A 137,999-nucleotide genomic window follows, 5' to 3' on the forward strand; every position below is an offset into this window, starting at 1 on the left:
TGAACTAGTGAAAAAATGCTGTAAAAATTATAGAACCGAAACAAAAAATATATAAAAATAAATATAAACATTTTTGTGTGAAAATATATATCTTTGAATATAATTGTTAATATCTATCCGATTGAAACAAAAAGAAAAACCATTTAATTTAAAGAATAATGACATTTAAATCAAACATCGATCTCTTGTTGAATTAAAAATAGTTCTCTTGTTGAATCAACAATACTATTTTTATTGAACAAAGCTTTTAAAAAAGCTCATTATAAGTTCAAGCTCCTGCTCACCAAGCTCTTTTAAAAACAACAATACTGGATTGTTGAAACAACAATAATTCTTATTACCGCCAAAACAATGCGAGATTCTTGTTGAATTTATGTTAAATGTTATTGTTTTTAAAATAGTTTTTTCTGCGTGTCCAACACGGACAGAAAACTGTTTACATTGAATTAAAAAATAGGATTGTTGTTTTTAAATGTTAACATTCATTTGAAAATACGACAACAATTATTGTTTTTACAAGATTTGGTAACATAATAACAATAACGAAGTATTATTGTTTCAACAATACTGTTGGAAATGAGCTTTTAAGAAAGCTCAAGTGATGTCAATACACACATTTGAAAACATCCTGAGGAAGTTATTTATAGTTTTTTAACACGGTTTCTTTGATATGAAATTGTATAGGGGAACGGTTCGCGACAAGTTGCATTCGACGGTGAATCCTCTTTATTGAACGTATACTATTATTCCATTTTACAATATGGACATGAAGCTTAGCTTTGAAGAATTGCAATGAATTTACAAAGACTGCCATACAGAATTATTGAAAATATGTTCTCTCCGTATCCGCAGTCTAATCCTTGGTCTAATCAATTACAGAAGATTCGTTGGTTGCATAAATTTGTTTCGAAAAAAAATAGGTTTTCTGAAATGTTCAACTTGGTCAACACGTAAACAGTCGTAGAATGTCATAATTTGTAAAAAAAAACAGTTTTCTAGTGATTGAGAGTGATATTTGCCATATATCAAGGTACGTTTTGCACATCTTTATCAATGCAGTAAAAACCTATTTTATTTTATTTATTGCTTTTTACTGTTTCAGAAAACCGAAGATCTGAAAAAGCTATTCTGAAAAAGCTAAAAGGAGATTAAATGTACTTATTTAGATGGATGATGAAAACATATAAGTTTTGTTCAATGTGTGCCAAAAGGTAAGTAAAATATCTACAGAATCTGTTAAATTAATAACTTGTATCATATTTCATATTTAAAATGGAAAATAAAATTCTATTTCAGCCCGAAAATGTTGGTTCAACCCGTAACCCAATGGGACTGAGGAGGAAATTAAAAGTGAACTAGTGAAAAAATGCTGTAAAAATTATAGAACCGAAACAAAAAATATATAAAAATAAATATAAACATTTTTGTGTGAAAATATATATCTTTGAATATAATTGTTAATATCTATCCGATTGAAACAAAAAGAAAAACCATTTAATTTAAAGAATAATGACATTTAAATCAAACATCGATCTCTTGTTGAATTAAAAATAGTTCTCTTGTTGAATCAACAATACTATTTTTATTGAACAAAGCTTTAAAAAAGCTCATTATAAGTTCAAGCTCCTGCTCACCAAGCTCTTTTAAAAACAACAATACTGGATTGTTGAAACAACAATAATTCTTATTACCGCCAAAACAATGCGAGATTCTTGTTGAATTTATGTTAAATATTATTGTTTTTAAAATAGTTTTTTCTGCGTGAATCCAATCAAAAGTTTCGGTTGAATCAGCGTATGATCTTGTAATGGGAGACCTCTCAAATGTGGGAATATTTGCGCTAACTCTTGGTACCGGAGAGACTGTGAAGGTAGAGACAAATTGCCCACTGTGTGAGCCCCAACAAGCTTATATTTTGTCTTCCCAGCTTTCCCAGATATCTCCAGCTGTATTTTTTGTGACTTGGATTCCTGTCGAGTTACGTTTCCGGTCCATTTCAATGTTAACGGCTCGACGACTCCCGTTACGCCTAGTTGCTGTGCAATGCTCTCGTCGAGAAACGTGAGCTCCGATCCTTCGTCGATGAAAGCAAACACCGACACGGCCTGCCTTTTGTGGTATAGAACAACAGGTAGCACGCGGAACATAGTGTATGTACTTTGTGCTGATATGGAAACATTTGAAGAAGCATTGATCGAATGAGTTACAGGAGACGGAGCGTGGAGCAATGTATGATGCTTATTTCGGCAACCTGGCGCGCCACATCCTTGCCATGATTTACAAGGCCACTTACCGTGGCTATTCAGACACGTCCTGCAAAGCCCCTTTTGTTGCACGGTTTTCCATCGTTCATCGACGTTCAGCGACTTGAATTTAAAACAGTCATTAACTCGATGACCCTCACGATCGCATACTGTACAAGGTTTGTTAGTCTTACGGTTTGATGAAGACGGGCCGGGCGAGACACTCGGCATCGGCACCGATTCTGCAGCATGGGTTTGAATGTGTACCTTTTCTCTCGTTTTGTACCGTTCACCCTTGGCTGCCCCGTACAATGCAGGAATGTCGTACGTCACTTCACTTGCCGCAACAACTAATTGCGACATGAATAGTCCAAATGTTCGAAGTGTGGGCTTCTCATAATGTTTTTTGAATAAAGCCCAGTCTAGCTTCAGAGGACCCGGGAGTTTTTCCACCAACTGCTGCATTAGGACTGGATTCGCAAGATGGTCTTCTTGATGTGCTGCCTCCAGATGATCGACTAAGTTCTGTACAGCCAATCCAAACTCCATAACCGATTCCAGACGGTCGTGTTTCGGAGCGGCTACATGTTGAATTTTTCTCAATAATGACCGAATGAGTATCTCCGGACGACCGTATAGGGTGCGTAATGTATTGATTACTGAGGGGACGCCAGAAGGTAACAGCAAGCGGCTTCGCACGGCTTCTAGAGCGGATCCTTTCAAACATCTTTGCAGGCGAATCAAGTTTTCCGCGTCAGAGTACCCACACGTAGTTGTCGACTGTTCGAAACAGCTGATAAAGATAGGCCACTCTTCTGGGCTGCCGCTGAATGTAGGAAGCTCTTTCCCCATCACCTGCCGGGCCGCAATATGTTCTGCACCAAGCACTATTTTGGGCCGAACTACGGGAATTTGCGCCATTGGCTCAGCTGATACGCTATTTATCCTCAACGGTTCATGAACCTTCTGTTCCGCTTCCAATGTGTGTTGATATGCAAGTCGTCTGCAAGGTGGGTCTTCAATCGGTGCGTTTTGTCCGTGCACGGAGCTAGCAACTGAACTCCGGGCCTCCATAGGATGGCTCAGTTTGGCTACAGAGTACGCGATCTTTTTCACTGGGCCGGTACGATGATGTCCTCCTTTTCATCTCGACCCTTACCGCCCTCCGGTGGTCCTCCAGTGAAGTTTTGTTCCTCTAACCAGGATGAAACGTTATCCTGAACATCAACGACCGACCCACTTTTGCTTCCTGCGTTGCTTTCGGCAATTTGTCGAAGCAGTATGCTTCTCTTTGCCAAGGAATCTTGCCGTATTTTCTTCTGCTCTTCCTGTAATACCTTCTCTTCTTCTAATTGCAGCAGTCGCAGCTGCGCTTCTTCTTCTAACAGTTGTCGTTTTTCCTCTATTTGCCTTCGTTTCTCTTCAATTTCTTTCTTCTTCATTATTTCCTTCTCCTTCACTTCTTCTTCTCTTGCCAATCGCTCTTCTTCTACTATTTTCAGTTCTGCCTCCAATGCAGCTACCCTTTCAGAGACCCTCGAACCAGTTACACTTCCTCCTAATAGAGTTTTTTTTGTTTTGCTTCGCGTGGACATAACGCTTCGTGAATCAGACTTCTTCGACGGCCCTTTAGATGTTTTCACATTCACCGCTGGCTGATTCGAAGTGCTTCCCATACATTCTACGCATACATACCGCTGCTCTCGTATGCTTTCATCTACCTGCGCGCATCCAAAATGCTCCCACTCGTGACATTTCTCACAAGCAACCATTTGTGCCTCGGCTGAGTTCGGTCGATTACAACGCTTGCAATTATACCCATCCTTCGAATCGTGAAGATCTTCCATATCGATACCCACGTACAAAATATCTTTAAGTTTGTGGGGGTGGGGAGCGCCAAATTCCTCAGAGCAAACACAGGTTTGTGGTGTATTGCTTAAAGCTATGAAAATTTTTATTTTAGCATGTTTTTTATAAGGAATGAACATATGACTCACATATTTTGGTGTCAACCTTCGATTATTGAGATTCGTTTCTTGATATATGGATGCGATGCTGTTTGCCTGCCTATAAACAACTGATGTTGAAATATGTTTTAGAATGCACATAGTACACTTACAGCTTGTAGCCGAAACCAAACCAAAGATATGCCTGTGATAATAGTCTTAAGATGATGTTATTCCCTAAGTAAACAATAGGTTATAAAGTTTGATATTGTTTTACACTTTTTTATGTTTTTCAGTTCACTGTGCATATAGATTTTTTTACTTACTAGGATTAAGAATGATAAAGAATAAATTCAGTTAATTTTAGGGTCTGAATCTCTTCTAGGTACTCAATTATTCGAGAAAGAATCGTTTTATACGACCAACTAAACTTTGTACAACGTGATTTTCTCCTCTATCGTAAACACGCTGAATCCTCGCACATGACATTCTACGTCAACGGCGAACAGGGATGTTCTTCTTCGACTGAGAGTACTACAGCGTCGCCGCAACAAGGGGTTTGTCGTCACACTCCTATTGCTCAACGAGTCCGTCGACCGCCTATCGCATTGCTCAACAAAATCGAAGAAAAATTGAATCAACTATTGGCCATGGACATAATCGAACCAGTTTTAGGACCAGCAGAATGGGTATCCCCATTAGTGACTATCGTAAAGGATAACGGAGACTTACGTTTATGCGTGGATATGCGTCGTGCAAATCAGGCAATCCAGAGAGAACACCATATGATGCCGACTTTTGAAGATTTTTTGCCACGGTTCAAGTCATCCCGGTTTTTCAGTCGCTTAGATATTAAGGATGCATTTCATCAGGTAAACTAATAATTTCCATAAATAATTATTGTATGTAGCATTGATTTTTTTTTTAATTAGATTTTAATATTGGATATATATTGCTCAAAATTTAATTTAATTGTTTTAGATTGAATTAGAAGAATCATCTAGAAACATAACAACATTCATTTGCCATAAAGGCCTGTTTCGATACAAACGTCTAATGTTTGGCATTTCGTGTGCTCCAGAAATGTTCCAGAAAATTATGGAGCACATTCTTGCAGAATGTGAAAATGTTGTTAATTACCTCGACGACATATTTATTTTTGGTGAATCAGAGAAGGAACATGATGAAACGTTAAAACATGTACTTAGAGTACTAAAAAGTCGAGAGATTTTATTAAATCACGATAAATGTGTTTTCAAAGTTAGAGAGCTTGAATTTCTAGGACATCAAATGTCCCCAGAAGGAATTCGACCTACTATTAGTAAGATTGAAGCGTTACAAAAATTCCGGGAACCGAATTCTGTAGAAGAAGTAAGAAGTTTCTTGGGTTTTGTAACATATGTCGGACGGTTTATTCCAGATTTAGCCACAATCACAGAACCACTCCGACAATTAATTCACAAAGAAAACAAGTTTATTTGGACAGAAGAACACAAGCAAAGTTTTGAAAAATTGAAAGTGCTGATATCAAATGTACAAACGTTGTCATTTTTCGATAATTCATTAAGAACACGTGTAGTCGCAGACGCCTCACCAGTAGCTTTAGGAGCAGTACTCATCCAATTCGAAGGGAAAACTGATATGGACCCTCGTATTATATGTTATGCAAGTAAGAGTTTAACTGTGACAGAGAAAAGATACTGCCAAACAGAAAAGGAAGCGTTAGCGTTGGTATGGGCTGTTGAGAAATTTTCGGTTTACCTAATAGGTCGAGAATTTGAGCTAGAAACAGACCATAAACCACTAGAAATTATATTTTCCCCAACTTCTACACCTTGTGCCAGAATTGAACGATGGGTGTTGAGACTTCAATCATTCAAGTTTACTGTTAAGTACAGGAAAGGATCAGGAAATATCGCAGATTCTCTATCACGGTTAGTTGTTGACGAAAATCCAGTTGAATTTGAAACGGACAATCATTTCTACTGTTCAAGAATCAGTAGCGATTGATGTAGGAGAAATCGAAGCTGCTACCAAAATGGATACAGAGCTCAAAGCTGTTAAGGATTGTCTTGTATCAGGAAATTGGAATAATCCTCTCGTTAAATTATTTGAACCTTTCCGAAATGAACTAGGCATGATCGAAGATACAGTTGTACGAGGAAATAAATTAGTAGTACCGCAAGAATTACGAAATAGAATGCTTCAACTAGCGCATGAGGGTCATCCAGGAGAATCAATTATGAAGAAGCGATTAAGAGACCGAGCTTGGTGGCCTACTATGGACAAAGCAGTTAAAGAATTTGTTTCAAAATGTGAGGGATGTTAGCTGATAGGACTACCAAGTAAACCGCTTCCGATGAGTAGACGTGAACTGCCAGCAAAACCATGGATTGACATAGCTATTGACTTTATGGGACCACTACCTTCTGGAGAATACTTGTTGGTGATAGTGGATTATTTTAGCAGATACAAAGAGGTTGAAATAATGTCAAGAATTGGTTCTCGAGAAACTGTAAACAGATTGGACAAGATATTCACGCGTTTAGGATATCCTAGGACGATAACTCTGGATAATGCCAAACAGTTCATTGGAAAAGAATTTGAAGAATATTGCAAAATACATGGCATTTACCTGAACCATACAGCACCGTATTGGCCACAAGAAAATGGATTAGTGGAGAGACAGAATAGATCCCTTCTGAAGAGGTTGCAGATTAGCAATGTTTTGCGAAGAGATTGGAAGAAAGATTTGAACGATTATCTGTTGATGTATTATACAACACCGCATTCAACGACCGGAAAAACTCCAACAGAATTGTGCTATGGACGTACGATTAGATCAAAAATACCGTCGATCGATGACATTGAAACCATTCCACAATCATCGGATTATCGCGATCAGGACAAACTGAATAAGCAAAAAGGAAAAGATAAGGAAGACTGCAGACGGCATGCTCAAGAATCTGACATTCAAAGTGGAGATACTGTTTTGATGGAAAATCTTCTACCTGGAAACAAACTTCAAACAACATTCGGAAAAACAAAATATAAAGTATTGAGTCGCGCAGGTACTCGGGCTCTGGTAGAAAATCAAGAAACAGGACTCAGGAGTAACGTACCAAAGAAACATAGCACATTTGAAAAAGATTAATCCACCAACAACCTCAAGACCTACAGACAACCAATGTACAATAGAATCTCCAGATACAGTGCCTTCAGATGAAGAACCAGAATTCAGAGGATTTGAAAATGTTGAAGAAAACTTTACCGGAATGTAAAAATATATTCATACAAAAAACAAATAGTGTTTGGTTTTAAAAATTATAGGATAAATACATTTAAACTATTAATAATTGTAATTCAAAATTATATAAAAAAGGAGATGTATTAGTGGATTGTTCTAGTAGGCTATGGACGGTTGATGGAATAATAAATCAGATTATTGTATGCGTCACAACAGAACAGATGTCTTTCATTCAAGGTACCACAGATGTGGTTCAATATCCAACGCTTGCCAATTGAAGGAGTTGCTGAACAGTACCACCAGAAGCTGGACGAGCGGATATGAGATGCCACTGGATCTGGCGACATGCTTTAACATTGCCCAAGATTGACGATTATGGAGCTCTACATTACGCGAGGCATAGGTGTATCGACGATGTAGCCAACCAAGTATCCAGTAAAGCACTCATATGACGCATATGATCAAGACTATTTTCCTTCAGCTAAAATTGTTTGTATGGTAGCCTTGCTGTAAGTGTACAGTGTATGAATTGAATAATTGAAATAAGTTGAAATCGTATGGGAAACGGTGGCTGACTAATATATGTACATATCGGAATTAATCTCACCACCCTACTGCTTTTGGATATGGCTTTTACAAAAATACAGTTGAACAGTTAATCACATGTACATGTACTCGAGCTTCTATTGTGCAACACCACACCATGATTAAACCCTGTTCGTTAGGAGGTAATCATCTTCATCCGTGACTTTAGTCAGTCGCGTTTCAAAAAATTCTTGCACGGTATCCGTGTTCCATTTGGTAATCGATAACGTTTCCTTCACATTGCCGGATTCATCCATCAGTTTCACGATCGGATCCAGTCCACGTACGTATTTTATAGTCAGATTGGGAAACTTCTGTGGCCGATCGCTTTTAATGAAGGCTTGAATCTGAGGGTACGCGCCGAACTTGCAAGTACAAACTTCCAAAACTGCTTTCGGGTAAACCATCAGCTTTCCGCTGCTTTCAGCATCCTTTTGGCAGCATTCCCGGCAATGATCCCTAAAATTATGAGCCATTATGATCAATCATCTCGTGGGAATCCGTAACCTGTTCAATACTTCAACTCATCTAAACCGTATTCTCCCAGGGTATCGCACGATGAGCAGAAAAGTTGGGATTTGATGAATCCTAATTCACGACAGTCTTTCGTAGTAAATTCGGCTTTGGTATGCTGCGCACGGAGGAAATGTAAGGTATTTTGGTATATTGTTAAATAAACTTACAAACCTGGAAAACAATGACCAGCACCGGTATAAGAGATAAGAGAAATTTGTTCATGATGCAGTTTAAGTAAACGAAAATTAAATGATTGTTTAAATAGGTTTAATTTAATTTAATTTCCAACAAAATAATGATGTGACTGAAATCGCTAAAAACCACGTATCTATTTATTTATGTTTTCAAACGCCCTGTTCTGACGTGTATTATTGCCCGCCTTAAGGGCAACTTCAACAGTGGTCTACCCCTGATGCAGCCTACACACGATCAAGCAGTTTAACACACTCAGTGAACTGGACTATCGAAATTCATAACTGGCGCCTTATACCTTAATGAGTACTTAATCGTCGATATGCGTCTGGTCTACATTGAGATTCTCACGTCCGAATGTGTGAGTGGCGATGAAAGGAAAACAAACACTCCTAGATGGTGCTACTCAGCAAAGTTTGGGTAAAAATGAGTATATTTCCATATATTTTTTTACTCATTCGCAACCATTGTGATGACTCGATCAATTTTGAGGTTATGAGCAGAAGGAAAACAAACATGTATTTACACATGCCGAATTGCACATCAGTGTGCGAGCGTTAAACGTCACTCATCTCTATACCGACCTCCCAACCCCGACATCCATGGTTCGAACCAGAGTGTATGTAATTAAAAGTGGCGACACTGTCAGATTTGGAACAAAATTTATCTGTCATTCCCATACAAAATCGTGTTCCAAACGAGCAGGAGACCTGTCAAATGCGGCACATGTCGCCACTCTTAATTACATACACTCTGGTTCGAACCAAGTCTGCCGCAATTCACTTTCACATATGTACATACCTTGTGATAAATTTTCATAAGGAGTTTTATTGAAAATCATACGTCCACTTTTCTCAGTGTAGTGTATCCATTGTACTTACCACACAAGATACATACATAGAAAAGCTTTCAATTAATTACTGAGGAAATGTTAATAGAATACTAAGTTAAAAAGCAGGCCAAGTTCCAGGTGGAATGTAGAGGCATTGATGAAGATGATTTTTTTTTCAACCGAGCCGCCAACTGTCAAATGGTTGCTCGAACAACTTCCCACACGGTCAAACAAAGCAGCAACCGAAGAATTTTCATGGGGGCGGATTCAAATAGATGGTCCAACGTGTTTGAGCGTGTGTAGGCTACATGAGATGAGATGTGCCATGCATGGGTGACGTAGGTTTTGTTCGAACCTTAAAGCGGGCTTGAATCGCTCCGCGGGCTTAATGGAGGAATATTTTGTAAACAAAGATTGAATCTTCAGGTTTTGTACGTGCTGCTCGCTTTTTCAACAAAATGCTTTCGCGTTTATTGCATTTTTCTCTCAAAACAAGGACAGTTTTGGTTCCTGTACTGAGTCCCATCAAATGTTGTACTCCTCGATTATGGTAGGTAGAATTTCACAACTATTGTATAATGCATTCTAATTTGTGATATTGTTCTTACATCACAATGAAGTGTTCGGCCTATATCGACAAGTTTAGCTATGAGTGGCCCTCGTACCATGAAAGAGGAACGTTACCGTAAAAAGGACAAGGTACCTGAGGATTATCGAATCATTTACAGGGCACCAATGGAGCATTATCTGTCAGGTTAGTTAAATTCTAAAGTATAGAAAGAATGCTTTCCGCTCCTGCAGATTCAGCCGGTCAATCAGCTGTTCAATTATCGTCAGCGCCTCGTTGTGGTCGGTTACTAAAACACTTTGACATTTCTCTTACGCAAACATTACAAAACAGTAACTCGCGTAGTGAATTATTGAACTGCTGGGAAAAAATCGAGCGTTTTTACAAGTAATTCGATTGTTAAAATGCTTTTGAAAAGTGGAGTGTGTCAGCGGTTATGGTCAGGTAATATGTCATTGTAAATTCTATCAATTTGGGTCTAAAATGTGTTGTTTTTAGGACTATTGAGACAAGTACATAACCAACAAATTGCTACTCTTAAGCACTTCGCACCTCCCATCGAATACGAAAGTAAGTTTGAATACTGTTCTAAGGGAATTACACCCGGATAATCATTGTATAGGTATTATAAACGTGATTATAACATTTCGAATATTTTAGATGTTGTTATGCCCGAAAGGCCGAAGCTCCGGTTTGTGGAGAAGGTGCCCATTCTACCGACCAATATGAAAGCACCCAAAATGCAAAAGAAGCTCAAATTCATGCGAGGTCCAGAACCGGTTCATAATTCATTCCTGTACAAGCAGTATGGTATTGTGGCCACGGGAGGAGGTCGCTTGCGGTGGGGCCACTTTGAAATGATGCGTCTGGGCATTGGTCGGAAGATGGATATCAGCCGGATGTTTGCCATCTGGCGGGTGGATGCGCCCTGGCAGCCGGTTACTAAAAAGGGCCAAGGCCAGCGTATGGGTGGAGGAAAGTCGGCAATCGACCATTACGTAACGCCAATCAAAAGCGGGCGGGTGATTCTGGAGATGGCCGGAAAGTGCGAATTTGCCGAGGTAAAGCCAATCTTGGAGACGGTTTGCCATAAGCTACCCTTCAAAGCTAAGGTGGTTTCGCATGAAATGATGGAGGAAATGCAGGCAGAACAGGAACGCCTGGATCGAGAGAACCTCAACCCTTATTCATTTAAATACATTGTACAGAACAATTTGGGAGGTTGTCACAAGTGGTTGTCGCCCGTAGACCACAAATGGTTTGGAGAATATTATTAATTTGAAAATAAAATAGTTTATCATAATAAAGTTCTGCACATTTGTCATTTCACATTCATAAAGAATTAAATATAATTTCTACGGTAATACAAGTGTTGACCAGATTTTGTCACATTTCGACCCGAATTTGTCTGTCCCCATTTTATCACGTTTACGACCCGATTTTGCCACCAAAATGCCAAAAAAAATTGAAAATGTTAGTAGAACTTTTATTTTTATTAATAACTAGCTGTCCCATCGAACTTCGCCTCGCCAAAAATTGATTATTAAACAAAATTTGTTTCATTTGTATTGGACCCCCTCCTTTAAAGCGGGGAGGGGTCGCAAACCGTCATAAACACATGTCTTGCCTTGAAAAACCTCTATGCGCCAAATTTGGTTCCATTTACTTGAATAGTTCTCGAGAATAGCAGGAATTTGTGTTTCATTTGTACGGAAGCCCCCCCCCCTCCATTCCACCACAGGAAGGAGGGGCCTCAAATCATCTTAAAAACCTTCCCTGGCTCCAAAAACCCTTGCATAAAAATTTTCAAGCTGATCGGTTCAGTAGTTTCCGAGTCTATAAGGGTCAGACAGACAGAAATTCATTTTTATGTATATAGATACCGCAAACAACAATGATTTCCATGAAATAACTTTTACTGATTGTGGTTTATTATGAATCATTTCTGAGTATTGTAAGCTTTTTCGACAAGAAATTAACGTATTTTGCCTTCTCAAGGCATAAACTGATTCATATTTGGTCGGGGTTCTGCCAGATCGCACCAAGCTGCTTTTTGACTGACTTGTGATATTTTGTTTTTAAAGGTAAAACGGAAATTAATGCATATCAATTCATGCGTACATTTGTTGAAGGATATCCTCAGTAATGGGGCTGATGGATATTCGATACGATTTGTGGTCAATTGATTCTGCTACATGACAACTTGGGTAAAAAACTGGTTAACTTTTCATTGGCGTATGGTGCGAATTGGCAGAACCCCGGTCATTTGTGAAACAAATTAAAAATAAATGTTCTTCCAATTTTGTCACATTTCCTATTTTATCACCCCAAAATTCACCATGGAGGTGATAAAAATGGGATGTTCTTGTTTTTATCAACCCCTGATGAATATAAGGGTGATAGAATAGAATGTCTGGATAGACAATAAGAAAGTGTAAGAGAGTCGTTATAATCCCGTAATAATCTTGTACCATTCAATGAGCGCTTTTTATGCAGTCGCCTGGTACCTAATTACAAGAACAGATGCTAAATTCGAATGCATTTATTGATCATGCTACGTTTAGTCATAATTTTGCTTCGCCAGCTCAGGATTGAATTGAGAGTTGTACTTTTGCTTGACTATTATAGGACCAACGGTGGTCGTTGGCGTTGATGCACTCTTTTTAGCGTCCGGATCCGGTTCACCCCTCAGTTTTGCAAGCAGTTTTTCTGAACGAGCCTTTTCCTCCTGCTCCCGCAATAAACGTTCCTTTCGCAAAGCATCGAGTTTAAGTTTCTTAATGCGTTGCAATTCTTCATCGGGTGATTCCGATTCAGAACTTAACGACTTCTTTCGCTTTTTTCGACTTTTCTTATCTTTAGTTTTATGCTTTTTATGACGATGCTTTTTTCGTTTCTTGCGTTTTGGTTCAACGCTAGAACTATCTGAAGTACTGCTTCTCCGTTTCCTCTTTTTAGTTTTTCCCGTCAAAGACTGATAAGCAAATTTGCTTGAGGAAGCATTATTGGCATCTTTGCTGACTTCATGTTCTACTTTCGGAACAGATGGAAGAGAATAAGTCCGCATTTCCGGCATATAGCGACGCATCACGTTCAAAGGATCGTTGTACTCCTTCGATTTCAATCCAACCTCCACACGTTTTCCTTCTTTATCCAAATTATCATTCCTCGTCGGAGCCACATCGTACCAATCCCTCTTGCCTAGGGCCTCATTCGTGTCCTGTCCCAAATAGGTCAAGTACCCAATCTGTTTCTCGTACTTTTCCTGCTCTTCCTTCTTCTCTTTTTCATGTTCAAAATTTTTCCGCTTTACCCCATCATCCTTTCCGCTTTCTAAATTCTCGAAAAAGTTTACATGCTCTTTACGTTCGATTCGTTTATCGATCTCAGCGGCGGAACTGGACGCGGTTGTCTCGGTTGTCCCAGCTTTAGCCCGCGCCTTTTGTCTTAGGAAGTCGATTTTTGCCTCCTGGTCGGCCAGGGCTACCCTCCGCTGGCGCTCTTTCTCCTCTTCAGCTGCTTTGGCTTCATCGCGACGAACCCGAGCGATGTTGTCCTTATTTCGGACATGCCAACTAGAATTACAAGAAAACGTTTTAAAAAATTAATCCTAAAAAAACTACTGCACTTACCTCTTTTTCGGCAAAATATTCATAGTGTTAATGAATAATAGTAAATGTCTCAGATAATAATTAGTCTGAACTTTTCACTGGTTTTATTATTCAAAATAATGTTATGAAAAAAGATAAACAAAACAAGTGATGTTCTTTGTTTTGTTTCAAGTGATACAAATGTTTTGTCTGTTTTGAACGTTGCAAGTTGCAAGCTGATGCGACACTCATCCGAGTGACATTTCAAGCGCACAGTGGGCGTAGTGAAACAAAATTTTGTTTCATAAACGATTGGGAAATTTTGCAGATTTTTGTTGTTTTTTAAATCAGTATGGGGAAAGGTATAACATGTGATTGAACTTTTCAAAATTAAGCAACTTTATCGAAAATGTATTTGGTAGGCGTTGTAGCGCACACCGTCTTGCATAGGGCACTGCATGGGCTGCTTTGTCTTTTTCTCGCTGCAAAGAAATTTGAAAACAACAAGGCCAGTACATAAATGTCAAAATTAATGAAGATGCCCAGCTTTTCGATACCTTTGGATACCAGCTTTTTGCGCACGGTAATGGTGGCTCTGTGGGTTTAAAAGTGTATCCGTCCCTGTACTTCTTTGACATCTGACTTGGGTTTGACATTTCCATTACCCTCTCCCCTCATCATGGAACAAGAGGAAAACAAGAACGATCCTTGGCGTCTCTCTTTAGGGTTTCGATGGCCGTCATTTTTTATATCGGAGGATTGGTCCGTGATTTCGGCTTCGAACATTGTGAACTGAATAGACGAATCTAAGTAAGAATAAGAAGTAGACAAATGACGGTGTTAACTTTGACAGATCCCTGTAGGACCAATCAGATTTTAACTACAATTTGTCTAGAATTAATTATAAGCATTAAAATGCCCGCATAATTAAAAACAATTTGCAGTATTCTTGTTACTAATCACCTGCGCTAAGGAATACTGTTACTAATTGTGTAATCATAGATGTACAATGCAACTGTATGTTGATATAGAGCCAATACTATACAGCTACAGTGACTATAATAACAGTGTCGTCAAGTGTCAGAATTGGAACAGAATCGTCTTTCAGTTCCATACAAATGCGCGTTCCAAACGAGCAGGAGACCTGTCAAACGTGGCACATGACGTTACTCTTCTTATAGGACTCTATATACAGCATGTTTCATCGACAGTACTAGGGTAAAGTGCCCTATAGTGGACCCCCAACCAATAGTGGACCCTCCAGCCGTGTTTGCATTATTACAGCACAATGTAAATATTTTGCTATGAAATTCAATCGGGAGAACCTACCTTACAGTTCTATGATTTGATTTCATGCATTGAAAATGCTATGGAAAGTAAAATTAGATGATTTTTTTATAATTCTATCAAAAATAAACACAAGAGTGTTCATTATAGGAATATTTTGGGGGGTCCACAATAAGGAAGAAGAACGTCCCGAAAGGAAACATGAAAATCAAATGATGTGTCAACTATAGGGAAGCAATTTCCTATTGTGGACCCCCAGGGGGTCTACTATAGGGCGAATTCAGTCAGACTTTAAATTTTTAATTTCAACGAATAACGTCGTGTATTTGAGTGTTTTATGTATGTATCGTGAAGAGGAGATACAGAACTTGTTATTAGATATCAAGCAGAATTATTATGCTGAAAATTCCTACTCCCTATGACAGGAAGAGCAAAATTCCGCTACTAGGGGGTCCACTATTGGGCATTTTACCCTATATGCAATGATGTCATAGTTCATTGTTTATGTATGATGCCTAATCTTCCGTTCTATTCAAAGGAATCGATAATATACTGTAAACGACTTACAAATGGTATGTCTACAATATGAGATATGGCCGTGAAATATTTATGTATCTTCTAATACTATCGACAGACATATGATTTCCCCACAATGATTTTCGTATCACGCTGTACGCGTACAGTGACAAGACGACACACATCTTTTCTTTCCACCGCTGTATCTATTTGACAGCTTGTTTTGAAACTGATTCTACATCTTTCCAAAACTATATTTTCATCAAAATGTTTAGAAATCATAAACTGTTACTATAGTTCTTATGAGTATTACACAATATTTACCCATATTTTTCGAATAAGTTGTGAATTCGCGTCAGCAGTTCATTCATCGATATGAAAGCGTCATAGTTTTCCAATTTTTCTTATAGATATTTTAGCAGAAATATGCGAGTTCTAGCAAATATTCCGCAGGGCAATTATTTCTGCGGACGTTAATAACTCTATTCTATGGTTTGGAGTGATTTCAGTCTTCAGAGCGTAATTGTAGCAAATAATGGGCTTACGAATAATTATTTTGCCAATGTTATGAAATATATCATCCGGAATTGCAGAAAAACGAATTTTACTCAGTCAGCTTGCAAATGGTTGTTTTCATTTCATATGTCAAACGGCGTATTTGACATTTCAAAACAACAAAATAAGTTCTGTTTCGTACAATCCAACGGTCGAAGGGCAGGGTACGGAAATCATCGTGCTATCGTGATACCAGCGTGATTCTGGGTGACAGACATATGATTTTATGCTGTACAGTGATATTGGCATCATATATGTGTCACAAGTACACAACAAGTCACAACGAGTACGAATACGATATCGTCACCAGCATGTCGGTGACAGAATAGCAAATCAACGATATTTATATCCATATATTCTTTGTTGCAACACTAGCGAATGTACTTGACGACCGGTACATCAGGGTACATCCAGTAACATATTCTTCATTTCCAGCTCATCTTGCTTCGACTCGGAACAGCTCAATCAACAGTCGTAAAACATGGTCACAGTTTGAAATAGGAAGCTTCGATGTGGTATTTTCGACCGAACGGATTATTCTCGCTCCAACAACTGGGAACTAAATGCAGTTGTACAGGGGCCCTCCTTAGCCGTGCGGTAAGACGCGCGGCTACAAAGCAAGACCATGCTGAGTGGCTGGGTTCGATTCCCGGTGCCGGTCTAGGCAATTTTCGGATTGGAAATTGTCTCGACTTCCCTGGGCTAAAAAGTATCATAGGTTTAGCCTCATGATATACTTATGCAAAAATTGTAACTTGGCTTAGAAACCTCGCAGTTAATAACTGTGGAAGTGCTTAATGAATACTAAGCAGCGAGGCAGCTCTGTCCCAGTGTAGGGATGTAATGCCAATAAGAAGAAGAAGAAAAAGAAGGGTTTCATTCGACGGAGCAAAAATGACCATCGTTGATTTTTTTCTCACAATGTACCAAATTTTCTCACAATGTACCAAAAATATTATGTTATCTATCGATTTTTTTTAATTTCGTCATTTTCATCGTTTTATTGATTTATACCCACATGCGAATTTACTGAATATAACTATTTTATTTTATTTTCAGCGTGCAGCTTGGTAACATCATTCAGTTTTGCAGCCATTTCAGTATTTGCAGCATATGGATATATGCACGATTACCATACGTTGTCCGTTCCTTTCGAAATTGACTTCCAACAATTAACAGCGAACGAAACGGATTTGCTGATCTTTTTGGGCTTTTTCTTCGCCGTCAACGTACTAATCCGTATAATGGTCAATCGTTACGTATTGCGTATTTACCGTAATGAAGATGAGTACGTTCATTACTATTGTACTGTTATACGTTTCCTGAAGCAGCATTAATTTTGTATATTTGTATATTGCAGCTATCTTGCTGTCTTCGAGGGCAATCTACCATTCAGTCGCAAACAACTCAAATACAAGAAGGGGACTGTAGAACCAGTTCCCGAAGGAGGTATAGTTCCATGGCAGGACGCGCGATACAAGATTAATGATAAAAGTGTTCTTATAATTGATGGTTATTTTCGAACACCATCGGAGTTGTATAATATGCTGAAGCAAAATAAACAATAGATATATCTCCTATGTAAGATTCAACTACTGTCAAACAGGCCTAACATCCTGCTATGACCATGCTAATCGTGGCCTGATTAACATGTTATTCAAATTACCGTCAATATAAATCATATCAAAATAGTGCGAACATAGTTGATAGTTCATCTCTCCCGTGAAAAAAATATAAGTTGCATCAAGATGTCAAAAACGTTCGAATTGTGATCAATGTTTCATTAACATCGCAATGCAGTACGTGTTTGACATTTGTAAACAAACAACCAAAGAATACTGCACTTTATGTTGTAAACACGAAACAAAATCTTTAAGTTGCATATTTTTTACCATGTAACTTCAATGCGTCTTTCAAAATGTAATTGTTTGTTTAAATTATGTTGCAGATAAGTTGAGTGTGTCTTCATGTATAATTTAGCATCGTTCAACGTTTTGACAACTCACTTTTTTTTTCCTGTGATGGTGCAATCAAAAACAGAAACAGAACAGAAAACCCGAGTACAAAACTTCATAATCGTATGGTTTTTATGGTGAGTCTACATGCAGTTCCTTCGAAGTGTTGAATGGTGCTGTGGTAGAGTGAAGTTTTTATTTTTATTTTATTTATTCCGTTGTAGCATTTTGCAACATTATTACAATTTTACCGCAATCGAAAGATGTTTCCGTAGGCTCTACCTCTTGCGCTTTTTAAATTGCAAAAGAGTTATATTTGATGGCACGTACGCAAAGATTGTTTCTTTCCGAATAGTTGCAACACAGTGAAATGTTCAGTAGTGAAACAAGTTGTGCTGCTTGGGTTTGTATACATACTAAACATTAGAACCAGTTAATCTTATAGGCAAACAAATAAATCAATACCAAATTTTCAAAACGACTTATCTGCTTTTGTAAACAAAAATTCAAACGTCGATTTGACGAATCTGTTAACACTCCTAAGCAAACTAACATCACAGACAACCAGACGAAACACTTAAATTCAATCCATCGTACATGATTTTTTCTTGTAAACATGTTTAATTTTGATACACATAGTTAAGTTTTCCATTTAAGGTGTTTTTTATGAGATATTGCGAAAAAAGTTTAGACTGCCGGTGGGATTTGAATTCACACTATTCCATTAAGTACATTGCAGGTTTGTAAGGTTGATATTAAGCAAAATACGTAAATGTTTAAGTTCAAGTTTTTAGCTTAGCTTAGCTTTAGCTTTGACTGACTACACATATCTATGGTTGCTACTCCGTGATTGACCAGAATCAGTGAAATTGCACAAAGAATCAACTGAATGATTGACTGGGATTGTTCAAGCATTCTCATTGTGCAAGTTTCAGTGACTCTAAAATTCAAATGATCAATAACGGCGCCGGCCACGTCCTTGTAGTCAGTTAGGAAGAAGGAAGGAATATTAGTAGGTGGTTTTTGCTATTTGAAGACCGTGTTTACCTCTGCGTCTCCACAAAAACCACAGGAAGGATTATCAGTTAATTGGTAGGCATCGTTGGATCTGGATTCACTCTGATAAGCGATACGACCGTGTCATTCTTTATACACAGTGATTTTACCTAGCCATGAATCGGGCGCGAAAAGTAGTACAAACTAACTACCGGCCTACGGGGCGCGCAATGCAGAACACAATATTTCGTCCGATCGCGCCATCGTTCTGCTGTCCGAAACAAGAGAAATCTTGCACTGAACTGATTTTTATTACCGGCCGCGCAAAGCAGAACACAATATTTCGTCCGATCGCGCCATCGTTCTGCTGTCCGAAACAAGAGAAATCTCGCACTGAACTGATTTTTATTACCGGCCGCGCAAAGCAGAACACAATATTTCGTCCGATCGCGCCATCGTTCTGCTGTCCGAAACAAGAGAAATCTTGCACTGAACTGATTTTTATTACCGGCCGCGCAAAGCAGAACACAATATTTCGTCCGATCGCGCCATCGTTCTGCTGTCCGAAACAAGAGAAATCTTGCACTGAACTGATTTTTATTACCGGCCGCGCAAAGCAGAACACAATATTTCGTCCGATCGCGCCATCGTTCTGCTGTCCGAAACAAGAGAAATCTCGCACTGAACTGATTTTTATTACCGGCCGCGCAAAGCAGAACACAATATTTCGTCCGATCGCGCCATCGTTCTGCTGTCCGAAACAAGAGAAATCTCGCACTGAACTGATTTTTATTACCGGCCGCGCAAAGCAGAACACAATATTGTCGGGCCGCCACCAAACCGGACCGCGCGATTAAGCACTCGCGCTGCGACGCGAGTCGCGACAATTTGAAATATTTCATTAGTAGCGCGCATCATGCACGCATGGATGTACTATCATGCGCACTAATAAGAAATGAGTTGCGACGTCTGATAACTGCGGATATTTCATTTTATTGAAAACAAATTTTCGATTTTCTACTATACACGGAATATTTCGTCCGATCGCGCCATCGTTCTGCTGTCCGAAACAAGAGAAATCTCGCACTGAACTGATTTTTATTACCGGCCGCGCAAAGCAGAACACAATATTTCGTCCGATCGCGCCATCGTTCTGCTGTCCGAAACAAGAGAAATCTCGCACTGAACTGATTTTTATTACCGGCCGCGCAAAGCAGAACACAATATTTCGTCCGATCGTGCCATCGTTCTGCTGTCCGAAACAAGAGAAATCTCGCACTCTAAATGTTTAAGTTCAAGTTTTTGGTAAAAAATAAATTTAAATAAAAAATAAATTTTTGAACTGCAAACGCCTTGGCAAACGCCATATAAATTATTCTCAAGGGTTGTAAAGGTTTAAAACTGCTGATGCTTAAATATCATTCACCTTTCCGTCATTTTTGATCTCAAAGTCATATTTTCATTAGCGAAAACTTCTCTCTGCTAATCTGTCGCTTCTCTTACATAAATAATGGATGGAACGAAAGGAAAAATATCAAGTTTTGATATATGATATTTGAAGGATTTTGTACCAAATTACTTTGGCTGCACTGGCAAAAAACAACAACGCAGTCTCGATTGAGTAGTCACATCCCGCATAATAAAAAACAACATGTTATATGGTCATAATCATTATTACAATGTAAGATATAGCTTCACAGTTTACGTTGCGGTTATCGAATACTTTTCGATCGATTCAACCATAACTGCTCGACATCATCACTAAATGTCAACATATAACATGCTGTCTCTAAAATGTTCTTTATTTCCTGCATTATATGTCAACATTTTATCATACTGTTGAGCGAAAATTTTGCACGCGAAAACAGACGATTTTTTATGGTGACATAACTTAACAACCCATTCAACATATTGTTATTTGTCAAATAACCGTACCACAAACTGTTAAAACTTTATATGAGATTGTTCATTTACAGTTGTCAACAGTAAAGGATACTGTTGTCGACCGCACGGGAAAATATCCATGTACAGTTTGTAATTATGCGGGATTCTATCCTAGATAAATGGTAAATAATAAATCAAATTTAGCCGTTTTCAGTTTTTGAGGTGATGTTTATGGTGCTTGACAGGTCTCTTTAGCTCGATTGGGTGCTGTTTTTTGACGGTACGGCGGCACATGTTTCTCTTATCAAGGCCTCTGATCTAATAATGGCTATCTGGATTCGCATAGCGTATATGTGGAAACACACATAACCCTGATTAACTAATAACCTTTATGTGGACAACCCGCTACATGTTACTTACTGCCCGCATAATTCTAAACCATAACAGAACATCATGAAGTACGGTATATGTTCCGCTTTAAACCATAATCAGAATGGTTAATAGGACCATACGCTAACTGTTGCTGGATAAAGTTTTGACCATAATGATAACCGTTTTCTGGAACTCGACCATATGAGCAACGGGTTGTTAAGAATGTTAACCGTATAAAAATTCAATTTTGCACGAACAAATTTCTCACTCGAACAAAAATACCGTATATATGTAACCGTATATTGTGAAGTTGAAAATATACCGGCAGGGAATTGGAATTATGGTTGGGGTATATAGTTAGACCATTATTTATAACAGTTGATGGTATGGTTCAAATACAAATTGATTATCTTTGTCATTTATGATTTATTATAATAATCAGGAAAACAAATTTGAACTAAACTATTTATTTTCAACATTGCATTTTACACTTCTCAATGGAAGTTATCGTGTCGAACGAACTGCTTCGTTACGTGACACGATCATTTTACAGTATACCCCCGCTGATCCGACAAATGTATGGCCGGACTATCGGGGTTTCTCTCGTTAATCCGACTGTCAAATCCATACAAATGAACCAAAACAAAATCACGGCACAAATTTGAAAACTGACAGCATAATGTGTTTAAATGGGTGTTGATACTTTTTAATCCGGAAAATTCCGAACTAGCGAGATCCGGACTAACGAGTCGTCGGACTGACGCATTGAAGTTACATGAAGTTACAGCGAGGTCCGAATAAGCGGGGAGATACTGTATTTACAGTTGGTTTGGTCTCAATTATGTTGAGGCAACTAAAAGGAAACAATCGATTTTATCGAGTTCAGAAGTTTGGTTTAGAACTGCACAGGAAATATAAGGAACTTACCTGTCACATGCAAACTATCTATTTCTGGCTCCGAGCATTTTCTGCAGCTTGTCGATCAGGCACTCCTTGAAGTGAGTCTAGTCCGCCTTTGTGTCCGGACCTCATTTCAGTCCTTAGTATGTATATCAAATAGTATGTGTGACAAACCATTTCAGAAATGGTCGGGGTTCAGCCAAAGCACACCAAGCGCCAACGAAAAATTACCAATTTTTCTGCACAAACTTTCGTTTATCAGATTTAATTGATCGCAAATCGTATTAGATCTCCCTCAACCCCATAACTGAGGATATCCTACTGCAAATGTATGCTTAAATTGATATGAAACAATTTCCGTTTTTCTTGACCGAACAAAATATCACAAGTCAGTCGAAAAGCCGCTTGGTGCGGTTTGGCTGGACCCCGACCAAATAATGATCTAACCGTCGATCGTGTTGATCTTCGTTTCGCTTTTCATAACCTCCTCGGTATGAATAGAATCCATCAAGTGGACGCCCTGGCGCTTGATTACAATGGATATGCTCATTTTGGTTCATTCTAAAAACAATTTTAAGTGTTAGACGTATGGCAGGGATACTAACTATTTTATATAAATAAGATTTGAACCTAGTACTTTCTTGACAGATCTGACCCAGCTAACAAGTGATACTTGACTGCACCATCAGACACTACAGCCGGGCTGTACAACGAGTTGTTGCCTTTGGGATTGTTCCGTATTCACGCTTCCCTATGTGCGATAATAATACCGAAAACGAGATGTTGTCAACAGGAATTTTCGGTCGGACGGTTTTATTCTCCGGCGCGAAGTGGATATCCTTTGCAAGGCTCATCCCTAAGTATGTAGATGCAATAGAATTTATTTCAATTTATTCAATACGTATATATAGAATATTTTATACTTAATAAAATAGTGCAAGTTTACTTTTACACAATAAACAGTAAAAACATATGTTTGCACTAAAACAAATAGAACCGCCATGGTCAGGCACGAACAAGTTTCCGGCTAGCGCCAATTCAGGAAACACAAACTTTTATGGTATGAATATGTTCACTTATGTTACTCGATAATGCTTCACTGTTCAACTGTTTGAAGACCGTAATTACAATAGTAACCATTATAACATTTGGTTATGTTAAAGTTTTTTGAAACTTTACACAAACCACACTAATAAATGGTAACCGTTTTTCGTATGCTCTAGTTACCCTTTGAACTGTTACAACGTGTGGTAAATTTGTATGCGGGTGTACTTCTGTTTGAAGGAAGTCATGATTCTAATGTCAAATCAAAATATAATGCTGTTGTGACGCGTATAAATATTTAAAACATCCGGGCCCGGCGCAGAACTCTTTCGTTTTGTTGCATTGGTTGCATTGCATCGCGTCCTAATCGTCGTAATGCAACGTTCTTGGGTGTAACAAGTTTTGTTAACACTTTTGTAGCGTATCGTATAATTATGCTGCATACATATAATAACGTGACACAGGATATGTTTTCGCACGCATCCTTTTAGATTCCGATCGATCCAACATCAGCGCGTAGTTATAGGTTCTAGTGCAATTGTGTTTTTCTGTCGTGTTTCCAAATGCAGTACAGATCGAGTGTTTCCAGTAGGTGTTCTCTGTTCCCACAGAAGAGTCCTACCGGTGGAGGCCGCCAACGGGCGAAACCTGCACAACCTCGGCTGGGTAAGTCTACCGAAGGCTTCAACGTTGATTCTGGCTTCGAGACATCCGAATTCGACTTCATCGATTTTGCCGAAGATGTATTCAACTGTCCGGATCCGCATCCTCCGCAGTTGATTGCCGAAGCGGCCGCCCTATTTGGATTGGTGGCTGGTACCGCTAACCGTAGGCATTCGAGTGCCGCCCACAATAGGTACAAGTTGGTTGATTTGCCCCGACGAAGCTTAAATCCTTTTCACACGGGTAGATATCAGAGGCGGAGGAATCGCAGTCGAGTGTAAGTACATAACAGTTGTTTGTTTGGTAAATAGTAAAGTGTTCACGATTAGGTGAGAAAAATCGATGTCAATTGCATGGTTTTGATATAAATTCAACAGCCTTGACACAAAATCCAGTGAGGTGGAGTTTAAATTTGCTACATGCCATGTGCGCTTTATAGACCAATGCAAACTCTAACTTAACCTCACTTATTTTGACAGTTCACAGAGCTTGTTTACAAGGTGTTAGAAGAAAAATCGATAAAAGGAAAATTAAATTTCATATTTTTAGTTTAAAATTGCTGTGATCCGAATATTTAAGTGTTATTCTTTGCATTCAGCATGAAATCAATTGCAAAGGACATTCTACATGCGAATAAAATGACGAAACAATTTTATCGGAAGCTGCACCGGAGGCTAAGTCCCGGAGAAAAAGCTCTGTGAACTGTCAGCCTACGTCATCATGCACTGGTCTATAATGTGTATATTTCTATTATACACCTTTTATTTATGACATTACATTTCTAATACCTATAGGTATTATAGATTGATCCCATACAAATTATTTTTGTTTATATGGAGCGTAAGAAAATGTCAGCCCCTCCTCCCATAAGTGCTTACGTAATTAGTGTACGGCTCCTAGAGGTTTTCACATCCAGCAATCAAATACATATCTCGGGTACTTATTCAAAAGGACGTATGTGATTTTGTAAACAAAAATTGAAACGTCAATTTGTTTAATCTGATAGCACTCCCACGCAAACCATCACCACATACAGGTAGGGGAAGCCTTCAGCCTAGTTAACTAAAACATTACTTAAACAGAATTCAAGATAATATACCAAACATTGAACAATATGTTTCATTCATAATTGTGTGCATTTGATGTGAGATATTAGTTATTAATTGAATTGTTTTTCAATTCGGTTAATCGTTGGTAACGACTAGTGGAATTCAAACAATGAATTATTAGGCAGAGTTGTAGAAAAACCTTCGCACTAGAAGTTCACCACACAACATATTTTGAAATTCAGCTTTTAGAATTAGTTATTGACAAACTACCAAATGATCGAACGTAAATTACTAAATCGTAAATCCTGGCCAGCAGATTCATCTGTTTTAACAACATATTTTTCTACTCAATTTCTATCAAAAACAAACGTTTCCTTTTGAAAATTACTACACAACACATTAAGCACATTACATTTGAACTACATATATTGAATTTGAATTGAAGGTGGATTGGATTTGGATTGTTTTTAGATTAGAGTTGGATTTAGATTGGCTTTGGATTGGTTAAAGATTGAATTTGGATTTAGATTGATTTTTTATTGAATTTGGATTGGATTTGGATTAGACTCGGATTTAATTTGGAATGGATTCAAATTGATTTTTTTTGCGAACAAATCTAATTTGAATCTGGATTGGATTTGGATTGAATTCGGATTAGATTTGGATTGAAATTGAATTTGCATTTTGAATGTATTTAGATTAGATTTGGATTGGTCTTGGGATTGAATACAATTTTAATTCGATTAGGATTATACTGAGTCGTTCGCATATTTTCCTAATTGTTGAAAAGGGGGTAATTCAATATTAATATAAAAGGAATCGATAATGATATTTCTTCAATCTTCATATGTATTCCAAGTTTATTATACACTAGCAGACCCGACAAACTTTGTTTCGCCTAAAATTGATTTATTCTCTGATTAGTTCTCGAGTTACGCAAAAATTTATATTTCATTTGCATGGGAGTCCCCCTTTTAAGAAGAGGGATGGGTTTCGATCCACCACAGAAACATATCTTCCCTCCACATGTCAGATTTAATTCCAATCGCTTGATTAGTTCTCGAGTTATGAAGAAATTGCTATTCCATTTGTATGGGAGCACCATTTTCCAAAGGGGGGAGTAGTCTCGAACCATCTCAAGAACCTTCCCCGGCCCCAAAAACCTCTGAATACAAATCTTCACGGCGATCGGTTCAGTAGTTTCCGAGTCTATAAGGTTCAGACAGACAGAAATTCATTTTTATGTAAAAGAATCTCCAGGAAAGGGAGGAGGGAAAGAATGTAGTGGATAAGATTGGAATGAGGAGCAGGGTTTGCAGAAATCGCTCTCGATAGATAACGAACAACGATAAAAGAGAAGCAACAACCTCTTCGAATCATAACAAGCCATGAAAACAAAATTATCGCACTTGTATACAAGTTGGGAAAAAACTGATTCGGATAGGCGGCCCCCACCGAGGGGGCGAAAAACGTCTCTCACGGTATGCTACCTATCGATATTAGCATTAGCATTTAGCAGTTCGCACAAATTCGTAGGTGGTACAGGCCAAGACTATTGTATGAGAGTAACATCACTTTCATCCGTTACCACAGATATTGATTTGGGACTAATCACTAACTCTTAGATGGAAGCAATGTACTCTCCAATAGTCGAGATCTGTCCTGGCCACGTCCTTGCGAATGCTGAGGAAGGGGAAGGATGGTTTGTTGGACACTTACTCAAGAAAGATGCAGAGAACTGTACGACCTCTCATAGGTGCCACGGGAGGTTTTGGGATTGTGTGGAAGGTTATAACAGTAGGAATCGTTTTGGTATAACGTGAAACACAGAAAAAACTAAGATAGAAATACAAAGTAGGAAAGGGACGAGCCTGGAATTGAACCCACGACCTCCTGCTTATAAGGCAGAAGCGGTAGCCACTGGACCACCGAGCTCGTCAATACGGTATGCTACCTATCGATATGATAAGTAAATGGTGACATTGAGCCTGCGGACACAGTAGAATAACGTCCTTTCGTATGCAAGGCTTCTTTTTCATATTTGCAGTTTTGTTCTTGGATCCATTGGGACGAGAAGCGCAAGGCGACGACAGGGAAACGGGAAGAAATCCACCATCAGTGCCACCTCGGAAGCAGAGATTGAACTTATCATTTCATTATTATTTAGTATTCAGTCAATAACTCATTCCAGAGGCGGAATTCCAGAAAGTGTTGTATGGCGGACTTCTAGCGCTATTTCCCCTCTACAACTTTGTCTAAGGGTACATTGCTCTATGTCCAATATTCACAGCGTGAAACACAAGTATCCTGTGCGGTTGATTTTTCTCTTTGCGGAAGGAAGTTTTTAATACTACCCGAAGCTATTTCAATTTCAACAGTGCTTTTCAGCGCTATTTATACCTATTGATCCCGTTACGATCTTTGCTTGGACCCTTGCCTTCGTTTTACGTTGGACCCGTTTGCGGAAGTAAAATTCCGACAAGCGGTGGTAATCCTGTAAGGACATCGTTCTGGAAAAAAAAACACGCTCAGCAATGAGTATTAACAAAACAAGAGGAAGGGGGAATCTCTGAATTCTCCATTTCCTTCTAAGAAACAATGTTTCAAGACCGTCCAGCCCAAGCGCGGAAAAAATAGAAGGAAGCTGGAGACTTCAGATATTCCTTCTAACTCTAACGTTGACATTATTTCTTCTCCTATCGAACTGAGCAATCAGTTCGATTTGATCAATGACGAATTTGAGAAAAAGAAAATCGAATCAACCTCTAGCCCAGGTGATTCGATTCATGCGAAAAAGCAAGGATTCCGCCAATTGTGGTATCTGTTGCCGAGTTTCTTGGCCTTCGGAATAAAATCTTGAGTATACTTCAGGGGATCAAGGTTTCATTTCAGATTGCTAGGAAGAGTGACTGCCGCGTTTTGCCGGGATCCTTTGACGATCGCAAACGTCTTCTTCAGTATTTAACTGAGAAGCGGCATAAATTCTTCACGTACGACGACAAAACTGAACGATTATTCAAAGTCGTCCTAAAAGGTCTCCCTAGTGATGATAAATCACTGGATGAGATTAAAATTAAAATTTTTCAATTACTTGGATTTGCGCCAGTCCAAGTAATTAAGATGAAAAAGAAATCTTACTCTGGTACTTCCCAGAGGGGGATTTCTCAAGCATTTTATTTAGTTCTTTTTAACAAAAGTGAACTAAATAATATGAAATGTTTGGAAAAGCCCTGTATTATGTACCATGTCCGTGTTACATGGGAACATTTCCGCAGGCCTGGGGGAAATTTCCAAAACCCCACCCAGTGCCGTAAGTGCCAAAAGTAGGGTCATGGAACCAAACATTGTCACATGGATGCTAAATGCATGATTTGTGGTGGAACATCTCACGCCAAGGACGCATGACCTGTGAGAGAAGATTACAATAAGTTTAAGTGCGCAAATTGTGGGGGCAATCATAAATCTAATTTCTGGGAATGCTCTTCACGCGAAAAAGTTTTAAATTCCCGTGCAAAATTGATGACGGGAAATTTCAATCGGATCCCAGATTCGACGGGTAAACAACTTCAAACAAATTTTGCCGCTCGTCAACGGGTAGCAAGCACTTCAGTAAATTCCAATTTTTCCAATGTACCTACGTATGCAAACATCGCTGCTGGTAGCCAACATTTCTCTTCTCAAAATGAGGTTTATACCCATAAAGGTTCGTTCAAGGTTCGCCAAACATGTTTGAGTATTTGTAGTGAAGTTGCACAAACCCCCATATATTTTTTGATGGTTGGTGCTCAAGTTGGAAATGAAATGAAAAACGTTTCGCTATTCTGAGAAATACCAACTTTGAGAATAATGTCTCGCAGTTGGATCCCAGTTCGAAATCCTTTTGGAAATTAACGAAAATTCTTTAAAAACCTCAAAAACCAATTCCAGCGCTTAAAGAGGGAAATAAAATTGTATTAACAAATGGCGAAAAGGCTCAAAAACTTGCCCAGCAGTTCGAGAGTGCCTATAATTTTAGTCTAGGCCTCACTAGTCCAATTGAGGATCGGGTTACACGGAGCTTCGTAGACATTCTCAATCAAGAGAATGTTTTTGACCCTTAGTTGGGAACTAATTTGGATGAAGTGAGATCTATTACTAGAAAATTTAAAAATATGAAAGCCCCGGGTGATGATGATATTTTCTACATACTTATCGAAAAACTTCCTGAGAGTCCTTTATCCTTTTTGGTTAATTTATTGAACAAATGTTTTCAATTGGCATACTTTCCAGATAAATGAAAAAATGCCAAAGTTGTTCCAATTTTGAAGCCGGACAAAAATCCAGCTGACGCTTCTAGTTATCGCCCAATCAGTTTGCTTTCTTCAATAAGCAAACTGTTTGAACCGATTATTTTAAATAGAATGATGGTTCATTTTAATGACAATTCTATTTTTGCTGATGAGCAATTTGGTTTTCGCCATGGGCATTCAACCACTCATCAGTTATTGAGAGTTACGAATTTAATTCGACTCAACAATTAACTTTTAAAAATCACATTGAAGGCCTTCAAGCCAAATGTAACAAATATATTAAGTGTCTCACTTATAAACAGAAAATCAAAACTTTGTCTTAAGAATAAACTTTTGATTTACAAACAAATTTTTAGACCAGCCATGTTGTATTCTGTGCCAATATGGACCAGTTGCTGCAATACCAGAAAGAAGGCAATGAAAATGATTCTGAAGTTCCCTCCGTGGTATAGTACAAATGAACTTCATAGAATTTATAATATTGAGACATTGCAACAAATTTCCAACAAAATAATTTCTAATTTTAGACAAAAGTCGTTGCAATCTTCTGTTGTAACGATTAGCTTCTTGTACCCTTAGTATGGGGGGCAGCAGGGACTTTGTCCAAGGGCTTGACGATCCCTCCCCAGGCCATCTGCGAGTTGTGGCGCCTGCCTAGGATATGGTGGGGTTTGACAGTGGGCCCTGTTAAACCTCTATAAAAAGCTGCATGTATCCGCAAGTAGGCTCCGCCAAAGCGACCGTGTGCCGCTCAAAGCGCACAAGCCCAAGTCCTGGTGTTAGGTGGGACGCTAAACAGCCCTGACACGACGGCCCTCCGGCGAGACAGGAGGTTTGCGCAGGCCCAATAAGCCGCCTGGAAAACCAATAATTACGAACAATATAAGAGATAATGCGACTCGATATAATCGGCAAAGACCTAGGCGACGAATAAAGGATCACGATTGGAAGCTTGGAACATGGAACTGCAAGTCGCTAGGTTTCGCAGGTTGCGACAGGATGATCTACGATGAATTACATCCCCGCAACTTCGACGTCGTGGCGCTGCAGGAGATTTGCTGGACAGGACAGAAAGTGTGGAAAAGCGGGCATCGGGCGGCTACCTTCTACCAAAGCTGTGGCACCACCAACGAGCTGGGAACCGGCTTCATAGTGCTGGGAAAGATGCGCCAACGCGTGATTGGGTGGCAGCCAATCAACGCAAGGATGTGCAAGCTGAGGATTAAAGGCCGTTTCTTCAACTATAGCATCATCAACGTGCACTGCCCACACGAAGGGAGACCCGACGACGAGAAAGAAGCGTTCTACGCACAGCTGGAGCAGACATACGATGGATGCCCACTGCGGGACGTCAAAATCGTCATCGGTGACATGAACGCGCAGGTAGGAAGGGAGGAAATGTATAGACCGGTCATCGGACCGGATAGTCTGCACACCGTATCGAATGACAACGGCCAACGATGCATAAACTTCGCAGCCTTCCGCGGAATGGTAGTCCGAAGCACCTTCTTTCCCCGCAAGAATATCCACAAGGCCACATGGAGATCACCTAACCAAGAAACGGAAAACCAAATCGACCACGTTCTAATCGACGGTAAATTCTTCTCCGACATCACGAACGTCCGCACTTACCGCAGTGCGAATATTGAATCCGACCACTACCTCGTTGCAGTTTGCCTGCGCTCAAAACTCTCGACGGTGTACAACACGCGTCGAAGTCGGACGCCGCGGCTTAATATTGGGCGGCTACAAGACGGTAGGCTAGCCCAAGTATACGCGCAGCAGCTGGAAGTGGCATTCCCAACGGAAGAGCAGCTAGGCGCAGCGTCTCTTGAAGATGGCTGGAGAGATAATCGAACCGCCATTGGTAGCACCGCAACCGCTGCACTTGGCACGGTGCCCCCGGATCGGAGAAACGACTGGTATGACGGCGAATGTGAGCAGTTAGTAGAAGAGAAGAATGCAGCATGGGCGAGATTGCTGCAACACCGCACGAGGGCGAATGAGGCACGATATAAACAGGCGCGGAACAGACAAAACTCGATTTTCCGGAGGAAAAAGCGTCAGCAGGAAGATCGAGACCGTGAAGAGACGGAGCAACTGTACCGCACTAATAACACACGAAAGTTCTATGAGAAGTTGAACCGTTCACGTAAGGGCCACGTGCCACAGCCTGATATGTGCAAGGACATAAACGGGAACCTCCTTACGAACGAGCGTGAGGTGATCCAAAGGTGGCAGCAGCACTACGAAGAGCACCTGAATGGCGATGTGGCAGACGAAGATGGCGGTATGGTGATGGACCTAGGGGAACGCGCGCAGGACATAATTCTACCGGCCCCGGATCTCCAGGAAATCCAGGAGGAGATTGGCCGGCTGAAAGCCCCTGGGGTTGACCAACTACCAGGAGAGCTATTTAAACACGGTGGTGAGGCACTGGCTAGAGCGCTGCACTGGGTCATTACCAAGATTTGGGAGGAGGAAGTTTTGCCGCAGGAGTGGATGGAAGGTGTCGTGTGTCCCATCTACAAAAAGGGCGATAAGCTGGATTGTAGCAACTACCGCGCAATCACATTGCTGAACGCCGCCTACAAGGTACTCTCCCAAATTTTATGCCGTCGACTAGCACCAATTGCAAGGGAGTTCGTGGGGCAGTACCAGGCGGGTTTTATGGGCGAACGCTCCACCACGGACCAGGTGTTCGCCATTCGCCAAGTACTGCAGAAGTGCCGCGAATACAACGTGCCCACACATCATCTATTCATCGACATCAAAGCCGCATATGATACAATCGATCGGGACCAGCTATGGCAGCTAATGCACGAAAACGGATTTCCGGATAAACTGACACGGTTGATCAAAGCGACGATGGATCGGGTGATGTGCGTAGTTCGAGTTTCAGGAGCATTCTCGAGTCCCTTCGAAACCCGCAGAGGGTTACGGCAAGGTGATGGTCTTTCGTGTCTGCTATTCAACATCGCTTTGGAAGGGGTAATACGAAGAGCAGGGATTAACACGAGTGGCACAATTTTCAATAAGTCCGTCCAGCTATTTGGCTTCGCCGACGACATAGATATTATGGCACGTAACTTTGAGAAGATGGAGGAAGCCTACATCAGACTGAAGAGGGAAGCCAAGCGGATCGGACTAGTCATCAACACGTCGAAGACGAAGTACATGATAGGAAGAGGCTCAAGAGAAGACAATGTGAGCCACCCACCGCGAGTTGGCATCGGTGGTGACGAAATCGAGGTGGTAGAAGAATTTGTGTACTTGGGCTCACTGGTGACTGCCGAAAATGATACCAGCAGAGAAATTCGGAGGCGTATAGTGGCTGGAAATCGTGCATAATTTGGACTCCGCAAGACGCTTCGATCGAATAGAGTTCGCCGCCGTACCAAACTGACCATCTACAAAACGCTCATTAGACCGGTAGTCCTCTACGGACACGAGACCTGGACGATGCTCGTGGAGGATCAACGCGCACTCGGAGTTTTCGAAAGGAAAGTGCTGCGTACCATCTATGGTGGGGTGCAGATGGCGGACGGTACATGGAGGAGGCGAATGAACCACGAGTTGCATCAGCTGTTGGGAGAACCATCCATCGTTCACACCGCGAAAATCGGACGACTGCGGTGGGCCGGGCACGTAGCCAGAATGTCGGACAATAACCCGGTGAAAATGGTTCTCGACAACGATCCGACGGGCACAAGAAGGCGAGGTGCGCAGCGGGCAAGGTGGATCGATCAGGTGGAAGATGACTTGCGGACCCTCCGTAGCTGCGTGGCTGGCGACGTGTTGCCATGGACCGAGCCGAATGGAGAAGACTCTTACATACCGCACAGGCCACTTCGGCCTTAGTCTGAATAAATAATAAATAACCCTTAGTATAAATTAGGTTAAGGTGAATCGCGTTGGAGTCCAATTAAAATTCTACATAGCGCTTTGAAGGGCACATAACTCGAAAAGTAAACGACAGACATAAACGGAAAGTAGTTTTTCACCTTTGCTCACTTGCAGCATACACGAAAAAATGGTTTCCAGATGTGCTAACCGCCTAAATATTCACATTTGTGCGAGCAAAAACGCGAGGTGAGGGATAGCACGGCCATTGTGGCTGCCATTTTTGGACGCCGCCGTAACTCACCTTAAGTTTAAGTTGAAAACATTGTAATTCATACATGGTTCAATTCAACCAGAGCAAATATCTTAACTGCCAGAGGCAATTGAAATGTATTAATAATAACTAAAAATGTAACAAAGCAAATAAGGATGATATTGTTAAGAAAACACGGAACACCTAGTCTAAGAGATGAATGCATGTATTAGATAATTAGCAAATAAAATTAGTAAAAAAACATAGAGCAATGTACCCTTAGAAAAAGTCGTAGTGGGGAAATAGCGCTAGAAGTCCGCGCATACAAAACTTGCTGAATACTAAATGATAATGAAATTATAAGTTCAATCCCTCTTCATAAGAGTCCCGTGCAGAGAAGAGCGATCACCGTCAACGAGAGAACAGTCGGCCCGTCAACACCGGTACGGAAGGCCAGAGAATTGGACACGTGGTTGGCTGGACGATCAATTTACGCTAAATACGCCAATCCGGCGGCGGTGACAGGGACGGCTTAACGATGACAGAAGAAAATACCTCTAGGTAGTTCGACCAGATGGTTGCGATCCGGAGTTGGTCGAGTGTCGTAGGGCTGTAAACCGTGAGTCAGAAATTGTAGTTTTGAGATAATGATCGATTAGCCTAGGAGAAACAGGAACCCAGAGTAGGTTGATGAGAAACGCTTTTCCAATATAATGTGTTGAAATGAAAGTTTTTGTGTTTTGATTTTGGTTGGTGCTCTTAGCCCTTAGTTTTGTGACGGATTCACTTTGGTAGATGCTTCACTTCGCTCCACCGATCCAGGTATTCGCAATTTATCATGCGCCCAAATAGGATAAGAATCCTATACAAAGGTAATCTAAAACATTGATGAATCCAAAAAATAATTTTTGGCGTCTTTTGAAATTTATTGCCCAGAATTTTTTTCTCAATTTTACATATTATTAAAAACACAGAGTGGTCGGTCAAGCCGTTTTGGAGATAATAAAAAGTCAGTGATTACAAACACCATAGGTACACAATACTTATATACACCACACGAACATGGAGACGCATGGTTGCCCACCATGTTTTTTGTATGGCCAATCAATGGCTTTATTTCTTAAAAATTCTATCTCCAGAACCGATATATCTATTTTTATATAATACTAGTCGACCCGGCAGACGTTGTCCTGCATAGTAGGCGTAAATGCCCATGCGAAATTTCCATACGAATCTTAATTTTAGTATTTCACGATTTACTCAACCTCATTTGTAATTTTCACATGAGGAAATATCATATAAACCCGTCGGAAACGACAATGAAAATATCTGCTGAAGTAATGAAGAAAATCCATCCAGCCGTTTTCGAGTTATGCGGATACGAACACAGACCATTTCATTTTTATATATAGAAAGATGTGAAGTTGAGCAATTAAATTTCATGGCTGTATATTGCAAATCGGGGGGCCTCCTTAGTCGTGCGGTAAGACGCGGGGCTGCAAAGCAAGACCATGCTGAGGATGGCGGGGTTTGATTCCCGGTGCCGGTCTAGGCAATTTTCGGATTGGAAATTATCTCGACTTCCCTGTGCATAAAAGTATCATCGTGTTGGCTTCATGATATGCGAATGCAAAAATGGTAACTTGGCTTAGAAACCTCGCAGTTGATGATGATGATGATAATGGTCCCGCCACATACCCCAACAAAGGTTTGAGCTAGACGATTTACCTTTAAGATAATTAATTGAATTTGATATAATAACAATTTAATCAGATTTGCAAAGAACAAAAACGATCTGATTACCATCACAGATATGAATTACAAAACTTTCCATTACTATACAGCAAAAAATGTTAATTAAAAAACAGTTGTTTCCATCTTCAGATTCTCATAAGCATCGGTAGTGATACAAAAATGCAAAACTTGTGATTCCTCTCGCACAGATTTCAAAAGTTCCACCAAGAATCGCGTTTCATGTTTTCACAAGACCTCGTCACGTTCATCACTCGTAAGCATAAAAAAATTTAATAATCTAAGTTGTCAACAAAATTAAAACTTGTGCTACCGCTCCGTCGATATCAAAAGTTTCGGTATCAACCGCGGGAGCAAAACTCTACCAGATAGCTAATTACTAATCCGAAGATCATTCAAACAGTTGAAAATGCGCAAGTCTGTACATAAATTTAAAAAAAAATCATTCATATCTGCTTTGCGCGCGCGAGAATCAAACTTTTGTAGACTACACAAAAAAAGGTCAAATTACAATTACGTCAATATATATAAAATCCATCATCATCATCGAGGCGAACAAAGTAGTTTGTCAGTGCCTCAATAAATAAAAAAATACAATTGTCCAAACAAACAATCCGTAGGTCAAACTTTGTCAAGATACAAAATTATTGAATTATATAAAGTCAACTAAGTAGCTGCTTAAAAGGCAGCTTTTACGTGTGAAACACAAAGTCTCTTAAACTGTGATAATGTAGTTGCACGTTTGATATGTGTAGGCATCGAATTGAAATAATTGATACCTTTTAAAAACAAAGAATTTTGTGAAGCTCCATGCAAAAAGAACGGTGTTCTCCGCGTTTCTGGTGTTATATCTATGAATGTCACTTCCTCTTTCAATTCGATCACACACATATCGAGGCAGCAATCCGTTAATTACTTTAAAAAATGAACACCATTGTCAAATACACAATTCTTTGCTTCACCGAGAGCCACTGCAAAGCATCCAACAAAGAAGTTGAGGAAGTGAATCTGCTACATCTCAAAATCAAACGCATAATCTTATTCTGCAAACGCTGCAATCTCGATATTTGTGTCTGATTTGCTAAAAACAAAATGGAAGGACAAAAGTCCAAGTGAGGAGAGATGATTGATTTGTACAACTGTATTTTACTAGCAATATTTAATTCGTTTTTCAGTCGACAGAGCATTCCATACTTCTTGGCAATTTTCTTGATGACATTGTCAATATGTTGGTCAAATTTCAATTTATTTCATTTATCATCATCACGCCAAGATATTTAATTTCCCGTACGCGGTCAAGTGTCTCGCCATCAATTTTCACCAAGATATCAATTGAACGATTTCGCGAAATAATCATATACTTTGTTTTACTAATATTCAATTTCAACTGTTTGTACTTCAACCATCTACTTAAAGAATGCAAATCTTCATTCAAGTGTTCAATCGCACCTTTTAAGTCCTTAGCTGATATGAATAACACAGTAGATGATACTGCAAATAATTTTATATCACAAAAACGTAAAACTCGTCGCATGTCGTTAATATACAAAACAAACAAAAGGGGCCCCAATACACTTCCCTGTGGCACCCCGAGGGTGTTCTCCACGGGACAAGATACAGAATCATTAAAAGCAGTCCGTTGAGTTCTGTCAGACAAATAGCTTTCAAACCAATTGTATGCAGAACCCGAAATTCCAAAGCGCTCTATAGTTTTCAACAATAAGGGCCTAGAGATTGTCTCAAAAGCGCGTTTCAGATCCAAGAACACAGCAACAATCGTATCTTTATAGCCTATTCAGATTGGGCTATTTATGACTTTGTTAAGTGAGAGGGTATCCAATTATTACGAGGTGCTCAGACTGCAGCAAGATAATATATCTTGACGTTTCCATGTTTCCCCATTTGCACGCTAATACAGGGTTGAATTCAAGGAGAGTTTTAAAATTTAATTTGCGAAATCAAGCATTTGTGTGGCGACAATCGAACATTTTTTTCTGAACAAAGTTTCTACGAAAAAAAAAATATAAAAAAATATGAAAAGGGATTTTCGAAGAATATTTGAAGCTCTCATTAAGGATAATGAGCGAAGCTACATTCATTAGTTGGGTGCGCCGTTCTTCGGGGAATCAGACTATTCCTCAATTTATTTTTAAGTTTAAAAAGTATTTTGATTCTGTACTATGATCGAACGGAGATTTGATAGAAAGATTTAGATACTTCTGGGAATTCTCACAAATAAATAAAAAAAGGACGATTGGACCAATTTTCAAGAAATATTATCGAACTAAAATGTATTTCCACCAGTATCTCCATGTATGAAGGGCAACTCAGCAATTTAATTTTTTTTTTCAAAAATTGAAACTGAACCATTACGTTCTACTCGACAATCAATGATACAGCTTCTAACAAAATCGAATCGTGTGAATGTGATATAATTTCAACTGGATTTTGGATGAATTAATGCATTACCAATCCATGTTTTATTTAAGGTTATTCTACTTTATATATACATCCCAATCAAATCGTACAGTTGTCCCACGTGAAAAATGTTGAAATCCAAAGTATATTAAGCCATTCAAGGAGCAGAATTGAAACAATTTATGAATTCATCAAATATATTCGTTTTACAACCATTCCTACGTTTTAAATTGTTAATTCTAGAGAGCATCTGTTTTTTAAACAATTCATGTTAAATAAGTGGAGAATAAATAATTATCATCATTATTTATCATCATATAAAATGCTTTCCACAAAACCATCACAATCCGAGTTATTCTTCAGCGCTCAGAAGATTTCCATCTAACATGCATTCGACCCTGCTGCGACAGAAAGAGCATGACTGTCAACTACGAAACGAAATGAAAACAGAGAGAATTTTCTCTCTGGTAAAGAGAGCGTGACGCTTGTCAGTTTTGTTTTGTTGAATTTCTCTCTGCATCCCAGTTAGAACGAAAGCTCTCTCGTAATAATTGTTTGTAATAAATTCTTCATGACTCTTTTTAGCGGGTATCTTTTGACAGCGCAAAATGTATGGAATATTACGTAAATAATGACATCATAAAGCGTATTTACCCTGAAACGCCAATTATTATGTCATTAATGGCGTAATCTGAATAGGCTATTACGCTCTATGCTTTCTTTCCATTTTGTTAATACCAAGTTCAAAGCGGTTTCACAGGAATAACCTTCCCGGTATCCCGATTGTTCCGGTATTAACAAGGTGATACTTGATGGGCTACAGCTCTTCGATGAACCTACGCCGAATGGAGTATCCTTCTCCACTGGACTCGATCCTGGGCCAATCGCTTCCAGTCGCCCTGAACATTGAGCGCCCTCAGGTCCTCTTTAACTGCAAAAAGCCATCGTGTACGCGGCCTTCCACGAAGCCTGCGGCCTCTTCCGGGTTCTCTACTAAATATTATTTTCGCTTGACGTTCTTCCGGCATACGAACATCGTGACCAGCCCACCGTAGTCTGCCGTGTTGTATAAGTTTAATAATATCCAGCCCTGGTACAATTCGTGATTCATGCGACGCCGCCAGATACCGTTCTTCTGTTTACCGCCAAGTATTGTCCGCAGCACCTTACACTCAAACACTCCGAAAGCTCTCCGATCAGCCTCCTTTAACGTCCATGTCTCATGGCCGTATAAAGCCACCGGAAGAATCAGAGTAGTATACAGCGCGAGTTTTATTTTCGTTTGCAGACTACGGGACTTAAGCTGGTTACGAAGTCCGTAATAAGCTCTATTTGCAGCTGCAATACGCCTTTTCACTTCGCGGATAACATCATTATCGCACGTCACTAATGTTCCAAGATACACAAATACTTCTACCACTTCAAATTTTTCACCATCCAGCACCATTTCGCTACCACCACTAATGAACCCACGTTGATTTCCAGCGACCATGTACTTCGTTTTGCTGGTATTGATCGTGAGTCCAATCCTCGCTGTCTCCCTTTTAAAAGGCACAAAAGCCTCTTCCATGGCTCGGCGATCAATCCCGATAATATCGATATCGTCCGCAAATCCCAGGAGCATATGCGATCTTGTGATAATGATACCGCTTCTTTAATCCATCTAAGGTAATAAATGTCGTCGATATTTCATCCGCAACCCTCGCCGGAAAACCATGTTCAAGCATAATTTGCCATAATTCATTCCGTTTCACTGAATCGTACGCCGCCTTGAAATCAATAAACAGATGATGTGTCTGCAAGTTGTACTCCCAGAATTTATCAAGGATTTGTCTCAGGGTAAACATTTGATCCGTCGTTGATCGGCCCTCAAGAAAACCTGCTTGGTATTCGCCGACGAAGGACTCGTCAAGCGGTCTCAATCTGTTGAACAGAATACGGGACATAATTTTGTACGCCGAATTAGGGAGGGTTATTCCTCGGTAATTGGCGCACTCCAGTCTGTGCCCTTTCTTAAAGAGAGGGAAAATGAGGCCGTCCAACCAGCTAGCAGACATTTCCTCGTCTTCCCATATTTTAGACATAATATGGTGCAGAACTTCATAAAGCTGCTCACTGCCATGTTTGAAAAGTTCAGCCGGCAGCTGGTCCTTTCCCGCAGCCTTATTGTTTTTCAGCTCTTTAACAGCTTTTTTAACCTCATCTAGTGTAGGTGACTCCACAGCTTGTCCATCGTCGCTAATATTTATTCTGTTCACCGATGCACCGTCACTTCCTCTATTCAAGTTATTACTATTCAAATACATAAGCAGCTGGCCTTTCACAACAATTTCTAAAATTTTCTCTACTGTGTGCAACATATTGATGGGACAAAACTCTTCAGCTTTAATCATTCCAGCAACTTTTTGAATTGGAATCACTAACGATTCCTACCAAACTTGTGGCACGTGCCTAGGGATGAAACGATACCACTGAGGTATCGATACTTTTACTTTGAAGTAGTATCGTATAAAAGTATCGATACCACTAAATATCGAATTAAAAGTATCGATACATACTCGTATCATATGAGTACCGTCGTCGGGGGTGACAATGGGTCAAATGGGAGTGAGAATGGGTCACTGTTCCAACTACTTAGAATGCTTGTAGAACAGATTGAATGTATCTGGGGACAAGAAGACTAAAATATAAGAGACCTTTTTGAACGATTTTGTTCTACGACCTCCAGACTGCCGGTGAGAGCGATGACCCATTCTCACCCCCCAGACCCATTGTCACCCCCGATGGCGGTACTCATATATTTGAAGTAAAGTTTGAAAATGATTGTTTTGTCACTGTCAAGTAGTTTTTCATTATTCATGTTGAATGGAACACTAAAGGATTAAGCACATTTGTTCTTATTTGTTCTTCGATACTTTAATTCACTTATCTCGAGAGCAAATTGAAATCTGTTAAACTTTATTTCACGTGAAACATTCTAATGTAAATCAACTGCATCTTTTGATCATTAAATGCATTTTTCTGTATTTTTAATTCATGTTCCTAAAGATGCGAATCTCTCTGATGCTTCTTCAATGGGATGGGACTTTCGCAATACAGCCGCAAATATTAGTTCAAAGCCGAGATTACCCCAGATGTTTGAATCATTTGCCATCGAATTTGAGGAAATTTTAAACCAATATAGGATTGAGTAAAGTGACCATTTATTTCTTGGATCAATCTGAGTAAAGTGTTCAATTATTTATTTATTTTGCATTATTTATTTTGAAAGCTGTATTTTTTGAGCACTATTGTTATGAGTAATTATTTTATTATTAATAATTATTTATTCAAAATTTAATCAAATCGTTTCAAAAGAATTTTGCGTCCCATCAGTATGACGCTAACTACTCAATTTCTTAGAAACAATTACTTTGAATTCTCCTAATATTTTAAGAAGAAATGTCTTACAATCTTGATCTCGTGGCAGTATGGTATAGTATGTGTATTAGACTGGCCCAGGAAACAAAATGTTGTCGAATTCCACGGGGCACCCCCCAGGATTGTGTCTTTGGGTGAGAAAATCAATCTCTCAAAATTTCAGCTCAATCGGTTGTTGCATAAGCTGGCGCATTCGATTTGAAGTTTGTATGGGAATTTCAGCCAAAATATATAGGAAAATACACCTCCGTCACTCATTCGATCTGGAAATTGGTTCTGATTGCTCGATTGAGCTCAGAATTGCAAAAACGGCACTCCTATTTACTAGTATCGATTCATACCTACACGTGCCCAGTTTGCAATGATTCATTTATCAGGTCCAGCAGGTTGTGTCCGATGACACGAAAGCAATCTTGTATAATTTTAGCATTAACATTACCAGCCGTTTTTCCTAAATTAAAATAAATCGTTTCAAGTTCTTGAAATGTTATGGGGTGAAAACTTTCGAATCTCAAGTTACTGTTGACTGGCTGTTTTATTTCGTCAGGTTCATCCACTAACTCGATAGATCGATTAATGGTTGAAACACTTTCGGCAAAATAATCATTAAACTTAGACGCAATTACTTCTTCTGCCTATTCTAATGTGCCATTAAAAGTTATGAATCGCGGTTTACAAGAACTTAGGTTTAACAATGATTTTAGTATTTTCCATAACTTATTGCTGTTGTTTTGATGCTGATAAATTTTCCTCTGAACATATTCGCATCGAGTCCGCGTTAAACATTGATAATATTTATTCCGCGCAACCTGGTACCTATTCCAATGATTTTCATTATTACTTTTACGAAATATCTTCTACAGTTTATCTACAGAATTATCCGCGATAGCGTGCTGAAGAGACCAAAACTTTAGAACGTATACAGAGGGCGCTTGGGCGGTTTTGTCCAACGAATACAGCGATCTGCCCCAGTGTGAGTCGTAGGATTTGTGCCCCGAATCTAAGCGCCGATAGCAACTGTCCACTGAAGGAGGCTGGAGTTTGCTTATTGGGCATACCAACCAGCCGATCTTCAACTTCCCTCGCTCCACTACCTGTTTGGCTTCCGCGACCGGTAACCTAAGGTAGGCTACCTGTGTGCCAAAGGGATCGCCTCTTAGGCGTTTAAAGATTTTTTCGACCTCTGCACCGTCCAGTTGCTCGCTTCCGCCCCCAACGACCTCACCTCGGCGCCGTCACCAAAACCTCTTTGGCCAGTTTCGTATAGACTATAGGGTATAATTCGTTTCATCAGAACCTGTGCCCCTCCGCGTTTGGAGTTTTTTTTAAAGGAATTTATGATAGGGTATGATTCCCAGAATCAGTTCTTTGTTATGACAGCTTGCGAAAAAAGTCTCTCACGATAAGAAATAATCTCATGATAAGTGGAAGATTTTTTCATTCTATTTCGGATTCAAACCCTGCTGCTGGGCGGGGTAGCTTGTCTGTTTCCGATTTTGATGTACTAACTGACAGGGATTGAATTCAAAAACGAATTAAAAATAACAGGTCATCAAAAAAACAGACTCTCCATAAAAAAACAGAAGGGTTGTGTGCAAGACACTACCGCAACGTTAGACAATGCAAGGACATCGTTGCTATGTTTCTGCCGTAATTAAACTACCGGGTTTTGTACATTGAAGAAATTTCTGTATAGAGAGTTGGTCTTGAAAAGAACCGCTTTCTTTTCAATTATGCGTCTTCCTATAATCACAAACAGCAGCAAAGCCAAATGAGAATCTTGAGAGAAAGTTTCACTTGACTGCTACTGATGCCATCCATGCGAATCTAATTTTTGCAGCGTCTCACTCAGACGCGCGCTCGTGATTCTGCTACCGACGGAAACTTTCTGCCGTCGCTAAGCGATTAATTTGTACTTTGAACAAAACTTATCTCGGCTCAATCTTCCCTTATGTAGAAAGGTGGTCCTGAGAAGAACCGGTTAATTCCCAATAATGTGTCTTTCGAATCAATAACAGCAACCACACAATATTTTGGATTTGCAAGAAAATTGTGGCTTTAGAGCTGCTTCCACTGATTGACAGTCGAGGGTACTTCAGATGCCACCATCGCGTTGCTTCCACGACTGCAACGAACGCCATCAAAGCTGGGATGCCAGATACAATTTTTAAATGTCTGTATTTGTCTGTATGGGGCTTCAGAGGTATACTTGATATGGAAAATTACTCAAAACCATACATTTTTGATATCATCGAATATCAAGGCTTCAATAATCTGAAATTCGAAATAAGTTTTCGTTCCATGAAATAATTAATAATGTATAATAAAAATAATTGTAATTTATTTAGTTTCCGTTAGCGATTATTCAGCTGAGATTCAGCGGCCCGCCCACTCTCCATCTTTTGAGTCCCCCCGGATTCACATAACGCCAATTTCAATTCTGCGTTTTTTGTCTCAGAGCTGCCTTCGCCCTCTCAATGAGTAATGGAAAATCATCAGGTCTCGATATGGTTGGTTATTTCATCATCAAAAACTTTCCCAACTCCGCCAAAATCTGGTTCTGGGCACGGTGCTCCCAGACGCGAATATTATCGTACTTTCATGAACCTCCGCGGTTTTCTCACGAAAAGAAAGCTTATAGCACCATATGTTTTAAAATCTTTCATCTGTGAAATTTTGAATACGCCCTATTTTAAAATTGTATGGTTTTTCCCATATACATACATGCTAGCTGCAAAATAGAAATATATAGTGCTTTCCTTTTCAATAGTAATTGAATCAAGTATTATTAAAATGCCAGTAGTAATACGAAATCTTCCAAATAGATGAATGTTCTTCGACATTCGGGTAATGTGTCCAGCCCACGTAGGTCTGTCAAACATTAAGATTGGTCGAACTATAAATCTGATGGAACAACAGTGCTGAACGCGTAAGCTTTTGCTCTTAATTGCACAGATAACTCTCCAGATTAGACAATCCAATGATTTCATGGTAATAAACCCATATGTCAAGACATGTTAGAATATTGAGTAAGTGATATGTTTGCAATAGTCATGAAGACCGATCACGAAAAGCACCGCAACTTAGTTTGCGTTCTGTGTTTGGTAAGGAAATCCTAATAAAAAATGTGTGCAAATGCCAATTCACTATTGCATTATCACGATAAATTCAACGATTCTTTCGGACAACAGGTATTGTAAGAAAAGGGTCATATGTAAACATAATAGATTAAAACAATCATAAAATATTCGCTTTCCTAATGCATCAGTAATTGTCAAAGCCAAAGCCTAAAATTAAATGATTATAATAAAAACAAAACATTGGTTACAAAAATCGGCCCAATAGCCTAAATTTGAGTATATTTAATATTCTCAATATTGTGTGTATCAAAGTCCACTTTTGTTCACTTTTGGATAAGTTTAAGAATGATTAAAATGCGATATGTTCAGTGTTAAAAAATAGAACTTGCTAAGCTTACCGTGTACCGATTGCATAGGTATTTAGTCTTCTGCTAGATTGTTGATGCATTAAGAAAGTGAATATTTTATGCTTGTATTAATTTATTATGTTTACATGTGACAATTTTCTTTCAATACCTGTTATCCAATAAAATTCGTAGAATTTATCGTGATCGTGACAGACCTACGTGGGCTGGTCACATTACCCGAATGTCGAAGAACATTCATCTATTTGGAAGATTTCGTATTACTACTGGCATTTTAGTAATACTTGATTCAATTACTATTGAAAAGGAGAGCACTATATATTTCTATTTTGCAGCTAGCATGTATATGTATATGGGAGAAACCATACAATTTTAAAATAGGGCGTATTCAAAATTTCACAGATGAAAGATTTTAAAACACCCCGTATTCTTTTCCTGGGGCTCTAAGTTTTCTTTTCGTGAGAAAACCACGGAGGTTCATGAAAGTGCGATAATATTCGCGTCTGGGGGCACCGTGTGGGGTTGATCAACCAGGCATGGCCTGATCGAATCTTTCCGGATGAATGGCGGAAAAGCCACGTTATACATACCCACAAAAACAACATTTCCTCTCGAGATGTCGCAATGTACCGGCCTATTTCTCTGACAAGAAGTGTCTTCAAAGCCATCGAAAGGTAAAGGTATGTAAATCAGCGGCTGTAAATTAGAAGTCGATAATAGGTTCGGCTTTCGCATAACAAGCGTTCCGCCCGGAATACAGTACGGGCACCTACTTCGCATATCTGGAAAGAAGCTGTACTGTACAACGACAGAAAGCACGCGGATCTAGAACATTTCCAAGGCCTTCATCAGGACTTCTAACAGTGGCAAGAATGGGAATTTTCCGGCAGCCTTCTTGCTTTTTCCGGAACTTGGTAGATTCTGACAACCAGCGAATGCGTTCGAGGACACGTCCTAATTCCGCCGGTTGGGTGACTACCTCATCTCCAACAAAAAGATTGTGGAAGTTCTCGGAGTCTCCATTGATCGGAGACTCTCGTTCCTTTCGCACTTCCGCGAACTCAAAGTAAATTGTTGGACCAGAGACAACGTGGTTCGGACCTTGTCTCATCCTCATCGAACCAACAACAGGAGGTCCTTCAATTCCTACGATCGAGCCGCCTCAGAATTGTTACTCGCAACACCAGCCAGCTGTACTTTTAGACTCTGCCAGCGCCATCTCCATATTCCAGAGTGACAAGCCTAAGCACAACAGGATCCTAAGCATCTTAGTGAACGTGCTCTCGAACACGGCCTTCCCTTAGATCCTGGGGCATTGCGGAGTGCCTGCCAACAACAAGGCGGATCTACTTGCCGAAGTCGGACATCAGGGCCAACATTCCACGACATCCGTCCCGTTTGGTGATGTCAAAATCTCAATCATTTGAGAAAACTGGGAAAAACTGGACAACTACATCCGTTAGTCCCACATCGGCGTAGGCATAGGTTCTCTATTTTGAAGAACAGCAGATCATCTCCCGGCTCCGAATCGGGCGCAGGCGGCCCTTGAATAATTTTGGCAGGAGCCCTTTCTGTACTATCTGCAATGTCCGTGACGTTTGCAACTCTGTGGAGCATTCTGTCAGCGGATGCTTGTAAAATCAAGTTCTTCCATTCAAGTGTCCAAGTTCTTAGTTATAAGTAATGTCTTCGAATTACTTATAAAATCTTTATGAAGTTTGTACAATTATTCCAAAGGATATACATTTAAGCATATTTCAGGCTTACTTAAAGCATTCCGAACGAAAAATTCCGGGGTCTTCAGAAAAATAGATTCGATTTTCTTTGGTGTTGTTCTCTCAGGATTCCCTACGTAATGTTTTCAGAAGCAACATTAGGTTTAAATTTATACTGGAATCATCATCATTCTTACACTGAAAATAGTCTACACGTCAGTGCTACTGGTTTTACACATGAATCCTCACTAGTTGAGAAACATGTGATAGTAACGTGTAAAACCAGTCTCAAATGTCAAAACATAAAACTATTGATAGATATGAACTGCATAATGAATACAAGTGCAAAACACGTTGAAATTCAAAGAGTTGCTTATGGAAATCTATAGCGTTCGTAGCGCTTCACACCTGTAGGCTTTGTGTTTTTTTTTTCAAAATCGTTCATTTTTGTCTTCAATTAGTGAAAAATATATCATCATATTATTAACGTCTGTAATAAAACAAGATTATTACATTGTAGTTTTTTTTATTGATATTATATCTGGTGATCAGTATCTGCAACACAAAAACATGATTCAATTGCGTTGCTCCACAATACCGTTGATGATGTCTGCGATTTTGTAATTTGTTTGCGAATCACAAATAATCATGCTTTCATGCATTTGGATAATAATATGCTCATTATTAAGTTGATCAATTCAATACTGCGTTACACACTGGATGGTCCTTCGTAATATTAGTATTTGCGGAAGCCCCTGTGAAATTAATTGAAATATGAAATATGAAACGAATCCAAAGAAAGAAAATTACTTAATATAAATAAACTTACCTTTTCGTTTATTCGCAATCGCAAAACAAATTTACAGATAAGTATCCTGTTTTTCCATCCGCGTATATTTTTGTTTTTTTTTAAATTTAGAATCGGTGGAATTTTGAAATTTTCTATATATATATCTATAAATAAGAAGTCTTCTGCTGCTGAGCGCCATTTTAATACCCATTCAAATCGATCTCAATGATATCGATGTTCAAAACACGTTAAATTCTACAGTTCTGTGTAGTGGTATCAAATTACTAAAGTTTATTATAATTCCAACGTGGATTGCTAGTGAAATTGTAGGTTGAGAATACACGTTCGATCCACATGAACAAGAACATTAAAAACGCGTGTAGATTATTTTCAGTGTAGGTTTTCATGATTTTTTCTGCTTCAGTTTTCCTTCAAAGATAACAAATGTCTGTAAAAGTCTGTAGCATCAATCAAAAGTCTGTATAATGACTGTAATCTGCATGACGTCTGTATGCAAGACCAAAAGTCTGTATAAATACAGACATGTCTGTATATCTGGCATCCCTGCATCAAAGCGAAACAGGCAAATGCAGGGAATTAATTTTCGAGCAACGCCTAACATTTGTCGTCAACAGAGTTTGTTACTGACATATTATCAATTCAGTGCAAAGCCGAGTTGTAGCCGCTAACAAAGTTGGATTTTTCTCACAATCCATACGTTAAACCTAACTTCGGAAGTGGTGCGCTGTTTTCATTTGGTGATGTGCTATACAGCGCACCACTTCCGAAATTAGGTTTAACGTATGGATTGTGAGATAAATCCAATTTCTATAGCGGCTATAATTTGGTTTTTTACTGAATTTATAATACACACCTCGCAACAAGCCTTTATCAGAACCAGAACCCAAACACAATATGACATGAATCATTTGCCTTGCACGCTCTGATATTTCTGAGAACCCGCATAATAAAAAACAACATGTTATATGGTCAGAATCATTATTACGATGTAAGCAGAGCGTTAATGAATAAAGCTTCCAATGAATGATTAAATTTGTTAAGATTAAATCATTCAACTCTATGATTAAAGATTATGAATAATGATTTATTCATTTTTGACAATGAATAATGATTATGATTAATGATTAAATTAATTTTTGACAATGATTAACGGTTATGATTAATGAATAAAACGTTTGAAGTATGATTAATGATTACCGGTCGTGATTAAATGTTGACACAATATGTGTATGATTAATGATTAACGATCGATATGATTAATGATTAATGATTATGAATAATCAAATTAAATGATTTGCATGGTGATCAATAATCAAGTAACCGTTCGACCAAATTATGTTTTTTTACCTTTGAAATTGTATGATTATGATTAAAGAATAATGAATAAAAGCAATGTATGCAATGATTAAAATTGATGATTAATGAATAAACTCAAAACAATCATGAATATGATTAGTGATTAATGATTAAATGCAAAAATCTATGATTAACGATTAGTGAATAATGATTGAATCGTATTTTTTGTATGATTATGATTAATGAATAATGATTAAATAACCCATTATTCATTAATCATGATTAAATCTATGATTAATCACTAATGCTCTGGATGTAAGATATAGCTTCACAGTTTACGTTGCGGTTATCGAATACTTTTCGATCGATTCAACCATAACTGCTCGACATCATCACTAAATGTCAACATATAACATGTTGTCTCAAAAATGTTCTTTATTTCCTGCATTATATGTCAACATTTTATCATACTGTTGAGCGAAAATTTTGCACGCGAAAACAGACGATTTTTTATGGTGACATAACTTAACAACCCATTCAACATATTGTTATTTGTCAAATAACCGTACCACAAACTGTTAAAACTTTATATGAGATTGTTCATTTACAGTTGTCAACAGTAAAGGATACTGTTGTCGACCGCACGGGAAAATATCCATGTACAGTTTGTAATTATGCGGGAATACGATGCTAATTTTGTAATCATAGGGGGAACGACGGCTTTGGCAGGTTTTGTTCTATTATTGGCAATTTTTTCCGATTATTTCCAAAGATATAAATAACATAACATTGCTATATAGAAAAAAAACATAAGTTAGTAAAAAGAAACAGTTGAATTCCATGCCATTGGATTCCCCGTCAAATGCAACTTGTAAAAAAATCGGATCAAGATAATTGCCTAAAAGATGAGTGGGTTTTGTTTTGAGTCGCTGTACGGCCCCTGAAAGGCCTTTAAGGTGAAGGTGGGTTGATACCCCGCTCACCACCATGTCAAACTTTTTGTATGAAATATCTGCCCCTGGTGCGATAGATATCACAGACAAGTTCTGGCTATTTTGTTGAATTACACGTTTAACTGATGCCTTCTGAGAAGCCTACACAGCAAATAATTTTGAAAATTCAACGACGTGTAAAATTGCAGCTCATCCCATCAAATGGATTAACATTCGATATTCAATAAAATTTGACTGAATTTTACAAGCCAGCACAGTTTAAATTTATTTCAATTTAAAAGAATAGTGAGATCGATTGAATGTTACGTTTATTTGCATGCTCCAAATATGTGCATGAAAATACATTTAAAATCACAACATATTTTTATCTGTGTAATTATCATGCTAAAGATTCGCAACCTCGATTAAAATTGACTCCCAACCATTGGAACGACCGTTCAATGTCCATTGTCTACTCTATGGAGTTAAAGCTCTTGAATATTTCATCCAGTCATATGGCACATAACATAAGTGGATCTTCGAACAAAATCCCTATCAAAAAGTTGACCCCCTTTCGGTGGGCCAAAACTGTTATAACGAGCGTCGGGAACATCGTTCTGTCATTCTCAAATGTAAACAAATACCATATGATCAGAAAATTAGAACACTTTGTTTCAAAGAGTACAAAGGTCAGGATAGGTAACCGATGTGTGGAGTAATTCAGTTTTAGCAGGCATATATTTTAAACATTATCGAGAAATGGGAGATCCAAAAATAAATATCTTCTGCGCTTCTCACAACAATGGACAATATATAAAATAAATATCGACATTTTCTTTATCTGAAACAGCTATTTTCAGGCGATTTTATAACAATATCTTTTTCCTACCGATTACTAGTATCGAAAATGAAATGATCCTAAAACCGGTTCAATAAGTTTGTGTGTGAATTGAAGAAAATTGAAGTTTTTTTCAAAAAGTGTTAATTAAGATGTCGTTTAAAACTGTTCTACATTAGAAACTAATTTTCAAATATGCAGTTTTCGGCTTTTTCAAAGGGATGGCGAGGGATACACCCAAGGACGGAAATCTTCGTTTTACTATCAGTTGCATCGATGCTCAATAGGCAGCTTCGTCATTGATTCGTGTTTGTTTTGATCAGACGCTCGGCAATGCAGGCACGAACATCTCGCAGCATGCTGTCAAACTTCCATACCAAATTAACCACCCGATCCTCAATAGCCGATTGATAATCGAGCGTAAAAAACGAATATCTACTGGGGCTGAAATGAATATTTCGAATTGCGGTTGATTTGCACCGATAAATGATGATTATTTTACTTTATATACTAAACAGATGCATATATTTTCGGAATCTGACTTCAAAATGTTGAGTGCATGCACCGCAGTATGAAATGATATTCATATTTTGATATTTCAAATTGAATATCAATGCGCCAAGCTGAAGATTCATTTTGACACCGCACAAAACAACGCTGACACCGAGAGTCGACGCTTGCTGCTGTTCGTGCACATGCCGTCCTATTCATTTGCACATTCAAATTCGGGAGGGACTAGCAACTTGATTGTGTGTTGGATGTCAGCTGTTTTAGTGTAGTTGAAATGACTTTTTCTGTCCCTGGCATACACCAATGTAGGTTTACAAGTTGCAAAAATGAGTTGCGAAATGGAATGAGTAAAAAACTAAACAGTTTTCAAAACTAAAGTTTTATTATTGACTAGATGCCATTCTTGTTAATACTTTTATACCGTATAGACTGCAATGTTGAATATATGTAAATCCTCTAACCTAAATCATTAACCAAGTATGCGAAAGCAAACTCGCGGGACGGCAACGGGAGACTTTTTTTAGTTTGGAATAACAATGAACTGTTTAAACACTAATTTACTTAATACGCTTTTACTAAGCATTAGGTTAGTTTGAATAACTTGACAAATTGCTTGATAATATTCTGGTAATAACGTTTCCAAATTTGTACCGATAAGGGGAAACATTGATTACATTTATTGTTCAAACAGCAAAACACTGATATTGTGAACCAATATTGTAATACTTCATTCAAAAGTTTGGTGTTACTGTAGTATGATAAATCGAAGTTTTATGTTCAAAATATTTCATAGTTAATTACAGAGTTTCAAAAGTTTAATCGTATAATTATGTTAATAATTAATTTTATAAAAATCATATCATTTTATAATGATTGTAACTGACCTTCATGAGTCGGTATTGAAAGGAACAGTCGATTCATGGAAATATCGAGATGTGGAATATAAAATCCTTGGAAAGCTCTTTGGAGGGACCATCACAGTAACCCAGAAAATATTGTTTTCATATGGCATAATTTGCTTCCATGTTCCGTCATCGAGTCATGCAACATCGACTCATGGAGGTTTGACTCTAATAATTTTAATGGTCTATGTTAACTATTTGAGGCAACGATTCTTTTATTTGACATTTTTCTCATGGTTATGCAGAAAAAAAGGTTTGAGCTCAATAACAAAAAGTTTCTTTACTATGTGCGTCTTCTTCTGTGTCTAGTGGGCTTGGTAGTCATATTGTTACCGTTTCTGCCTCATACACTATGTCGTTTCCTATATCTCCATCTTGATATTCTAGCAGTAATTGCTAGAACTGTAAATAAACAAAAAGATAATTTCCTACATCAAACTAAAATTCCATCAATTGCTTTCTTCTGTCAACTCGTTAACTAAGATGAACCCGTGCTACTCGAACCTTCTCCAAAAATGTCAATAAAGTTCGCATGAACTCGTGACAAGTGCAATGTATATTCGGCTTGCAATGGTTTACTGTTTAGAGTTGCATTGCTGCTTACTTTTCTGATTCACAGTGCCCGGTAAACGGTGACATCAAGATCAACGAATACAAAACGAGCTGTCTTTCCTCAAGATCGGTAAATTTTATTACCAACTAGTTGACCCGGCAGACGTTCTACTGCAAAGTAGGCAAAAGTGTGCGTTGTGAACTGCCCATGCGAAATTTCCATACGAATCTCATTATTTTCGCATGAGGATATATCATTTGAGCCCGTCGGAAACGACAAAGAATCTGCTGAAGGAATGAAGGAAATCCATCCAGCCGTTTCGAGTTATGCGGATACGATTTAATTTTTATTATCCAGAGATATTATTTACATCAACATCAGCACTTTAAACCATCAATATGGAAGAATTGGGTTACAAAACTTTAAAACAATAAGGAAATTATTAATCTTTTTTGTGGATTGTCTTTACCGGTCATAAGACGAGTTTAGTACTATTCAATTTTATTCCATATTTGACTAATTTTGGTGTGAATAATAATCAGATAAACAGTAAAAATCATGCGACCCCTTGCTAATTCAATACTGTTATACCATATCTTTTGACGTTTCGATGTTCCGTATAACACATTTAATCTGTTATAAGGGTACAACTTTTGCTACCCGAGTTACACATATGTTATGTGCATATGGTCTCCCCCTCGCCAGCGCCGAATGACGGAGTGCTACAATCAGAATAATGTAAAATTCAACCTCGCCATATCAACTGTCATACAAACCTGAAACGACCTGTGCACGGTGTATTCTCTATTCAAACCAACCCAAACCATCGTATGACACCCAAATTATGAATCATAATCGACTGAGCGTGGCGAAGCAAAATCATTTTTTGGACCACCCTGATCATCAGTTAGCTGTTGCCGGTGCCGATGTTTACATTCGCTCCGCGATCATTTTTGAATCGTTTTTTTTTCGAGCAAAAATAGCAGTTTATATTAAGTTTTCGGTTCAAACGAGTGGCTTATTTAAAAAAGTGATGTTTAATTTGCATTCTATCAACATCAACATGCACATGTGCGGAGAAGTGAGTAAAAATTTGAATTTTTCAATGCCCCTTGAGAAGATGTGAAGTGCAGTGATAAACCCACCAAATCGCGAGCGGCTATTAAATTGGCACGAAACTGCTGATTTATGATATAATTCGAGCCGAAATAGATAGGACTCTTTGGAGAAACGTGTTCATTATCACGGGAAGTGAATAAATATGCTGTGAACAGGTTAGTAATTTGAATATTAAACTTTTGTTAACCTTTTGTCTGTGCTCTGGGGTCAATATGACCCCAGGCCACTTTGAGTGGCTGCAATTTTTTTAGTTTTCAACCGATTCTCCTTATTTTTGGTAGTTTGGTAAAACTCGCCGAGATCTGTCTCCTAGGTGCAAATTCGCTTGAAAAATCTTGAAAATTTGCGCTACAGTGTACTTTTTTTAAAAAACTTACGTTGTCTGTGCTCTGGGGTCAAATTGACCCCAAATTGAAATTGCTATAACTTTTTTAATGTTTGGCCAATTTTGGATTTTTAGGGCTGTTTCGAAAGATAATTTAATCATCTTTCAGGTCGTTACCAACATTGACTATAGGTGGGCGGGTACATCGCGGGGAGGGGTTTTCGTAAAAAAGGGTACAAAAACAGTGATTTTTCATGCTTATTTTACTTATATCTGAAAATCCTACCCATTTTGAACTGCACTTTTTCAAAAAGGTTATGCAGGAAGGCGTGTGCTTTGACATGAGGCATTGATTAGTTTAGAGCTTGGTCGCTAGGTGGCGGTATATTTGAATTCGTTATTTTAGACTACTCAAGTAATTCCGATATATGGAATTCTCCTCAGTGTAAATATTCTTATCGCACAAATTTGAAATTTGTAAAGATGACGTCTTTAACAAAGTTCGTCTGGTGGGAATGGACTGTCATGTGACGGAATAAATAATTAGGAAATTTACAAATAGGCGGCGCTAGTGTACTTGCAATATTCTTGCATATTTGAAATATTGCTTTAGCTTGAGATCCCTCATACCTACAACCAAGTTGTATTCGGCAACATTGGTCAGGATGTCCAGGACTACAAAGCGGTGCTCAATATAATGAGCACTTCTTCCAAGATGCGGCGCTAATAAGCTGTTATATTTGAGTATTTTGTTGCATGTGAGATCTGATGTATTTTGGTTTGTAGCATTTTTGGTAATCATGAATGTTGTGGTAGAGTTCATCAAAAGTTTTCTTTGCATTCAACCTGCTCCAGCGATGCTGCAAATAATAGAATGTGTTCACAGAATATGTTTTAGGTCATTCAAGAAAACCCTGGAACTAAGGCCTTTGGGTCTACATGCGTAACCAAAGATTAGCCAATTTGCCGCCTATTTGTAAAATTCCCAATTATTACTTCCGTCACTAGACAGTCCATTCCCACTAGACGACCTTTGATCAAGACGCCATTTTAATAAATTTTAAATTTGTACGATAAGAATATTTACACTGAGGAGAATTCTATATATCGGAATATCTTCAGTAGTCTAAAATAATGAATTCAAATATACCACCACCTGGCGGCTAAGTTCTTTACTTATCTACGCCTCATGCCAAAGCACACGCCTTCCTGCATAACCTTTTTAAAAAAGGTGCAGTTCAAAATGGGTAAGATTTTCGGATATAAGTAAAACAATCATGAAAAATCACTGTTTTTGTACCCTTGTTCACTAAAACCCCTCCCCGCGATGTGCGTGCCCACCAATAGTCAATCTTTGGTTACGACCTGAAAGATGATTAAATTATGTTTCGAAACAGCCCCTAAAATCCAAAATCGGACAAACAATAAAAAAGTTAGCAATTTCAATTTGGGGTCAATTTGACCCCAGAGCACAGACAACGTAAGTTTTTTTGAGCACAGACAGAAGGTTAAATATCTTGGTTGTGCATATGCACAGCATATGTTTCGAAATGGACAAATTGATATGAAATTTGCGAAAAAGAATCCACGTGTCTTGGAGGGACTCGAACCCTCAACCTCCTACTCTCTAGATAGGCGTGATAACCCTTACACAACAAGACCACTTAAAGGACACTTTTGCGGAAAAGCCATCAGAATCCGAGTGCCAACCTCCACCGCGGTTAGCTCTCTTTTTTGCAAAATCTTTCGGATGCTTGATTTGCTCAATCTCCACATGTGCTTTACTGTTGTATATCCACAGTCAAGCGAGTGCATATTGTTTATTAAACGAGAGGATCGCACTCCATGCCCCCCAGTAACGGGCTGGGCGGGACGGTATAGAATGCGAATTCAATCGCACTCTGCTGTGCCAAAGGCTTGCTTGGCTAAAGCATTTGATGAGTTTGATTGCCTTAACGTAAGCGTGTTGGTGGGAGAGAAGTGCGGGAGGTGTGGGGTTGACCCGTGGAAGGTCCTGTGCCATATTGACTGCCATCGTGGTGCTCTTCCAACTATGTCCTTAACTTACTTGGTTAAGAGACAGGAATAGAGTTGGTTGATTCGACGATTTTTACTGGTCTTGCAAAAATGGTTATTTTCAATAGTGAATCGTTAATAACCAATAGATCTGAAGATTGTGATAAATTGCTGGAGAGTTTCGGAATTGATTGATATGATAAATCAATGCAGTAATCCACCGAAAAAAAGGCGCTATTAGCGTCTAAAATATCACTCTGTATCCGAGCCTTCCCCTTAGAAAAAAATGCCTTCAGGTCTCAGAATATAAAGACGAGCTTCTTTAAGTAACCTTGGGAGCTTGCAGAATGCTCTGCTTCTTATAGCAGCATTACCTTTACCTTTTTGGCAAAGGCACAATTCATCGATTGAACGTGCACCATACATGTATGATATTGCATGTATACTATTAGAATTAAATTAAAAATTCACCCTCATCGAAATTCTACGCGAATCTCAATGTGTTCTAAATAAGGCATCAGCAAAAACCATGTTCCGCAGGTTTCAAGTTTATCAACAACATACAAATCTATATATTTGATAGCCAACTTATAGTGGGTGGCATATTCGATATGCTATCCTGAGCCAAGATTTCAGAATCTGTACAACTGAAGGGAAAATGGTTCCAAATGTTTACCCGAGCAGACGAAAATATCTCAATAATTTCAAATGTAGATGAGATAACAAAATGAGATATGGATATGATTGATAACATGTTTTGTTATTTTGTTCATAGCTTCTGCCCGGGTACTGTTGCCATTCTACGTTTAACTGTGCCACAATCGAAGGAATCCAAGCAAACATTATGCAATCAGTATGTCTATAAAACGTTAATGAATTGTACATATTGTTTAAAAATCAAGTTTATTTTATTTATTAATTTTCTAATGCAGATTTCTTATGAGATAATTCAAATTTATACCAACTTTTGCAAATTTGCCTGTATTTCAGATTTATTTATTTGTTGTAATATTTTTTTAGTGTCAAGTCTTTTTTTCCGACTATAGTTTAACAATGTGCAGAGCTATTAAGAAAGAAGAAGGCATAATAGTGGTAATAGGGGTGTTCATCTTGCCCCGGGACCAGCTATAATCTTCTTCTTATCTATATACAAAAAAATGAATTTCTGTCTGTATGACTGAACCTTATAGACTTGGAAACTACTGAACCAATCAGAGTGAAAATTTATATGCAGAGGTTTTTGGGGCCGGGGAAGGTTCTTAAGATGGTTTGAGACCCCTCCCCGTTTTGGAAAGGGGGGCTCCCATACAAATGAAACACCAATTTCTTCATAACTCGAGATCTAATCAGATAATATATCAATTTTTTGCGAAACGCAGTTTGTCGGGTCTGCTGGTGTAACATAAGTAAAACTCAGTGGTTTTGATCTTTTACATAAGAAGAAAATTAAATTATGTTTTGGTAAATATGACATTAACGAGTTATGCATTTTATTTGGAATTTTGGTGTAATTGGTTTTCAAGTAATTTCACTGTGTATATGCTCATTGGACAATCCTCCCTTTGCATAAAATGCATGTTGGGTTTTGTCTCACGTTTCAACCCACCTCATGTATCTACGAGGCATCTATCTTCGGGTGACGACGATTTGGTTAGTCATTTGGCATGCACGCAGATTTCATCCTGCCACCGCATACTGCTGGTGGTGAAATGTGTCTCTGTTAAATTTCGCTTTATAATGGCAAATCAATACAGACCGGAAATTGTTTTAGCTCTTTCGACTTTGACCCATCGTCCCACGACCCAGTTGATGATTTGCAGCCACCGAAGAGTCAGTCGTGTGAGGACCAGCGTCGACAGCAGTCGCAACATCTGCCATCGTCGCCCGCCAAGCAACCGCAGCCGCAACCGTTGAGCACGTTTACCTCGGCCAAATCGAGTCCAACGCCATCCGCAGTTTCGTCCTCGCCGCGTAAGCCCATGAACTGGAACCGAAGTGATGCAGCCAGAGCCCTGCTGGTAGAGGCAAAGGCCATTGAACTGCTCAAATCTCCGAATGTGCTTGTGTTGCGTTTCCCCGATCCGGAACTAAACAAGGAAATAGTTCAAGGCTATTCGGCATGCATCGAGAACGTGGTTTTCCATCGTCCTTCCACACCGCGGTAGGTAAATATGCATGTGCCGGACCTACAGTGCGTTGCGTATTTTTGTGATCATCTTTGAATTACGGAATTCAACACAAGTGTTCTGGCTTGTGAAAATATGTATTTATTGCAAAGTTATGTTTTTTTAGTTATGGAAGATCAAAAATGCCAATTACGATTCTCGGTCTGTAGATAAAATATGTTCGCAAAATCCAGTGGATTTCGATGGAAAGTGACAATGAGAGTACTGAAGACGTTTGTTTAGTTGTTCAGAGACGAGCCAGCCAAGGGCTGCAAGTCTTTTTAATAAAGATTTAATAATAATTAACGTTATTTTTCATACTTTGAGGATCTGCCGAAATATTGTGTTCTGCATTGCGCGGCCGGTTATAAAGTTAATTAGTTCAGTGCGTGTTTTCTCGTGTTTCAGATACTCCAGTAAGCAGAGCAATCGGCCGGTCGTCGAAATTTAGTTTTGCTTTGTGCGGATGAGTAAGTTAATCAGAAAGTGAAAATTTAGTTCGCATCCATGTAGTGCATTACACGGCAGACTGTTCACCAAAACGAACCCTGCCACACTCCCTAACTCTTATATCCAACATCCCAGTGATTTGTCGTGGAAGTGCAGATGACTCGTCGGCTTCTATCAAAGCGAGTATCACGTCAACAATTTCCTACCTATTCCTTAAATGAACTGCATTCGGACACGGCCGGCGCTGGTATTGATTTTTTTTTGGGTCACCAGTTCTTACATATTGAAGATGATGTTAGTCCCAAACTTCATCTAAATAACGCCAATAACGGAGTATCAACCGTGGGCGGTCAATCATGCTCATGCTCATTAACGCTATTTTTTATACTTTGAACTTCAAGGATTTGGAAGGCATGAGTCGTATTCAAGGATTTACAGAAGTGGTTGGGGATTAAGAATTTTTGTGTTTTAATGTAGTTAGTAACCATTAATAAATAAAATGAATTCAATTGTGCCATTGTATCATTTTTGCTTGTGATTGTATCATTTTCAATTGTTTACGCCGAACGTACTATTCAAGAAGTCCTCATTCCTACGGTACGCACTGTAGGCAGCCACCACGTGCGCGCATTGGGCGGGATTATTCAAATTGCTACATCTTCTCTGTTCCCATTTTTGCTGCACAAATTTCAGATACTGCTTGGTGCACTTAAAGCCAGAGGCGGACGTGGACCGTGTTATCCAGCAGCTCTCGAGGATCTCCTTCGGTGCCGGAAAGATATCCGTCGAGCGGAAAACGAAGAATGTTGAACCGAAGCCAACGGTGAGCCATTCGGTGTTATTTATTATTTATTTGCTCTTCTAGGGAGATGACCCTCGATATTGTCATCGTTTCTACATCATGTGTGAATGTATGAATAACGAATAGTTTCCGCGTGTGAATTTAGCTTAGTTTCCTGTGGCCGGATGTAAATAACCTAATTTATGAATTATCATAGTGCCACCGCAATGTTTGTCTAGATGTTGAGATACGCTATGTAGGAAGCTGCAGATGTGCAATTGAAACACATCTAGATAACAGGATGCGAGGGACAGGATGAAAATATGCAACATTTTTCCGTGACTTTTTGGGACGGTTGCCAAATTACATGTTGGGGATTTACGTTTACCTATGTGATACTAACTTTTGTGGTGCATGTGCGATGTGCAGGCATATGGCGACACAATCTGGAGCAGTGGTGCACCTCCAGTAAAGCTGAGGTTCATCGGTTTGGTTGATTTGGTTTTCATTATACGTATCTGAAAAAATCAAGCTGTGGAAAGTGAAATTAAAATATAATTATAAATTCTGCTAGAGTTGATGGTCAATTTTTTGGTTAATGTGATACTCGAGCCATGGGGGATCAATTGCAATGAGGAACCAGTTCGCCAGGTGAGTTCATTTCGAATGAGATACGCAACGCATTGCCATACCTGATCATATGATAAATGATGATAAATTTTAAGTTTTGAGAGCCGTTCTATTTGATGTGTAGGGTTTTAGTTGTGGCCACAGTTAGCTATTTTTGTCATAACTTTGTTTCAATTCAATTTATATGTACATATTAGGTCATTTTCATTGGACATTTCAGAATTTCAAAAAACGACATTGCTCACAAGTTTCATTACCCCAAAATATGACCCCATGCCAAATTTGAGCTCAATCGGACATGATTTAGGGGAGCCTAAAATTCATCAATGTTTTAAAATGTTTATCCATGAAAATTTTCCCAAGGGGGGACCAAAGGAAAAGTCGAAAATCGAATTTTTATTTTTGATGCCAAATGACTTAAAAATGCATAAAACGTCGAGATCTAATGTTAAGGGGAAACGCAATGGAGTGCGGCAACGGAACGGCAAAGGCAAGCGGTTTGTCGACGGTTTGTAATAAAAAATTCCGCATCATTGCCGCAGTTGCAAAGCGCAATGCATGCGAATTTGCCGGACAGGTTTCATTTAACGTTTCAAGTTTTAATGAAATTCGTATTCTTTTAAAGATGGTTTAATTATTTCTAGAGACGATTTAATTTCAATAATTAAAAAAACACTTTTAATTAAATTCTAGTTGATTCAGTGACTGCTTTAAATATACCAGAACCTTGATCAGAACAGTAGAAACACTATTGTTTGATGTCTTGAACCGCCGGAGTTCCTTCGGAGGCTCAGTAGTGTTGTACATAATTCCGATAAAGAAGCTCTATCGCCAATTTCTCCAGAAGATCCACCACAAATCCCTTCGAAAGTTCCTTCAGGAATTGCACCAGAAGTTCATCAAGAAATTATTTCGAAAGTTATTGCTGAAATCGTTCCGGCTGTTCCTCCGGAGAGAACTCCAGGAACTCCTTCGGAAGTTCCTACATGAAGGTCCCTTTAGGAATTCCTCCATAAGTTCTTCCAAAAATTCCTCAGGAAGTTCCTCCATGAATTTCTCCGGAAGCTCCTCCACAAATTCCTCCAGAAGTTCTTCTAGATTCCTTTGGAAGGTTCTTCAGTAATTCCTTCGAAAAATCCTCCAGGAATTCCTTAAGAAGTTCCTTCAGGAATTACTTCAGAAGCTCCTGCAAAAATTCCTTCGGAAGTTCCTCCAAGAATTGCTCCGCAAGTTCCCCCAAGAGTTCCTCCGAAAGTTACCCAGACAACCACACATCGCATAAGAATGCACGATCAAAATCGTTTACCGATCCAAATTTCATCAGAATCGCATTGTTGTGCAAAGCTCATCAGTTTATTTATAAATGTTCCCGCACAATAGGCTATTTTACGAGTTTATTCCAGCTTCATTTGTTGACATCGCATATTCCTGCAATCAAACTCACATGAAATCGGATTATCTGTCAAACAGAGTTTGTTATGACAAATTACATCGCAATGCAAAACGAACAAACTCGCATAAAAATCGTGCACATCGCATACACTTCCGTGCAACGTCGGATAAGAAATACACATATATCGCCTCCACTTTTGTACATAAAAAGTGTTTTCGCGACTGGTAAGCGATGAAATTTGTGCGCATAGGCATCGCATAACAGAGAAACAATTCTATTATGCATGCATTCTGGTTGTCTGAGTACTCCAAGAGTTCCTCAAGAAATTCCGCATGGAGTTCCACCAGGAATTCCTCCGAAAGCTTCTCCACGAATTCCTCCAGGAATTCCACCGGATGTTCCTCAAGATTCTTTCAAAAGTTCCTCCAGTAATTCCTTCGGAAATTCTTTAAGAATTCCATCGGAAATTCCTCCAGGAGTTCCTCCGGAAATTCCTACAGAAGTTCTTCTGAAAGTTGCTCCAGGAGCTCCTCAGGAAGTTCCTCCCGGAGTTCCTCAGGAAGTTCCTCCCGGAGTTCCTCCATCAGTTCATCTGGAAGTTCCTGCAAAAATTCCTTCGGAAGTTCCTCCGTAAGTTCTTCCAAGTGTTCCTCCGAAAGTTCCTCCAAGAGATCCTCCGGAAGTTCCTCTAACAATTCCTCTGGAAATTTCTGCAAGAGCTCCTCAAGAAATTTCTAATGGAGTTCCTTCAGGAGTTCCTCCGTATGCTTCTCCAGGAAATCATCCGGAAGTTCCTCCAGGAATTCCTTCGAAAGTTCCTCCAGGAATTCCTTCGAAAGTTCCTCCAGGAATTCCTCCGGAAGTTCCTCCAGGAATTCCTCCGGAAGTTCCTCCAGGAATTCCTCCGGAAGCTCCTCCAGGAATTCCTCTGGAAGTTCCTCCAGGAATTCCTCCGGAAGTTCCTCCAGGAATTCCTCCGGAAGTTCCTCCAGGAATTCCTCCGGAAGTTCCTCCAGGAATTCCTCCGGAAGTTCCTCCAGGAATTCCTCCGGAAGTTCCTCCAGGAATTCCTCCGGAAGTTCCTCCAGGAATTCCTCCGGAAGTTCCTCCAGGAATTCCTCCGGAAGTTCCTCCAGGAATTCCTCCGGAAGTTCCTCCAGGAATTCCTCCGGAAGTTCCTCCAGGAATTCCTCCGGAAGTTCCTCCAGGAATTCCTCCGGAAGTTCCTCCAGGAATTCCTCCGGAAGTTCCTCCAGGAATTCCTCCGGAAGTTCCTCCAGGAATTCCTCCGGAAGTTCCTCCAGGAATTCCTCCGGAAGTTCCTCCAGGAATTCCTCCGGAAGTTCCTCCAGGAATTCCTCCGGAAGTTCCTCCAGGAATTCCTCCGGAAGTTCCTCCAGGAATTCCTCCGGAAGTTCCTCCAGGAATTCCTCCGGAAGTTCCTCCAGGAATTCCTCCGGAAGTTCCTCCAGGAATTCCTCCGAAGTTCCTCCAGGAATTCCTCCGGAAGTTCCTCCAGGAATTCCTCCGAAGTTCCTCCAGGAATTCCTCCGGAAGTTCCTCCAGGAATTCCTCCGGAAGTTCCTCCAGGAATTCCTCCGGAAGTTCCTCCAGGAATTCCTCCGGAAGTTCCTCCAGGAATTCCTCCGGAAGTTCCTCCAGGAATTCCTCCGGAAGTTCCTCCAGGAATTCCTCCGGAAGTTCCTCCAGGAATTCCTCCGGAAGTTCCTCCAGGAATTCCTCCGGAAGTTCCTCCAGGAATTCCTCCGGAAGTTCCTCCAGGAATTCCTCCGGAAGTTCCTCCAGGAATTCCTCCGGAAGTTCCTCCAGGAATTCCTCCGGAAGTTCCTCCAGGAATTCCTCCGGAAGTTCCTCCAGGAATTCCTCCGGAAGTTCCTCCAGGAATTCCTCCGGAAGTTCCTCCAGGAATTCCTCCGGAAGTTCCTCCAGGAATTCCTCCGGAAGTTCCTCCAGGAATTCCTCCCGAAGTTCCTCCAGGAATTCCTCCGGAAGTTCCTCCAGGAATTCCTCCGGAAGTTCCTCCAGGAATTCCTCCGGAAGTTCCTCCAGGAATTCCTCCGGAAGTTCCTTCAGGAATTCCTCCGGAAGTTCCTTCAGGAATTCCTCCGGAAGTTCCTCCAGGAATTCCTCCGGAAGTTCCTTCAGGAATTCCTCCGGAAGTTCCTCCAGGAATTCCTCCGGAAGTTCCTCCAGGAATTCCTCCGGAAGTTCCTCCAGGAATTCCTCCGGAAGTTCCTCCAGGAATTCCTCCGGAAGTTCCTCCAGGAATTCCTCCGGAAGTTCCTCCAGGAATTCCTCCGGAAGTTCCTCCAGGAATTACTCCAGGAATTCCTCCGGAAGTTCCTCCAGGAATTCCTCCGGAAGTTCCTCCAGGAATTCCTCCGGAAGTTCCTCCAGGAATTCCTCCGGAAGTTCCTCCAGGATTTCCTCCGGAAGTTCCTCCAGGAATTGCTCCGGAAGTTCCTCCAGGAATTCCTCCGGAAGTACTTCCAGGAATTCCTCCGGAAGTACTTCCAGGAATTCCTCCGGAAGTTCCTCCAGGAATTCCTCCGGAAGTTCCTCCAGGAATTCCTCCGGAAGTTCCTCCAGGAATTCCTCCGGAAGTTCCTCCAGGAATTCCTCCGGAAGTTCCTCCAGGAATTCCTCCGGAAGTTCCTCCAGGAATTCCTCCGGAAGTTCCTCCGGAAGTTCCTCCAGGAATTCCTCCGGAAGTTCCTCCAGGAATTCCTCCGGAAGTTCCTCCAGGAATTCCTCCGGAAGTTCCTCCAGGAATTCCTCCGGAAGTTCCTCCAGGAATTCCTCCGGAAGTTCCTCCAGGAATTCCTCCGGAAGTTCCTCCAGGAATTCCTCCGGAAGTTCCTCCAGGAATTCCTCCGGAAGTTCCTCCAGGAATTCCTCCGAAGTTCCTCCAGGAATTCCTCCGGAAGTTCCTCCAGGAATTCCTCCGGAAGTTCCTCCAGGAATTCCTCCGGAAGTTCCTCCAGGAATTCCTCCGGAAGTTCCTCCAGGAATTCCTCCGGAAGTTCCTCCAGGAATTCCTCCGGAAGTTCCTCCAGGAATTCCTCCGGAAGTTCCTCCAGGAATTCCTCCGGAAGTTCCTCCAGGAATTCCTCCGGAAGTTCCTCCAGGAATTCCTGCGGAAGTTCCTCCAGGAATTCCTCCGGAAGTTCCTCCAGGAATTCCTCCGGAAGTTCCTCCAGGAATTCCTCCGGAAGTTCCTCCAGGAATTCCTCCGGAAGTTCCTCCAGGAATTCTTCCGGAAGTTCGTCCAGGAATTCCTCCGGAAGTTCCTCCAGGAATTCCTCCGGAAGTTCCTCCAGGAATTCCTCCGGAAGTTCCTCCAGGAATTCCTCCGGAAGTTCCTCCAGGAATTCCTCCGGAAGTTCCTCCAGGAATTCCTCCGGAAGTTCGTCCAGGAATTCCTCCGGAAGTTCGTCCAGGAATTCCTCCGGAAGTTCCTCCAGAAATTCCTCCGGAAGTTTCTCCAGCAATTCCTCCGGAAGTTCCTCCAGGAATTCCTCCGGAAGTTCCTCCAGGAATTCCTCCGGAAGCTCCTCCAGGAATTCCTCCGGAAGTTCCTCCAGGAATTCCTCCGGAAGTTCCTCCAGGAATTCCTCCGGAAGTTCCTCCAGGAATTCCTCCGGAAGTTCCTCCAGGAATTCCTCCGGAAGTTCCTCCAGGAATTCCTCCGGAAGTTCCTCCAGGAATTCCTCCGGAAGTTCCTCCAGGAATTCCTCCGGAAGTTCCTCCAGGAATTCCTCCGGAAGTTCCTCCAGGAATTCCTCCGGAAGTTCCTCCAGGAATTCCTCCGGAAGTTCCTCCAGGAATTCCTCCGGAAGTTCCTCCAGGAATTCCTCCGGAAGTTCGTCCAGGAATTCCTCCGGAAGTTCGTCCAGGAATTCCTCCGGAAGTTCGTCCAGGAATTCCTCCGGAAGTTCGTCCAGGAATTCCTCCGGAAGTTCGTCCAGGAATTCCTCCGGAAGTTCGTCCAGGAATTCCTCCGGAAGTTCGTCCAGGAATTCCTCCGGAAGTTCGTCCAGGAATTCCTCCGGAAGTTCCTCCAGGAATTTCTCCGGAAGTTCCTCCAGGAATTCCTCCGGAAGTTCCTCCAGGAATTTCTCCGGAAGTTCCTCCAGGAATTCCCCCGCAAGCTCCTCCAGGAATTCCTCCGCAAGTTCCTCCAGAAATTCCCTAGTAAGTTCATCCAGGAATTCCCCCGGAAGTTCCTCCAGGAATTCCTCCGTATGTTCCTCCAGGAATTCCCCCGGAAGTTCCTCCAGGAATTCCTCCGGAAGTTCCTCCAAGAATTCCCCCAAAAGTTCCTCCAGCAATTCCCCCGGAAGTTCCTCTAGGAATTCCGCCGGAAGTTCCTCCAGGAATTCCTCCGGAAGTTCGTCCAGGAATTCCTCCGGAAGTTCGTCCATCGTCCGTCCCATCGCAAAACAAAGAAATACAGCACCATTCTCGTCGCATCTTTTTGCTAACACGCGTGCTTACTGCTGGCAAAAATCCCAAAAATAAGAAACAAACCAAATTCCTTTTCATTGCTTTGTTTTTGATGGAAATAGGACCTATGGGATGAAGTGCCGAACCGTTCTAATTTCTTCTAATAAATTAGATAGGTTCTAACCGAACCTTATTGATTGATTTTTATTGGCTTTTATCGGTGAGATCGAACTACCTAAGCTCAAAGTGGAAGGGAGCATGTTTGCAAAGCACGATGAAGCACAGAATTGAAAGTTATCGCAAGCGAGCAACAAGTATGAAAATTGAATAGAAGTTGAAACGTAAGCAGAGGGCCATTGAAGAACAACACGAAATTGAAATCGCTGTTATTTTACCTAACGTCCACCCAGGAACGGCTTGGCTGATAGCGTGTGAACTATCTTACCAAGACAGGCAATTAGAAATTGAGCTTTCTGAACGATTCACAGGCTTTTTACATGAACGAAAATGCGAGAGTTACAAATATGCGATCATGGGCAGTGTAGAGCTCTATCAAATTTTGCGCCTTCGACATCTGTACCGCTTAATACTCGAATTTTTACAAACATTGCATTGTAAACTAGGCATCTTCAGCTGCTGGTGCCTTACGCAAGATTAGTAATGACGATGATGATAGATTAATTATCTCAATGTTTTGTTACTGCAGTGACTACAGAAAAAGGGCATCAGAACCCTCTGCGTGATGAACAGGATGTCCCGCAGGAAAGGCACCTGTTTTCGTGCTTTTCTGTGTCGAGTGATACCTTAATCTTGTTAAAAGTTTACAGTCACTGTATCACTGTAACAATCATTCTAAGTACGTATGACGGGGGGAGGGTGCTTAGTGGGTCCGTAGAGTAGTTGTCTATACGTCTGACTCTGGGTGAGATGGTCATGGGTTCGATTTCCACCCCCTCCTAAATAAACAGGGCAAGTCAACAAATTTTCGGTGGTTTTGAAGTTAAACAAAGGAAAATCACAGAAAATGGGTGAAATAATTACCAAACAATTCTGCTGTTGAGATTTCGGTGAGTTGAAGCAAAATTCACCGAAATAGGGGAAAAGACGGCTTTGGCAGGTTTTGTTCTATTATTGACAGGGGGGTTTTTGTCGACCAAATTTTATGAAATTTGGCCACAACATTCTTTGATATGCAAAGAATGTTTAGGCCAAATTTGAGCATAATCAGTCATAAAAAACCCCTGACAATAATAGAACAAAACCTGCCAAAGCCGTAATTCCCCCTATGTGAAATGCTTCAAGTGTGATAGTAAAATTTCTGGAACAGTAGCTTTGTTAGCCCTTAACTCCCTATTCGTCCTGATGCATCTTTGGATATAGTTCGCGGGTAGGATTTGTATTTAGCCGCAGGATACCACGATAGGTGGTTTTGGTGAACATATGTTCGTGGAATACCACCTCAATTTGCTGCTGTCAATAAAACCGCAGCGTGTTTACATTACTTTTAACATGGACACGACTGTAGCTAATTCGAAAGTGGTGTGGGAACTGCTGCGTTGGTAGAAAGCATATGAAATTTTATTGTTGTGTCATGTTCCCCTCTCCAGCTGAAACCGGAGGAAATCGATCCGCTGACGCTTTTTATTGGAAACCTTCCGAATGCTGTCACCGTTTACACCGTGAAGCAAATGTTTCCCACGGCCCGGCGTATCGACATAGGGCACGCGCAACGTATGAAGCACACGCGGTACGCCTTCATCCGGTTCCACAATGTCGCCGATGCTGTCGCTGCGTTCAAAGCGAACTTCAATAAAGTTATCGAAGGGAAGAATATTATTGTGCGCTTTCGGCGTCACAATGCTCCCATTGCCATGCCCGAGGACACGAATACGCCGAAGACGCCCAAGAGACAGAAGGGTTTGGGGCAGCTGTTTGTGTCGGTAGAGCAGAAACCTTTGCGTAACATCCGAAGTACCGATAAACATCAACATGTGGAGATTCACCATTCTGGTATTCAATAGATTATATTGATTTTTTTAAATAAATAAACGATTATCGTCCTGTGATCGTAGATACATTGAATACAATCAGAACGGATATTCTTGACGAGGATATTGTCAAAGATGAGATGGCGCACCGACGGGTTAAAATTGAACCTCCTGAAATTCCGGAGAATGACATTGAAGAAGAATCGGATGATATAGAGGACTGTACGTAAAAGATTTCAGTATTTAAGATATATAGTTGACAAATGGACGTACGCTTGTTTTACAGTTCTAGAAGATGACGAGGCTGAAGATTTGAACTTGGACGAATTAAATGCCGATGAAAATTACTGCGAAGAGGACGATACGGACGTGGATGCCATAGACAAGAATTACTGGACATTGGAGCAGCTACGCAGTAAGGCCAGTAACGATGGGACGACTTCAGTGTCGGAGTCAATCAAAAGTGACATATTCATGGAACCTGAATCCGCTACTAAAACCAGTTCTACAACTTTCACAGTAAGTGCTACACACTGGTATAAATAATTGAGTATTTACTTAAGAACATCCAATTTTTCTAGACGAAGCCAAAAGATCATAAACCGGTGTCAACATTTATAGTCAGTAAGAGACGTGACGATCAGCTGCAGGACTTGTTCAGTTGTTTAGAACCCGATGACGATCTATCGCTCTAAATATTTTTATTTGTTTGCAATGCAATCATAACATACAATTTGTTCGACGATGTTTGTCTTTGAATCTAGAAGTTCTAGAGCAGTTAGTTGCATAATTTAGAATAGTTTGCTATATGCATTTTACTTGAAATGCTGTGCTGTGCTGACTATAGTACTACAATCATGCTAAATTTGCACAAAGTCAAAGTCTTCAATTTGGAGTCAACATTTGAAGGGTGAATATTTAGAACACTAACTTTTCTCAAATTACTCACTTGTAGTAGATCTCACGCAATTCCTAACCCAACCCCTTGGCAATCATTAGAACTTAGATCGGTGTGACGCTGACCTATAGTTGCAATCCATTCCTGTGCTCGTAAGGAAATTAATCCTTAATTTTAGAGATAACTTTTAATGTTATTACTGGTTATTCATATTGAAATATAAAACATGAAATGTGTATAATTACTGATTTTCAAAAAGCTTTGGATGAGCAATATGTAGTAGTGCGATTGCTAATGATGATGTGACATTATCAGCTTTTAGTAATTATAATCTACGAAACATGCCGTTAATAATCAAAGGCAGCGCAATATACCTAATTGAATGTGATTTTTTTGCCAATTAGTGATAGTTTATTTATGCATTCCAATCAAATAATCCAACATGTGTGATATTAAATATTCAAATCAATCAAATATCATGTCATATATATCGCTGGTAGAAATTGAAAGAAGTCCTCTTCACGATCTTGCAATAACCGTATTTGTGAAGCGTATTTGAACTGGTGTTGTGGCCATGTTCTTGTATGGCTTGACGAATTCCTTCAAACTGGACACATTCGATGGCGTCACTCTGTCGAAAGGAAATCCCATGTTGCGTGCGTCAGGATACAAACGATCACGTAATCCGCAAAATGAGTGGGAATCGTCACACGGGATGTTCCTGCGAAGAAATGAAATTTCTGGATTAATCTGATTGGTACAAGAACATGTGGGATTTGAACAGCGCCTTACATACACGTTTATTTTTGTTATTTACATGCAGTGCACCACGCGTAGACATAAACTAGGATGAATAACTCAAAGCCCTTCGATTCGGCCCATTACCACTATCTTTGCTTTTATACCTTATAATACCTTATTCAGAATGCATTACTGAATGCCAGTGACGCTTTGCAGTACTGATTTGTGTGATGCGATGTCTCTCGCCAGAGGCGAAATTTATATCTTACTTAGAGCAACGCAATAAAGGTTCTGTTTAACAAGATTTTTTGACTTTTCGTCTAATTAACTTAAATTATCATTCTATGCCAATATTATCTGAGAAAGCTCGGTATTTTTTGTTCAACCCTTCAAGTGACTTCACGGGAGTGTTCACTTCTAAGAGCACCTCCACGGGAGTCCTCATCGCTATTCTTATTATAGCGCTCCTTCCCGAGTGCTATTTTAGGATAGCGCCCCATCTTCCCACCGGTGGTATCTGTTTTAGGTATAGCGACTTTGTAAACATATTGAGTTCACACCGGGCGTTGCTAAAAGTAGTCATCTTTTTCTTCAATGGCTCTACATTCCAGTTGGAACTTGGCTAGCTGCTCAACTCAGTATTCTATTAGCATTTCCTCAGTTATAAATTAAAAGCTTATCTGTGCTCACCATTACATGAGTATGTATTTTGTGTGACAACTACGCCCAAGAAGCCCACTCGAAAACATCCTTGACCGAAACGGGAACAGAACTCGCCATCTTCTGGATTTCCTTCCTCCTGGAAATTTCCTTCGAGAATTCATACTTGCAGTCGAAGAAATTCATCCTGAGATTCCCACCAGTTTTCCTACAGGAATCTCTTTAAAAAATCCTGCAGTAATGCTACCACATTTTTTTTTCTCTGAAGGATTTCCTGGAAAAATGTTATAACAACATCCGAAAGAATCTGGAGAATTCTCTTGGAAAAACTTGCTAAGTTTTTAAATAAAAACACAAAATAAATTATAGGGTTACTCCAATAAAAAAATCCCGAGAGATTCTGAAAGAAATCCGAAAACTATTCTGGGAGAACTGCTTAAGATTCAAGGTCAAGCCATCACTGAACTTCAAAGGATCCTAAATGAATTTACAAAACAAATCATGTTTAAATGAACGACAGAAAAAAAACTTGCGGAAGATTTTCTAGATGAACTGCTTAAAGAACATACTCAACAATTACTAAAGAAACCTTCTGAGAGATTCCTGGAAGACCTCCTCCTTGGAACAACTTGCAAAAGGAAAACAGTAGAATTTTCTTTCGCGAATAATCCATAAATGTTTTGGGCTCCAGCGGGCGCCGGTGCACATTGCTCCTCATTATAGCTGATCCATTACTGTAATTACTTCTTCGCGGAGTTGGAAAGGGGCACTAGATAAAAAAAAAATGAATATTTCCCTTGCTATTTAATTTACACCAAAATTGTTCCGAAAAAGAAAAACAGATTTCCTGCATTTTTTTATCAACATCAAAGTGACGTTTCTCAAAATAGCAACCCTGTATTGAAATTTAGCAACCCAGAATGGGGCGCTAAATTTAGAAACTCACGGCTAATTTTGAGTTGCGTTCTTATTTTACACTAGTTTATTTATGGACGCTGTAGCGCCCGTGGCAAGTGTTTTTTTTTCAATCAAAACTTTCAACGTCTGTTGTCTGTGATTTTTTTTCATCAAATGCTGTGTCTGGTTGTCTAAGGGTGTCACTGGTTTTGTTTTCTGCATCTGATAGTAAAAAAGAATTGAAGTGTGAAATATTTTATTTTTTTGTGAGAATTTTCCCGCGTGCTGCGTCTGGTTGGCTAGTCACTGGACAGACAAACAGGGCTATTATATATAGTATTCCTGTTTAGATACCTCCGGTGTAAAAGTGGGTCCCTATAAAGGGCCCGGAAATAGCGATAGGGACCCAGATGGGGACTCCCGTGGAGGTGCTCTAAAGCGATTCAATTCGATAATGCCCACAGAGTGCAAACACGTGTGTTTCTTGTTACTATACTTTATTGGGGAAGTCAAGACAAAATTTTCAAAACGACTTATCTGCTTTTGTAAACAAAGATTCAAACGACGATTTGACGAATCTGATAGCTCTCCCACGCAAACCAACACCATCAACAGGTAGCGGAATCCATCCCCTACCTATTGATAGTGTTGGTTTGCGTGGGTGAGCCATCAGATTCGTCAAATCGTCGTTTGAATCTTTGTTTACAAAAGCAGATAAGTCGTTTTGAAAATTTTGTCTTGAAGTGTTTTGAAGCTGTTTCTAGATCAAATTAAAATACATTTCAATTCTTGCGTTTTAATTCATTATAATAATCATTAGGTGATAACAATACTTCCGCCTTACTAACAAGCACAAGCAAATAAATGAGAAGATATATCTTCAATGAAGACAACAATAAGTAAGGCAAATTATTCAAGATAATTGTACCATGGTATTAATACCACCAGTGTGTCATTAGTCAGGACCATAAATGAACCTGGACGAGTGAGCCTTCTGGCTCGTGAACTGCAGAAGGTTGGAGTGAATGTGGCTGCTATTCAAGAAGTCCGATGGCCTTGATCCGGAGAACGTGAATTCCGAGCCGTGGACCCCACGACCAACACTGCATTCAAGTATAACATCTATCACAGCGGAGGTGAAAAAGCAGAGCATGGAGTTGGTTTCGTAGTGATGGGCAAGCAGATGAAGCGAGTGATGCGGTGGAAACCCATTAGCGAACGAATCTGTGTGTTGAGGATACGGGGCAAATTCTTCAATTACAGCCTAATCAACGTTTACGCACCGACAAACGATAAATCCGACGACATGAAGGACACGTTTTATGAATGTCTTGATAAAGCCTATGGAGAGTGTCCAAAGCATGACGTGAAAATTGTTATCAGAGACGCTAACCCTCAGGTCGGTAGAGAGGACTTTTATCGTCCCATAATCGGTAGGGAAAGCCTTCACTTCGCTACCAATGACAACGGCCTACGGCTAGTAAATTTTGCTTCTGCCAGAGGGATGGCCATCAGTAGCACCTACTTTGCACGAAAGAACATCCGAAAGCACACCTGGAGACACCCAAATGGTGAAACTTGCAACCAGATATACCATGTTCTGGTGGATGGGCGCCATTTCTCGGATGTTATCGATGTGCGGACATTCAGAGGTTCGAACATTGACTCTGATCACTCCCTCGTTGTCAGCAAAATTCGATCACAATTGTCAACTGTATCGAACGAAAGATCACAGCGAACGATGCGTTACAATATCCAGCGATAGTCGGCGGAAGGAGTATCGGCTGAGTATCACCAGAAGCTTGACGAACGGATAAGTGCAATCAACGTTAGCGACAACATCAACGATCTATGGGAGTCGATCCATGGAGCGGTGAGCACAGCAGCACGAGAAGTGGTAGGCACTGCACAGAGGCGACCCAGGACGGGTTGATTCGATGTGGAGTGTCAGAGAGTGACAGACGAGAAGAACGTTGCCAGAAGCCGGATGTTGGTGTCGGGTACCCGATCAAATAGAGATCGGTACAAGGAAGCAAGAGTAGCCGAAAAACGAACCCACCGCAGGATGAAAAAAGAGTACGAAGAACAAGTTGTTAGTGAGGCGCAGGAAAAATGGAGCAGAACGATATGCGGAGGTTTTATGAGTCTGTCAATGGCATGCGGAGAAAGACAGTGCCATCTCCCGTCATGTGCAACGACCAACAAGGGAATTTGCTGACAGATAAAACCGAAGTGGCTGCCAGGTGGAAGCAACACTTGGTGTTGAATGGTGGAAATGACGGTGCATCGGTGAACAGAATAAATATTGGCGACGATGGACAAGCTGTGGAGTCACCTACACTAGATGAGGTTAAAAAAGCTGTTAAAGAGCTGAAAAACAATAAGGCTGCGGGGAAGGACCAGCTCCCGGCTGAACTTCTCAAACATGGCAGTGAGCAGCTTTATGAAGTTCTGCACCATATTATGTCGAAAATATGGAAAGACGAGGAAATGCCTGCTAGCTGGTTGGACGGCCTCATTTGCCCTCTCTTTAAGAAAGGGCACAGACTGGAGTGCGCCAATTACCGAGGAATAACCCTCCTTAATTCGGCGTACAAAATTATGTCCCGTCTTCTGTTCAACAGATTGAGACCGCTTGAAGAGTCCTTCGTCGGCGAATACCAAGCAGGTTTTCGTGAGGGCCGATCAACGACGGATCAAATGTTTACCCTGAGTCAAATCCTTGATAAATTCCGGGAGTACAACTGGCAGACACATCATCTGTTTATTGATTTCAAGGTGGCGTACGATTCAGTGAAACGGAATGAATTATGGCAAATTATGCTTGAACATGGTTTTCCGGCGAAACTGATACGGCTGATTCGTATAACGTTGGACGGATCGAAATCAAGTGTAAGGGTTGCGGATGAAACATCGACGTCATTTGTTACCTTAGATGGATTAAAGCAGGGTGATGCACTCTCGAATCTACTGTTCAATATAGCGCTCGAGGGAGCGATTAGGAGAGCTGGTGTGCAAAGAAGCGGTACCATTATCGGTACCAAAATCGCATATGCTCCTGGGATTTGCGGACGATATCCATATTATCGTAATTGATCGCCGTGGCGTGGAAGAGGCTTTTGCGCCTTTTAAGAGGGAGACAGCGAGGATTGGACTCACGATCAATATCAGCAAAACGAAGTACATGGTCGCTGGCAATCAACGTGGGTTCATTAGTGGTGGTGGTAGCGAAATGGTGCTGGACAGTCTTCACGAAAACATGAACCGCGTTTAAACAAGTGCAGTTTTCCCGTGTGCAAGTTCGCACTCAAACATGCATACTAGATCCAAACCGAGTTCATCATAAACCGAACCAAAATCGCACCCGGTTTGAACACGAGTGTGCGCCCAAGTTCAAACACACGGATTTGAACATGGAAGTTCAAACATCAGTTTACACACAGCATGCTGTTCATCTGTTCATATTGGTCAAGTTGTTTCTCTTCTTGAGTAGCGGTGATGGCCTAGTGGTAACTCGTTTGGCGTTCACTCAGGGCATTAGTGTTTGAATCCTTGTCTTTGGATTGTTTTAGGAATGGCACATGAAAAGTTTTAGTTTTAAAAATGCCACTTTTCAGCCATTGTCAGGTGGTTTGCGCTTGGTCCGATATCTCAATATCACAACAATTTGTTTACTGAACATTTTGCATACAATCTTCAGATATTATTCTTAATGTTCATAACAACTGAATATTATGTGCATTTTCCCGGTAAGACAACCGGCAGCCTCCAATGTAATGATTATTTAAAGTGTCCTTGCGTTTATGTTCTAAACGAGGTTAAACACATAAGTCTCTGTTCGTCTGTCTAAAATGTAGCCCCTAATTATTTTATATCCGTTACCTATGCAAGCATGCATTTTGTTTTGTTAGATACGATCGTGAATCAAGGATGCTATCGATCATTTGGTAACTTGCTTTCGATCATTTAGTAGTTTGTCAATTATTTATTTCAGAAGCTGAATTTTAAAATGTGTTGTATGGTGGACTTCTAGTACGAAGGTACTAGAACAACTCTGCCAAATGGTTCGTTGTTAGAATTCAACTAATAACGGAGTTATGGCTATAGTTTCAGTAACATAGACTAAATGATAGCAAAATTACAATCATTTAGTTCAAGTTACTGCAACTAGCGCTATAACTCCACTAATAGTTGAATTCTCACAACGAACCATTTGGCAGAGTTGTAGAAAAACTTTCGCACTTGAAGTCCACCATACAACATATTTTGAAAATTTTGAAATTCAGCTTCTGGAATGAGTTATTGACAAACTACTAAATGATCGAACGCAAATTACTAAATGATCGATAACATGCTTGTGAATAAAATATAGATGTTGATTCCAAAAAGTTCTAAGACACACTTTTAGTGGGGGAGGGAGGTTGTTAATTCAAATTGATAGAAATTTTAAAAGATAGTAGGGGGTCTGTTCATAATGTATTCTATATTGCTATGTATAAATAATACGCCGATGACATTATGCAATACATAGAAAATTCACAAACGATGGAACTCCAAGTCAGAAATGAGCCCACAAATCCTTAAACATAAAAGTCTTGTAAACTACATGGCTCTCATAAAAGATAAAATCTCCAATTATGATAATCTAAAAAAATAGGAAACTGGATTTAAGCTCCGTTGATCATAAGGTTCTTCAAAAGGTCGAAAACCCTCTCTCCCTGGAATAAAGAAATCTCTATGCAACCCAGAACTTCACTTCAGATTCTCGGTATATTTATCAAGTTTCACCGCAAAGTAAGTAGAATGAGTTATTCCCATATAAACGTCAGAAAAATCTTATCCCAACATTTTAGAAATATGAACTAATCAGTTTTTTGGTGGTTACAGAATCCCGAAATCCTAAGAAGAATTGCTTTCAGAACCTCGAAAATGGAACAAAAAGCTCCGCTCTGAGCAGATTCGAACCTAATACGTCCTGAATGAAAGGCCTGAATCAAGACCTCACCTCTATAAACGCTTCGTTATGCAAGTGCGAAAAATGTGCACAACATGTTTCAATTTTTCAATCATACCTTCATTGAAGTTTGGTTAAATTCTTTTATTCTAGATATGAATAACAAGGCTGGGAAACGTGAAGAATCAACAATAGTTTCCCTAGCAACCCGTTCATTTACCCAAGCGTAGCATTCTCGGGTGCAAGCGCACATGTTTGAACCCAAGTTTAAACTCGATGTTTGAACATTGTACATTGCGCCTGGGTGTATCGAAGTTCAGGCTCGTGTTCAGATTGCTATGTGCAAGTTCGAACATAGCAAGCAATGTTTGATTGGGTGCATAAACTTAGGTGAACATCTCACACATGTTGCACCTTGAAGACTGGTGCTGGATGGAGATAAATTTGAAGTGGTAGAAGAATTTGTGTATCTTTGAACATTAGTGACGTGCGATAATGATGTTACCCGCGAGGTGAAAAGGCGTATTGGAGCTGCAAATAGGGCTTATTACGGACTTCGTAACCAGCTTAAGTCCCGTAGTCTGCAAACGAAAACAAACGAAAACTCGCGCTGTATACTACTCTGATTCTTCCGGTGGCTTTATACGGCCATGAGACATGGACATTTTTTTTTCGAGACAAAAAATTTCTTCTAAAAAATTTGTCTCTGGAGGGGGAGTTTATGCCCAAAACCACCCCCGTGGCTACGCCACTGCATTACTTAAACACTTTGTTCTGACTTCTGGTGTAGTTTAGATGAAAAAGGAACCCATATAGGGGAACTGATCCTGGATTTCATCCCGTGGCTCCGATGTTCATCTCATCAAAAATAAAGCAATGAAAAGGAATTTGATTTGTTTCTTATGTTTGATTAGGGATGAATGACCGCCTGAGTTAATATCCCTCAAAAACAAACCATCATCATCATCTTATGTTTGAGATTTTTTCAGCAATGAGCACACATGTTTTCAAAAAGAAGCGATGAAATGGGTGCCGTATTTCTTTGTTTACCGATTAAACGAATATATGTTCAGTGAGATGGAGATCGAAACATTTCTTCTAAGCGAAATAATATGAAATTAATTCCCATACTTACTCATCATACTCTTGATTAACCGTGTCATTGGTAAAGTTGGACACCATAACGAAAAAGTCGAACTGCTGCCCTTGTGGAGTCCCCTTCGGAATCAACATATGCGATGGCCAGCCGCAGTTACAGAACCTGAACTGATCGCTGTCCGGCTGGTTGGACCTGGCAATGTTGCGGAACGTGCGCTCGTACGGGATGGTTACGCTTGATTGTTCCGAGCGACGTACAACATTATTCTCACCCGGACTTACTGAAAGTATGACATCAGATTAGATTGTACTGGTCGATGATCAACATCCTTACAGTTCACAGTAAATTTATCCAGTTCTATCATCCACCGTCGCTGGTCTTTGAAGGGGATATTATTGCCTCGCTCATCAACTCTGGGGCCTAAGAATAGTCGAACGGTGCCACGCCTTGGAGTTCTACTTTCGTTTTTGATTTCAATCCTGTAGGTAAACGGCGCATGTTGAATGTGCGTAAATGTTGCGAAAACATTGCCTTCAGGGCCAAAATCGAGACCAGCCCCCAAATCCACCTGAGATCGTTGCCAGAATGTTAGCAAAATATTATTCTTGGCTCCCGCTCGATTCAGCTGAACGTTGAACGAATCGACCTCAATATCCGAGAAGTTGAGCTGCAATTAACAATATTTCAGATTTTCACATTGATCATTGACTACAAATCAATCGGTTTTACGAACATCGTCTTTAGTGTATGGCTTGAATCGACGCTTATGACGTTGGAATACGTCGTCTATATGCTGGTGCCAGCGATAGAATACGGGATCCCGCATAGCCGTTGTATTATCGCCGACTACCCCAAACCCTTCTAGAAACGAGTTATCTGGATCATGCACATAGGAAAGCATGTTGTGGCCTTCGTTGTGTAGCCTTCCGTAGTAGTTGACGTTCGGTGAAAGAGCAGAATTTTCCACCATGTTGCCTAGAACGTCAATCCCAGAATTGTTGTCAAGGGGAATTTGACGTCCATCACTCTGAAAAGTTCATATACATTTTTTGAAAGTTTTGCGCTTAAGCTGTCGTACTCACTGTAGTAGCAGATCCTGCGTCAATTGCTTCAAATAGTCTACCTGTCCACGTCTCCATATCATTAATTGACACAATAACTTGATCCTCAACACGGTTCAGGTCCTAACAGCAGTTTAGAATACAAACAGATACATAACACATTTTATTAACTTTGTCACACTCATTTGTAACCTACACTCAAATATGAATTCCGACCACGGCCAGGATATGAACGGTTATTAGCACTCTGGGTAATTTTGGGGTAGTAACCCTCGGGAATAGGCTCTCGAAAATGAGCAAAGGGTCGTACCCTTGGCAGCCCATTACAAAACCGTTCAACAGTATACCGAGCCATAGTTTGCTGGTGCATATAGTAGAATAATTCTCCTCGTCGATCCTTGCGAACCACGTTGTCTGGACCCTCAGCAGGGTAAACCAAATGCCAGTGCCAGTGGTGAAGATTAACTCCAATATCCTCGCGCCAGTAAGCCATCCGTTGCTCAACCTCACGCTCAGACGCCGTATAATTCATCGGTATATCGATTGCCATCTGTAATCAGTAACACTTCTGAACCTAATCTCTCGGAATTAAAGCTCGCACTTACCCTGTCACCTTGATTAACAATTCGACCTTCTTCCTGCATCTGCGGAAGCGTAGACGATTCAACAAATCGATCTGGAAACAGCTCAAGAAAACTCGGAACCGGTACTCCTGCTGTATCTGAGCGATGCTGCAAGGCCACGGACAATGCATACTGGAACAGTGGCGCATTGATACGGTCCCTGCAGTACGATGCCACCGCACAGAGTGTGTCGGCGTCGCTTTGATTCAGAAATATCTCAATCAATCTGCCTGCCGCTTCACGATGGCGCTGATTGAACACACTAAAACCTCCGCGGCGGGGAATGGCCTGCGCGAAGCTTATATCGGGCGCGGTGATGTTCGGCACGGGGATCCTGGTTTGCACGTTGGAGCCGAAACGGTTCTGCAGCGATTGGCCAATGGGACGATAACGATCCGTGAGGTAGTTGTCGGGCAGGTCGAAGTAAACCTGCCCATTGGACTTGGGTAGGAATAACGGCTCATATGGCCGCTGTAGAAGTCCGTGGAATTTGGTGTTGTTGGATGCCATCGCGAGCAGCAGAATAGATCGACTAATGGTACAGTTTGTTAGTGAAAATGTATTTATGCGGAGATGAATGCAGCTAACGACCGGATAACCACAAATGGAGATAAAATTTGCTTGTTTTGATGTGGTTTCTGACTAGAGAATCTAGTTTGAACTTGGTTGAGCCAAAACAAAATAGGGTTTTTGTACCATTGTTAGTAACATATTCCTATATTAATTATTGTAAAACGGGTGATTTTGGCTTAATTTGTATCGGTTTTGCAAGCATGCGTGTGTACTGCTGATAAAAATCGGAAAAATAGAAAACGATCAATTTACTCTTAAATTCTTTGTTTTTGATTGCGATTGATGGGATTAATTCAAGGAGCAGTAGCCCTATCTAAATGCATATGAAAAACCACAGCATAAATGACGGCTTTGGCAGTTTTTGGCCTAATTTCATCAGGATGGTTTTCAAATATGTGCAAAATTATTGGTGAACAAATACGGGTAATATGAAAGTCTGTATGATTTTTTTTTCTAAATTCAAATCAGCATAGCTTTGGGTAAAATAATCCGATTTCGATAAAACCAAGAAGCGGACACTCTTCTAGTATTCTCCTTCCAAAGTCACATATCGGTCCTCGGGCACCGGACATGTTCCGGGTTTTCCGAGGGTGTGTGTGTATTTTCAATCTAACTCCCACTGTCCGGCAGTGGTATTATGGAAGAAAGCTGTCTGTAATAATGTCAACATTAACCCGGAAGGCAGCTCCAGTGACCCATTTCACACTGCCTGGTAACTCACGTCTAGTCCGAGGTCACTTTCGCTTGCAATAAGTCCCGCTTGATTATGCTACTATTATCAATTGAATGATGGATCCATAAACAAACCTCCGGATTTTTAAATCCAGCGCGCATTTAGTTTTGGAATCATATAAATAAACATATTGAAACAATCTCACCAAATTGATCCAATTCCGGATTAATGAACTGAAAAGCTCATCCTCATCCAGGGTTATGCTGAGCAATTCGTTATTGATTCATGTAATATTGATATTATCACACAGTTACACATTTTTCACCAAACACATCCCCGTATACAAACTACACAAACGATTTCACGCACTCAATAAAGAAATACACTTCATAAAAAGATTTTCCGGGTTTTCCAAGGGTATGTTCAAAATGTTTTTTGACGTAGGACTACGTCTGTGTTTTCTATATTGGGGTACACTTTACGATTGCGAAAATCGGGGACCGTCACGAAAATATGATAGACTTTAAACTTTAATAACTAAGCCGTTTCTCGATGGATTTTCAATTTTTTTTGATCATTCGATCAAGGATGAGTCAATGCTTCTTCGTATTTATTTGAAAATTCTGATTTTCAACTATTTATTATCGATAATTGATAAAAAAGTTTGGAAATAGGTCAACCAACCAATCAAGTACATGCATCACTAGCACAGACATCAAAAATCAATCACTTGCGGGTTTGGATCTAATCCTCAGTTTGAACAAGGTTGCACGCAGAGCAGACGCATCAAAGCGATCGCGGCGAAGCGGACACAGCATCACGGAGGCGCTAATAACATTTTCAAAGGAAATCCATCGCATTGGTGGTGGTGCTCGATGTGTTGCTGCAGATCATTCAACCTCAACGAACCAGCATTTCATACGAAGAAAGGATTGACTATAAAAATAGCACTGTGGCGATCACGCACCGCTAGTGACGATGCTGAAAATTTATTACAAATTGTGGTGTCAGCTAGTTGGAAAGGAGCATTGGGAAAAGGAAAATTGGTTCTTCTCAGGACCAACATTTTATGAAAAGAAAGAGTTAATTGCGAAAATGGACTGTTTCGGTGGCATCGGGTTTGGCATGATAGCTTGGTTGCTGTTAGTGATTCCATCCATTAAAATTTACTGCATCATCTCCCTCCGACGCGCTCTCAAATTCGCTATTTACGATTGAGTTTTGCACTTTGAAGAAAGAAGACGCCACCGCAGTGGAAACTATCTACAGCAACCACCCATCGGTGATAACCAAATTCAGAATCTCGCGAGAAAATTTCATAGGATTCTTAGAATTTGTCATCCTCCGAACGGTCCGTTGTCTGCGGAATCCCTATCGAAATGGTTCGCGCGCGCCGAAAAGCAGCTTTCTTAAATCTGATGAAGTAATTCCATTAGCCCCGCCCCTCCATTAATCGTTATGAGTGCACATTATATTTAAACCTATATCAGATCACAAAGGGGCGGGACTAATGGGCTCGCGCGCGCTGGAAAACAGCTTCCTTGTATTCAATAAATTAAGCCCGTTAGCTCCGCCCCTTTGTGATCTGATATAGGTGTAAGTATAATGTGCACTCATAACGATTAACGAAGGGGCGGGGCTAATGAAATAACTTCATTAGATACAAGAAAGTTGCTTTTCGGCGCGCGCGAGCTTTTTTGATCGGGATTCCTCATACAACGGACCGTTCCGAGAATGACAGATTTTGAAAATACTATGATTTTTTTTCGCTAGATTCTAAATTTGGTTATGAGATTTGGTTATGAGATACAGTACTGTAGGGTCATGGGTTCGAGTCCCATCGAAGGGAAAGTGGTTACCTCCAATACATTTTCCAAATCAATATCTTCCACATAACGTACATATTCACATATGAGTTTTCATAATATGAGATGTTGGTTATCTAAGATGCGTATTGTTGCAAGGAATTCCAACAGAAATTTGACTCAAGACGAAGTTTCTTCATATTACAAAACATTATCTCTTGGCATCTGTCTGTCCGAGCGACGTTCACCGATGGGTGGTTGCTGTAGAGAGTTTCCACTGAGGTGGCGTCTTCATTGATTTTTTACAAAAGAAGGTTGATCCGACTATCCGAAATAAACTTTCTTCAAAGTGCAAAACTCAATCGTAAATAGCGAATTTGATAGCGCGTCAAAGGGAGATGATGCAGTAAATTTCAATGGATGGAATCACTAACAGCAACCAAGCTACCACGCCAAACCCGATGCCACCGAAACAGTCCATTTTCGCAATTGACTCTTTCTTTTCATAAAATGTTGGTCCTGAGAAGAACCAATTTTCTTCTCCCAATTCCCATTCCAATAACTGCATCCAATCGCTTGTCGACACCTTGCGTTGCAACTAGAGATGGGCAAAGCGGGTCACTGTGATGAACGGGTCAGATCTGGGTCATTCATTCTGATGATCCGGATCTTTCAACCGGATCGGATCCTTAGAACAAAACGCAAGAAGAATACAAAATAGGCAACGTTCGTCATTCAGGATCACCCTTTTGGAATGTACTGACAATAACTTCACCTTTTCATGCTTACAAGCGTAGTACAAATGGAGTACAAATAATGAACTTTTCATTCTATCATTTCCTTACCAACGGTCAAATAATTTGCTGATCTGGTGAACCGGATCTTTTAAAAAATGATCCTCGAATCATTCACTCACTTTAGAGATCCGGATAATTTTAACGGTTCCTGATCTGAACGCTCATCTCTAGTTGCAACTGTCCGACCGCCACTTGATGATTTTTCGCTATGCCTCCAAAGGGTGAAATAATTTTTCAGCATTGCCACACTGCCACCCACTCCTTCGTGCTGCTGTGTCCGCTCCACTGCATCGAATGTCGAACCGCTCTCTGTGGAATCCCGATCAAAATGGCTCGCGCGCTCCGAACAGCAGCTTTCTTGTATTTAATAAATTAAGCCCGTTAGCCCCGCCCCTTTGTGATCTGTATGGGTGTAAATATAATGTGCACTCATAACGATTAATGAAGGGGCGGGGCTAATGGAATTACTTCATTAGATATAAGAAAGCTGCTTTTCGGCGCGCGCGAACCATTTCGATCGGGATTCCGCAGACAACGGACCGTTCGGAGGATGACAAATTCTAAGAATCCTATGAAATTTTCTCGCGAGATTCTGAATTCGGTTATAAGATGTTGTTTATCTAAGATGCGTATTGTTGCGATGAATGACAACAGAAATTTGACACAAGACGAAGTTTCTTCATATTACAAAACATTATCTTTCGGCATCTGTATGTCCGAGTGACGTTCACCGATGGGTGGTTGCTGTAGATAGTTTCCACTGCGGTGGCGTCGTCATTGATTTTATACAAAAGCCACCATTTTATACAAAAGAAGGTTGATCCGACTATCCGAAATAAACTTTCTTCAAAGTGCAAAACTCAATCGTAAATAGCGAATTTGATAGCGCGTCGGAGGGAGATGATGCAGTAAATTTTAATGGATGGAATCACTAACAGCAACCAAGCTACCATGCCAAACCCGATGCCACCGAAACAGTCCATTTTCGCAATTAACTCTTTCTTTTCATAAAATGTTGGTCCTGGGAAGAACCAATTTTTCTTTTCCCAATGCTCCTTTCCAACTAGCTGACACCACAATTTGTAATAAATTTTCAGCATCGTCACTGGCTGTGCGGGATCGCCACAGTGCTATTTTTATAGTCAATCCTTTCTTCGTATGAAATGCTGGTTCGTTGAGGTTGAATGATCTGCAGCAACACATCGAGCACCACCACCAATGCGATGGATTTCCTTTGAAAATGTTATTAGCGCCTTCGTGATGCTGTGTCCGCTTCGCAGCGATCGCTTTGATGCGTCTGCTCTGCGTGAAACCTTGTTCAAACTGCGGATTAGATCTAAACCCGCAAGTGATTGATTTTTGATGTCGGTCTTCCCAAACGAACATCAAACACGCTGAGTACAGCTGTTCGTATACTCCATCTGTACCCTTGCTTCGTGTTTGTACGCATACGCACGAAAAGTATACTTGTACCCGAACTTGCGTTCGAGTTTCATTTTGTACAGATGTACTGTACATTTGTACAGTACACTTGTATAATCTGGCTGTAAAAGTGGCTGCTGAATAGAATTCCAGAAGCTTCTCGAACAAAACAAATGTAGACAGTGAACAAAATCATAGAAGTGCGGATATGAGAAAATTTGGGTTCTCAATATTTTCATGAGGATTGCTACCTTAGAACGCTCAGTGAATTGTTCCTGCAAAAATTAAGTTTATATCTGTCAAGTGTTATGCCCTCTCCAGTTTGTGTATGCCTTGAATATGCCCCCCTTCCTAAATATGGTATTTGTTGCAAACTTACCAAACTGCGATTATTTGTTCGAAAGCAAAACAGGTGGCTATTTTTATGTCAACATATTGACAACCAATAAATTCTTGACCGAAAACACCGCCAAAAATCGGTCACTTTATTAGATGCGCGGAAAACAATCTTATTGTTCTATTTTGTTGCATTTTCTACATTCCTTTGTTATAGCCTCTACAGATTACGAATATAGTAATTTCATATCATTTCAAAAGGAAATGAAGTACCGTAATCCGGGGGAACATTGATCAGCGGGGTAACATTGATCAGTTGAACCATTTTCAAAAGATGAATAAAGTATTACTTTCTGTTATTACGATTACTTATTATGAGTTAGGTATTTTAATCTTGACTAAATTTGCTACCGAATAATATAATCTCCACTAGAATTTGCATTTAATTTTTGCCATAGTTTGAAAAATAAAATCAACATCATTTTGTTAACTCACAGTAAGCCGCCAAAACAGCACTCAAAACAAGCACGATAACAAAAAAATTGAGATCGTACCTACAATTGGGTGATAAGTAATCTTATTTTCTTTGTTTATCCATATTTTTTGTTTCAAAATTTTGATTTTTATTGTTGAAAAACCAGATAATTCACCTAGCGGTCATGATGCCTTACTCGAAATAATCAATACGCTTCGCCTCAGTATAACGATTTCAAAAGTAATTGCCTACCTTAAGGCGTTTACAAACGCTTGCTTAATAGACGTAACAAAGTGAAATGATTGATGATCAAAGTTACCCCAAATTGGAAATTCGAAAAACTAGACAAAACAGATTTTTAAAACAATTTTATAATTATCAAATAATCAAGAACAATAGCCTCAAACGTTCTACACGTAGCAGTACTCGTTTTAAAAATATGAAAAAAGCAATCATTTAATTTACGGAGGAAATATTTACAAAACATTGAAAAAATTGATCAATGATACCCCGGATTACGGTATTTGACCTTTGACATCAACCTATACTCTTTATTAAGTAATAGAGCTGGTCGTCTGTGGAGGCTATTACGTAATATGTTATGTATGGTAGTTTCTAACACGATGTCAGGTTTTTGACAATACAATGCGGTACATCCATGGGAGGTGTTCATGAATTACGTGACGCTATAAGAGAAGGAAGGGGATAGCCTCAAGCGTTATGATTCAGACAAAAGATTTAAATTGTTCATACACAATGTGCTACAAAGGAGGGTCTGCATTCGCCCAATTTTATGTTACGTAATTTGTGAGCGGCTCCATAGCGCAATGCGAAATGCTCTCTTCCGAAGGACAATACACTATTTAGTTTTATTACGAAAACTTTTACGGAGTCGAGAAATTGTTCCGCTGAACTATGAGTATACATAGTATTTATAATTATGCGCTTTCTATTCCTTCTCTATGGAATGTACACGCTCAACAAAAGTTGTATAGCGGCATGTGAATCGAGGTCAAATTTATCAACATCTTCTGTTCTCTTAATTATTCTTACGTGACGTTTAAAATCCATGTCAGTTGGTCATTAACGTCATGAAACAGTTTTGCATCATTAGAAAATTTTTCGAATAAAAAACCTTTCAGATCCACCCATCACTGCGCATCTTCATTTCAGCGTGCACAGTTTCCGAATTCCATTTTGATCTTTCTCTTCGTCTCTTACTCGATCGACTCTCGGTCCGCTCGGACCTGAAGGCAAGTTTGTACATGTGTTTTGTACTTAAGTACAAGTTTGTTTAGGCAGGTACTGGGTATCGCGTTGTACTCGAGTACGTCAAAAATTCACGTTCAGTGTTCAACACGAGTTGATGAAAATGTACTTGAGTTGAACATCACACATGTTCGTGGGAAGACTGGATGTCGGTGCTAGTGATGCATGTACGTGGTTGGTTGGTTGACCTATTTCCAAACTTTTTATCAATTAACGATAATAAATAGGTAAAAATCAGAATTTTCAAATAAATACGAAGAAGCGTTGACTCATCCTTGATCGAATGGTCAAAAAAATTTGAAAATCCATCGAGAAACGGCTTAGTTATTAAAGTTTAAAGTCTATCATATTTTCGTGACGGTCCCCGATTTTCGCAATCGTAAAGTATACCCCAATATAGAAAACATAGACGTAGTCCTACGCCAAAATCTTTCAGGAATTCTAAATGACTTTTCGAAGGGATTCTTGAATTATATTTGGAATATATTTCCAAATAAATCCCTTAATAAATTTTAGAAGGATTCTCTCAATGAATATCCGAAAGAATTCCTGAAGTATAAATTTTCCACTGAATTCCTGAAGAAAAATCCGGAAAAAATCCGTATGATACCTGGAGAAGAAACTTCGAAGGAATCGTTGGAAGAATTTTCTAAATTATTTCTGAGAAGAAATTTCGGAGATATCTTGGTCAAATTTGAGAAAAAATATTCAATTTAGTGGGTCATGTGCCCCAGTTGACTTCGCCAGTGTTTAAGTCCACAAAAACAAATTCTTTCCTTCTTTAATTGAGGGGTAAGTTGTGTGACAGCTTGTTTGTGGTCTATGTCATATGCATTATTTAATCTTGCATTAAAACGTGTATTATCGACTCCTCAATTGAACCTTTTTTTTCCTGTTCGGGTGTGCCACTGCGACCAGTTATTAGATCTATTGCAACATTCCCCCTATCCTTAATGTTTAAGTGCATGTCGAATTACTCCATTACTGTTGAAAAGCAATGAAGTATGGGTTTCGATACAGTTCTTGTTTGTTTTCTCAAGAGTACATGACACGGTCCCGCTATTTAGACCCTTCACAGAGAGCAATCTCATCGAAGGTGCGCCCCTTATCAAATCTTTCCGGAACAGTAATACTGTTAATTGGCCATGCATCGGAGCCCTAGCAACATCCTTGCCTTGCTTCTAGAATATCTCCAGTAAAACTACAAACCCGGGATTTAGCTCTATCTACAAGACCATTTGAATCTAGAGAAGTTGTTAAGTAACAAGAATTTCCGTGTGTTCCACGAACTACCATTGTTTACCAGTTCATGAAGAGTTAGTACATACATAGAACCCTAACTCGAACTTTTTCCACCAGTTAGTTCAGCCTAGGTCGAAGGGTCCTGATTTTAAAACTAATTGCTAGAAAATCTGTTTCCGCTGCATACAATTTAACCTCAAACGAGAGGAATTTGAGTCTTTCAACCATGTGCAGGGTAAAGTTAAATTTGTTATAATTCAAAAGCTGCAATTGGTAGAGAGGACTAAATACGATATATCCTTGAAATACCGCAACTTATTGCTCTAGCTTGAAAAATGGATTAAGCTAGAGCTCGGTTTGGTAGTTCTTACACCGTAAAACACTACGTAAAAGTGATTTACCAGCTTTACGGGGGAATTGAACCTTTGAATAAATTATTTGAATAAAGCCTGTCCACGTTAAATTTCGGACACCCATCTTCCAAAGCGATATTTTAAACATTTTACGAACCACTGAGACGATCTATTTACATGACATTTAAATCCCTGAATTTACCACGTTGACAATAATTCCCGGATAATTCCAGGATCCTCAGGTTTTCCCAGGTAGTCGACACCCTGTAGAAGAGATAGCTAAGAGATTGGTGAAAAACCTGAGAAAATCGGTCGAAAAACGAATGAGATATAGCCATTTGAACATTTACCCGACTAGAAGAGCATTACAAAAACTGTACACAATTTTAACATATTGTGATATTTATAACTTATTTTGATAAAACTTTGTTCTTTGTAGCCAATATCTATCAAATGTTGTAACAGGATTTTACCATAATATGATTTCAAAACTGCTTAACACCGAATTGCCCAACGGTAGGCAATGAAATAGATTTAGCAAAGTCTTCCATTCATAGATGATCACTGATATAATTTGAAAAGGTTCCCTAATTTGTAATGTTCTTAGTTTAATGTTTTTGTAAAATATTCTTGTTAGTACAAAAACAAAAATTTCTGCTTGATTGTTGGTCACAATCTGTAGATATATCACGACCTGTAAAAATTTACAACTGCACAGTAAACTTTTAATTGTTGACTGATAAATTGTGTTGATTAATAATGCTCGAGAAAGGAATAATCACTACTAGGTGGATTAATCTGGGTATTTATATATGGAAACATATTATTTATTCTACGTTATATAAATCCTTTACGATGAATACATACTGGTGTATTATTTTCCGGTTACCAGACATCACAGCCGTTTCGACATTATGAACGAGCAATAACCGTATTGGTAAAGCGAATCATTACTTGATTCAGAGCCATATTTTTATAGGGTTTTGTGAAATCCTGCAAACTGTTTACGGATGGGGCCAACAGGCGATCGAACGGGTATCCCATACTGCGAGCATCTGGATAACGACGATCACGCAATCCACAGAATGAATAGGCGTCATCACAAGGAACAGTTCTGAAAGTTCGATTAAAGCAGCAGTTACAGAGTCACGATCTCCAAGGATGTTTGTTCCACTTACTCGTCAAAGTTTTGATCAACAACGTCATCGGTGTAGTTGGACACCATAACAAACAACTCGAATTGTGTTCCCTGAGGGGTTCCTTTTGGTATCAACATGTGTTGTGGCCAGCCACAGTTGCAAAATCTGAACGGTTCGCTATCTGGTTGCGTTGAAGCCGCTACGTTTCGGAATGTACGCTCGTGGGGAATAGTGAGGTTTGACTGCTCTGAACGACGCACCACGTTGTTCATGCCAGGGTTCACTGGAGGTAGAATACATGTATTACTGGCGCAGCGATCGTACACTGGAAAGTTGCTACTTACTATTAACCACAAACTTGTCCAACTCGATCATCCAACGGCGTTTCTGTTGCATGGGAATTGGTTTTCCACTTTGATCACTAATGGGTCCTATGAATATGCGTACCGTACCACGTTTCGGTGTTCTTCCTGTGTTGTTGATCTGAATCTGATAGCTAAAAGGTGCGTGCTGAATGTGGGTGAACGTAACAAAAGCACTTCCAGTGGGTCCAAAGTCAAGACCAATTCCCAGGTCTACTTGTGTTCTCTGCCAGAAGGTCAACAGAACATTGTTTTTGCCACCGGGGCGATTCAATGAGATGTTAATTGAATTAACCTCGATTTCTGGATACGATAGCTATCAGAGAAAATATTTCTTAAAATTTGTTCCGAAAAAAGTTTAGTTCGAAAACAGTTGTCCACCTACCTCAGCAGCACCATACGGCTGGAATCTGCGCTTATGTCGCTCAAAGATGTCGTCCACGTGTTGGTGCCAGCGGAAGAAGGCAGGATCGCGCATTGACGTGGTGTTATCGGCAATCACTCCGAAACCTTCCAGAAACGAGTTATCCGGGTCGTGTACGTAGCCTATCATTTGGTGGCCTTCTATGTGCAATCGACCGTAGAAGTCCGAGTTTGGCGATAGCGATGAGTTTTCAACAATGTTAGCAATCACGTCAATTCCCTCTTTGTTATCAAGAGGAATCCGTTGACCGTTGGCCTTAAGAAAAGCGTGCTCAATTATACATGGTTACGCTGGTTGAAGCATTGAGGACAGACATACAAGTAAATTTTATTCGAAATACTTTCATTAATTCAATACCAACATCAATTTATCAGAAGCAAAGTGCCCGAAGTGCTCGCTACATTAATCACATGGATTTTGAATTAGAGTTGGATGTCTGTCTATTCTCTGTTGTTAAAGTACTTACAGACATAGCAACGCCAGAATCTATTGCCTCAAATATTCTTCCAGTCCACAATTCCATTTCCGCAATTGTCACTTTAACTTGATCTTCGACGCGATTTAAATCCTGTGAATATTATTAAATACATGGTAAAAATGAAGAATAATTTACTCGAACTCTTCAGCATGTTTCATTACTGGCACCGCATCTCAAAATTGGAATAATTAATATCGCTTTGCACTTATTCATTGAGGCTATTACCACAGACAAACAGACGTAACAGCTTGAACATTTTTCTGAAAATCCATCGTCCAACTCCTCTACCACCATCTTGCGAACATGTTACACGAAACAATCTTTCGTAAGATATTGTCACCAGAAGGCGCTGGAGTGAAATGTCAAACTCGAAGGATTACGACTCCAGCGCCTCTAGTTGTGAAACGCGCAATCAATCAAATTCAAATTGATCGTTGAAGTCATGGTCGATGGAAATTTCTCTAGCGTTACGTCTGTTTGTCTGTGCTATTACAATTAACGTGGGCAAAAAAATCAGATTTTGTCAATCTCAAACTCCGCGGAATTCCGCAGAATTTCGTTTTGAACCATCAACGTCCAAATGGGTATCTTCGCTGCGATAACGAATGTGAAAACATTGCAGCACTAAGGCATTCAGATACCATCGAAATTAAGAATATGCATTTCGAAAAGGATGGTTTAAAAGTTCATAGGCTAAATTATTCGTGAAAGCTCCAAACACAATGTCAGCGGAACGGCGACGGAAACGGCAAATTTGACAGTAAGCCCGTATGTTTTCTGCCAAATTCGCGGTTTCCATCGCCGTTCCGCTTGTCTTGAATGAATATTTTCCTCAAACAATAATACTTAGAGACTTACACTTAACACCTGATTACGACTCCGGCCGGGGTAAGTGCGGTTGTTTGAACTCTGTGTTATCTTCGGAAAATAGCCCTCGGGAATCGGTTCCCGGAATTGCGCAAAGGACTGCACCCTCGGCAGCCCGTTGCAGAACCGTTCAATATTGTATCGTCCTTGGATTTGTTGGTGCATGTAGTAAAAGATTTCTCCACGTCGATCCTTCCGCACTACTCTATCCGGTCCTTCGGACGGATACAGCAAATGCCAATGCCAATGATGAAGATTGACACCGATATCCTCACGCCAGTAAGCTAATCGTTGTTCCGGTTCTCGCTCTGATGCAGTATTGTTCATCGGAATGTCTACAGCCATCTGCAATCACAGAAATCTTTTGAATCCCCCCGCGTCTTATTATAGAAGTGCCGAAAAAACTCACCCTATCGCCTTGACTAACGATCCTGCCCTCTTCCTGCAGCTGTGGAAAAGTGGAAGCTTCAATGAATCGATCAGGAAACAGTTCCAGGAAGTTTGGTATCGGTATGTTGGCCGTATCAGGACGATGCTGCAATGCGACCGATAGGGCATACTGGAACAATGGCGCATTCAGTCGGTCGCGACAATACGCTGCCACGGCAAACAGCGCATCGGGATTACTCTGGTTCAGGAACAACTCAATCAGCTGCCCAGCAGCTCGGCGGTGAAGTGTGTTGAACACCGAGAATCCACCTCGCCGGGGAACACTTTGGGCTAAGCCAATATCCGGAGGGGTGATGTTCTGAACTGGAACTCTGGTGGAGATATTGGAGCCAAAACGGTTCTGTAGGGATTGGCCTAAGGTGCGGTAACGATCGGTTAAATAATTTTCCGGAAGATCGAAGTAAAGTTGTCCGTTGGATTTGGGCATGAATAGGGGCTCGTAAGGATGTTGGAGAAGTCCCCGGAACTTTGCGCTGTTCGATGCCATTGTTAATAGATTGTAACTAGTAGACGTTCGTTATAATGAGTCCATTTATATATAGGTCAAGTAACACGTGCGTCTAATGCACTTTGAATGCAAAATCAGTGCACCACAAGCCGGATGCTGATAAAATGATATGTGTATGCTATCATCGCGGTTTGTTTCATTTCGCACTGCATTATCAGTGTTCAATGAAACTCTCAGGCTAATGCTTTCAATGAAATGAATGACAATAATTGTGGTTTGGTTTTGATTAGACCCAATTCATACATATACAATATTTTACAGAGAAAGAGTTGTGACCGTTTGATAAACTAAAGGATTATCATTATCGTGCTCAACCAAAATCCGTCCAACTAACGAAAGATAAATTTAAAGTGTCTCAATGTAATCAATTTGTGAGTTATTCATGTACAGGTGCATCAACCATTAAAAGGGGAAAACAATATTTAAAATAATAATCTTCACCTCGCAAACACCGTATTTAGAGGTGTGCGCTGGTCCGAAAATCGGCGGCGACGGCGTTTGTCACAATTTTGGTCGGCGGCGACGGCGTTTTCGGCGTCACGCCGAAAGCCATTTTAACCAGCGGCGTGAATCGGCGTGTAGATTTTCTTAGACAGCAAAATAAAATTTCCATGAAGAATTTGAAATTTTCCCTAAAAAAATTGGAAATTTCCAATAAAGAAATCAGGGTATGAGCAATAAGCAAATATAAAATTTCCACCTAATGCAAAACTTTTAGCACTTTTAAAAGCAAAAATTGCAATTAAAAAAAAGAAATTTCCATAAAGAAATAAAAATGTTCAACGGAAAGAATACAAAATGTGCGTAAATAAATCAATATTAGCAATGAACAATTACAAAATGTTTCACAAAATAAATATTTTTTTTCGTAAAAAAATAAAAAAATTCCACAAAATAATCAATAAGGAGCAATTGAAAAATAGGAAAATTTCTATGAAAATATACAAAAAAGCAATAAAATTTATCAAATTGTTCATGAGCTTTAAATACTTTTAAAGAAGGGATTATCTATGGAAAAATGCTCAGTTTTATTAAATATAGAAATTTTTTGTTTTTTTTATTGCTCTTTAAATTTTTTTTTCGTGGAATGTTTTTAATTTTTTTTGGAGAAAAATATTTGTGGAAAATTTGGAATTGTTTTTTGCTAATACTGAATTATTTATGGAAATTTTGTTTTTTTTTCGTGGAACATTTTGATTTCTTTAAGGAAAATTCTTCTTGTATAAATGCAAGTTTTGCTTTTAAAAGTGCTAATTTATTATTGTTTTGTGAAAAATTCTTAATTGTTTGTGGAAATTTTGCATTATTTGTGGAAATTTCATATTTATTTATTGCTCATACCCTGAATTCCCTTTTCAGAGGGAATTTTTTATTTTAGTCATTTTCTTACTTTCGTTTCATGACAAATTTCTCTGCATTTTTTCAGGATCTTCTCAAAGCTTCAACGGGAGAATCTTGTGATTTGCGTCAGACAAACTTGATGAACCTCTCCCGAAAATTCCCTGAGTTTCTCGTAAATATTCATTTGAAAATTATTTTTGGATTTTTCATGGTAACTACTTTGAAGTAGTTACACGGCAAATGCTGGGTAAAGCGTACCATTGGTACTTCGCGTACCTGAAGGAATAAAATAGACCCCATCTCGCGGTCCTTAGTCTCTTACCCAGCAACTCCTATCCCTACCTCCCCGCGGTGCCGGGATACGAGCAACCTTAGGGAAGATCGGGTAACCAACCCCGGTGGGAACTATGGTCGTATGCTGACAGGGAAGGGGGGGGGGGGTTGCTCCTCTCCGGAGGTGCAAATCTTATTGAGCGTCTGTTCTCCATGTCAGGATCGGCTCACAACAGCGTCTGTTCTCCATGTTAGGGGCGGCTGATCATCGTCCGAGTGCCAGCGAGGGACTCTAAGTGAAACTGTGCACCATGGTCCACCGGAAATAAGGAGGAATGGTCCTCCGGAAATTTAGGGGGGTTGGTGTCAGGCCCTGCAAGCCAGCCTTTAAAAATCATAAGCAACGAACAATCAACAAGAGAGTACGGACCGGAACCATCGGCGAAGACCACTGCGACGAAAAGGGACTAGCGATTGGAAACTCGATTCGTGGAACTGCAAATCTCTCAACTTCATCGGGAGCACACGCATACTCGCCGATGTGCTCAAGGACCGTGGATTCGGCATCGTAGCGCTGCAGGAGGTTTGTTGGAAGGGATCAATGGTGCGAACGTTTAGAGGTAATCATAGCATCTACCAGAGCTGCGGCAACACACACGAGCTGGGAACAGCTTTCATAGTGATGGGCGATATGCAAAGACGCGTGATCGGGTGGTGGCCGATCAATGAAAGAATGTGAAGGTTGAGGATCAAAGGCCGGCTCTTCAACTTCAGCATAATCAACGTCCATAGCCCACACTCCGGAAGCACTGATGATGATAAGGACGCATTCTACGCGCAGCTGGAACGTGAGTACGACAGCTGCCCAAGCCACGACGTCAAAATCATCATAGGAGATTTGAACGCTCAGGTTGGCCAAGAGGAGGAGTTTAGACCGACTATTGGAAAGTTCAGCGCTCACCGGCTGACGAACGAAAACGGCTTACGACTAATTGATTTCGCCACCTCCAAGAATATGGCCATTCGCAGCACCTACTTCCAACACAGCCTCCCGTATCGGTACACCTGGAGATCACCACTGCAGACAGAATCACACAACCACGTTCTGATTGATGGACGGCACTTCTCCGACATTATCGACGTCAGGACATATCGTGGCGCTAACATCGACTCTGACCACTATCTGGTGATGGTTAAACTGCGCCCAAAACTATCCGTCATCAACAATGTTCGGTACTGACGACCGCCGCGGTACGACCTAGAGCGACTGGAGCAACCTGATGTCGCCACTGCATACGCGCAGCATCTCGAGGCACCGTTGTCGGAAGAGGGTGAGCTCGATGGGGCCCCTCTTGAGGACTGCTGGAATACAGTCAAAGCAGCCATTAACGACGCAGCAGAGAACAACGTCGGGTATATGAGTCGAAGTCGACGGAACGATTGGTTCGACGAAGAGTGCAGACAGATTCTGGAGGAGAAGGACGCAGCGCGGGCGGCCGCGAAAAGCTGGCCACTTGCCTGCACAAACTGATAGTCAGAATCTGGGAAACCGAACAGCTACCGGAGGAGTGGAAGGAAGGGGTTATATGCCCCATCTATAAGAAAGGCGACTTTCTTTCTTTCGAGCGATCATGCCGCCTACAAAGTGATATTCCAGATCATCTTCCGTCGTCTGTCACCATTAGTGAACGAGATCGTGGGAAGTTATCAAGCCGGCTTCGTTGACGGCCCCTCGACAACGGACCAGATCTTTACTGTACGGCAAATCCTTCAAAAATGCCGTGAATACCAGGTCCCAACGCACCATCTGTTCGTTGATTTCAAGGCGGCATACGACAGTATAGACCGCGGAGAGCTATGGAAAATTATGGACGAGAACAGCTTCCCTGGGAAGCTTACCAGACGGATCAAAGCAACGGTGGATGGTGTGCAAAACTGTGTGAAGATTTCGGGCGAACACTCCAGTTCGTTCGAATCGCGCCGGGGACTAAGACAAGGTGATGGACTTTCGTGCCTGTTGTTCAACATTGCGGTAGAAGGTGTCATGCGGAGAGCCGGGTGTAACAGCCGGGGTACGATTTTCAACAGATCCAGTCAATTTATTTGCTTCGCGGTAACATGGACATTGTCGGCCGAACATTTGCAAAGGTGGCAGAACTGTACACCCGCCTGAAACGTGAAGCAACAAAAGTTTGACTGGTGGTGAATGCGTCAAAGATAAAGTACATGCTTGTGGGCGGAACCGAGCGCGACAGGGCCCGCCTGGGAAGCAGTGTTACGATAGACGGAGATACCTTCGAGGTGGTCGAGGAATTCGTCTACCTCGCATCCTTGCTAACGGCTGACAACAACGTTAGTCGTGAAATACGAAGGCGCATCATCTGTGGAAGTCGGGCCTACTACGGGCTCCAGAAGAAACTGCGGTCGAAAAAGATTCACCACCGCACCAAATGTGTCATGTACAAGACGCTTATAAGACCGGTTGTCCTCTACGGACATGAAACATGGACAATGCTCGAGGAGGACTTGCAAGCACTCGGAGTATTCGAGAGACGGGTGCTTAGGACCATCTTTGGCGGTGTGCAAGAAGACGGTGTGTGGCGGCGAAGAATGAACCATGAGCTCGCCCAACTCTACGGTGAACCCAGTATCCAGAAGGTAGCTAAAGCCGGAAGGGTACGATGGGCAGGACATGTTGCAAGAATGCCGGACAGCAACCCTGCAAAGATGGTGTTCGCTTCCGATCCGACAGGTACGAGACGGCGTGGAGCGCAGCGAGCGAGATGGGCAGACCAGGGGCAAAACGACTTGGCGAGCGTGGGGCGTATCCGAGGATGGAGAGATGCGGCCTCGAACCGTGCATTGTGGCGTCAAATTGTTGATTCAGTGTTATCTGTTTAGATGTAGACTAAATAAATGAATGAATGTTCGTGCATTAGTTGCCATAGCTGATCTCGATCGATTGTATCATATGCGGCTTTGAAGTCGATGAATAGATGATGTGTGAGTACGTTGTATTCGTACGGCGTTGTATCTAGCGTACGGCGAACACATGATCCGTGGTTGAGCGTTCGTCCATGAATTCCGCCTAGTATTGCCCCACAAACTCTTTTAAAATTGGTGTTAGTCAACGGCAAAAAAATTGGGAGAGTACCTTGTATGTTATTGCGCGGTAGTTGTTACAATCCAGCTTACCGCCCTTTAGGTAGATGGGGCACACGATTTCTTCCACCCACTCCTGCGGCAAACCTCCTCCTCCCAAACTTTGGTAATTACCTGGTGCATCACCATCGTATTTGAACAGCTCTTCTGGTAGGTCGTCAACCCCAGGAGCTTGTTTTTCTTCCGGCCAATTTCCTTCGGGATTTCCTGAAGATTCGGAGCTAGACAACGTATGTCTTGTACGCGTGATCCTAGGTTCGTCACCATACCGCCCTTGTTTCTTGCCACGTCGCCATTCAGGTGCTCATCATAGTTACCTGATAGAGTACTTCACCAGCTGGAAGATCTGTTTCAACGTGGCGAAGACCCAAGGTATCATCTTCTCCCACTCGAAATCCCTAAACATGTCTCGCCTGAGGATTGTAAAATCATCCGAGAAGCCACGACAATGGAATGGACCAATGCGGCTGATTATCTTGGGTTTACTCTACACAGCAAATTCATATCCATCTGCCTTGTTGCTGCTGCGTATTTAGAAATTATTAAATCGCAAATTCCAGCGCAGTCTGCACTCGAAATCTATATTCTCAAATTTATGAGCATTACATTATTATTCTTATATAATTAAGACTGAAACTGATATGTTTTTAAATTAAATGAAATTGAATGGAAATTGAAAAAATGAAAAAAAATTGTTTTTGGGATTACTATAGCTCATGATAGTCGGTTTGCTTTAAATACATGGTGATCTTATCTGCAATATATTTACTTGATATTTTCAGATTACCTCTTCTATTTTTCGGCATAGTAAAGCTGAAAATTTTTCTGTTAATGTATTTACTAAAAAGCTGAGTCGATCGGTATACATATAACACTATGGGTCTCCGAGCCTCCTATAAAAAGTTTGTTTTTGGAGCGAACATTAGCCTTTACGTATACTTTGTATACGAGAAAGGCAAAAATATTATCAGCTAAAGATTTTGAAGTTTTGTGCATTGATCCTTCTGTCCATACATATGATCTGTTGTTCTTTCGACCATTCGTCCATCGATGTTTTGTCTTCCAACTCTCATGGATATTTAAAAGAGTCGGAGGATTAAACAATTTAAATGAGTGCCTTGTATTTTTGCAAATATTGCATAATAACATATTATATTTGATTGTTGTGTTGCTTGTTCATAAGTACAAATTGGTCACTACAATAGGTGCTCATCATGTGTCCGTTCAAGTCCTAGCTATAACAGTGTTGGTAAATCTAACATTCACTGTGGTCACTGTCATGTTATCGAATGGGGCCACAAAGTCAATGAAACTGTTGACGCCAGCAGACAGACGGCGATCGAAAGGATATCCCATGTTCCGTGCATCCGGATAAAGTCGATCACGCAGTCCACAGAATGAATGCGAATCGTCGCAAACGAGATTTCTGTAAAAGCGAAGTTAAGTTGTAAAATTAGTGTTTTGTTCGATATTACCAACAGTCTCACTCATCGAATTGCACATCCACCGCATCACCATCAAAGTCGGAAATCATTGCAAACAGATCGTATGTGACTCCTTCGGCGGTTCCTTTCGGAATCAACATATGCGACGGCCAGCCACAATTGCAAAAACGGAACTGCTCGCTATTCATTTCGTTTGACTGCGCTATGTTGCGGAAGGTTCGTTCGTATGGAATGGTCACGCTGGATTGCTCCGATCTGCGCATTATGGTGTTAACACCGGGGTTGACTGTAATAAGTGATTGGAATTGAGTACTATTCTTTACTATTATAAATTATCTGAAATAAAGTTACGTGTTACTCTGAAATTATCCAATTCGATGACATTGAGACGTTGTTCATCAAATGTTAATGGTTGTCCTTTCTCGTCATTTCTCGGGGCTAGGAAAATGCGAACTGTTCCGAAACGAATTCTGAAAAAGTAAAGTTGTTTGATTTCTAAATTCTCCGCTGAGACGCATTTCAACTGACCTGTCATCGCTATTCACGACCTGAATTTGATACAGGAACGGAGCATGTTGAAGATGAGTAAACGTAACGAACAGGTTACCTTCGGGTGCAAAGTCAAGTCCGGTGCCCAAATCTACCTGGGATCGTTGCCAAAAGGTTAACCACAAGTTTGGAGGTGAGCCTCTTCGCTGCAGTCTTGTTTCTAAACTTAGTAGTGTGATGCCTTGGTTCACAAGCTCCGTAAACGTGTAGGGTGGCAAAGAGTTCTTGTGCCTCCGGAAAATTTGGTCAACGTACTTATGCCAACGATAGAAAATTGGGTCTCGCATGGCCGTGGATGTATCTCCCATAACTCCGTAGCTTTCCTGATAAGTGCCGTCGGGATCATGGATGTATGCGATCATTATGTGACCATTGTTGTGCACATCTCCGTAGAAATCCATATTGGGACTAAGGATGGAGCTTTCGAAAATATTTCCAAGAACGTCGATACCTCTTGGGTTGTTCAGCGAAATCTGTTCACCGTTTGGCTTTTAAAACAAGTAGAAATAAAAAATAATAGACACTTGAGAGAGGATTGTGTAAATGAGTCCAACTTAGTAATACCGAAGTTTGAAATAATTAATGTCGTTAAAGATTTTGGTTGTTCACGGTTATCAATGAGTACCATATAGAGGGACTCATGAAATTCGTTGACCTGCTCAAAGATGTTATGTAGCGTAAAAATATGGTTCACACATGTTCTTCCGGGGTGGAATCCTATTTGTTGCCGTTGGAGAATCGTGTCTGTGTTCTTTTTATCCGGGTTTGGATATCTTTGCACAGAACTTTGATAACAATGCACAGTTACGTGATGCTTCGCCAGTTGTTACACACTATCTGATCTCCGTTCTTTGGCGCTTTCAATAAAACGAATTACTTCCAGTCGGCCGAAAAAGTCGCGATGTCCCAGATTTCGCAGAATATTTGATGCTGCATTTGCGCAGATGCCATGGTGATAGCTTTGAGCATCTCTGCTGACGATGAGTTTCATGCTTCGAATGTCAGTTTCAATCTTCTACAATAACAATGCCTCGGAGCTAACACGGGTAATGGGTCGCATCGTAGTGTTCGTGATGAACTGGCGACTTGATCGTGTGCTAGATGGTTGAGTATAGATAAAGTGACTTTTCTGCTCCTGGTAGGGCCACTAACGGGAACGATTGTGTGGTGATCCAGATGTGGGGGGCGCTTCGCTCTTGGAGGAACTCTCGGAGGAACTTCGTCACGCCGCCGTCGCTGACTGAAAATGGTCTATCACGTCGCCGCCGATAACATTTCAATATGCGCACAGCTCTAGCTCCCATAAGCTCGATTTTTAAAATGTCCTCATTGGGTCATCAACTGGAACGATTCAAGGTTCCAGGTCATGAAAAACAAATACACTGAATAAGTTCCAATCCCTTATTCATGAGAAATCACGAATTTTAAGCCGACGAACGGCACCAGTATGTTCAATTCCGTAAATTTCCTCTTAGGTTCCCACCGGAACCGGCTCCAAGTTGGCCAACTTATTGTGACTAAACTCACTTTGAAGTACCCACCATTCGCTTATTCGTGAAAAAAACACGAATTATAAGCCGTTGAACGGCACCAATATGATCAAATCCGTAAATGTCCTCATTGGGTTCCCACCGGAACCTACTCCAGGTTGGCCACCTGGAGGTGACCAAAATAACTTGGAAGTACTCAGCATGAGTTCCATTTGCTTATGTGGGGAAAATACCAAATTTCAAGCCGTTGATCTGCACCAATATGCCCAATTCGGTATGTCCTCTTTGGGTTCCCACCGGAACCGGGTCCAGGTTGGCCACCTAAAGGTTACCAAACTCCCCTGGAAGTACTCGGCATGAGTTCTAGGTCGCTTGTTTGAGGAAAATCCCGAATTTTAAGCCGTCGAACGGCGCCAATATGATCAAATCCGTAATTGTCCTCATTGGGTTCCCACCGGAACCGGTTCCAGGTTGGCCATCTGGGTGTGACCAAATTCACTTGGAAATATTCGGCATGAGTTCGAATCGCTTATTCGAGTAAAATCCCGAAGTTTAAGCCGTCGAACGACACCAATATGATCAAATCCGTAAATGTCCTCATTGGGTTCCCACCGGAACCGGCTCCAGGTTGGCCACCTGAAGGTGGTCAAACACACTTTAAAGTATAATGCATGAGCTCCTTTTGCTTTTGTGAATGAATTCAAGTCATTTGGGTATTTATACGGTTCCAATATATCCATTTCGGAAGTGTCCACTTTAGGTCCCTACCGGAACCGATATCAAGCAGCCATGTACCCGGAACCAATTGCTGGGTCCTTGAAATCTCAAATATAACATATGATTGCATTTAGATTCATCATTCATAGATTTTTCATGAACAAAATCATTTTTTCGTGAGTTTCTTGGAAAAATTACATTCTGGGTTACCATAGGTACCCCCCGGGGGTTTGGCCTCAATCCGGAACCATTACGAAAATTCACGTCCTCAAGCCATTTCCTAAAAATTTATTAAATTTTCGATCCAACCATGCCTATTTCGTTAAAATCGGGTGATCATTGACGAAATGAGAGCAAATTGAAAAATAATTTTTAGTCGTTTTCGTCTGCTGGTATCGTAAAGGTTAAGAGGTGCCGGAGAAGCTGATAGAAGGATTGATACCGATTGCAAAATGACCAGGCATTGAAAAAAATCAGATCATGACTAAAAATCGGACTAATTTCATGCCAACTGGCATGCTCTACTGCGACCTTATCGATGATGCTTTCTAGATCGTTGAAATTTCGTTCGTTGATTCAAAGCTTAAAGATCTTCATCTCTCACTAATGGGAGATAACTGAGCGAAGCAAATCGCTTGGTGACAACTGTTGTAGGGTAACGGTACCAATAGTGGAGGTATTAGTAGATCCACAGAAAAAAATATTTTTTAAAAATTGATAATTATGGGATATTTACAGCCTCAATATTTAGTCAATAGATAAACTAATTAATTTGCTAACAAAAATGAGATAGATGTCATTTAACATGGGGGTACACTGTTCCTTTAGGGGCGGTAAAAAATAATTTTGGTTTCCATAGTGGTGCTATTCATTGGTTTCTTATGAGATTCGCCACTATTGGTACAGTTGCACCACTATGGGGGCAACAGGGACTATGTCCAAGGGCCTGACGACCCCTCCCCTAGGTATCTGTGAGTCAGGGGGCCTGCCAGGTAGTGGTGGGGTTTGGCAGTGGGCTCTGCCAAATCTCTATAAAAAGCTGCATGAGTCCGTAAGCAGGCCCTATCAAAGCGACCGTGTGCCGCTCAAAGCACGCAATAGCCCAAGGAGTGCCAATGGGCACATCAGGATTAACGCCAGTGATATCCTGATTATGGCATACTGGCTGCATGTCTACTGGCTTTGTCTTTGGATATTGTAATACTGTGAAGCGAGGACTAGTAGTCGGGTCATTCTATTCTCTTAGTAAGGCCGGGTGACACTGACCTGAAACGGCGAATGGGCTAATGGCCAGGCTGTCATCCGTCCCGTAAAACCGTGGCGGGCCTTATAGCACGCGGTACAATTCTGCCACCAGTCTTTTAAACTGCGTGGGAGTAGGCTCAGATGCACATTCCTGACTTGCGCTGATCTGGCTCTGAACACGCAAGTGTCAACCCTCGCATGGCCTCCCTGAATGCCGCAAGGTATGTATAGATAACCATGGGATCACAATAGGCGACTACTCTAGCAGGATTCTACAGCAGCCGTAAGGGGGGCCCAATAGCAATGATTTTTTTAAATTCTAAAATACCATGTTGATGGCGGGTCTGGCGAAAAGGAGAATTTCACCAGACGAAGTGGCCTTAATAGGTCACCCCAAAGATCGCCGGGGAAAGGCGACTGGGATGCTCGTGGTGGGTCTGAGGATGTGCCGGTTGAGGTAAAAATGGACGGCCCTACTCTAACCCGGGTCATCAAGTCGTTGATGACCAGCCACGAGGAAGGCGGCGGCCAGAAAATGGAGGTGATCACGGACATTACGGACGTGATTATGTCTTTTCTGGACAACCGTTGCAGATATAGTAGGGACTTCAAACAGGCCGTACTAACCCTCTGCTCGGTGGTAGTAGAGGCGAAGTCGGAGTGGAGGTCTCTACTAGAGGCCAGTAAGGAGGCAGAACGGAAGATTCGCCTTCTTACTGAGGAAAAGGAGTTGGCGATAAGTCAGGCGGCGAAGGTCAGTGAGGAGGCTGAATCAAAGATTCGTTGCCTCACTGATGATAAGCGGTTGGCCGAGAGCCATACCGCAGAACTTCAAAAACGCATGGCCGTTAGCGGAGCAACTCCGAAGCTAAGTAAGGTCGTGCAGGCCGACCTGAATGAAGCTAAATCGAAACCAGTTCCTCCACCAAGGAAGTAAACTGTATCACGCCGGGAGAGGGTCGTGCAAATTTCCGATTCTAAGGAACAGAGGAAGTCAGTGCCTCCACCTAGGAGGGCAACTCAAGTTCACCGGAACGATGAACAACCCTGGATTGTGGTTGTAAATCTCAAGAAGACGAAGCGACGAGCAAAAGAAGCCGCTGGCAAGGAGGCAGGTGGAACGCAGCTTACATCTGCTAAGAAGGGTAGAGCCCGTGTTGCAAAGGGTGCGCCTTCCAATGGCAACGGTAAGCGGAAAGACAGAGGCGAAGCGATCATTGTCAAGTCTGATGGTAAAAGCTATGCCGATGTCTTGAAGGCCATGAGGAGCGATGATAAGCTTACTGACCTAGGAGGCGACGTCAACTGCATCCGTCGAACGCGGAAAGGCGAGATAATTCTCGTCCTAAAGCGGGATGCTGCTCAGAAGAGTGCTGAGTATAAAAAATTGACAGAGGAGGTACTGGGTGATGGGGTTCAAGTGAGAGCCCTATGCCCAGTATCGGTCATCCAGTGCCGCGGCCTAGATGAAATAACCAAAGCTGCGGACCTGGTGGACGCGCTGAGAGATCAGTGCAACGTCCAACTTCAGGAATCCGAGATTCGGTTACGTAATAGCTTTGCTGGGATGCAGGTTGCCACATTCCAAGTGCCTCTGACTGATGCCAAGAAGGTACTAGATAAGGCTAAGCTGAAGCTGGGCTGGTCGGTATGCTCGTTGAACATAATGCAGCCACCTCAGTCCTGCTATAGGTGCCTCGGCTACGGTCATGAATCCTTTGACTGTCGGGGTCCCGATCGTAGAAAGCTATGCCGCAGGTGTGGTGCTGAAGGCCACAAAGCTCGCACCTGTCAGGCCGCACCGAGGTGTCTGATCTGTCCCCCTAATACAGACAACAGACACCTCACCGGTGCACAGGCCTGTCCGGCCTCTAGAAGGGTCCAGACATGCAAGTAACACAGCTAAACTTAAACCACTGCGAGGCAGCGCAAGCGCTGCTACAACAGTCGGTTACTGAGTGTAAAGCTGATGTTGCCTTGCTGTCCGACCCATATCGCATCCCTGCTGGAAATGGCAGTTGGGTTGCTGACAAGTCCGGATCGGTGACAATTTGGACTTGCGGGCGGTTCCCCATTCAGGAGATAATATCATCTCCTAACAATGAGGGTTTCGTTATAGCAAAGGTAAACGGAGTTTACTGTTGTAGCTGTTACTATCCTCCTAGATGGAGTATAGGGCAGTATACTAGCGTAGTGGACACTCTTGCGGTCGAACTAACTGGTCTAAAACCGTTAGTAGTAGCAGGGGACTTCAACGCGTGGGCGGTGGACCAACGCTAGAGGTCATATTCTGCTAGAGTCTCTAACGGGACTTAATGTAGTCCTGCTGAATGAAGGCCAAGTGTCAACATTCAGAGGACCGAACGGTGAATCATGCATCGACGTGACCTTCTGCAGCGCGGGATGGACGTTGAATCCGGATTGGAGAGTACATGAAGGGTATACAGCTAGTGACCATCAGGAACTTCGTTTTATGGTTAGCTATACCCCCACTGGATCTAGAGCTACGAGAAAGGTCAGAGGTGCTGACCAAGGATGGCGCACCTCACAGTTCGATCGAGAACTGCTGATTGAATCATTACAGTGGGAAGATCGGACTTTGAACCTTAATGGTGACGAGTTGACCGATGTCTTGACACGAGCTTGCGACATGGCTATGCCAAGGAAGTGTAAGCCATATGGGAACCGCAAACCAGCGTACTGGTGGACTGACGCGATAGCTGAACTTCGTAGATCTTGCCTTAAAGCCAAAAGAAGACTACGACGTTGATCGACTTGATAGACGCCGGACATTCCAGACAGCAAGCAGAGCTCTAAACTACGAAATAAAGTGTAGTAAAAGAGCATGCTTTGAAAGGCTGTGCAGTATGGCAAACAACACTCCATGGGGGGATGCTTACAGGATAGTGATGGCTAAAACAAATAGCACACCTCCTGAGAGATCTCCGGAGATGTTAGCTAGGATCGTTGAAGGGCTGTTCCCGAAGCATGATTCACCAGACCCACACCGTATGGGTCGGTTGACGTGGTCCCGTTAGTGACTATCGAAGAGCTTATCGAAACCGCAAGAGGTTTTAAGCTCAATAAGGCGCCGGGTCCGGATGGTATTCCGAGCCTGGCCCTTAAACACGTGATTCTTGCCGCTCCAGATATGTTCAGGAGCTGCCTCCAACGTTGTCTGGATGATGGAAACTTTCCAGATCGTTGGAAACGACAGAAATTGGTGCTATTGCCCAAACCTGGGAAATCCCCGGGAGAACCTTCGGCATACAGACCGATTTGCCTCCTCGACGGAGCTGGTAAGCTGCTTGAGAGGGATATTCTGAACAGATTGTCGACTTATATCGAGCGTACTGGTGGGCTATCAAACAACCAGTATGGCTTCCGTAAAGGTCGTTCCACCGTCGAAGCAATTCGATCGGTAACGGATACGGCCAAGATAGCAAGAGGTTTGAATAGGCGAGGTATTAGATACTGTGCATTGATTACACTTGATGTAAAAAATGCGTTTAACAATGCTAACTGGGTAGCTATTGCTGACTCCCTGCACCGATTGAGAGTTCCGGAATACCTGTGCAGGATACTGAAAAGTTATTTTCAGAATAGGGTGCTGATATACGACACGGATGCTGGTCAAAAGTCGATCGTAGTGTCTGCGGGTGTTTCACAGGGGTCGATCCTCGGACCGGTTCTGTGGAATATTATGTACGACGGAGTATTACGCTTAAGTCTCCCGGCCGGTGTGAAAATAGAAGGGTTCGCGGATGATCAGAGTAGGGACCTGCACAGTTAACTCCGTGAGGTCTCTTAAGCATCTGGGCGTGATGATCGACGATAAGCTCAATTTTACGAGCCACGTGCATGTGGCTTTTGCATGTCAGCGGGCTTCATTGGCGATAAAAAATGATGCCGATAGACATACTCCTAGAGGAAGATGTGGAGTTCTACAACGAAAGAGACTCGGTGCAAGTGCGACGTGTCAAAAGAGCAGCCTCGCTGCTCAAATGGCAAAGAGCATGGGACACCGCAGTCAAAGGTCGTTGGACCCACAGACTGATTCCGGATGTGTGCAACTGGGTCGATAGAAAACATGGTCAGGTCAACTTCCACCTAACACAGGTGTTGTCTGAACATGGTTGCTTTAAAAAATTCCTACACAGGTTTGGCTTCGCAGATTCTGCGGAGTGTCCAGAATGTGTAGGTGAGGTAGAGTCGGCAGAGCATGTGATGTTCGCATGCCCGCAATTCGAGGTAGAACGCAATGCCATGCTGCTTGTTAGCGGTATGGATACAACCCGGACAACCTCGTCGAGAGGATGTGCCGGGAGGAAGCTATATGGAATGCGGTGAACACAGCATCTCAACAGATTATGTCGAAACTGCAGCGGTGGTGGCGTCTTGAACAAAACCAACGAATGCAGTAAGGGGACCTGTGATGCAGTGAACACTTTGCTCACCCCGACAACCAACATGTCGCGGTTGGGCTGCGGGAACCTCCGTCATTGCGATTCATGCGCGGTGGTTGTTGTCGGGGTGTGCTCGTCTCCAACGTGAGATTATGATACGAACCGCTAGGTTACTATCATAGCTTGCGATCGACGAGTGGTGAGGTTACCACCCTTGAAGTCGATGTGTATGCGTATGATGTGTACGTTTGTCAAGTGCGTTAGCATAGGTGTGAGCGTTCTCAATAGTCCCCTCCTGATGTATTGCTTAATTGCGGGCCGAGGGTTCGGACTGGCGAAAGGGTTTTGGTTTTAGTGGGTCGGGTAACATACCCATCCCCACACTACCTGAGTTAACCTCCTCAGGTGTCTGGATGCAGATTTTCGTTTACCCTAGCTAAAAAAAAAAGGTGCAAGGAAGTCAATTTTGTTAGGAAAAATCATTGTTTTCAATAGTTTTTCAAGCGAAATCTTAAGATAAGTTGCATTTAACAGGATATAGGATAAGCGCGATGCATCAACTGAAACCATCGTAAAGTGTATAAATATGATAAATCTCATTAAAACCCCACTACCTCCACTATTGGTGCTACCTCTACTAAGGATACGGTTACCCTACACGCTGTTAGAAAAATCTTTTCAGACATTAGTAAAATTTGGTCTCCTATCTCGCTTACCTCCTGTGTATCGAAGAGTGTCAAGAGGTCGATTAACTGTGTGCTGTGTGAAAAGCTCGAGGCTGACGGAAGCCTCGATTTCCGTTAAGGAGCCTTTCGCCTGGAGTATGAGGCTAGTTCGTACTTTGCCGGATTATGGGTAGTACTCCAAAGCGCTTTTGACCAAGGAATACATGTCGATCCAGTTTCTTTGCATATTTCGATGGCATTTAACCGCACTTGGACCTAATTAGTGCTCAAACAGCTGGGGTTTTTCTGGTAACATCCTAGCCTTTGTTCACAGCGGTCTTTCCGGGTCCTATCGGCAACTCCGACTCCGAACCTGGACCAGGTTAGGAATACAGTCCGGCCCTGGTGCCTTATTTAGCTTAAGTTTTCATGCAACGGCGATAAGCTCATCGTTAGTCACTAGCGGTACCACGTTCACTGACTCGTACGGTGTGGCGGGCCAGTCCGATGAGTCATGCTTCGGGAACAAACCTTCAACGATCCTGGCTAACATCTCCGGGGATTTCTCAGGAGGTGTGCTGTTGGTTCTAGCCATCACTAACCTGTATGCATCTCCCCATGGAGTATTATTGGCCATCCTACACAGCTCTTCATAGCAGGTTACATTTGTTTTCGTAGTTCAGAGTTCTGCTCTCGCTGTTTGGAACACCCGGCGTCTTTCTAGCCTGTCTGCTTCGGCTCTAGCACGTCGCAACCTTCTTTTAGCTCTAAGACAGGTTCTGCGACGATCAGTTATCGTGCTCGTCCACCAGTGCATCGGCTTGCGGTTGCCGGTTGGCATAGTTCTCCTGGGCATTGTCACGTCACATGCTCGGGGACATCGGATAACTCATCAACACTAAGGCCTAGAGTCCGATTTTCCCACCGTTGTGATTTTTGCAGCAGTTCTGGGTCGAACTGCAAGGTACGCCATCCTAGATCAGCTTTACTGACTCGCCTTGTGTTGGGGGTATAGCTGACCATAAAACGTATTTCCTGATGGTCACTAGCAGTATACTCTTCGTGAACCCTCCATTCAGGCTACACCATCCATCCCGCGCTGAAGAAGGCCACATTGATGATTGACTCGCCATTCGGTCCTCTGAACGTTGACGCTTGGTTCTCGTTCAGCAGGACTACGTTCAGTACCGCTAGATACTCTACCAGGATATGACCTCTAGCGTTAGTGAACCGAGAGGCCTAATGCTCTGCCCACGCGTTGAAGTCATCTGCTACAACTAATGGTTTAAGACCAGTTAGTCTCCCTACAAGATTATCTAATCTATCTATCTATGCTCCATCTTAGAGTACAGTAGCAGCAGCAAAAGTAAACTCCGTTTACCTTTGCTATAACAAAACCCTCATTATCAGGAGATGACACTATCTCCTGGATGGGGTACCTCCCACAAGTCCAGATTGTCACTATTCCGGACTTATCCGCAACCCAACTGCTATGTTTAGCAGGGATGCGGTACGGGTCAGACAGCAAGGCAACATCAGTCTCATTCTATTGTACCAACTATTGTGGCAGCGCTTGCGCTGCTTCGCAGTGGTTGAGATTTAGCTGAGCTACTTGCATGACCGAGCCCGTCTGGAGGCCGGATAGGCCTGCCCACCGGATGGGTGTTTGTAGTCTGTGCCAGCACCACAGATTAAAAACCTCGGTGCAACCTGGCAGGTGTGAGCCTTGTGACCTTCAGCTCCGTACCTCCAACAAAGCCGACTCCGATCAGGACCTCCGACTCCGATCAGGCTTCGGTAATTTCGTCCAGGCCTCGGCATTGGATTACCTTTACTGGGCATAGGGCTCTCACCTAAACCGCATCACCCAGCACCTCTTCTGCCAACTTTTTATACGCGGAACTCTTCCGCGCAGCATCCCGCTTCAGGACGAGGATCATCTCCCTCTTCTGCATTCTGCGGATGCAGTTGACATCATCCCCTAGGCCAATGGCGCCTTTGCCTCCTCTACCGATTTTTGCTCCTTCTTCGCCTTTTTGGGATTCACAACTTCCCTCTAGGGCAGGCCTTCCTCCCGGCGAACTCTGGTGGTCCTCGTAGAAGGAGGAACTGGTTTCCACCGTTCCTTAGGGCCGGCAACCTGCTCAACCTTCTCCCGACGGATTGTAGTTGCCTTCTTCTCGTGCAATACCGGCTTGGCGCTAGCTTCCTTCAGATCGGTTGCCATACTGACCTTACTAACACTTACTAAGCTTTGGAGTTGCTCCAGTAACAGCCATGCATCTGCGGAGTTCTGCAGTCTGGCTTTCTGCCAGCTGCTTTTCTTCCGTAAGGACTCGGATTCCTTCCTGGCCTCCACCGCTTGGCTCACTGCCCACTCTTCCTCCTCGTTAAGTTGGCGGATCTTTCGTTTCGCCTCCTTACTTGCCTGCAGCAAGGACTTCCACTCCTGCTTTGCCTCTACAACCATGTTGCAGAGGGTCAGCACTGACTTCTTAAGGTCCTTGCTGTACTTCCCGCCGTTGTCCAGAAAGGACATGATTACGTCCGTTACGTCTGTAATCACCTCCATTTTCTGGCTTCCACTCTCCTTGTGACTGGTCATCACTTCATCTTGATCTCGATTGATTATTTGATGCCTCCAATTATAGTTCATACTACTGACGTCAAATTATAAATAAAAAAAATTATAGTTCATACTACTGACGTCAAATTATAAATAAACCAATTATGCCAGTAATGCTGGTTCCCCACCATAACCAGAACTCTGAGCAATGTTCCTCCAGCTTCCCCCGATCGTTCAGGGTCTCCAGGTCCGATTCCACCGCTACCGCCAAGGGGATAACGAAGCCGACCTGCCACGTTCTTCTGTATTAATTTATTTTTTTTGGTTTGGTCGACATTTTGGTCCCACGAGTTGCGCGAGAAAATAAGTCCGCCACGCCAAAGCCTCGCAATAACGTGGTAAGGGAACGTTATACTGTGGGGGTGCCCAGGTACCCCACAGGGTCCGTTATCCCCTTGGCGGTAGCGGTGGAATCGGACCTGGAGACCCTGAACGATCGGGGAAAGCTGGAGGAACATTGCTCAGAGTTCTGGTAATGTTGGGCATGCATTACTGGCATAATTGGTTTATTTATAATTTGACGTCAGTAGTATGAACTATATTTTTTTTATTTGTAATTTGACGTCAGTAGTATGAACTATAATTGGAGGCATTAAATAATCAATCTAGCGATAAATCAATCAGAAGAAATGTCAAGCAGTTCCTAACAAACTGTTATTGCATTTTATAGTCTATAATTAAAAATGTTACTAGAAATTATTTGAAGAATTTCCAAAAACTTCCAATTGTGGTGAGATAATAAATAAACTGTAATTGCGACATTTTGGGGGGTTTTCTAGTATGCAATTTCTGAGTCAAAATCGGGTTTTACTACTGAATAGAATTATTGGGATGGTCTCAAGAATTCCTTAGGAATTAACTTTTGACATTTTTACGTAAATATCTTAAATAATTCTTTAGTGAATTCGTCCATGATTTAAAAAAAAAAACAACAATGCTCCCAGTAATTTCTATTGGAACTCTTACGAACATTATTTCAGGTATTACAATCGGAGATTGCATTCCCACGGATATTTCTCCAGTAATTCCTTCGGAATTTCCAGCAAGAAATCTTTCCATAATTCTATTTAGGAATTTTCGAACGAATTCCCAACAGAATTTTCAAAGCAATTCATTAGTTTTTTCAAAGACTTTATTATCGTGAAGAGTTCCTACTTTAAGACATTTCCGACATTCTAAAATTCCTCCAAGAATTCTTTCTTATTTTCCCCAAGGGATTTCCCCAGAAAATCCTTTGGAAGTTACTTCGGAGATAAATTCAGACAATGCTTTAAACATTCCTCAAGAGATTGCTTTCAAAACTCAGGAAGGGAACTCTAAGAAAATTTCAAAAAAAAAATTCTTTTACGAATTTTAGAAGGATTTTATTCAGTAATTCTTTTAGAAATCCCTTTTGAAATTTCTTCGCAAATACCTAAGGAAAATCTATCAGAATAGAATGAAATAGGAAATCCGAATGATTCCCAAAAAAGGAATCTCAAAAATTTAAAAAAAAATCTCAAAGAAGGATCCGAAGGTCTCAGGGAAAATCTTAATTAGTTTCTAAATCAAATTCATAAGGTTTCCTGGTTAAAGTTCTGATGAAATTGCGAAGGCATTTCAAACATTTCTTCCTAGAGATTCATAAGGGATTTCTTACTTATTCTTATTCTTTAAATAATTTGTTCAAGAAGTTTTGAAGGAATCTCTGGAGGAATTCCCAAAGGGCTTTACGTAGAAGTTTCGGAAGGAATTATCAAAGAAGTTCTCAAGATGCAAGTATGGATTTTCAAAGGTTTTCCTGTAGGAATATTTGAAGGAATTCCTAGATTTCCTTCCTTGAATTTTTGGAAGAAATATCTTCTCTGTGTTTCTCCAAAGTAGTTTCCTTAGAATTTGCCGAAAGAATCACTTGCACAGAGAAATTCCTAGAGGAGTTTCTTTGGGGATTCCTTGAGGAATTTGTTCGGAAATTATTTTATATTTCAGAGAAATTTCTAAAGGAATTCATAGACATAGACAATTAACAACTGGTTAAATACTGGAGAAATTTACGAAGCAACTCTTTTGAAGGAATTTTTGAAAATGTCCAAAGAAGTATGATGATGGATCGACTGTAATCCCGATATTTTTGGATTATTATTATTGGCATAAAGTCGTAATTCCATATTCGAAACAGGGTTTTGTTTTACTACCGACCGAAGTTTCGAAGGAATTCCCGATGGAATTCATTCAGATGTTCCTGAAGGGGTTCTTTCCGGAGATTCTGAAGTAATTTCCGAATGAACTCCTGTAGAAAAATAGAATTTTATATGAAAATTCCAATAGGTTTATGTACTTACTAGCAGACCCGACGAACTTCGTTTCGCCTAAAATTGATTTATTCTCTGCTAAGTTCTCGAGTTATGCAGAAATTTATGTTTCATTTGTATGGGAGCCCCCTTAAAAGAGGGAGGGGTTTCGAACCATCTTAAGAACCTTCCCCGGCCCCAAAAACCCTGCATACAAATTTTCACGACGATCGGTTCAGTAGTTTCGGAGTCTATAAGGTTCAGACAGACAGAAATTCATTTTTATGTATATAGATTATTATGTAGGGTAAAACGACCTATTATGGAGGGGTTAAGCACCGTGTCAAAACATAATTGATTTCAAAAATCCCTTAAAAATTACCTGTTGGTATTTTTCCACATTGCAGTATTCGAATAGGTTGCTCGTTAACTATAGATTCTTAAATATTACGTCAATTGTGCTAAATTTATGTTGTTTTGTTCTTATCACAATAAAAACAAACTACCGCAATAATAGGACGCAGTTGCCTATCGTGGACGCATTTTTTCAAGGTCAGTCCTATTGTTGCGGTATTGCATGCAATTCTTATGGAAATCGATACCACAACAATAGGACCTTAGCACTACCGCAATAATAGGCTCTAAGGATTCAAATTTCTAATGAAAAATGTTGATTTTTCATAATTTTGAACGGAATATTGTCAAACAAAAGCTGTTCTAGTCGTTAATTTGATGAGTTTTAGCGTATCCACAATTGTTTTTTATGCTATTATATCCAGAATCGACTATTTTAACACTACCGCAACATTAGGACATACCACAACGATAGGACGTTTTACCCTATATAGATTTGAAAACCGTTCAGAAATACTTTCGATAATTCCTTCATGAATAATTTAAATGATTCCCCCTGTAGTGTGTTTGAATATTTCTTGAGAAACCTCCTAAAAGCCTTTGAAAGTTTTTCTAGAAAATCATTTAGTAGAACAATGTAAATTCTTTTTACAATAATTCCGAAAATTTTGTCGAAAAAATTCATCTGTTATATTATTGAAGGAGGGAATATGAAATCCTAAAGGAATTTTCGGAGTATTTTCTAACGCAATTTTTATAGCATTTTTTGAAGGAATTTCTAAAGAATTCTCGAAGGAGTTCCTAAAGAATTTTCAGATTAAATTTCCAAAGGATTCAATAATTTGTAATAGATTTTCTGAAGAAAATTCCGAAAAATTCTTTTAGAAATTCTTGGAGTTAAAAGAATTTCTGAAGGATTTTCAGACAAAAAAAAATCAAAGAAATTCCTGGAGAAATTTCAGAATGAACTTATCAATGAAATTATCAGAGGGAAACCTGTAAGGTTTTTGTCTAGATTTTGCAAAGGAATTTTTGAAAGAATTTCTTGAAGTATTTCCAATTTGTTTGAATTTACGGTAGAGTTTTCAATAGAATTTCTAGAGAAATATCTACGTATTTGAATCTCCAATGATTTTCCAAAAATACTTCAAAAATTCTTTCGATAATAAATCCAACAAATCCCGTCGGAAGTTTCTTCAATAATAAACAAAATTCTAGGAAAATTTGTTTTTATTTCAGAACAAATTTGTCGTTCATAATTAAATTTCAAGGAAATAAGTGATTTGGTAGGTCACGCGCCCATTGTGCTCCAGTTTGACTCTGCCAGTATGTATCGACACTGTAATCAACCAGTTATTCAGGTAGGTTCTGCGATATTTTTGGGTTTCCTATATGGCTGCAGCGATTCAACTCCGGAGAACAGTGTGTTTCAACCATTAATATTCATGGATGCCCATACAATTTTAGTTAGCCACCCGGCCGAAGTTTGTCGATGAGGACCCCCATTTCGTCTCGTATTTTCGTCCAGCTTTTACTTTTCAACCAAAGTTTGAAGTTTTTAAAGTGTGTAATTCTTATTTGCTTCGTTAATTTTTTTTGTACTGTAGCTTTTGCTTGCTTAGAAATGGCGATATTGTGACAAGGAAAGAACTGAATTTATTTCGAAATTCACGAAATTAAAGGAAAAGAAGTAAAAATCTTCGCTCTTATGTCAAACAAATTCCCACTAATTTGATTTGATTGCATGTGTTTATCTACTTACACCGGTAACGAATCCTCTATCAATGGAATGAATGATCTGGCTCAGCTGTAGCTCCATTTCTGCCACTGTGATATTGATTTGATCGGCACTGCGATTTACATCGCTAAGTACCATTCCTTTGTACCGTGCAGGGTGCGTTCTATTGTTAGCGGTCCTCAAAATTTTCGGATAGTACGGCTCCAGGATCGGTGCTCTCAGGTTATTCAGCGGTGCTACCCGCCCAAGACCGTTGAAAAACCGTTCCGCTTGATAGCGCGCCACCATCTGACCGTGAAAGTAGTAGAAAAGCTCGCCACGGCGATCCTTGTTGACGACTTCCCGAGGTCCCACGGCCGGATAGACTAAGTGCCAATGCCAGTGGTGCAAGTTCACGCCAATGTCTTCGCGGAAATAGGCCAGACGTTGTTCTGGTTCTTTGTCGCTGGCTGTGAAGTTTAGTGGAATATCGACGGCCATCTGTAACATGAAAAGGCTAGATTACTTTTCCCTCAAGAAGTAGGAAACATATTACAAGGGCTATAAGAGTCCAAGTTAATCTGAGCCAATACACAAAATAGGGACTTTTCTAAGCTGAAACTAAGCTGGATCTGGAACACAAAATAATTTCGGGAAAATTGATTATTTTTTACACTCATAAATATCAATATGTTTGCATTAACAGTGAGGCTTATATGCCAAGTTACTATTTTTAAATTCATATTTTCTAGAGGCTAAAGGGAAGTCAAGAACATTCCAAACTCGAAATTTTCCTAATTTGCACCGAAATTCGAACTACGCATCTTATCGCTAGAATTTTTGAAATGTATCATGCGAGAATTTCCACAACTCAGTTGAAAACATCTACGTTTTGAGAGTTTTCAGAATTTATATTGTGTGAAGTTTCTTTTGAAATTACTTTTGATTAATTCACAGAATTGCTGGAGAAGATCAGATGAGAGTATTCTTACAGTTCACTGCGGGACAATATTTTTGAATTTGCCCCAAATATACTGCCCTGCCAGTATTAACTACCTTGAATATCCATCTAACATAAATAAATAATTCAAGACTAAATTTTCAAAACGACTTATCTGCTTTTGTAAACAAAGATTCAAACGACGATTTAACGAATCTGATAGCTCTCCCACGAAAACCAACACCATCAACAGGTAGCGGAAGCCTTCACCTAGCTATTGATGGTGTTCGTTTGCGTGGGAGAGCTATCAGATTCGTCAAATCGTCGTTTGAATCTTTGTTTACAAAAGCAGATAAGTCGTTTTGAAAATTCAGTCTTGAATTAGTAATAATGATTACATTACCCGATCGCCTTGGCTAACGATACGACCTTCCTCGCTTAACCGCGGGAATGTTGCCGGATCAATAAATCGGTCCGGAAAGGTATGCAGAATCGATGGTACCGTAACGTCAGCAGTGTCCAAACGGTGATGCAGCGCCACCGACAACGCGTACTGGAAGAGTGGTGCATTCAAACGATCTCTTGCGTAAGCGGAAACGGAAGCCAGTGTATCCGCATCCGGCTGCTGCATGAAAAGCTCAATCAACTGACTGGCCACCTGCCGATGGGCTCGATTGAACAGCGAAAAATCTCCCCGCCGAGGGATGGTCATGGCGAACTCGATATTGGGCGCTACAATGTCTCTAACTGGAATCCGAACACTCGCGTTAGCACCGAACCGATTCATCAGGCTCGAACCGATGAGCCTGTATCGATCCGGTAGGAAATGTTCCGGCTCTTCGTAGAAAACGCCACCATCGCCTTTTGGCACAAATAACGGAACATGTGGCTCGTAGAAGTGACCCGAGAATTTGACTTGATTCGAAATCATCTTTGCTGCGTAGCGTAAACCGACCGACTGACTGATGCATCGCTGCATCCGAACAGTTTTTATTTGGAGCCAAACATTGAAGTATAATTGAGATGAGCGTGCGTTATAAATTTTGGTAACCGCGCAAGAAATAGATCATCAGAAGAGTGATTAGAATTTTGGCGACCGCAGGCTGTGGTTAGAATTTCACGTGCAGGGGGGTGGTCGGATACGCTCGCTTTCCATTTTTTTTCTCTCAATTTTGAATGATGCGAATGCAAAATATGGGAATTGGGAACCCATTTTTAAGTTGACACTATAGCAACGGTGAACTTTAGATCTGCAAGATAGTTAACTGAAATGCTTTTTTTAACTGCAATTCGGAAGCTGCGAAACATTTGGAATTATGCATACTTCACAATGAGATATACATTCATTGCATTTCAAAACCGTCAGAAATTCGTTGCAATTGAGTTGTTTAGGGTTATTAATGTTTTTACATATTCTAAATCTGCATAAAAAACTGAGCCTAACCCCAATTTTTCAGAATTTTTGGAGCCCCGGAACTATTTTTAATTTGCATTTTAAATTTATATGGGACTGAAAAATGTTCTTATGCTGCATGGGCCAACTGTCATTCTATGAATGTTAGTGTAATTCTATCGATTGAAATGGCTTATTGTTTGCTGTATAAAAATGTAAATAAAAGGTTTAGAAATAAAATAAAAAATTGTTGGAGACCAGCAAAGCATGCTCTTTATGTTAAACTATAAAAATCCTCATATTTTTCTTTGCAAACAACCCAATTATGTTGATCGGCTAGAGTAGTTTGGTGAACTTTTCACCAGTTGCCGATATTTGTTTAAAGCGTACAGAAAAGATTTTTTTTGCTAAAAATCTCTTATTTTATTAACATTAATATTAAATTCGTGTATACCTGTACTAATTTCAGAATGAGAATGAATCTGAGAATGAGTCGCTATTTGATTTAACTGGTGCATTTTATACTATATTCATTATTCTGCCGGTTTTCTTAGAATGTTGTATATGTTTTGGCCATTCACCCCGTAGGGTCATCTTACTTCTACAAATTACGCACAGCATGATAAATTAGATTTGATCACATTTTAACCGTTTCGGACTTGCATGGAGCACTCACGCAGTCCCGCCGCTCTTGTGAAAGACGAGCGTGCTTTTTCCGAAGGTGTTGTGCTTTTTACAACAGTGCGAGTCTCGGGAAGTTAATATCTACAAAGCTATAGCATAGAGTATTGACCATTAAACAAATGAAAAAAAAAAACGCTTTCCTTTGAGTGTATTGCCCGATAAATAGTTGGCTACCTGTTATGTTACATGAATAAGCATAATTAAAAATGTGATAAATCACTCAAAGACAAACTGTAAACCAGGTATTATGATCAGGAATTGCAAAAAATATATTCCACTTTGTGAATCCCCATATATTAGACAAGAGACAGCACATTCACACCATCTTGCATCACAAAAGGTAACTCGGCTGCTCCGACGGGATAAATTGTATGGGAATTTATGCTGAGCACTGGGTCGTCTTATTCTATAATATCGTTGCACTCCAACATGTACTCACTCGAGTAGGTGCTTGAAATTTTTGCAAACTTACCGGTAAGGGGATGGGCACCACCTAATTAGGGGAAGAGGCCCCAAAATGCCCCCTCCCCCTCCTCCCGAGGCAAAACGCCTTCTGTGGTTTTCCTGATATTTACCGTCATTAAAATGGCCGTAACAAAATTAGATTTCAAATTATGTAGGTTAGGCGAAAAAAGTTTCAAAATAGTGTATGAGAAGGTTGGAAAACCGAAAATTTTCACATTTTGGAGAAACATCTAACATTTTGGCGAGGCAAAACGCCCTGGTGGCACAAACCTACAATGTACTTGCGTCTCCACGCACTATCCATACCAGAATGCTGATTCGCCGACGCGTGGTGCTTTGTTCCCTAGGAGCTGCCAGCTAAAAGGCGTTTTGTCTCATGAGTTTTCCGGCAACAGAATATCACCACTTTTTTTAAATGTGAATTTTATCAATATGATTGAGATTTTTAATCATTTTTGAATGGCATTAACTATCTATCTTCTTTAACTGTTGCATAATGTAAAAATACCCATGAATAGCGTTACAAATAAGACAATAAAGCAGTGTTTGCTTAGCTAGGGCATATTGTCCCCCCTTCCCCTACTACCCTCAAGGTGTATCTTATCCACGGTAACTGGCAAATCTTACAGCGGACTCGACAAAGTGGAAAATGCAGTACAAAAAGAATTAGGTGAACTTAAAAAACCTTAAGGAATACGTCTGTTAAATAATTTGGCCTAATAAATCAATTTACATGCTTGTTTCATTCGCCCCTGTATGGCTAATGAGAGAAATGTTTTAAAGGGTGTACATACTACATACGCTTTCATTGGAGACTAGGTGATTCGTTGACTTGCATTGAGGATTGGTTAGATATCTAGATGAGCTCGTGAGGGCCAGTTCAGCTGACGAAGTGCCGTCCGTTATGGCCGACGGGTTTTGGTGAAACCGATGCAGACGGCGGTGTACCCCCGTAACGCCGGGTAAACACCTTTGCGTGGTGTGTTACGGTGTAAGATCTGCCACGGTCACATTGTCAGCTTCAGGCAAATCCTGACCCAACGAATACCTTCCCAAACATCCAACTCCGTGGTACTTATGAGGGTGTCGCTGAGTCGGGGGCCTCTCGTTAAGTAAGTACTACACCAACACTTCCTCCCCCTCCCAAGTTACGGTGAAGATGGACGTGGCCAGGAGTAGTAATCCTCATGCTTTTGTGATTTTTATCCTAGATTGAAATCAAGGACCTCAACCACCTTGATTTCTGATAGCAATCTGAATAAGGATTTCGAAAGAAAAACATGAGTATCACTAGTGTCCAATCTACGAAGTACGCCGTAACTATGCTATGCTATGCTATGCTAACCGATGCAGACGGCGGTGTACCACCCTGGGTGGACGCACTGAACGGGCGATTGCCGTGGCAAGGCCGATTACGACGGCGGGGAGCCGCAAGGGACGGGCGATGGTTCCAGCAGGGCCGCAGCGAACGGCGGGTTGCCGCACTGGGATGGCGATGGCTGTAGCGAGACCGATTCCGACCAGCGCAGTGCAACACTGACTGAGCTGACGATGGTCGCAGCGATGCCGATTACGACGACGTTTGCGATGTTTGTAGTTAGGCTGATTCCGACGGCGTCCTCGCCGAAGAATGGTAGATACCACAATGCCCGCGGAGATGGCTTGCGGTGCCCACGCGTTCGGTATTGCCTCAATTCTGACCCTCAGAACGGGCCCTTTGGTACCACTCACAATAGGAAAAAAGGAGGTATTTTTGGCCAAAATTATGAATCCTGCAATAAACAGTGGTATTCATCTTAAAAACATAGATAGAAAAGAAAAATATTTTTTCTTAGCCTTCAATGGGGTATGGGGCCAATTTTGGGCATAGTATCGATTTTTGTCATATTCTACAAAGCCAACGGAATTTGGTCACTTTTTGGTTTGCAATAAGCCTGTTTGATGCTGGATAAAATACTAATGGTCATATAAACTGTATATTCGTGTCACAGACAAATGGATGCAACACAGATTTCCTAAAATGACCAAAAAAGCTCTATCAGCTTCTGGTGTTGAAAATTCACTGAGTAGAACTTATTAAACCAACAAAGGAGGATAGAACAGATTCAATTAGCGTCATATTGTTATATCAACGAAATGGAATTTCATTTATTTGATATTTCATTAAAATTTCTTTCATAATTATAAAAAGGTATTGTGGCAAGGAGTCATTCAACACACTACTCATCCAACACGTTATGACACGTTATGGTTAAATCTATAATTCGTACCTATAATGTAGTAATGTCAAAATTGTAAATTTTGAACAACTTCCCTTTTCGCTGCGTAACGATTTTTATATGATAGATGATTTTTTCTTGAATTATGCGCAACGTTAAGGCGTAACCCTCCCCCTTGAAATGTTATGTATATTGTGTTCGTCATTAAATTCAATGCTACTTTACATTGTTGAGTACCTCAGATTAAAATTGAAAAATAAGAAGTTTACCGAAATACTTAGCGGTAATGTTGTCTTTCTCGTACATTATAAGAAAATGTATTTTGGTCATAACTTTTGAGCCCATAGTCCGATCCAGCCTATTTCTAATAGGGAACAATGGACCAACGTTCTCTGACGAATGAAACTTGTTGCGAGTAAATCGGTTTAGAGTAAGTGCTTAAAAAAGAGTTAAACCATTTTTGCTCACATACATACAGACATTCACACACACGTACACACAGACATCACCTCAATTATTCGAACTGAGTCGATCGGTATACAACACTATGAGTGTTTGGGCTTTTTCAAATGCTTTTAGAGCGATCATATTGCTTCTAAGTATACTTAGTACACGAGAAAGGCAAAAATGGGCAATTCTTAAAATTCATGTATCTTACAAAGTTGTGATTTTGCGCAGAATTTTATTCATGGTCCTCAAAGCTTAAGAGTTCAATAATGTAGTGCATGATGTTTTACTGCGGGGTATTGCGGGGTACCAAACTGTTTTGTTCGTTAAATATTGCGTAAAATATGCTTTTACAAAACTATTAAACACTAAATTCTGGACGGAGCTATTATTACATTATCAAGCCTATTGCATAGATCTGTTTAAGAGCTTTGTAACGATATATAAATATGTTACTTTTGAAACGAAAACATGGCAAAGCTGACCGTTTTCCCAAAAAACACAAAAATATCATTTCTAGGAGGGCCTAGTTTGAACGCCCCCCACCCCTCCCTAAAAAATCTAAAAAATAAAAACCGTGCTGATTATAGAAACATAGGTTATAAGCTGTGTATTCATCACATTTTACTCGCCCAAATCAAAAATTGGCCTTTTGGTAGTTTTGGCCACACTTTTATATGGGGCTATCCTATTGTGCACTGCGAAGAAAAGAGAACCCTCGCCAGAGGGTAATAAAAGAAAATGCCCGATTAGGACCTAATTCGACCGTTAGTACACCACTTTACATTTTCTCTCACTTCTGTACATTCTTTTTTTATAGTTACCTTTCTTCGTTTTCGTGATTTGTTCCCCAGTTGATTAGGAATTTTATTCGTTTTCAACCTAGCTAATTTTGAAAACCCCTTAATTAAACTAACAAAACATTGACTTGGCCAATACTACTCACGTACTTGAATCTTATTTCACTGCGTTTTTGATTTTTTTTTCTTTTGTAGGGTATCTGTTCCTATATCAATAACAATAAGCCAATGCGCATATGAAATGCATTTATTTCTCACCCAATAATCAAGAAACATGAGAATAATTATGCTCGGCTCACGTCATTTTTAATTGATAACAATTTGGTAACTTCAAAAATGAAATTGTTATCACATTATAGAAGTATTTAGCTAAAAAACATTATCACTGCCATGCACCTATTTCAATAACATTCAAAAAAAAGTTAATCCTATGCCTGTACCTATATCAATAATACTGTTTCCAACGTAAAATACGCACACTATTATTTGTGTGTATACGTAACGATATGATTGCAGTGATGCCGAATTATTCAATGTTTTGTATTTGAGTTAAAATATAATTACAAAACTCCAGTTTTCGTTGTAGTTTTCCAACTTATCAGTTTAATTTTATGTTTGTCATAGCTTATCTCTTCGATATACCTTGTTTTACAAACATAAGAGTTGAATTTCACAGTAAAAGTTCATTCAAGCATTTTTGAAATAAAAATCTAGGTCGGCAACCCTTGCCAATGCTGCAAGCCATGTAAATAGTTTGGAATACGGACAAGAATAATTTAGACGTTGTTCGAAATAAACCTATATCAAACTATAGGAAATCGCGTTAGTTTTTCAAGTATGATTATATTTATAGTGAAATTGTGATGTGCTCTATGTGTTGTGAAGTGTATTTTGAAAGGATTCATTCGTTTTAACTTGAAATTGAGTGGAAAACAACGGCGTGAAATGAGATGAATCTGCTAGTAGCAATCGAGCAGTGCATCAAATCAACAGTTCAGAGGTAGGAAAATGAAAATGAATGTGTTTTATAATTTAGTTTTTAATAATTTGAGTCTTGTGAACTAAAACTTTACTCAAACGAAATTTTAAATAATATTCCAAACATTGGAGAAGGTGGTCTATTCATTATTGTGTACATACGATGTGAGAAATTGTAATCAAATTGATTTTTTATTTGGTGTATCGACGGTTGAGATTAATATACGGGCTGTTATTAATATGGGAACAGATACCCTACTTCTTGCAAGCTTACAAAATTATAAACTTTTATGATTTGCTTAGAACGAGACGTTATTAAGATACCTTAAATTCACCACGTGATAAATAAAGTCTGTGAAATCAACTCACTGCATGCACAATTGCACACGACGTTTGTCCTATGGTAATCACTTGCCGATTAAGAGGGATTGCCGATTTGTTACCTCGGATTGACCTCTTTCAGGTTCACATTAGAAGCACCCGAAGTTTAACCCTCGACGGTTCGTCAACGTTGGCAACCATTCCGCGCCGGTTATTAAAATAACCACCAGGACCCGGAATGCCCGCTCAAACCACTAAAAAGGTATTGCACATTTGGGTTTCTGTCCCGACTAGTATGGAAGAAGACGTTTGGCTCGTACGCTACAGTCTGGATGTACGCCGCCAGTAAGGCAGTAGCTTTGAATATATTTTCTTCTCTAGGATTAGGTATAGGTATGATGTGCTCACTGGCGGCGAGGTTTAGTGCGAGAAGGATGCTTGTGGACTCTGGAGGAGCCAACAAGCCACATATTGGGACCAACGGTTACAACGCCTGAAAACGATAACCAAGGGGTGCGATAAGTGCAAAAATTACACTAATTTTACAATTTTAGAAAATTGGAATAACATTTTTGCTTTTCTCGTATACTAAGTATACGTAAAGGCTATATCATCACTCCAAAACCAAACTTTTGATAGAAGGCTCGGAAACCCATAGTGTTATATACCAATCAACTCAGTTCGACGAATTGAGGTGATGTCTGTTTGTGTGTATGTATGTATGTATGTGTACAAAATTTTGTAGACATACTTTTTGGAACTTAGCATTGGCCAAATTACTCGCAACAAGTTCCATTCGAATGAGAATCCTGTCCCATTGTTTGCTATTGAAAATTGGCCAGATTGGACTATGGGATCCGAAATTATGGCCAAAATACTATTTTCTATGCGTAAAACACGCTGAAAAGCACTCACTCATATTTTTTGTAATTTTTTTTGCACGAGAAAGGCACCAACACCGCTAGGTGGATTAATCAGGGTTTTTTTAATTTTATTTTTGAACTCAGATATCAAAATGGGATCATGGGATGATTTCTAGCATATTATTTCGACATGTTATACTGCATATTGAATTATACGTTTAAGCATCCCTCGGAATGTCTCTTCACCACATTTTTTGGCTTTTGTGACACCGCGGGGCTACTGCGTTGTCTATTCAAATCAGCTACAGTGGTCTATATTGGTAATAGAGTATATTTGGTGTATTCGAGGATGGAGAACCGTGTATTTTGGCGTCAAATTGTTGATTCAGTGTTATCTGTTCAGATGTAAGCTCAACGAAATGACAGTGATGGCTCGAAAGTTGGAAACAGCATTACGAGGAACATTTAAATGGCGCTGAGAGTACAGGCAGTGAAAGTCAAGGCAGCGGAGGAGATGACTACGTCAGTTCAGCGGACGATGGAAGCCAACCAGCCCCCACCTTGAAGGAAGTTAATGATGCGATCCAACAGCTAAAGCCCAATAAAGCAGCTGGTAAGGATGGTATCGGAGCTGAGCTCATCAAGATGGGTCCGGAAAAGCTGACCACTTGCCTGCACAAACTGATAGTCAGAATCTGGGAAACTGAACAGCTACCGGAGGAGTGGAAGGAAGGGGTTATATGCCTCATCTACAAGAAAGGCGACAAGATGTCACCAGTAGTGAATGAGTTCGTGGGAAGTTATCAAGCCGGCTTCGTTGACGGCCGCTCGACAACGGACCAGATCTTTACTGTACGGCAAATCCTTCAAAAATGCCTTGAATACCAGGTCCCAACGCACCATCTGATCATTAATTGCCACGAGATGAACCGGCCTAGGGCCGAAAATCTAGTAAATAAAGATAATTCAATTCATTAATTTCAAAGCGGCATACGACAGTTTAGACCGCGTAGAGCTATGGAGAAGAAACGCCGCCTGGAACAAGCGGAGTGCGAGGAGATGGAACAGCTGTGCCGTTCTCAAGAAACACGCAAGTTCTATCAGAAGCTCAACGCATCCCGCAAAGGCTTCGTGCCGAAATGTGCATGGATAAGGATGGGAGCATCTTGGCGGACGAACGTTTGGTTATCGAAAGGTGGAAGCAGCCCTACGTGGAACATTTAAATGGCGTCGAGAGTACAGGTAGTGAAAAACAAGGCAGCGGAGGAGATGACTACGTCAGTTTAGCGGACAATGGAAGCCAACTAGCTCCCACCTTGAGGGAAGTTAAGGATGCCACCAAACAGTTATAGACCAATAAAGCAGCTGGTAAGGATGGTATCGGAGCTGAACTCATCAAGATGGGCCCAGAAAAGTTGGCCACTTACCTGCACGAACTGATAGTCAGAATCTGGGAAAGTGAACAGCTACCGGAGGAGTGGAAGGAAGGGGTTATATGCTCCATCTACAAGAAAGGCGACAAGCTGGAATGTGAGAACTTTCGAGCGATCAGCATCCTTAATGCTGTAACTCTCGATGACGTCCACACGTCTGGAGAGTGGACGTCTTCACGTCCCAAACTAGCTCACCTCGTAGGATAGGTCTCAGGGTCGGCAATCGACCTGCTTTAGGGAACACACGGACGAAACGAAGCGGACTATACTAGCCAGGACCAACCACTTGCATGCGTAGGACTACTTTCATTTGAAAAGAAGAATAGTGAGATACATTTAACTTTTGTTTTATTTTTTTTTCATCTTATTTTAGGGTTAGTGGGTTAGGGTTAGTTTAGGTTGCGGCCGATCGGAGAAGTTGGGGCCCTTTCGGTGTCATGCGGAGATCGTACTCCCAACATACCTTACACAGTTCGGGGAGATGTCGCTTCGGCGGCATGAAGACTCTGTCGGGTGACTTCGGATTGGCCTGAATAGCTGACCGGTCTAGGGTATCGACTGCAGCTGGAGCTCGTTCTGTCTTGGCCACGTGGACCGACCGGATGCGAGGAGGACTGGTGACGCTTTGCTTCGTTCGCTGGGGTTTCGGCAGCAGCTGGAGCTTGTTCGATTTTGGCCGCGTGGACCGACCGGATGCGAGGAGGACTGGTGATGCTTTGCTTCGTTCGCTGGGGTTTCGGCGGCAGCTGGAGCTTGTTCGATTTTGGCCGTGTGGACCGACCGGATGCGAAAAGGATTTGAAACACTTTGCTTCGTTCGCTGTCTGGAGGGCGTGCCCAGCAGTTCCGTGAAAATAATTGCTGCCTCCCCAAGGCGTGCCAGGATCTCAGGGGTGTATGCTGCGGAACTTCGTCGGATGTACCGGCTGACGCGCCGGACGGGACTTTCCCAGTAATCGACGGGTGGTGGTCAATGCGTGCAATGGTCGGGGGCTTCCGATTCCGACAACCGCCTACTGTTGCCGTGGCCGTTTCGGGGCTAGCCTCTTCGGAACAACAATCAACGAGAAACCTCCACCTGGCAATCTAACAATGCCTTAATGACGGTTACGGCGCCCTCAATGGCGGTGACTTGTAACGAACGACGGGACAATTCCCGAGGGAGTCTTCTTTGATGATCACTACTCCGGGTATTTCCCCGGCTGGCGACTTGTCCGGATTTATTCGTCTTGCACGACAAACGAGTGCGAGTAAAGATTTTTCCGCGATTCGCGTCGATAGCGTCGATGAGGTACGTCTATCTGCTACGATTGATCAAACACGACTCTCTCCGATCCAACAAATTTCTTCTCCTCTTCCTTTTTTCTCCTCTTCTTTGCCACCGGATATCAGGTTGCCTCTGTGGTAGCTCGCCCGAGGGATGCGAGTCGTCGTTTTTTTAGTGTTAGTTGACGTTACACATTTAGAGTAGAATAATCATAAAAAAGTTTGCTTATGCGATGATTCTACTCATTTTGTACTACATGCGAAGTCTCACAGTGCTTGGTTTATACTGTCGTTAGTGTAGTTAGTACAAGTGGATAGTTTGACTAGTACATTGTTGTCGAATTCGGTAACAATGCCGCCTACAAAGTGATATTCCAGATCATCTTCCGTCGTCTGTCACCATTAGCAGGGTTGTTACGAAGATCCTGAAATATTTTCCGCGCCAAATCCGCTCCGACTGAAATCAAATCCGTGCCATTTCCGCGCGACATGAAATCCTTTCCGCACGACCCAGAACTAAATTCTCAAATGTACGTGAAATATCAATTTTGGTTACCACAATTAAGGCTCAAGGAAAGTTGGGCAAAGGAAACAACTTTCTGAATGATTCACCACCGGCGGTGTGCCGTCTGTCGCTTTCCGTCCTTCGGAAAATTGTGATTGTGTTAGTGAAACACCGGGCAATATCACAAACACTATCCCCCGTGACGCTGGGTAGACACCTTTCCGTGGTGTGTTACGGTGTAAGATCTACCTCGGTCACATTGTCAGGTACAGGCAAATCCTGACCCAACGAATGCCTTCCCCAATATCCAACTCCGTGGTACTTATGAGGGTGTCGCTGAGTCGGGAGCCTCTCGTTAAGTAAGTACCACACCAACACTTCCTTCCCCTCCCAAGTTACGGTGAAGATGGGCGTGGCCAGGAGTAGTAATCCTCATGCTTTTGTAATTTTTATCCTAGATTAAAATCAAGGACCACAACCACCTTGATTTCTGATAGCAATCTGAATAAGGATTTCAAAAGAAAAACATGAGTATCACTATTGTGTCCAATCTACGAAGTACACCGTAACTATGCTATGCACCGGGCAATATCACAAACACTCATTCAAAAAATACGGATTTATGTAGTGGTGTGTGGCCAACCTTCATTCTTCTTTAACTGAACATAATTTCTTCAAATTCGCTTTCCATAACATTACTGATTTTAAATATCATTGTAAACTTAAACTTTACACAAGTTTGTACCAAATTTAAAATTGGAGTAAAAAAATCGCAGTTAATATAACAACTTTCTTGGTGGTCCTTTTCATCACTAGAAGTACCGAGGCTAAGTGAACAAGATCTGAATAGCCAAAAATATTTCAATAAGCACCGCTTTTCAGATAAGTTGCTGGTTTTGGCATGTTTTGTTTCATTATTCAATGGAATTCTTGTTGATCGAACAGAACAAGATGCATTGATATTCAAACAATGATCAGGCCAGATTTGATCATAAGTTATAAAAAATCTGCTGGAAGCACAATTTCTTCTGAAGTAACAAACTATGTAGCTTTTTTGTAATTATTGATCACAAGACATACTTGCCTTGCGATTAAGCAATAAGACCATCCAATTTTGTTTCTAAACAAAGCTTCTGTATAGCATTATTTAAAAAAGGAAGGGGAGAAACAAAGAATAAAATAATTTGTATCCACTTTATTTATTTTTTCCCGTAACACGGTAGATCACTTTGACGTAGTGTGTTGCGGTGTAAGATCTACCAAACAGAGCCCTAGCTTAATCCATTTTTTTTAGCTAGGGCAATAAGTTGTGGTAATTAAGGATTCATCGTATTTAGTCCCCGCTACCAACAGCAGTCTCAGAAATAAAACATAATTAATGTTACCTTGCAGACAGTTGAAAGACTGTCTGTTGAACTGACATTTGAAAGACTGTTGAATTCCTCTTGTTTGAGGCTAAACTGTATACAGCGGAAACAACTTTTCAAGCAATTAGTTAAAAAACCTCGGTACCCGGTCCTAGGCTGAACTGACTGCTGGAAAAATCGAGTTAGGGGTTTAAATACGTACTAACTCTTCATGAACTGGAAAAAATGGTAGTGAGAGGAACACACGGAAGTTCTTATTACTGAACAAATTCTCTTATTTGAAATGGTCTTGTAGACAGAGCTAAATCCCGGCTTTAAGAGTTTCACTGGTGATATTCTAGAAGCAAGACAAGGATGTGGCTAGGGCTCCGATGCATGGCCAAAAACAGTATTACTATTCTGTTTTCTAAAAAAAGGATTGATTCCTTATTGATAAGGGGCGCGCCTTCAATGGCATTGCTCTATGAAGGGTATAAATAGCGGGACCTTGTCATGGTGGTCTTGAGAAAACAAAACAACAACTATATCGAAACCGATACTGCATTGCTTCTCAATAGCACTGGAGTAATTCGACATGCACTTAAACACTAAGGATACGGGTAACGCTACAATAGATCTAATAATTGGTCGCAGTGGCACACCCGAACAGGAAAAAAAATCCACTATATTTGAATTTAAATTTCCGAAACGAACCGGAATGGAATCACTTTCAATCGAAGCATCTCTTCAGACAGCATCCTTTTTCAACCTTCATGTATTAATAACAAAGCTGCTGCCTTTCCACTTTCTTAATCAAATAAAAAAAGATCTTAACAAAAAAAGATTGATTTTCAATATGGCTACCGCTAGGGGGATAATTAAGGTTTTTTGTGGAAAAACTAGAAGGGTCAATTAGATTTTCTTTTGTGAATTAGAAGAAATTTTTATTTTATCGATACCTAACTTTTATTGTATCTAAAAATCATTAGCCAGAGCATAAGCCAAAATGCCATTATAAGCCCGTTGCGTGGTGCTATTTCAAACTTTTACACCTTGGATATAGTAGTATTGGTGAACCGAATCTCTACTACCGCTCGTTGCATGTTGGAAAAGGACTGCGTGAAGGCTTCCATGTGGGTGATTTCCTTCGGTACTACCCTGTCGAACGGAAATCCCATAGCACGACGATCGGGGTAGAACTTATCTCGCAGGCCGCAGTAGGAATGTGAATCGTTGCAATCAACATATCTGAAAATAAAAAGGTTTGTTTGAAATGTTGACAAAAATAAAAATCTGTTGAAAACCTACTCATCGAAATCAACCATAACGGAGTCTTGCTTATAGTCGGATATCATTACAAACAGATCGTATGGAAGCCCATGGGGTGATCCCTGTGGAATTAGCATATGGTCGGGCCATCCACAGTTGCAGTACCGATAGCTTTCGGTGCCCGGCATTGTCGAGATGTCCTGGCGGCGGAATGTCCTCTCGAAAGGAATCGTAACGCTGGATTCCTCCGAACGACGAACAACGTTGTTCATACCAGGGGTTACTAAAATTAAACATAAATTGATTATCGTCTACGGTCTGATACTTTTTTCCCCATTTGGAAAAGCTTACAAGCTACGGTAAACTTGTCCAGCTCAATGACATAGCGACGTTGTTGTTCGAATGGAAGAGCTTCTCCTGACCCATCATAAATAGGAGCGAGGAAAATTCGCACTGTTCCTCGTCGTATCCTTTGAGAATCGTTCATTACGTTGATTCGGTAAACAAATGGAGCATGCTGAAGGTGAGTGAACGTAGCCAACACGTGCCCTGAAGGACCAAAATCCAACCCCACTCCAAGATCTACTTGTGATCTTTGCCAGAATGTGAGCAAACGATTTACGGCAGCTTTTCCGTTGATGTCCTGCACGGAAACATCCTCGATCGTAACGCCTGGGTAGCCAAGTTCTTTGGCCGTGTACGGAGCTAATTTTTTCTTGTAGTCTTCAAAGAGATCATCGACGAAGGCGTGCAGCCGGTAGAAAATGGGGTCGCGCATTGAGGTGGCAATATCACCAATCACGCCCGTTCCTTCTAGGTATTTATTGTCCGGATCGTGGACAAAACCGATAAGGGAATGCAGCATTGAGTGGATGTTCCCGTAGTGGGGAATGTTGGGTGACATGAGTGAATTTTCCAGGACGTTACCAAGCAAGTCGATGCCAGTGGAATCTTCCAAAGGCATACGTTTACCGCCTTCCTACGGTTTAAAAGTTCGTCATTAGCAACTATGATAGTGTCATTTGAATGGTAATAATCGAATAATCAACTTACAGCTACAACATATCCATGAGAGATTGCGTCTTTGAAACGGTTAATCCAGTTTTCGATTTCCAAGATAGTTGCCACAGAGTCCTCGTCGTCTGGTCGATTCACATGCTAAAGCAGGCATATTGATAATCGATTTTACTTGAATGTTCAACAATCGACTCACCGTTACTACAGCATTTTCGTGTCTTGCTGAATAGGTCCTGTTCAGCGCGCTATTTAAAAGCTTCGGGAAGTACGCTTCAGGAATCGGTTCCCGCAAGTTATCCAATGAAGTAGGAGGTGGCATAAGATGACAGAAACGTTCTGCTATGTAGCGTACCAAAATCTGACGGTGCATGTAATAAAAGAGCTCACCGCGTCTGTCTTTTTGAACGATTTCCTTTGGTCCATCCGCAGGATAGATAATGTGCCAGTGCCAATGATGCAGATTGATTCCGATATCTTCCCGGAAATAGGCCAAACGTTGCTCCAGCACTTCCTCGGATGCCGTGTACACCATGGGCACCTCAATGGACACTCGCTGAGGTTGATCAACCACAAATCCTTCTTCCTCTAACTGCGGGAAAAGCAGCGGATCAACGAAACGTTTTGGAAACGTTTCCAGCAGGGAAAGAACCGGAATATCCTGCGTGTCTTTACGATGGAGCAGTGTAATCGTCAACGCATACTGGAACATCAGCGGGTTCAACCGATCTCTTGCATAAGAAGCCATCGAAAGTAAGTGCTCCGGATCCGAGGCGTTCATAAAGTCCTGTATCAATTTACCAGAGATGTTCCGGTGCTTCGGGCTGAATTGGTTATAGTTACCATTACGCGGAATTTCCATTGCGTAAGTGAAATCTGGTGGATCGATTGACCCCACAACCACGTGGTTTGGCGTGGAACTATAGCGTTCCGCAATCATTGGGGCAATTGGTCGGTAGCGATCGGTGAGGAAGTGTTCTGGTAGAACCATGAAAGTTGTCCCTCCATACTTGGGATAGAACAGTGGCTCCCGAGGACGGGTCATCAGACACATAAAACCAGTTCTATAGTCGGACATCATGGTAATTTCTGTTATGAAATGCTTTAAAGTAGATTGGATCTAAACTGTGAACACGGTCAGCTTTTTCAAACTGATTACTGCATCGTTGAGATTGGGCTTTTATATAGTGCATTTGAAGAGAAGTAGTGCCAATGTCATTGATCTAAAGTTCATCTACATTAAACTAAGTGTTCATGGAATTCTCATGGCAGAAACCGCAGTTTCACAGAACACCGTTAGAAACAAATAGTTTTATATACCGTTCAAATTAAGAGTCATAGTGCATAGTGATTGCAATACTATGTTGCATAGCTCGATCATTCTGACTAGTCGCATTGCAACGTTCACATTTATGTCGATATTACTTTTTTATTAGGGCGTAAGTTATGAACATGGAAAATTGTTATTCTATTGATTTCAGTAATATCATATATTTGCTACGGTACGTTTCATTAAAAATATATCAAAGACACAGAATTTCATCACACTCAGGTACTAGTTTGGTGAGAGCGGTACACATATTGTAGGATTTGCGAATAAAGTCAACATTTACATTTGCTTATCTATTGCCTATGAAACAAGAATGTATCTGGAGTTTTCGATAAAAAATGTTTTCATTTCAAACTTGTGATGCGTTGTATGCATTGCAATTAATTAGTCATAGATTAAAACTATGACGATGAAATTTTCGCCTTGAATCATAACAAGTAAAATGTTGATAAGGGTTCGAGAGCACGTCTTAGCTGAGTTTTGATGGTAAGCTTATGTTTAAGTTAAACCTGAATTTGTCCTACCGTTCGAATTTGTTGTTTTTTTTCAAATTTTGATCATTTACAGGTTGGCAATGAAAATCGTATACTTGAAAAAATTAATTGAACTGCACATATAATAATACAGACGGTCGACATGAGCGTGGCAGCAAACTAGGAAATGTGGTGGCCCAATACCGGAGAACGTAAATTTTGAGCGGTGGATCCCATCGCACGCGCATAGCATAAGTACAACGGGGACAGAGCAGAACGTGCGGATTTGGCTTTATAATGATCCGGATGCAGATTAAGCAAATTTTCCGGTGGAAACCGATTAGCAAACGTGTTTGCGGGTTGACAATGAAGGGCAAATTCTTCAACTATAGCCTGATCAGCATCTATATTCAGACGAAAGATAAGCCTGATGACGTTTTATTAGAGTCTTGATAAGGTCTACAGTCTATCATCTTGGTAGGGTTGCTGTTCGGCATTCTTGCAACATGCCCTGCCCATCGTATCCTTCCGGCTTTAGCTACCTTCTGGATACTTGGTTCACCGTAGCGATTGGTTGATTCTTCGCCGCCACACACTGTCTTTTTGCACACCGCCAAAGATGGTCCTAAGCACCCGTCTCTTGAATACTTCGAAAGCTTGCAAGTCCTCCTCGAGCATGGTCCATTTATTATATATATATATATATATATATATATATATATATATATATATATATATATATATATATATATATATTTATATTTTTTTTTACTTATTTTATTTGCATTTATCTCTTAGACTAGGTGTTTCGTGTTTTCTTAACACTATCATCCTTATTTGCTATGTTACATTTTTAGTTATTATTAATACATTTCAATTGCCTCTGGCAGTTAGCATTTTTCCTCTGGTTGAATTGAACCATGTAGGAATTACAATGTTTTAAACTAAACTTAACCTAATTTATACTAAGAGTACAAGGAGCTAATCGTTGCAAAGAAGATTGCAACGATTTTTGTTTAAAATTGGAAATTATTTTATTGGTCATTTGTTGCAATGTCTCAATATTAGAAATTCTATGAAATTCATTGGTACTATACCACGGAGGCAACGTCAGATTATTTAAAAAAAAAATATTTTGAATTCTCTGAAGTGCCTTCTTTCTGGTATTGAAGACACTAGTCCATATCGGTACAGCATTCAACATGGCAGGTCTGAAAATTTGTTTGTAAATCAAAAGTTTGTTCTTAGCTTAGCTTAGCTTTGACTGACTACACATATCTATGGTTGCTGCTCCGTGATTGACCAGAATCAATGAAATTGCACAAATAATCAACTGAATGAGTGACTGGGATTATTCAAGCATGCTCAGTGTGCAAATTTCAGTGACTCTAATATTCAAATGATCAATAACGGCGCCGGCCACGTCCTTATAGTCAGTAAGAAAGAAGGAAGGAATATTAGTAGGTGGTTTTTGCTATTTAAAGACCGTGTTTACCTCTGCGTCTCCACAAAAAAACACAGGAAGGATTATCAGTAAGTTGGTAGGCATCGTTAGATCTGGATTCACTCTGATAAGCGATACGACCGTGCCATTCTTTATACACAGTGATTTTACCTAACCATGATTCGGCCGTACAAATCAGAACAAATTAACTACCTGTACACTGCAAGAAACACCGGAGCAGGAACACGATCAAAGGCATATCTATTGATTTACTTCCCGACGATTCGCGACGAATAACACACGCACTGTACTTACTTTCCCGATGGCTACTGCAAGGGGCCGTTCACATATTACGTAAGCGCTTATGGGTGGAGGGGGTGGGAGGTTCGGTCAATATCTTACACTGTATTTAAATAAAAATTCGTTTGTATGAAAAAATCTTACATGGGGGAAGGGGGGGGTCGTCGAAAAAAACAGAAAAATTGCTTACGTAATAAGTATACGACCCCCAAGCTATAGAAGATCGCACTTGTCTCGACCGGATCAAAGCGCATTATCCACCGAATATTAAAAAGTTATTTTTTTTTCTTCCGCCCGCGACGAATAACACACGCACTGTTTGTTTATCAAAAGTTTGTTCATAAGACAAAGTTTTGAGTTTCTGTTTATAAGTGGATATCGACACTTAGTATATTTGTTACATTTGGCTTGAAGGCCTTCAATGTGATTTTTAAAAGTTAATTTTTGATCTAGCAGAAGTCCTAAATATTTAGCTTCGCTAGACCAATTAATTGGAACCCCATTCATAGTGACAATATGTCTGCTAGAAGGTTTCAAATAAGAAGCTGTCGGCTTATGTGGGAAAATTATAAGCTGAGTTTTGGAAGCATTCGGGGAAATTTTCCATTTTTGCAAGTAAGTGGAGAAAATATCCAAACTTTTCTGCAATCTACTACAACTGACACGAAGGCTTCGCACTTTGGCTGAGAGGCCCATGTCATCTACAAAAGAGAATTGTCCAAAATTTGTTTCAACAGAAACTCCCAAGGTTTCGAAAACTCAAACGAAGAATATAATTTATGTTTGATACGTCTATTAATTACAATGGCGACCCCACCACAGGCGCTGTCAAGACGATCATTTCGGTAAATGAAATAATTTGGATCTCTTTTGATGAAAAGACCAGGTTTTAAATATATTTCAGTTATAATGGCAATGTACACATTATGAACTGATAGGAAGTTGAATAATTCATCTCCCTTGCCCTTTAAAGAGCGAGCATTCCAATTTCAAATTTTCAAAAAATTATTTAAGAACAAAGTCCAATAACAATTTTCTGAGTAAATTTGATAGGAACCTGAACGGCTTCAGTTTTGGTATTTGCTTTGAACATTGCATCAATCATGTGATGAAATTGTCCATTTGGAGAATCAAAGTCGGAAGCAGACATGCTACCTACCTGAGTCGACAAAACGAACGTTATTTTCCGTTGAAGAATGGTTATGGAAATCATTCATCGTCGGTAAATTTTCAGAAATGAAATTTTGCCTGCCTGCAGCGATACTTGCATAAGTAGGCATGTTTGAATTTTGAAATTCGAGGAATTGTTCGTTACCCGGTGAAAGGTGGGAGCAAAATTTGTTCGTTGATTGTGGAGGGTATGAATTGCTCGACCGACAATGGATTTTGAGCGTTTGAAACATGTTTACCCGTCGAATTTTGGATCCTATTGAAATTTCCCGTCATCAATTTTGCACGCACGAGAATTTAAAACTTTTTTGCGTGACGGGCATTCCCAGAAATTGGATTTATGATTGCCCCACAATTGGCACATTTAAATTTATTGGTATCTTCTCTCACAGGACAGGCGTCCTTGGCGTGAGAGGTTCCACCACAAATCATGCATTTAGCGTCCATGTGGCAATGTTTAGTTCTGTGGCCCCACTTTTGGCACTTACGGCACTGAGTGGGGTTTTGGAAATTTCCCTCAGGCCTGCGCAAATGTTCCCATGTAACACGGACATGGGACATAATTCAGGCCTTTTCCAAACTTTTCACATTATTTAGTTCACTTTTGTTAAAGTGAACTAAATGAAATTCTTGAGGAATACCCCTCTGGAAAGAACCAGAGCGAGATTTATTTTTCATCTTAATTACTTGGACTGGTAAAAATCCAAGTAATTGAGAAATTTCAATTTCAATCTCGTCCTGTTATTTATAATCACTGGGGAGACCTTTCAAGACGACTTTGAACAATCGCTCAGTTTTGTCGTCGTATGTGAAGAATTTATGCCGCTTCTCAGTTAAATACTGAAGAATACGTTTGCGATCGTCAAAGGATCCTGGCAAAACGCGGCAGTCACCCTTCCTGGCAATCCGAAATTAAACCTTGATCCCCTAAAGGTTACTCAAAATCTCATTCCTAAAACCAGAAAACTCTGAAACGAATACCACAATTGGCGGAATCCTTTGATTTTTCGCATGGATCGAATCATCTGGGCTAGAGGTAGGTTCGATTTGCTCAATTTCATCATGAATCCAACTGATTGCTCAGTTCGATAGAGGAAGAATTGTTTTCAATGGTTGAGTTCATAGAAATATTTGAAGTCTCCAGCTTCCTTCTATTTTTTCCGAGCTTTGGCAGGACGGTCTTGAAACCTTGTTTCTTTGAAGGAAGTGGAGAATTCAGAGACTTCCCCTTCCTCTTGTTTTTATTAATGCTCATGGCTGAGCGTGGAGACGTGACCTTCTAAGAGGTTTTTTCCCAGAACGGTGTCCCTGCAGGATTACCACCGCTTGTCGGAATTTTACTTCCGCAAACGGGTCCAACGTAAAACGAAAGCACGGGTTCAAGCAAAGATCGTAATGGGATCAGTGGGTACAAATACCGCTGAGAAGCACTGTTGAAATTCAAATAGCTTCGGGTAGTATTAAAAACATTCTTTACAATTAATTGCATATTATTCGGCAACTCGGCCGTACGAAAACCATTTTTTTTGTTAAATATCTTGGCTGTGCATATGCACAGCATATGTTTCGAAATGGACAAGTTGATATGAAATTTGCGAAAAAGAATCCACGTGTCTTGGAGGGACTCGAACCCTCAACCTCCTACTCTCTAGATAGGCGTGATAACCCCTACACAACAAGACCACTTAAAGGTCACGTTTGCGGAAAAGCCATCAGAATCCGAGTACCACCCTCCACTGCGGTTAGCTCTCTTTTTTGCAAATTGAATATCTTTCGGATGCTTGATTTGTCCAATCTCTACATGCGCTTTACTATTGTATATCCACAGCCAAGCGAGTGCACATTGTTTATTAAACGAGAGGATCGCACTCCATGCCCCCCAGTAACTGTCTGGGCGGGACGGTATAGAATGCGAATTCAATCGCACTCTGCTGTGCCAAAGGCTTGCTTGGCTAAAGCATTTGATGAGTTTGATTGCCTTTAACGTAAGCGGTCGCGTGTACTCAGACGACTAATGACGGTGAAAGACCGACACTTGATTACAATTAATTGCATATTATTCGGCAACTCGGCCGTACGAAAACCATTTTTTGTTAAATATCTTGGCTGTGCATATGCACAGCATATGTTTCGAAATGGACAAATTGATATGAAATTTGCGAAAAAGAATCCACGTGTCTTGGAGGGACTCGAACCCTCAACCTCCTACTCTCTAGATAGGCGTGATAACCCCTACACAACAAGACCACTTAAAGGTCACGTTTGCGGAAAAGCCATCAGAATCCGAGTACCAACCTCCTACAATAGTAAAGCGCATGTAGAGATTGGACAAATCAAGCATCCGAAAGATATTCAATTTGCAAAAAAGAGAGCTAACCGCAGTGGAGGTTGGTACTCGGATTCTGATGGCTTTTCCGCAAACGTGACTTTTAAGTGGTCTTGTTGTGTAGGGGTTATCACGCCTATCTAGAGAGTAGGAGGTTGAGGGTTCGAGTCCCTCCAAGACACGTGGATTCTTTTTCGCAAATTTCATATCAATTTGTCCATTTCGAAACATATGCTGTGCATATGCACAGCAAAGATATTTAATAAAAAAAAAACATTCTTTAGCAAAGAGAGAAAAGAACCGCACAGCACGAAAGCACTATGCAGTCTGAGCATGGTCCATGTTTCATGTCCGTAGCGGACTACCGGTCTTATCAGCGTTTTGTGCATGACACGTTTGGTGTGGTGGAGCCCGTAGTAGGCCCAACATCCCGTGGTAGGCCCAACAACAAGGATCCAAGGTAGACGAATTCCTCGATCACCTCGAAGGTATTCCCGTCTATAGTAACCCATTTTTTCCAAGTTCGTTTATTTGGTAGGCTCAGGCAAGTATAATAATATCAATCAATATAATTTTATTATACGGCTAGTAGAAGAGGGGTAGAAGCCAACGTACTCGTGGTGACTCGATTTTTTTTAACTTTATTTAGGTGTTTTTTCGTGGTGTCTCGAGATTAGTTTACAATGTTCAAGGAAGGACGGGGCTTAGGATTTGGGATCAGGAAATTTCAGCTTCTTATCCGGGCATTTGGCGTCAGGGAGGATGTGGCGTGTCGTCGTGCTCGAGGAATGGTTCGACTTGGAGCATCTTCCGGATGGCAAGCGCTATGAGTTCTACGGAATAAAAAGGCAGAGACTAAACAAAAAAAAAAACAAAATATTTGGTTTTGATGTCAAAAGTACAAAGAGCACTATAAATGGCCTGCATATAGACAACATCACGATCTCCTAAAACACCTCGAACTTCCCTGAAGGGTTGTTTACCTTGGGACACAAGGGTATCCAATAATTGCTCTCTGGAGGCGTCATTTTGCCAAGCAGAACCAAACTACGTGAGATCGATGTCATCTTAATCGGCTCCGCATCTACATAAGTTGCTATCGACAAGGTTTATTCTGTACAGATGTGCGTTTAGTGAATAGAGAGTCTCGACATCACGCGAATGAAGCCACGACTTATGTCCTCACCTCTGAACCACGCTCGCCCAGAAACTTTCGGAGCTATGGAAAATAGCCACCGTCCAATTTCGTTGTGTGTCCAATTTCTTTGCCAACTTATAAAGTATTCTGATGGATTAATGGGAAAATCTCGTTGCTCGAGAATTGTCTATCATAAACCTCACCTTCCTGTGCGCCCACCTTTGCCAGCGAGTTTGCTTTCTCATTGCCGTAGATTGAG

At 40.8% G+C, this 137,999-nt stretch overlaps 9 protein-coding genes across 9 annotated transcripts; 3 read left to right on the plus strand and 6 right to left on the minus strand.

The window, feature by feature from the left end:
• Positions 1–1,742: 1,742 nt before the first annotated feature.
• On the minus strand, positions 1,743–4,994 carry LOC134209488 (uncharacterized). Its single transcript, XM_062685470.1, has 3 exons — positions 4,516–4,994; positions 4,363–4,426; positions 1,743–4,310 (listed from the first exon to the last, which is right to left on the minus strand). Exon 3 carries the CDS (start codon positions 3,315–3,317, stop codon positions 1,743–1,745), a length of 1,575 nt encoding a protein of 524 aa, XP_062541454.1. The 5' UTR covers positions 3,318–4,310; positions 4,363–4,426; positions 4,516–4,994.
• Positions 4,995–8,090: 3,096 nt separating this feature from the next.
• LOC134215735 (selenoprotein F) lies at positions 8,091–8,885 on the minus strand. Its single transcript, XM_062694860.1, has 3 exons — positions 8,709–8,885; positions 8,540–8,652; positions 8,091–8,480 (listed from the first exon to the last, which is right to left on the minus strand). The coding sequence occupies exons 1-3, from the start codon at positions 8,757–8,759 to the stop codon at positions 8,144–8,146; spliced, it is 501 nt and encodes a 166-aa protein (XP_062550844.1). The 5' UTR covers positions 8,760–8,885; the 3' UTR covers positions 8,091–8,143.
• Positions 8,886–9,945: 1,060 nt separating this feature from the next.
• On the plus strand, positions 9,946–17,873 carry LOC134211485 (uncharacterized). Its single transcript, XM_062688377.1, has 4 exons — positions 9,946–10,111; positions 10,182–10,315; positions 17,137–17,365; positions 17,438–17,873. Exons 1-4 carry the CDS (start codon positions 10,020–10,022, stop codon positions 17,643–17,645), a joined length of 663 nt encoding a protein of 220 aa, XP_062544361.1. The 5' UTR covers positions 9,946–10,019; the 3' UTR covers positions 17,646–17,873.
• On the plus strand, positions 10,415–11,436 carry LOC134211484 (large ribosomal subunit protein uL16m). Its single transcript, XM_062688375.1, has 3 exons — positions 10,415–10,573; positions 10,628–10,699; positions 10,790–11,436. The coding sequence occupies exons 1-3, from the start codon at positions 10,534–10,536 to the stop codon at positions 11,404–11,406; spliced, it is 729 nt and encodes a 242-aa protein (XP_062544359.1). The 5' UTR covers positions 10,415–10,533; the 3' UTR covers positions 11,407–11,436.
• Positions 12,657–13,899, minus strand: LOC134211483 (leukocyte receptor cluster member 1). The gene is made up of 2 exons (XM_062688374.1): positions 13,762–13,899; positions 12,657–13,704 (listed from the first exon to the last, which is right to left on the minus strand). Exons 1-2 carry the CDS (start codon positions 13,782–13,784, stop codon positions 12,690–12,692), a joined length of 1,038 nt encoding a protein of 345 aa, XP_062544358.1. The 5' UTR covers positions 13,785–13,899; the 3' UTR covers positions 12,657–12,689.
• A 5,785-nt stretch (positions 17,874–23,658) lies between the features above and the next one.
• On the plus strand, positions 23,659–68,390 carry LOC134211489 (uncharacterized). The gene is made up of 7 exons (XM_062688381.1): positions 23,659–24,168; positions 57,149–57,538; positions 58,686–58,815; positions 66,871–67,273; positions 67,336–67,473; positions 67,538–67,770; positions 67,833–68,390. The coding sequence occupies exons 1-7, from the start codon at positions 23,792–23,794 to the stop codon at positions 67,944–67,946; spliced, it is 1,785 nt and encodes a 594-aa protein (XP_062544365.1). The 5' UTR covers positions 23,659–23,791; the 3' UTR covers positions 67,947–68,390.
• A 101-nt stretch (positions 68,391–68,491) lies between these two features.
• Positions 68,492–91,389, minus strand: LOC134209489 (uncharacterized). The gene is made up of 15 exons (XM_062685471.1): positions 90,809–91,389; positions 90,391–90,744; positions 89,521–89,622; positions 89,016–89,309; positions 88,613–88,946; positions 88,308–88,551; positions 88,060–88,243; positions 87,332–87,393; positions 78,167–78,716; positions 77,758–78,111; positions 77,583–77,684; positions 77,234–77,527; positions 76,834–77,167; positions 76,537–76,780; positions 68,492–68,870 (listed from the first exon to the last, which is right to left on the minus strand). The coding sequence occupies exons 1-15, from the start codon at positions 91,334–91,336 to the stop codon at positions 68,669–68,671; spliced, it is 4,182 nt and encodes a 1,393-aa protein (XP_062541455.1). The 5' UTR covers positions 91,337–91,389; the 3' UTR covers positions 68,492–68,668.
• A 5,862-nt stretch (positions 91,390–97,251) lies between these two features.
• Positions 97,252–115,768, minus strand: LOC134211488 (phenoloxidase 8-like). Its single transcript, XM_062688380.1, has 6 exons — positions 114,961–115,768; positions 113,663–114,118; positions 98,107–98,615; positions 97,930–98,048; positions 97,621–97,864; positions 97,252–97,559 (listed from the first exon to the last, which is right to left on the minus strand). Exons 1-6 carry the CDS (start codon positions 115,534–115,536, stop codon positions 97,358–97,360), a joined length of 2,106 nt encoding a protein of 701 aa, XP_062544364.1. The 5' UTR covers positions 115,537–115,768; the 3' UTR covers positions 97,252–97,357.
• A 12,466-nt stretch (positions 115,769–128,234) lies between these two features.
• On the minus strand, positions 128,235–130,709 carry LOC134215736 (phenoloxidase 8-like). Its single transcript, XM_062694862.1, has 5 exons — positions 129,759–130,709; positions 129,599–129,703; positions 128,897–129,524; positions 128,585–128,828; positions 128,235–128,524 (listed from the first exon to the last, which is right to left on the minus strand). The coding sequence occupies exons 1-5, from the start codon at positions 130,638–130,640 to the stop codon at positions 128,323–128,325; spliced, it is 2,061 nt and encodes a 686-aa protein (XP_062550846.1). The 5' UTR covers positions 130,641–130,709; the 3' UTR covers positions 128,235–128,322.
• Positions 130,710–137,999: the final 7,290 nt, after the last annotated feature.

Source organism: Armigeres subalbatus, chromosome 2, assembly GCF_024139115.2.
Source record: "Armigeres subalbatus isolate Guangzhou_Male chromosome 2, GZ_Asu_2, whole genome shotgun sequence".
Lineage (NCBI taxonomy): Eukaryota > Metazoa > Arthropoda > Insecta > Diptera > Culicidae > Armigeres > Armigeres subalbatus.

Bases quoted from the DNA above. Each gene is read 5' to 3' on its own strand.
- LOC134211489 (XM_062688381.1), top strand. From the start codon at position 23,792: ATGCAGTACAGATCGAGTGTTTCCAGTAGGTGTTCTCTGTTCCCACAG. The intron at 24,169-57,148 runs GTAAGTACATAA...AAATTGTTTTAG, and splicing joins CGGAGGAATCGCAGTCGAGT to CTCTTTCGACTTTGACCCAT. The intron at 58,816-66,870 runs GTGAGCCATTCG...TCCCCTCTCCAG, and splicing joins ATGTTGAACCGAAGCCAACG to CTGAAACCGGAGGAAATCGA.
- LOC134211488 (XM_062688380.1), bottom strand. From the start codon at position 115,536: ATGCAGCGATGCATCAGTCAGTCGGTCGGTTTACGCTACGCAGCAAAG. The intron at 98,049-98,106 runs GTCAGTTGAAAT...TTACTTTTTCAG, and splicing joins GTCGTGAATAGCGATGACAG to AATTCGTTTCGGAACAGTTC. The intron at 97,560-97,620 runs GTGAGACTGTTG...TCGCTTTTACAG, and splicing joins GTGGATGTGCAATTCGATGA to AAATCTCGTTTGCGACGATT.
- LOC134209488 (XM_062685470.1), bottom strand. From the start codon at position 3,317: ATGGAGGCCCGGAGTTCAGTTGCTAGCTCCGTGCACGGACAAAACGCA.
- LOC134209489 (XM_062685471.1), bottom strand. From the start codon at position 91,336: ATGGCATCGAACAGCGCAAAGTTCCGGGGACTTCTCCAACATCCTTAC. The intron at 88,947-89,015 runs GTAGGTGGACAA...TTTCTCTGATAG, and splicing joins AGCCGTATGGTGCTGCTGAG to CTATCGTATCCAGAAATCGA. The intron at 87,394-88,059 runs GTTATTGCTCGT...TCTCTTCTACAG, and splicing joins TGATTCGCTTTACCAATACG to GGTGTCGACTACCTGGGAAA.
- LOC134211483 (XM_062688374.1), bottom strand. From the start codon at position 13,784: ATGAATATTTTGCCGAAAAAGAG. The intron at 13,705-13,761 runs GTAAGTGCAGTA...TTGTAATTCTAG, and splicing joins AATATTTTGCCGAAAAAGAG to TTGGCATGTCCGAAATAAGG.
- LOC134215735 (XM_062694860.1), bottom strand. From the start codon at position 8,759: ATGAACAAATTTCTCTTATCTCTTATACCGGTGCTGGTCATTGTTTTC. The intron at 8,653-8,708 runs GTTTGTAAGTTT...CTCCGTGCGCAG, and splicing joins TGCTGGTCATTGTTTTCCAG to CATACCAAAGCCGAATTTAC. The intron at 8,481-8,539 runs GTATTGAACAGG...TCATAATTTTAG, and splicing joins TACGGTTTAGATGAGTTGAA to GGATCATTGCCGGGAATGCT.
- LOC134211484 (XM_062688375.1), top strand. From the start codon at position 10,534: ATGCTTTTGAAAAGTGGAGTGTGTCAGCGGTTATGGTCAG. The intron at 10,574-10,627 runs GTAATATGTCAT...TGTTGTTTTTAG, and splicing joins GTGTCAGCGGTTATGGTCAG to GACTATTGAGACAAGTACAT. The intron at 10,700-10,789 runs GTAAGTTTGAAT...CGAATATTTTAG, and splicing joins ACCTCCCATCGAATACGAAA to ATGTTGTTATGCCCGAAAGG.
- LOC134215736 (XM_062694862.1), bottom strand. From the start codon at position 130,640: ATGATGTCCGACTATAGAACTGGTTTTATGTGTCTGATGACCCGTCCT. The intron at 129,704-129,758 runs GTGAGTCGATTG...TGCCTGCTTTAG, and splicing joins ACGAAAATGCTGTAGTAACG to CATGTGAATCGACCAGACGA. The intron at 128,525-128,584 runs GTAGGTTTTCAA...TTTTATTTTCAG, and splicing joins GTTATGGTTGATTTCGATGA to ATATGTTGATTGCAACGATT.
- LOC134211485 (XM_062688377.1), top strand. From the start codon at position 10,020: ATGCTTTCGCGTTTATTGCATTTTTCTCTCAAAACAAGGACAGTTTTG. The intron at 10,316-17,136 runs GTTAGTTAAATT...TTTTATTTTCAG, and splicing joins AATGGAGCATTATCTGTCAG to CGTGCAGCTTGGTAACATCA. The intron at 17,366-17,437 runs GTACGTTCATTA...TGTATATTGCAG, and splicing joins ATTTACCGTAATGAAGATGA to CTATCTTGCTGTCTTCGAGG.